Source organism: Barbus barbus (assembly GCF_936440315.1).
Source record: "Barbus barbus genome assembly, chromosome: 2".
NCBI classification, from domain to species: domain Eukaryota; kingdom Metazoa; phylum Chordata; class Actinopteri; order Cypriniformes; family Cyprinidae; genus Barbus; species Barbus barbus.
The window spans coordinates 29,419,161-29,541,056 of record NC_136730.1 but is presented as its reverse complement, the minus strand read 5'-3'; the positions used below and the strand labels follow the sequence as shown (position 1 = coordinate 29,541,056).

General features: G+C 37.9%; 4 protein-coding genes and 1 pseudogene across 6 annotated transcripts; 2 read left to right on the top strand and 3 right to left on the bottom strand.

Annotated features, from left to right (window-relative positions):
* The first annotated feature begins 2,503 nt into the window (after positions 1-2,503).
* LOC306884375 (TNF receptor-associated factor 6) lies at positions 2,504-12,893 on the top strand. The gene is made up of 7 exons (XM_079440174.1): positions 2,504-2,616; positions 3,199-3,497; positions 7,214-7,364; positions 9,693-9,851; positions 10,148-10,219; positions 10,348-10,425; positions 10,906-12,893. Exons 2-7 carry the CDS (start codon positions 3,199-3,201, stop codon positions 11,773-11,775), a joined length of 1,629 nt encoding a protein of 542 aa, XP_079296300.1. The 5' UTR covers positions 2,504-2,616; the 3' UTR covers positions 11,776-12,893.
* A 47-nt stretch (positions 12,894-12,940) lies between these two features.
* On the bottom strand, positions 12,941-15,431 carry LOC306881446 (proline-rich protein 5-like; annotated as a pseudogene). The gene is made up of 7 exons: positions 15,349-15,431; positions 15,217-15,265; positions 15,060-15,117; positions 14,894-14,981; positions 13,677-13,817; positions 13,500-13,599; positions 12,941-13,186 (listed from the first exon to the last, which is right to left on the bottom strand). The product of its transcript is annotated as a proline-rich protein 5-like (transcript).
* A 903-nt stretch (positions 15,432-16,334) lies between these two features.
* Positions 16,335-30,606, bottom strand: LOC306843522 (transient receptor potential cation channel subfamily M member 5-like; the record flags this gene model as incomplete). The annotated part of the gene is made up of 26 exons (XM_079375044.1): positions 16,335-17,954; positions 18,116-18,206; positions 18,291-18,363; positions 18,491-18,623; positions 18,871-19,049; positions 19,535-19,703; positions 20,819-20,993; positions 21,095-21,227; positions 21,308-21,426; positions 22,939-23,200; positions 23,293-23,391; positions 23,485-23,597; positions 23,676-23,821; positions 24,802-24,925; positions 25,973-26,116; positions 26,193-26,522; positions 26,619-26,737; positions 26,920-27,016; positions 27,130-27,315; positions 27,407-27,471; positions 27,571-27,748; positions 28,129-28,295; positions 28,378-28,558; positions 28,665-28,815; positions 28,897-28,964; positions 30,580-30,606. The coding sequence occupies 26 exons, from the start codon at positions 30,604-30,606 to the stop codon at positions 17,845-17,847; spliced, it is 3,639 nt and encodes a 1,212-aa protein (XP_079231170.1). The 3' UTR covers positions 16,335-17,844.
* Positions 30,607-33,003: 2,397 nt separating this feature from the next.
* LOC306882797 (cyclin-dependent kinase inhibitor 1B-like) lies at positions 33,004-34,478 on the top strand. The gene is made up of 3 exons (XM_079437691.1): positions 33,004-33,603; positions 33,713-33,806; positions 34,005-34,478. The coding sequence occupies exons 1-2, from the start codon at positions 33,069-33,071 to the stop codon at positions 33,802-33,804; spliced, it is 627 nt and encodes a 208-aa protein (XP_079293817.1). The 5' UTR covers positions 33,004-33,068; the 3' UTR covers positions 33,805-33,806; positions 34,005-34,478.
* A 3,453-nt stretch (positions 34,479-37,931) lies between these two features.
* LOC306843585 (potassium voltage-gated channel subfamily KQT member 1-like) lies at positions 37,932-81,702 on the bottom strand. Of its 2 annotated transcripts, XR_013781850.1 has the most exons (18): positions 81,148-81,702; positions 76,946-77,036; positions 60,326-60,452; positions 60,154-60,232; positions 59,939-60,035; positions 58,698-58,838; positions 58,465-58,575; positions 58,283-58,378; positions 58,074-58,175; positions 56,954-57,092; positions 56,552-56,605; positions 56,335-56,461; positions 44,351-44,426; positions 42,730-42,824; positions 42,432-42,478; positions 42,180-42,241; positions 38,280-39,240; positions 37,934-38,120 (listed from the first exon to the last, which is right to left on the bottom strand). XR_013781850.1 is itself a non-coding variant. In XM_079375121.1 (17 exons), the coding sequence occupies exons 1-17, from the start codon at positions 81,441-81,443 to the stop codon at positions 39,025-39,027; spliced, it is 1,956 nt and encodes a 651-aa protein (XP_079231247.1). In that variant the 5' UTR covers positions 81,444-81,702; the 3' UTR covers positions 37,932-39,024. The 2 variants fall into 2 exon arrangements, 1 of the variants encoding a protein (XP_079231247.1); XM_079375121.1 differs by having other exon boundaries at positions 37,932-39,240.
* Between the last annotated feature and the right edge of the window lie 40,194 nt (positions 81,703-121,896).

Here is a 121,896-nt window from a genome sequence, read left to right as displayed (position 1 = left end):
GTATCAGATCTGAATTTACTGAATGGCTGCTTGTTGGTTAAAAGCTTGATGTGTGGTGATTAGGTGTATGTAAAAATATGTGGTGTACCTAAATCAGAATTGTAACAACAACAAAAAATATGTATCTGTAAATGCATGCCATTATCCACTGATAAATTGATAAATAAATATATAAAAATAAATCCTTTAATAAATATTTAAATGTAAACTATGAAATGCTGAGTGGCAAAAGAATAAGAAGCATGAAGAAGGCAGAGTTGTAGGTGCATTAATGGTAACATTCTTATATGCTTATATTCTTGTTTTCTATTTAGACATCGTGGCGTATCTGTGATCAAAATCATGTTGCGGTTTTCCCAAATTGCACTTACCCACTCAAAACAAAACTGGAAGTCTGTTAAAAGAAAAGGTCTGTGTAAACATTTGCACAGATTTCTATTTGAGCAAGGTGTGCTCTGCACCCTGAGCCTGCTCAATAAGGAGCCTTGTTATATGCACGTTGTTGACCTTGCTGTTTATAAAATGTGCTTTTCATAAGTGACATAGAAGCTCACTGTGACCCCCACCTAGCCAAACTTTGACATACTATGTGGGCTGTGATCAGGCTACAAACAGACTGGCAAAAATGTACTTACAAGCCGATGCTCAGTCCTCAGAGGAGCCTCTGAGAAAAAAAAAAAAAGATAGTGCTGACATCAGCTGTAAGATCTTTGCTCAGGAATGGCATCCGTGTATCACAGTGTACCTGAACCTACCTATGTATGTGTGCATCGTCTCAGAATCAGGAAGACAGAGTGTTTAAATGAATGTGTCTCTGAAACAACCATAAACGTGACAATGGTAAATTGCGTAAAGCTTTCCAGTAAAATCTAAAAAATTCCTGGCATTTCAGTGGTTTTATATGGCCACTAACATTTCACTGCAATCCTATTAATAATTTAAAATGAACAAATTATACATAACTAGAAAGCCAGAACAGACACGTTGACATAGTGAATCACCGAATTCTCAGGTTCACCTTTTCTGAACTGTGCGTCACAGGAACTGCACGTCTCTGACTTGAGTCCTACCTCACTGACAGGAGTGACTATATTTCAGGCCTAGGTGTTTCTTCAGCTATGGGCACTTTTGACCCTGTGTACTTTAATCAAATAAAGACACTTAAAACACACTTTTCACAGTCTCACAAACAATGTCCCACATAGTGGACATACATGCATCACAGGAGAATTCTGTCATTTCCTTTTTTTTCAGAAAGTAATGAACATTTCTACCACAGTGTCATTTCCAGCACATATGTATTGCATTTAAAAGCATTCTGTTTTAGTAATCATCTGTTATAGTCTAACACAAATGTTTTGTGCACTCTATGTTTCAGTTTCCTTGAAACTGCCTTAATGTCCCTTATATTGCACATTATGCAGTGTACATTTTTTAAGTGAGTGGGTCTTGAGTTCAAAATAATGAATAAAAAACGTTAGTCCACATTATCTATATTAATTTATGAATATTTCAATTTTTTTGATATTTTAAGAGTTTAAATGGCATTTTCTTTAAATTAAGAATATAGGTCAGTGGTTCCCAAACCTGTCCTGGAGGACGCCCTACCCTGCACATTTTGTATGTCTCCCTAATCAGACACACCCAATTTAGTTCTTGCATTCTCTATTAACGAGCTGATGAGTGGAATCAGGTGTGTTAGATAAGGGAGACATACAAAAGGTGCAGGGCAGGGGTTCCTCCGGACAGGTTTGGGAATCACTGATATAGGCTATTCATGCCCAAAAAAGTTCTGCCACATATGTTACTAACCAAAACACCCCCTTGGTTTATTATAACACTTATGACCAGCATCATGATGTTATGTGTTATATGTCATGGTTATTTATTTATTTCAAAGAGTAGACTGATTGACTTTGAACTATGTTTGGTAAGTTGTTATGGTTTGCAATATGTTTTATGATGATAATTCAAGCATATTCAAATTTGAGGTTACTTTATCAAGAAGACACTAACATGTGGTTGGCCAGACAATGCTTGCCATTACATTAAATGCCACTTCAGATGCAGATTGCAGAAATGTTTTCTTATGTTGGAATGAAAGAAAGTACCGGATGAAGTGCTTCTTATTCTTACCCAAAGATACAAAATGGAAGAAAAAGTTAAAACTGAACACAGTCTTGCTACTCAAGCTGTGTATGAACATTTATACATTTTGCATTTGCTTGTACTTTTACTTTCAATACTTACGTACGTTTAATATGTTAAAAAAATACTTTTCATACTTATCCTTCTAAACGGTGACTTCAACTTTACCAAAGTAATTTTCTGGTAAGATATCTGTACTTTTGGTCATTACTTTGTAACAGTGTAACTAATTTCCTAGTTTTCTATCACGTGACATCGCTTTGCTTGCTCCCTTAAAATCAGAGGCAACTGCGTCATCTTGTGGATCATAATATTCAGTTCAGTACAATCTGATCGAGCCAGAATCATCGAGATCACGGAGAATCTCGCGAGGCTTGGGCTGTGAGAGCTGGTCTGGACATAGAGCTAATGCGCTGATGTTTGGATACAGGAAGCTAGAAGTAGACCGCGAGGCCGGACCGAGGCAAGGTATCCAAATTAAACCTATTACAAATAATGTTCATCTGTAATCGAGTCATATGTTATGTTTGCCGTCTTAGAAGAATAATGTCAGATTTAAAAGTGCGTTTCCATAGGCGACGTCGGTTGTGACTGTTTGGCTGATTTCGCTTTTAACTCACTTTAACCTTGAGTTTAGTTCAATATTTACATTTGAGATAAGTCTAACCTTTTGAAATGTATATATTTTCGTTTACGCTGTGTAATGTGGGTATTTTGGGCTACAAAAAGTAACTTTCCAGTAGTTAAGCGAGAGAGGTTTCAGCCACGCCCAGCAGTTTATAAATGAACCCATCATCAGGCCTGTAGTTTCTCATCCTATGCCTTTGTACTTTGAATTAGTATGGAGGAAACCACCCTAACATATAATAATCTCTTACCACATCCACTGTGCATTTAAGGCTTTTAAATGATACTTGGATATCAGTAAAACCCAGAGGTCAGTTTCGGAGGGGGGTTTGATTTGTTTGTTGCTGTTATATTTGATGTAACGTTATGGGTGTTTGTTATTTTAACTCGTCAACATAATACTCTCTCTTGATGTGATTACAGATGGCTTGCAGTGACATGGAGAAGCTAAGCCTTGATGATGTCTACTGTGAAAGCGACCTCTCGGGTTGTGCAGCGGCCATGGAGAAAGAAAGGGAGTCCTATCTGAGCCCGACAGAGAATCCCTCCACCATCAGTGTCTCTGCTAGTATCCCTCCAGACCAGCAAGGCTATGACGTGGAGTTTGACCCTCCGCTAGAGAGCAAGTATGAGTGCCCTATCTGTCTGATGGGTCTTCGCTCGGCAGTACAAACACCATGTGGACATCGATTCTGCAACTCATGCATCAGGAAGTCCATCAGGTAACTTTAAGTGTCACTTTTAAAATTCACCCTGTGCTTAACCCTTCTGTGCCAAATTCGAAACATACACTAAGGCCATTGCACACTGAGTCTGAATTTTTTGTCCGAAATTTTCGCACGTTGAAAAATAAATAGGACCTCACGTTTTGTCAATCACGTTTGCACACTGCCTCCGAAATTTTCGTCCATCAAAAAAAAAATTCGGATCGGGTTCGATTTTTTTTGCGTTTTTGGCATCCGTATAAAGCATTTTGAGATGCTTTGAGAAGGTGTTTCGACAATTCAGAGCCACCGTACAAGCGAAAGCCAAAATCCAAAATGGTGTCAGACAAATTAATACACTTCGTCTTGCAGCACAGAGCACTTTGACAAACAAATTGCGGAATACAAAGATACAGAATATAAAGAAATGCTGTAGCCTATTTTTTTATGCCTGGTGCGCACCTTTCCGATGCCGCAGTTCGGTGTGTGTCTGTGGGTGTATCCATACCTCAGACAGTCTCTGTTCAGGATAAATTGGTTCACGGAAATTGGTGGTCTTTTTAATATGTGGATTCAGTATCGCTAGCAAAGTATCAAACTGAGGCACTGACATCCTGAAATAAACTTTGAATCTCTTGGGATAATCCCGCAGCTCTTTGATAAGGAGGTGGAACTCTCCTTCCTCTCTGCGCAATCTAAGGATTGGATGGACCCAATATTCCCTTTTTCTTTTTCTAAAAAAAGAGTGGACAACAAAATCATCCCCACTGCTTGAAGACATTTTGTATAGTTTTGTGAATTTTTTCGCAACGGATTAATTAAAACGCATCGGACTCGGTGTGCAAGGTCTCTGTGCGTGACGAATTTTTAAGAATGCGAAAAAACGCATGCGAAAATTTGGGACTCAGTGTGCAGAGACCTTAAGGCTAAATTGTCAACGTAATCGAAACTTGTCTGTATACAGTCTTAAATTCCTTCTGTCATTTTATTTATAGTTTACACGTCAGTAAAAGGCCTTTTAGTATAAATGTCTTCAGGTTGTGGTACACGTGTCTTTTGGTTTGAAACCTTTACTAATATACAAAATAAAGTAAGAATAACTTGTTATTAGTAATATTTCAAAATGAACACTTCGTGGACTGAAGAAACTTAAGTTTACTTGATTATCCTTCCATCATTTTTTAGAAAAATCATGTTCAAATAAAAATCAGGCTTTTTATTCATTTATTTATACAATTTATTTAGTGCTGGACAATTAAGTGCATCCAAAATAAAAGTTTTTGTTTATATAATATATATGTGTGTACTTTTATTATGCATATATAAATACTCACACATGCATGTATATATTTGAGAAAAATTTTATGTTTATATAATAAATATACTTAGTATTTACATATAAATTATATGAATATAAACATGTAAATACATGCAAATATTTTCAAAATATATACTGTATGTGTCTTTTTATATATATATATATATATATATATGTATGTATATGTATGTATATGTGTGTGTGTAATATATACAGTACACGCATATGTAAACAAAAACGTTTATTTTGGATACGATTAATCATGAATAATCGTTGCCCAGCACAACATTTATTTCTACGTTTATTTGTATTTACATTTTTATTTGTTTTTACATTTGAAAAAAAAAATTACAAAGATTTGATCATAAAACTAAGCATTTAAATATGATCTATATTTGATATTTGGCCATTTACATACCAAACTGCACCAAATTAAGGTAAAATTGCTTAAACTGTTATTTTTTTCCTCAGATATGAGCTCCATATTGACCTATATAATACTATAAGAGCTACAAAAGCCCGATTTATCAAATATGATACTCAACAAAAACACATGCAAGTTTTATATATATTTTTTTTGTATATTTTGTCTAAAGGTTCAATAAATTGCTCCTTTTGTTTAACCCTTGTGCAGCCTTATAGACATTTTTGTCCATTTTAGTTGAGTTTTTTTTTTTTTTTTATAATTTTGCCTGTTAATGCTAACTGCATAAATTTTGGCTCAGGTGTGTATTTTTATTGGAATTTTAATATTCAACCTTCATTTCCTTTAATAAATCTATTTTACACTAGGTACACACAATTGTTACACTCAGGACCTTTTGGACAAATGTCCCCATTGAAACCCATTAAAACTGCTATTTTTAATCGCAGTGCCGTTTAACTGTAAAATGATGCAATTTTTGTTAATAGGCTTTCATTCTGTTGGCAACGCTTCAAACTTATTTTTTTTTTTACCACATGGTGCCATTTTTTTCAGGTCTGGTCTATAAAGGGTCTATAAAGCAAATACTTGCTTTATTCCTGTTTTCTGCTTCTGCGTATTATAGAGCCAATTGGATAAATAATGCAGCTATAATTGTGTGGGTGTGTTGGTATAGATGTCAGATACCCCTTTTTCCACCAAAGCAGTTCCAGGTGCTAGTTCAGAGCCAGTGCTATAGCCGGTTCTTAGTTGGTTGACTGGCGAACCCTTTAAGAACCGGTTGCTTTTCCACAAGCTAGAGAGCCAATACAGAGCGAGGTCTTACGTCACTGAATACGTTTCATGTTTCGGATCACTAGCGCGGCACAACAGGCATCTGTACAAAGCATCAGCGCCACGCAGATCGATCGATTGGCACACAACACACTAAAGCGAGGGCGATCCAAAAGCCGTCTGCTTTCCAGTCGCTCCCGCAGCACCCCGATATGCCTGCACCGAACGGTCCGCACAGCGCCGATCTATCCCAAACAAGCCTAAACAAACTATCAGCAATGGGGGATGTTGCATTGCTATTGATGTTTATGGCTTTGCGAACCTACATCGGAATCCAAACACGGCGAATCAAACGTGTTAGCGTTTAGCTGCTATTTCAAATATGGCTGTCCAAGTTTCTGTTCGTCTTGTTGGTCACGGTAACCCCGCTCCCAACTCCTGACGCAAGCAGTTCTTTCTTCTAGCCCAGCAATGTCGTGGTGCTACTTACGAACCGCTTTTTCTGGTTCGGAGCTGGTGCTTTGGATGTCAAAAAACAAAGAACCGGGTTGAAACTAGGCTCTGGCTCCGAACCAGCACTGGAACTGCCTTGGTGGAAAAGGGGTAAGAGTATGGTTTGTATGTGTGTCATAAAAAATTGTGTATGTGTGTTCTTGTAAAAATTGAGAGGGAGAAACTCTACTGCAAATCACAAATCCAAGCACTGTGTGCACCAGCAGAGTTTTGCTGGCATCTAATGGGGAAAAGTTGGTAATGTGCGCAAACAAAATTTTACTGAAAGCTCATTTTTTGAGCTATCAACCTCAAATTTGGAACACCGCTTGTTTAGATTTATGGCTTTGATTTTCTAGCAGGTTTAGAGTTCAACATGTTTCATATATATAAAATATTCATAAAACAAAATATTGTTCATAAATCATTTTCATAAACTTAAACCTGTATAACTTTTTTTACTTCAACAATAATCTGTCATGGGTCTTCTTTAAAATGAGACCAAACTTAAGCCTGTGCTCCCAAGCTTCCAATTTTTGACACTTTTTTTTTTTTTTTTGACATTGACATTTTTGTCCACTATGGACCTAAGTGTAACTTTTTTTTTATTGATGCACAAGGGTTAAAAAAAAGAATCAAGCTGTTATTTCTTGACTTTTGACTATTACTGTATGTCAGGCTTTACGGGGTTAAAAATGTCAAATATAACTTCCTATTTCCTGGCAGGGACACAGGGCAGAAATGTCCAGTTGACAATGAGGTGCTGCTTGAGGAACAGCTCTTCCCTGATAACTTTGCCAAACGAGAGATCCTCTCACTTACTGTCCGATGTCCTAATGTAGGATGCAGTTATAAAATGGAATTGCGCCAACTGGAGGTAAATTTGAAGGTTTGGTACGGTAAAAGTATTTAATATTTTACTTGCAAAAAAAAAAAAAAACATCGATCAGGATAAGCATGCATGCTTCTTATTATGGTGGCAGCACAAAAAATGCCTTTTTTTATTTTATTGATCATCAAATCTTCAATAAGAACTGTCATACAATCTAATAATGCCTTTTTTAAACCAATTATCTTAACTTATTTTTTTAAAGGGGTCATGAACTGAGAAACCAAAATTCCCTTGATCTTTTGACGTATAAGAGGTCACTGTACTCTAAAAACATCCTGTAAGTTTCATATCTCAAAACTTTGTCGTTAGTCTAAAACCAGCTTATATTGAAGTCAGTCTGCCAAAATGACAGTTTTTGGAATGTTCTCTATGATATAATAGTGTGGATAAGCACCACCTCTTCAGCTTTAGATCAACGCCTGCCTGATTAGCCCTGCCCACCAATTCGCTCATATAGTGTTTACTAGAGAGGCGAACGCACAGGTCTATGCAAAAACCAAACAATAAATGTGCTCTGAAAATAAAAAGACACTGTGCAGTGCTAAGTTGTGGAAAAAGTGTTTGTGTTCCCTTCCTTCTCATCCCAACATTATTTTTAATCCAGACCGTGTCAGTAATGGCACTTTTCCACTGCATAGTACAGCACAGCACGGTTCAGTACGGCTCACTTTTGGCGGGTTTTCCACTGGGAACAGTACCTGGTACTTTTTTTAGTACCACCTCGGCCGAGGTTCCAATCGAGCCTTACCGTTACCAAAACATGACGTGTAAACTGTGCTGGTCACTGATTGGCCGGAGAAAATCGTCTCTACCTGCGTCATTGAACTTGCGTCACGACGAGACACAACAGACCCGCTAGATTCAAATCAGCACAGCCAGCGAGGGATCGAACGCAACTGTTTTGAATGGGCCCACCTTTTTTAAACAACCAAAAAATGGCTGTTTCGTTGTCTGTTGAGGAAGTACAGATGTTGATAGCCGAGGAGTGGATCCAGCGAGAGCGTAATGGAGCGACGCAGAATAAAAAGTTGTTCAGGAGTCACGGCAGTAGAGGCGGCGCAACTATAATGACACGTGAATAATCCCACCCACTCTAAAGCGATACTAAACTGCAGTGGAAACACAAACGAGCCAAACTGAGCCGTGTCGTGCCGTTCTGAACAGTGTCAAGCCGAGTCGTACCACGCAGTGGAAAAGCGCCATAAGAACTCTGTCCTTTGTTCACTTCATTTTACTACGGATTTGTTTACAAACAAGGCGACCTGTTTAGGGACCAACATAAGAAAGCCGTTCTAAAGGCAACAAATACCACAGTGGTCAGGGCACAGAGTTAACTTTTTATTGTATGAGTAAAATAACCAAAAAAAAAGAGAAAACAAGAAATGTATTTAAACAAACAAATCATAAATAAGGACTGGTGAGTTAACTAATTTACACCGCAACTTAAGAGTAAAGAAAACTTCCTATCTCCCGAAGAAGAAATCAAAACGCAGGAAAAGTCTTCCGGGTCAGCTCACCTATGCTTTCTATGTACTCTATGGTAACTAAACAAGCAATCACTCACCATCCTAAACAAAAGAGAATAAGGAAAAACAAGACCAAAAGCAAACACAAAAACAGAGTTCCCAGGACAAGCCGCCATTGAAGTGCCACCAGCAGCTCTTAAATAGGCAGAGGCCTCAGGTGTTTTTAATAGTCTCCGCCCCCATCCAATTAGCAGCTGCACTCAGGAAAGAAAACAAAAAGGAGAAAGAGCAGAGACTCGTCACTATTGCTTTGCCTGTTCTTACAGATTGTTTGAGATTTATGCTTTTTTTTTTTTTTCTCCACAGCAGTGTCCGTCCATCTGTGAAGAATGTACGCTGTCAAACATACACAACTGTTAGCCTATCGTAGCAGTGGCCGTTTACTTCTGAGTCACGCCTATTCAAACAGAGCTTTCTGATGAGAAGGGTTAAAACAGGACAGAAAATATCTTATTGCTTCTAAATAGGTTTTTGATGTAAAAATCTGGTTAACATTAAAAGACCTCAGAGAACAGTACAAAATAAAATAAAAAACAGAGGCAGGGGCAGTTCATGACCCCTTTAAGAATATTTTTTAAAACGCGGCCCCAGGTTCTTAAATATGGTTTAAAAAAAAATTTACTTATAGGACCCAAGATATATTTCAACTTAAAATCTTGTTACGTCAGCTCCTCAGAGAGCAAGACCTTTCATAAATGCCATTTCTGTGGAGTCGTGAACAGGCTTGCTAAATCACAGTTTTCATGGTGGCAACTTGTTTAATTGTGTTCCATTCTCTCTTCCTCAGAAACACTTGTCTCAGTGTAAGTTTGCCACAGTGCAGTGCTCTCAGTGTATGGAATCTGTTCGTAAGAGCCATCTGGATGAACACAAGAGCGAGCAGTGTTTACAGCGGCTTATGACCTGCCCTGCCTGTGCAGGGGGCTTTGTGTATGCTAACAAACAGGTGAAAAACATTGTTTCCTCTTCACATACAGCATATTTAGATTTGGTTAATGTGGTTTTGAAATTCTTTTGTAGCATTTAATAATATTTAATTTATTCTTATATTTTCAGTTCATTTTTCTTTTTTTTTTCATTTGCATTTTGCTTTTTTTATTTCTGTATTAGCTTTATTATAGTGATTTTTTTTATTTTATTTTTTCAACCTTATTTTAATCAACAAAGAACATTTTAATCGTTTTAGCTACCAGTAACGCTGTCTAACATTAGTGTCTGAAACATTTGTTTTCTTTTGTGTAGATTCATGAACAGATTTGTCCTTTCGCCAATACGGTGTGTGAATATTGCGAAATGGAGCTTATTCGGGATCAGGTGTGTCAGATGATTTGTCACTAATATGCACATTACCTGAGGCATAACAGTAATTTATTCTGTTTGTTACTTCAAACTATTCATTGTGAAACTATGAAGCTGAATGAATCTGTTCTTATTGATTTCAGTTGGCATTGCACTGTGACACAGACTGTCTGAAAGCTCCTGTAGCCTGTACTTTCAGCACTTTTGGTTGTCATGTAAAGGTGGGCCATGAGATTCATGTTATATAACGCTCCAAAGACATATGCTTTCCATTTTATCATTCTGAATAAAGTGAATTCTGGGGATAGTAAGACTTATTTTGTAAGGAATGAATACTTCAGCAAGGATGCATTAAATTGATCAAAAGTGACAGTAAAAGCAAATTTTAAAAATGTCAAATAAATGCTGTTCTTTTGAGCTTTGTATTCATCAAAGAATCCTGAAAAAAAAAAAAAAATTATCAGCTCCCACAAAATATTAAAGCAGTGCAGTTGTTTTCAACACTGATAAAGTACACAAGTTATTTTAAATTGTAATAGTATTTATTTATTTTTTTTTACTGTATTTTCGATCACATGAAAGCAGCCTTTTAGAATATAAGATACTTGTTTAAAAAATATTTTATAACCTCTTACTGAATCTCTGAATGGCTGTATTTAACACAAATGTCTAACTTTTTTATTTCTTTGGAAATATTACAGATGTTCAGAAATGAACTGGCCCAGCACATGCAGGAATTTACACAGATGCACATGCGTTGCATGGCTGAGTTTCTGCGTAGCCAGACTCTCAATAGCTGCCCAGTGTCTTTAGTTGCCTCCCACTCTCCGTCAGATGAACGTGGGGCCTCTGCCCGAGCCCCAGATTCTTGCCATTGTAGACAGGAGCTGTTGAACCTGCGTGAGACGGTCTTGGAGCTGGAGGGCCGGCTGGTTCGTCAAGATCAACAGATCCGCGAGCTGTGCATCCACAATGAGACACAGAAAAACCAGGTCACAGAGCTACGCCGAAAGCTGACCTCACTGGAGGAGGCCACCCGAGAGCTGGAAGCCCAGCAGTATCAAGGCGTCTACGTATGGCGCTTGGAGAACTTCTCACTTCACCTGCGCAACCAAGAAGCCGGTCAACCCATAGTCCTCCATAGCCCGCCTTTCTACACTGGCCGGCCGGGGTACAAACTCTGCCTACGACTGCATCTGCAAACTCCCAGCACCCCTCGCTGTTCCAACTACATCTCACTTTTCGTGCACACTATGCAGGGTGAGTTTGACAGCCAGCTCTCCTGGCCCTTGCAGGGCACAATCAGGCTGGCAGTGTTGGACCAGGTCGAGGGGCAGCATCACGTGGAAGTGATGGAGACCAAGCCAGACCTGCAGGCCTTCCAGAGGCCCACTGTTCTGCGCAACCCCAAGGGTTTCGGCTATGTCACCTTCCTTCACCTACAGGCTTTGCGGCAGCGTGGGTTTGTGAAAGACGACGTGCTGTTGGTGCGCTGCGAGGTCATACCACGATTCGACGCTAGCCTCAGGAGGGAAGGGGTCCAACCTCGGGGGTCAGAACCCTCACTTTGAGTTCCTACATCGCTCCTGCATTCTTAAGTTCTCATAGACACTTTGCTGAAACGAAAATGTGGCAAAACCTGGACTTTCTTACTCTTCAAGGTACACCAGGCTTAGTAATGATGGTTTTACAAAGCTGCATAAGTCGTATGTCTGTTGTGAAGTGTTTTATACTCAAATGTTGTTTCTCAAAAACCTTTTAATCCGTGCAATCAATAGACAAACCTACATGTGATTAGCATCAGAAATTCATTGAAAGTCCTGTCAACCAAGCTAAGGAGTGTAAAACTATCATTTTAATGGTGCTGCTTGTGCGGTGTTAGATTTCACAAATTCTTTTCACGTTACTACATTCAACTGCTAATTTTTGCTGCCTTTTCTGTCTACTCAACACAACAGTATGGAAAAATCATTTTTGCTTTTTTTTTTTTTTCATAAATATGTACTTAATTTTCATTTATTTGACAAGATCTGACAATTTAAAGCATTAGTATAGAGCAGCACTGTTTACTGTGATTTATACTATATGTTGTGCATTGTTTACTTAACAACTTAAAAATCTTAAGGTGCGGTTACATTAGTGAAGTTTCGATGAAGTGTAGCTCACAAAGAATTTCCTTTAAAACCAGGCAACTCTCTTTTGGTTGATGTAATGAATCTGCCTGGGGAAATCTTTCGCCCTCTTACGAAACTCCCAGTCACTTGGATGACAGTCACTCCCAGTTACTGGATTTTACACAAGAAAATTGGCCAAACAACAGTAAATGTGATCACACCTTAATGCAGATGTTGGTCTTGACTGAAAGTTGTCAGCTGCTCTAAATTTCTGAAAGGTGCAGTACATAACAAGCTTAGTCTATAAACAAGACTATACATTCTTTTTTCACCCGAGTCGCCTTACTTGTGCTCAATATTGCTAATATGTGTGAATGTTCAGCTTGCTTCAATGAAAAACTTTGACAACATAAGTATGAATACCTTTTCAATCAGATGGACTAATATATGCAAGTTAATCTGATAATTGTATTGACACTGGAAATCTGACAATCTTTTTCATATAATGTTCTTTTTTTACATCACAATATACAGTACTCAGATGTGTTATTTGTCTTTATAAATTATTGAATGTCACATGGTTTCTGTCTTTCTTTCACACTCTACGTTCTCACAGATGCTTTCATAACAGATCCATAGTTTTGCAGCTGTCGTCCATCCCAGTATATGACCTACTAGTAACAGTGAGCAGCTGAATGACATAATGAGCATTTGTCCCGCTGTAACGTCATAGATTTCCCACTCGCTCGAGGTAGATCTCCCCTTCCTGTTCTACTTCAGCGGACAGCAGAGCCTTCAGAGATGTGATGAGTAATCCTGATCTCAGGATGACTCACTTGTGCTCTTGTGGCGCTTTGTTCAGTAGAGCCTATACGGGAGTGTGAGAAAGTCACAGATTTGTAGCCAAACTTAAAGGGGCTGCGACCTTTATGACGTTCCAAACCTGTAGAACTGTATTGTATGGAACCAAAAGATCATGGGACACTTTTTCCCATGTATTGAAAGTAAATGAGGACTGGCATTTTTAACCTCAAAGTCTTCCAAGTCATCGTGAATTTAGACCAACATGGGGGTGATTGTGTTTTTGTTGTTGGGGAAATGACAGAACTGAAATCAGAGATGGCAACAAAGTAAATTTGGGGTTGGATTAAACTATAATGAATCAATGTTAGTTTTCCTACTTGTGTGTCTGCAGTTCCCTAAGTAGGGTTTGACCACTAGCGTCACCAGATTCTCAAGTTGTCAATATTCCTTTGAGGGGCCTCTGGATTCCTGAACTCCCTACACATACACAAGAATGGCCATGAACGATAGAGATGCTTAAGCAGATTAATCATGGGTTCGTGGTTAACATTCACCTGTAGCACAAGTACCATTTGTGTGATGGATGCTGGGATGAGAGACAGATTCTTTTCCAGAAGGTCACCTAGAGAGAGCTGCATCAGGACCAGATCCCTGAAGCCGAGAAGCACCATCTGTCTCACTGTCAACTCCTGCCCCTGCATATAGAAAGAGAGAGAAACCGAATACAGTTCATGCAGAATCGCAATACACCCGAATAAAATTAACAACGGCTTTCTAAGGGAGTTCAACCGTAATTTTATGAAGCTACGAAAATACTTTTTGAGTGCAATGAAAACAAGATTGATGACTTTATTCAACATGTTCTCTTCAGTGTCAGTCTTCGACACGCGTTCATGAATACCTTGACACAGTTTTAGAATAATATTCTCGTATAGCTTCATAAAATTACAGTTTAACCACTGATGTCTCATGGACTATTTTAACAATATCCTTACTACCTTTCTGGGGTGAAAGGGTGACAGCGCACTGCGTTAAAATAAATGATCATTCATATTTTCATAACCGCTGGCCAAATTCAAAAACGAAACTAAAATGAAATGGTGTTTGAGAGCAAGGAGGCTCACTGGTGTTTCGGGGGCCCTACGCAGCTTGCGTATTCTGCGTATAGGGAGGACCGGCTCTGTATCTATGGAGGGTCAGAATGCTCTCTGATTCATAAAATACAAAAAATATCATAATTTGTGTTTAGAAGATAAATGAAGGACTTAGGGGTTAAACGACATGAGGGTAAACAATGACAAAGTTTTCATTTTTGGGTGAACTATCCCTTTAATTTTATCTATATTGTCAGCAAAGACTTTTACATTGTTACAGAAATTCCATTGTAAAGCCCTGTGAGTGTACATTAGTGTCTAAAAGCTCTGTATATATGCTTCATTTATTCAAACTATTATATTTGTACTAATATTTAACAATCTTGTTGTTTGTATTGTATTGTTGATCAAATAAATGCAGCCTTAGTGAGCATAAGATACTTCAAAAACTAAAATGATCTTAGCTGCAAACTTTGAAACAGTAGTGATTAGAGTGTATCATATCCTTGCTGCTTCTGATGTAGTAAGATTAGAGTAGAGAAGGTGAAACTCATTCCAGGTCAGCCTGCCGCCTCTAGCCTTGTGTCTCTAGTAAGTGCAGACCCCACCTAAATGTTTGAACCTGTTATACTAGGCAAGAATTAGATAAGGAATGTCAAGTTCACAAGCAGATTTACCTGTAGAGGATATAAAATAGCCTGCAAAGTGGGCAGAATCTCAGTGAAAACCTATCCCACACCTTGGCCAAAACAAACAGTCTCTCTCCTGAGGGAAAAAGGCCTGTTTTAATGATGGACTCTCACTCATGCACAAACAGCAGATCCACCACATCTTGTGTCTCACCTTCATGCTTCTGAATCTCATCCAAAATGATTGATAGACCTTTGGTCAAAATCTGATTCTGCAAACAATCACGTGAAGCAATATTAGCATGTTTTTCTTCTACCAATACTTTATTTTACCAGAAGAAGAACGCCAGGGCTCTGACACTCTAAAGCACCTGGAAACACTGTTTGATAAAGAAGCCCATATCTGTCCTCAGAAGCCACCTGCATGGATGATAGCAAATAGCTGCTTAATATAGTTACTGCACATTTAAAATGTGACTTTACAGTTAGTTTAGTTTATATACCTGGTATTTTCATTCAAGCAGTACAGTTCATTCGGCTGTAGTTCCTCTCCATTGAACACCTTAATAACAGCAGTGTAGATACAAAAATGAAGGCATTAATGTTTTTGAATATAAAAGTCATACTTCAAGGCAACCGAAAAACAAACTTTTACTGGAGGGGAAAAAGAAAGTGGACATTTAAAAAATATCTGTACTTGTGCTGGGACCCTGCAGGATGGTGTCAGTTGTGGATGAAATTGAATAAAAAAGTAAAGTAAAGTCGTGACGTATTGTCAAGTATGGTGACCCATACTCAAAATTGGTGCTCTGCGTTTAACCCATCCAACCCCGTATGGAGGTCTGTAAGAACATAAGGGTTCAATAAATAAGCCTGTCAAATTTAAATGAAGAAATAGAGCTTTCTTTTCAATAGCTTTTTTAATGTAACAGCCAACTGCTATGTCAGTTCACAGCAACCAGGCCATTTCCAGGTTTTTAGAGCTGTGTGAAAGTAGACAGGTGGATCTGACACATTATCTACTTCCTGTGGTAAACCAGCTTCCTGTTACTAACTGTCCTGTTCTGTTTACATATGTTCACTCATTAACCTCAAATCAACTCAACACTTTGTATCTTGTTCATTTGAGGATCCAGCACACCGACAACGTGTCTGAGTGATACAGCAAAATCCTTTCAGAAAACTATGGTACAATACAAAGTCAGAGGTGTGGCCAAAGGATGTAAGGTTCACTGGTGCCTCAGTGTGAGGCCAATCTGGGTCATGTCCTGATCATATACTCCTCCCACAACTATATATACAGGATAGATAGATAGATAGATAGATAGATAGATAGATAGATAGATAGATAGATAGATAGATAGATAGATAGATAGATAGATAGATAGATAGATAGATAGATAGATAGATAGATAGATAGATAGATGCTATTACAACCAAACACACACACATACAGATTTACACAGTCTCATGAAACACTTGGAAGAGTTTTCTACTGAATTTTTATTCTTTATTCTCATTCATTGTAGCAACAAACAATATAAATATTACAAAAATGAGTAAGAAATCATGTATGGTATTATTGATTTTGCAGCACACACAAATATATTCATCTCAAACATCTGAAACAGAAAGAAAAAAAAAAAAACTTTGTTCCAAGAGCACAAAATCATAGTAAAGGAACACAGGAAATGTAATACATACCAAGCCTCTCCATCACAGTGCAGAAATAACTATGATAGTAGCAGAGTCCTTTTCAGCTTCCTTACATAATCTAGATCAGGTCTAAAAAAAAAAACACGGTGGGTTCGTACAGAGTGAATGTGTCCTCTTTTAGTTCTGGTAATCTTACTGAAAACAGACTTTGCAAAATCCTTGTTTTCCCTCAAGGCTAATTTTGACGTCCCTTGTGCACACTGGGTAAATTTGCCAAGTCAACTGGTTACTGATTCATTACCTATGGGAACGCTATTGGTCATTCTCGATAATGAATAATCAGTGTTTTTCTGTGTGAAACTGAAGAGTGCACTGTGAAAGATGATAAGAATATTTATACATTACTGTTCAGGTGTTTGGGGCAGCATATATAAATTAATATTTTTACTCAGCAAGGATGCATTGATCAAAATACTTTTACATTGTTACAAAAATCCTGAAAAAAGTCTATCATGGTTTCCACAAAAAACAGCACAACCATTTTTAATTGTGATGATAATGTTTCTGAAGGATTATGTAACTGATGACTGGAGTAATGGCTGCTGAAAATTCAGCATTTGCCATAAATTACATTTAAAACACACTGGTCAACATTTGAAGTGGATCAAAACCTTTCAACAAAGCTGTCCTTAAACCTAAAACCAAAATGTGTTCTTGTCTTAGGACAACTTTGATCTACTTTTTTGATCCACTTCAAATGTTGACTACTGTATATTAAAATATTACTGTTTTTACTGTATTTTTTCATCAAATAAATGCAGCCTTGGTGAGCACAAGAGACTTTCAAAAACAATCTTACCGATCACAATCTTTTGAATGGTAGTGTACATATATTTATTAATTTTAAAAGCCTATTGAAACGAGGAAGTAAAGGACTTTGTAGCATTCATTCAATGGTAATTCAATTGACAAAGTTCATTTTACTGATCCAGTCTGGCCAGGATGTGATAGAAGGGCAAAAAGAACATTTATGTTCTTCCAACTACAAAATAATAATAATAACGCAATTTCAATTAACTGAAGTGCATTAACAAATTATAAAATGAAAAAAAAAAGATATTTTTATTGTATAGTGTATAGACAATTTCTATAAAGATAATTATAATTCAGTGCTATTAAGCTGCAAGAATTTAATGCACAAAGTCAAAGAAATAACTCAAAATCAGAATATCTGCATAGTGTGTATCTCATTTTGTAGCCTGGAGTTTCAATTACAATAACCTATACTAAACTATTATTCTATTTCCAGTTAAATAAAACAAATGCATAATAACGTAGCCAGATCACTGATCAATGTAAGGCAGTTTCTTGTCGGCACCATATCCTGAATGTCCTGATGGCTGCTGTCGCTTGGCTTCCTGTGGATGTGGATTTCTGGAGCTGGCAATGGACCCTGAAAAACACAGATAGCGTAGTGTTACCTTAGGAGGACAAAACCTCTGAGACAATGGAAAGAAGACACTGAGTAAGAGAGAGAACAAATGAGACACAGAGATAAGGAAGACAGAAGAAGAGACAATAGGGAGAGCAACATAATAATAAAGAAAGCCTCACGTGGGGCTTTAGGTGCATCTCTGCCACACTTCAGAGTACTTTTGTGGAAACACTCCGCAATCCAAGACAACACCTCTCCACAATACCTCACCTAGAGATGAAGTTTCACTTTCAGTAAAGTCATGAACTTAAATGATCTCAACACATTCAGTCAGCAGCTACTCCTTCACCTCACCTCAGTCTCCACTGTTGCCATGCGCTTTTCTTGCTCCTTTAAACCCCCAACCATCCTCAGCAAACTCTGCACCCTATGAAGTTACATGTAAAATGATTATGCATACACTCATTCAGCATAGATTTGCTGTAACACACTCACCTGTAGCCTAAATCTCAATATAAGTAAATGGGTTAATAACACAAGAGAGTGTAACTCACTTCGAGGAAGTGTATCTGAGTCTCTCTGCACTGCTCTCCTTGTGTTCATGCTCCAGTTTAGCCAGGTAGTTCTCCTTCTGCACCGTCTCCCATGTCATCAGCTTCTGGTCCAGTCCCGCCGATAGTTCCCTCTCTAACCATAACAAGAAAAGAGGAACAAACATTTAACCACAGTTTCTTTAAATCATTTCTTTGCTTTTTATTTGTGACGTGTTCCATTATGCCATGCGTACTTTTCTTTGTCATTTTCGATATTTCTTGAAACTTGCCTCAAAAAGAAAGTTACAAAATGGGTGTTCATTATGAATTATCAAAATAATCTGTACAGGAAGCACACACACACACACACACACACACACACAGTGTGAAGATTTACTTACCCAGCAGATCCTGCTTGGTTTCTGTAGTTTTGACGAGGCTGAGGAGAGCTTGATAGATGTGATTGATGATGATGAAGGGTGGAGCTAATGCCGGGCGGCTGTGGTATTCAACAATCAGGTTATAACGCTGAAACAACCAGAAGATGTCTGCATTCTCCTGCACCACCTGGAAGGTGTAGCTGTGAAAAGAGTTTCATAGCATTTAAAGTAAAAAAATTAAAAATAAATATATATATATATATATATACATATATATACATACATACAGTGATGGCCAAAAGTATTAGAACACTCAACAGATCTGAAAATATTGACCTTTTTTGCCTCCAAAACATGATTTCATTTCATAATGTTCATGAAACATACAGATGGTTGCTCTGAGCACGTTATCCCATCCCATGCCACTAATGTTTTATGGGTATTGTAATGGCCAATTCAACAAGAACAACAACTGAAATCTCTTAAATACTGTATGCCATGTGTTCTAATAATTTTGCCCACCACTGTATACTAAACACACACACACACACACACACACACACACACACAAACCAAACATGACTCTTTACTGGAAAAGTGCAAATACATTTGATACTGTACTTTAATACTCTGCAATGAAGAGTTTCCATAACATAGATTCTCAAAATATTAGCCAGACTCTGACCTGAACATGGCAATAAGAAGGTTAAGCAGCAGCACATTTGTGACCAGCAAATAGATGACAAGCAGCAGAATGACCAGCCAGTTTGCATAGACGTTTGGGCAGGGTGGCAGAGTGCCTAAGATGATCTCCTGCACCTCAGTAGTGCAGTTATCACCTGGAAATTTTGCCGCTGTGAAGATACATGTACAAATACAGTCAAGAATAAACTGCAATAGCTCCACCTAGTGTTCAAGTCTAATAACTAAACACAAACAGATACTGACAGAAATGATCTGACTAGACCCAATGAGCAAAAATAATAATACAAAAAAAATAAAAAAAAATCTAAAACACCTGAATCTAGGTCAAATAACTCTCTCTCTCTCTGGGTGTGTGTGCGTGTGTGTATGTGTGTGCATGTTTATGTGGTTTATGAGGACACAAATTTGTATAATGACATGGGTATGACAGAGGTATTACAATATGAAGGTGGTTTATGAGGACACTGCCTATGTCCCCGTAATTCAAAGTCTTAAAAAACATACTAAATGGTGTTTTTTTGAAAATCTAAAAATGCACAAAGTCTCCTGTGAGGGCTAAGTTTAGGTGTAGGGTTGGTGTAGGGCAATAGCACACACAGTTTGTTCAGTATAAAAACCATTACGCCTATGGAGAGTCCCCATAAACCACAAAAACCAACATGTGTGTGTGTGTGTGTGTGTGTGTGTGTGTGTGTGTGTGTGTGTGTGTGTGTGTGCCTGGCAAGAAATATTGCCTTGGCAACTAAGTGAAATAAGTTTAAGCTAAAATTACTAAATAAGTTTAAACAGCTAAATAAAAAAGCAACTTAAACAAAAATTTAATTTAAATAAGTTTAAATAATGTTACTAAAATATAAAATAATAATAACAAGTAAAAGTAACTCAATTTAAAACATAAAATATAAACTAATACTGAAAATATAAAACTAAAAGCTCATTCAAAATATTAATAATTAGTGTAATATTATATATAAATTATTTATACAGTCAAACCAAAAATTATTGAAACAACAGATATAATTTTTTATATTTTTTTTACAAGTGGGTGCAGGACACCATAGTTCATTTATGCAAGTGAGGATAGCAAAATAAAGTAAACTGTGACATATTATTCCCAAAAATTCTTCATACAGTGGACTACCTAACTGTGTACTTAAATTTAACTGCTGACAACTATTTTTATTATTATTATTATTATTTATTAACTTTTTTTTTGCAAACCGTGAGCTACAATGTGATCCAAGGAAGAATATTGACAGTGTACCATCTATTTCCTCCAGAGGAATCTGTCCAAATATATGGAGGTATGGGCGGTACAGTGCCCTGCGGAAGACCCAGTCGATGCGCGGGTCATTGGGGTGCAGAAGGGCTTGTGTCGTCACTCCATACGCTATCAGCCACACGCTCAGGAAGAACAAGAAGAAGAACACGTCTTTGATCTGTGAAACAATTTAAAAACATGATGAATGTTTTGGAGGTTAAATGGATGTTTCTTCTGACTATGATATTTATTTTTAAGTGAGGTGATGTCAAGTTTCACCATTCTCTCCACAATGATGATTTTAGGCCCGAGTTGCTTATGGATGGCAAAAATGTGAATGAGTCTTAAGGTGAAAACCATGAAGTCCAGAGCAAGAACAGTGCGGCCAGCCTCATACGTGCTTGTGGCCATCCTTGAGAAAACAAAGGATTCATATTGAGCGCATTGTTACTTTCATGCGACTCATACAACAGCACTATGTGATCATAATACCTGCATGACAATCCCACCACAAAGAGAGAGATGGCCACCATGTCACATTTGTTCCAGTTATCCTCCATATATAGCTTCATCTTCTTGAAAATACTCATGTCTTCATCCGTGAAGAAACTCTGTGGATCAGAGTGTGTTTAAAATGATCGCATACACTGAAAACCACTATAACTGCACTGTGGACTTCAGGAGGATAACCAACTAATTTTCCCCCAATAACATCGAGAAAGTCTCAAAAAAGAATTTGCTGATTGAAATGCTCAATGGTATTCCTCCACAAGCCTTGATCAATCTGTTCTGTACCTCTGCTCTGTCACTGAATCTGTCCTCATCTCATCCATAACTGTCTGGTAGCGCATATTTATTTTCATCACACATGAAGCCACACCTTTGCACATTATAGGCACCCAGCAGAAATAATCACTGGCTACCATCTACTCAAGCCATCTAATGAGTCGGAGTCCAGGAAATGGGCAGGTGAGATCATAAATGAGTATATAAAGCCTGGTCAGCACATATTTGAATCTCTGCCCTCAAAGAACCATTTCAGACCCATCAAGACAAGAATTAAAACAGTATGTGATGCCACTCTCATAAACAACTTCTCTGAACTGGATTTGTTTCTTAACCCTTCTCCCATTTTTGCTGGCACTGTTTGTTCAGCTGCTTAGGCACACTGGCCACTTCACTGCTAAACTGCATTTGTACCTGTTATTTCGAATGAACCCTACACTCCACCCTGCATGTGTGTTAATGACTTGTATTGTATTGTGTATTGAATACTGTTTGTATTTTCCTGCACTGTATTGCACTATATTATATATGGCATGTTGCATTTTACTGTATTGTAGATGAATAGTTTGTATTATGTTGCATTGCATTTTTTACTATATTTTTGTGATGTACTTTTCTGTTGTGTTTAAAGTATTAGACTTCTGAAAGGCAATTTCTATATATATTTTTAAAAACAATTCTGTATGAGGATTTAAAGTACAGATGACTAATCAGAGTACATGTTGATGGTTAACTCATACTAGAAAAGGAAATTAATTTATATTCAAATTAATTATGTGACCTTCAATACAAATCAATACAACTACTTCAATACAAATCAAATTAGAATTCAAAAGGAATTTTGTGCAGCCCTGTGTGTGACCCAGTGTGTGTGAAAACCGTCCACATTACATCAGTGTTATTTTAGTATTATTTATGTTATGTATGTATGTCATTTTTATTATATTTCTATGTAGCTTAACTTTTTCTGATTTAGTTTTAGTAATTTTAGTACTAAAACTTATTTTGAAATTAAATTAGTTTTTTTTTATTTCAGTTAGTTGCCATGGAAACACTTCTAATTTGAATTGACATTTTCTGTTTTATTTCGTTTTCATTTTATGTTAACAATAATAACACTACTCTACATATTCTAAAGAATCCTAAAATTAGAAATCAGCATTTAAAGTTTACTTTTAACTTTGTTTCTCATAATTTTGGATAAATATAATGACATATCTATCATATCTCTGCTCAAAGTCATTTAAGCAGAGAACCATAAGAGACTTTCAACATATAAACAATTTAAAAACATTCACACAGATTTTAAACAATAGATCATTGGCGTTCAGTCTTACCTGACGGATTTCCTCCAATACCAGGGTAAAGACCCAGAAGTAGAGGATAATTTCAGCTGCAGACGGGCCATGTGGTGGTGGGGGCCTGAAGTCCAAAAGGAGCACGTAACTGAACAGAAGGAGGAAGGCAAAGTACATGATGACATTCCCCAAGAACACAGTGACTGGAGCGGACCAGAAACGATTCCACTTCTGCAGCATCGCATAAATTAAAGTTCCTCTGCAACTCTGCACTGCAGAATCACCGCCACCTTCAGCAGTACTAAGAAATGAAAAAAGAAAACAGAGGTCTTCAAAAAGATCTTTCAACTTCACTGTAGTTTTTATTTATTACAGTATGAAACAGTGGCTTACACTGGGTCCTCGTCTGTGAGTAACAAGGCCTGCTCTGTTTCCAAACTGTCCAGCTCGTCAAACGGCTCCCCTGCACCTTTTCTCACTTTTTCCTCTGCACTGTGACATATACACACACACATATTGATGCACAATGAATCAAAAATCAGTTTAAATGTCACACATGGAATTAATCACGACAAATATCCCCACTTGAACTTGATGAGGTTGGTCCAAATGAGGGGAGGCATGAAGAAGGTGAGCATGAGTCTAGAGATGGAATTGTCGGTCCTCATGGCTCCCCACCAGACTTTGGTCAGCAGGGCCTGTGCAAGAGCACCCAGGTTGATCATGGGGATATGGTTGGTTGGTGGCATGATAATGTAAGAATCATAAGCTGTTACCTGGACACCATCATGAGCAAAAAAGCACTTGGCATCTGCTAAAGTGGCAAGATTCAGGACCGTTGCTTTGCTCCAGCAGCATGTTTTCCTCACCAGGAGCGAATAGGCTCTGTCTTCACTGTTAGAATAACACTCACTGAACAGATCTGTCAGAACAGTGCAGGCAGGTATCAGGACTGACAGTTCTGGTAGTTGCACTTAATATAGGCTTAATGAAACATTTCATCCAGAAATGAATATTTTGTGTCATTTACTCAACCTAACGCTGTTCTTAATTTTTAATTAAAGGGATAGTTCACCCAAAACTGAAAATTCGGTTATCATTTACTCACCTTCATGTCATTTCAAACCTGTACGATTTTCTTCCTTATGTGAAACATAAAAGAAGATATTTTGAAAAATGTCTCTGGCTTTTTTTCCCATACAGTGGAAGTCAATGGTCACCATCATTCTTCAAAATCTTCTTTTACGTTCTGGAGCCGTAAAGAAGTCATACAGGTATGGAACAACATAAGGGTGAGTAAATGATAACAGGATTTTTATTTTGGGAGAGCTAGTCCTGATTCTGTTCCTCAGACAAAACTGTTGTATGACTTCCGAAGGCTTGGAATACTGCTTTTTGTATGAAGCACTTTTACAATTTTTGGTGCATTATGAAATGCTTTACAAAATATTGTTGTATTGAAATGGGACAATGTTTTTTAAACCATAACAACATTTTTTACTATTTGTTTTACTTTTTTTTTAAACAACAGATTAAGGCCAGATTTGGGCATTTTTAGAGGAAGTTAGCATCATATTTGATCCTGGTATAAACTACAGTGACAAAGGTTTACAATAAAAAATAACTGTGAATGTGGCAGGATTATTATGACACGTAATTAAAAATGACCCTGATTTCACTGTTTTAAGTGCGTTAAACCACCTATGTTAGTATATCACTGTCAGAATATCAAAGTCTTTTATTCAGTATTTCACTAAAACTTTTATTGTAATTTAAAAAAAAGCTTCCTTGTACCTTAATATTGGATTAGTTAGTTCCCTATCAAGTAGTTTGACAAAAAATCAACAAAGATTAAATGTTTGAATGACTGTGTTCTCTGCTTGGTAGTGGTGTGATTTTCACCCATAGCAAACTGCTCATATTTGGCATTCTTCATACTGCGAGCAGTCTCTGCTTCAGTAGCCAGATGGGCCATCTCCTTCATTATCTTACAGCCCACCAGAGCAGCTGCCACGGCCTCCGGGCCCTAAAAAACACAAACAGCTATTAAAGATGAATGTTGAATAATGCATTGAACAAGTTAGGGTGACCATACGTCCTTCCTTTCCATGTCCTGGCTGGGATTTCTAAACTTCCTAAAATGTCTGGGTTTTGTTGCTTTGTTTCCTACTGACATGCTCTCTACAGTCCTCATACTTTATATTTAGACATATTTGCATTAGTTTGACCATTCTCTGTAGAACGGTCAACCTTCTAACAATCCACGATTGGTCAATTATAAGACCTTATAAGACGTAAGACCTTTGTTCATCTTCAGAACACAAATTAAGATGTTTTTGAACCCAGGTCAGAGCTTTCTGACCTCGCATAGACAGCAACCTCGCAGCTACCTCGTTCAAGGTCCAGAAAGGTAGTAAGGACATCATTAAAATAGTCCATGTGGCATCAGGGTTCCACCTTAATTTTATGAAGCTACAAGAATAGCGCGCGCAAAGAAAACAAAATTATGAATTTATTCAACAATTCCCTTCTGTCATTTTTGGGTGAGGTATGCCTTTAATTTAAGATTTTCCTATGGGTTTTTAATTATTATTATTTTTTATTATTGAGCAAAATAAGATCTATGGTAAACATAACTTGAAGATACCTGGACGTTTTGCAGCAGCACTCTATTGGAAAGCAAAGCCAAAACCAGGACATTTTAAGCAATTTAGAAATCCTGGCCAAAACATGCTCTGGAAAGAAGAGAACATATGATCACCCTAAATACTTTGCATACAAATAAGCAAAAATTGTGAACCACAAAAATGGAAAAACTAAAACAGTAAATTCATTCAGTATTTATTCTTAGCTTGTGAGTACTTTTGTTCATGCAAATTGCTCTTTGTTCACCCACACTTATAAAGTTTAATCTGTGAACTTTACTAAGGTCATCTGTGATCCTCAACAGCAAATGACTGGTAATCAATGGGACTTAGGTACTAACTTCTGTTAAGGTCTAAAGAACGAATTGTGAACATGTAAATGGACTTATGAAAATGAGTTCATCGCTCATATCGGTTTATTGACTCACCATTGCCCAGAAGTAGTTTGCCATTTCCTGCCTATTTTGCAGGATAGCCCAGAGAAAGAGGTCTCTCCAAGGGTGATCACAACGGCGGTCCATGTCTGGGAGGTTTTTCTGGCTGTGGAAAAGCCGGCCTTTCCCCATCCTCTCCTGCAGCAGATAGCATTTTATAGCAGGACTGTAGCATGGTGGGTTTTGTCTAAGTGCGTGTTAAAGGCCCACTCACCGCTGGAAGTTTTTGGTAAAAACCCCTACAGGTGTCATCAAGAAAGTCTTTGAGGACTTTGGAGACCTCATGGAAAGTGAAACGAGGCCTGTGGTCACCGGGTTCCATGTGAGGGTGTCCTGACATCCTTTTGCTAGCCAAATGAACCTGATGCTTTTTCAGGAGCAGGGTGTGAAGGAGGTTTTTTTCAGAAACAGAGCAGTAGAGTTCCTGAAGACGGCCATAAGTTAGGAATTCATTGATGTTCACGCCGTTATCCACAAACAAACGCACAAAGTCAGGCTTGTCATTTATCAATGCCTCCATCATCACCTCCTCCAGGTCCTGAGCCTAAAAGAGCATAAGGATATAGTGCGTATGAGAATCAAAACAAGTACTGATAATTACAACTAAAACAAAATTTGGTTTTAAAAGTTTCATTCTCACACTCCATGCCACATCTCCACTGAAGATCTCACTTTTAGCAATGTCCACCCTATTCCAGGCCACAGCCAGTTTCAGCTCATCCAGGAAGTCCTGTGCTTCCTGACTTTGACTCTTACAAGCTGAGCCCAGACAAGAACATTTATGAACTCACTGACATCATTATACAGAAATATATAATCCCTACAAACATTCTAATAGAGAAACATACGGTTCCCCCATATGTTTGCAGGAGTTAGTATAAAATCACAGTTATACACCCCCATATGTTTGCAGGAGTTAGTATAAAATCACAGTTATACACCTTTAACCAGTGCTTTGAGAATTACTGTGTCCAGTTCTGAGTCCTGTTCTGGGTCATGAACTGTCAGCAGGTGACCATGGTCCAATATTCTCTGGACCTAAGGTACAAAATCTGAGTCTTTACACAAATTACTTGTGCCTAAAACAGCATGATCCATGCTTGCATAAAAGCACAATGTCTAACTATCTTAAAACAAAGATTGTCCTTTACCAGTTTTACCCAGGAAGGGATTTCAGTGCTGTGTAGACCATTGGTAAAGGTGTTTATCAACAGCTCTTGGACCATGTCAGCTTCCGAGCATCCTCTGTCCATCAGGGTCACTAAAATATCAGCGACTCCTCCTGAGCCAGCTAAAATCAGCCAGGGTATTGAATTCTGAATATTCTTGTACATTTTCTGTAAGAAGGGATTGAAATTGGATATTACCATCATGCTATAACAAAACACTTCATTAGATATATTTAAAAAATAAAATGTTAAGAGTGACCTGTAATATCCTTGGCTCTCCATGAACCAGAAGACATAAGACAGGGATTTCTATACTGCCTGTGCCTGTTAGAACAATAAACTCCTTTGGAAATATATGCACAAGAAGGTAAAACTTTGCTAAATCTACAGAGATATTTGGGTAAAAAATGCATCTCAACTCACCCCCATATCCTGTGCGCTGCTGAGAGATGTGTTTGAGCATCTTGACTCTCATCTCACCAGTGGCTCCAGGTCTCTGTGGGTCCTCGTCCACCAGAATGAAATGAGAATGATTGCAGTCCAAAGAGTACACTGCACCGTGGGGAAGATCCTCAAATGGATATGTTGCTGGATGATCAGGCTAAACAAAAATACCAAATTATAAAAAATAAACACTGTTCAACAGCTTATAAAAACAATCTTAATTTGATAAAAAAAAAAAAAAAAAAAATATATATATATATATATATATATAAATAAATAAATAAATAAATAAACAAATATATATATATATATATATAACAAACAAACAAACAAACAACAACATGAAAACTAAGTGCAAAGATTCTAACTTTCTGGGTCTTAGGACTAATTTCTGCAGCACTCTCTTGTGTAACGAAAAGTCCACATGCTTTTTCCATTCAACTAAATCATATAATTGCAACATAAATCACATAGTTATGACATCAAAATGTATCATTTGAGAAGACCTTTCTATTCATGTCAGCAGGTAGTTCTCACCCTTGCAGCCAGTAGAATATCCCTGTTCTGAATCATGTTCCAGGGAGCAATTCCAATGGCCACCACTCGCACCTTAGGGGAAGTGCTCGCTAGCGAATGGTCCCTTACAGCCTGACCCAAGTTCTTGGTGATGCCAAAACGCAAACCACTGGTGAGGATCCATGCCCCTGTGGAGATCAAGGGTCATAGGTCTGTAACAGTCAAAAAGAGATTGCGATTTTTGTTTTTAATGAACAATAAATTACCCACCTGTGCTCTGTGCTGCCTTCACAAGGCCTTTCCTAAGTGTGTCCCTCAGCCACGGCTTCATCTGAGCCACTTCATCCCCTCCCATTAGTGCCACCACCAGATGAGGAGGGGCCAGACCCCACTGCTTAGTCAACATCTGGTAGATTTCAGCTGGATCTGTGGAGCTGGTTACCCTGACAAACTGGACTGACAAATAAAGTCTGTGAATAATGTGCACAAGCTTGGACTCATCAGTGGTGAATTTGAGTTACAATGAAAAAATTCTGTAAATATCTGTCCTTATATACCTTGCCCCTGGTCCGACTGACTCCAACAAAATCAATATCGCCCAAACGTCCGGCCGTCCATTGGGGTTTATCAAATCTCTCATTTCCCTTCTCGCCCATTTGAATAACAGACTCTGTAAGTGGGGTGTAACACGGACATCCCGGTAGAAATCTGCAAATAGTGTCGCAAAAGCTCAAGAATTCTGAACGGTGTGAAGTATTTAGTGGTAATAAGTGGTGCAACTAGTCTCACCCATGTTCTTGGGACTCAATCAACAGTTCCCCACATCGCAGACACCTCCTGCCCTGCCGTAACACCCCCTACAGACAGAATTAAACTGCATTTGCATCACAGTCGAGTCAGGTGCAGCCACATGAGCTGCTGATTTGTTCAGCGAGGCACTTCAGGTAGTTGGAAATGTTTATGTAAAGCAGAAGCAATTTTCATTTTCATTCTTTACACCCATGCAAAAATGCCCTCCCTTCTGGTAAAGGCAGAGCCACACATGAACTGAGAAACTGATGTTCTTTTTACCAACCAGAGGTAAAGTTAGAGAAAGAAAGAAAGAAAGAAAGAAAGAAAGAAAGAAAGAAAGAAAGAAAGAAAGAAAGAAAGAAAGAAAGAAAGAAAGAAAGAAAGAAAGAAAGAAAGAAACAAACAAAGAACAAGTTAAAGACAAAAAAGGAAAGACACTAGATTGCAGCTGCATGGCATATGAATATGGAAATATGCATTGCCATAATAAATCACCCATGTAAACTTACATATGTCATTATAAACACTAATAGCAGCCATAATTGATCACCCACAGAAGTTGTCTATATGCAATTGACAACTAAAGCTTATTTGCATCCTGGTCAACAAGTGATTATGAAGTCACTTCACTTCATGTGGTTGAAGAGGCACGGACAGAAACAGCCATAGTAAACAGGGAACAGAAGCATAATGCTATAAACACATTTCAGGCAGTTCACAGCATGTGATTGATGTAATCAGACTTGAATGAGCTTGATTAATCCCTTTTCAATCAATTTCATTCAAATGCTATCAGGTTCAGGTATAGCTTTCTCCATGCCTGCTTCATGCCAGCCATTTTAAACCCTTTGAAACTTCCAGTTTCCTAATGGTTGCCGTTAATTTCATTGTTTTAAGCAGGAGACACAATATGGTTTGATCAGTTAATATGCAGTTGCTCCCAATCTGCAGTCATTGTGAGATGCTCATTGAATGTTTATGTAAAACGTGAATAAATAATAATGGATTCCTGAAGGGAGGATCTGATTATTGAAAAGTACCAATGACATCTATGCAAACATGACTGATGTGTGTGTGTGGGTGTGTGTGGAGATGTACAGGAGTTGCCTATGATTTGACTAGGGGATGAGATGGGGTGTATGAGAGAGGAAAATGCCATAGACACTGCAGCACACAAACACAATCATTTGCATTAAAGGTCACACACAGACATTTGATCGTGAGGAAACAGATCTTTAGCAATGACACTTTATCAATTAATTGTTTTTACTATTACAAAGTCATTTTATCTCTTCACAGATTTTTTTTTTAAGAAAATATATTTTCTTCAGTGTCAACTGTGAACTTGAAAAGTCAAGACCCAATAAAAACCCAATAAAATGAAAAAAATAAATAAAATAAAACTAGAGGGTTTGTCCTGAAACCAGTACCTTAAAATTTCAGAAACATCTAAGGCTGTAGAGGTATGTGAACAATAATTTGAAATGCTAAGTTTCATATATATATCATAGTAGGCTATTATTCACAAAACGCTAAATGAAAATATTTTCTACATTAATGTGGCTGCATCTTTACATATTTTGCTGTGAATGCTGTGAAACTTTTCAGCAATTTATAAACAACTCCACAGAAATGATCTGGACTCTCATGCCATGTTTTTTGCTAAAAGAGCTGACTTACCAGAGGAGTATCCTGATGCCGCAGCATATCTGGATATTGGCTTTGCTCTTGGATCCTCTAGGCCACTACAAGCTTGGGCAGCTCTGAGTGTCACCAGGAAGTGAATCGGAGGGTTTATGATGACAAAACCACTCCCTAACCAACTGCTGCTACCTACGTTCAACCATACCTGCCTGCCGCCACCATAAGCATTCCTTACAGTAATACAGCAACAGGAGAATAGCTTCAAAATAGGTGATTAATTTACTTTACATGCTTTCTATTAGATTCTCCCTCATTAGCTTTAGACATTTGAAATATTTGAAATGTTGAAGATTTTAAGACTGCTTAAAATACGTGGAGGTCTTTTTTTTATATAAATGTTGCTAATTTGTTAAAAATAACTTTTTTAACACAGGAAAGCTTCTTAAACTTTTCAGAATTCTTAGATTTGGAAAAACTAGCATTCAAAAGACTGTTGTAACTAGAATTAAAGAAAGACACCACAGGAGAATATAGATTGATTTATAAATCAATAAATAGCTACATAATAATAACTAATATACATCAAACCTCCACAGCCGATTAATCACAGTAAAGACAGTTGATTTGTATTACAAGTTTTCTTAAATGTTATGTTTAAATATGCAAATGAAGCATTATGTATAAACGTCCAGAACAGATATCTGAGCACTGGATAAAATCAGGTTTCTTTTTGTTGATATATAATTCCATTTAAAAATGTAATTGAAATCTACAGCTGCAAATAGATCAAATGTCATTAAATAAACGCTTAAATGTCTATTAATCTAACTTTTTTCTCCTAGTATGAAAGTTATACCCCGGTATAGAAGGGGACGTTCTCGCGACCTTGCGCAACGTTCCGTTAAAGTCCTGTAAAGGTGACGAAAGTCCCAAACCTTTACAGAACATTAGGGACGTTCCTAAAACGTCCTCGTTTGGTTTTGAAAGTGCTGCTGTTCAACGTTCCCAATATGACTTAAGGGGAACCCGTAATGGTTATTCTATAGTCATCAACTGAGGTTTTCCGTCGCGCGAGTTAGCCACTAGGCGTCAGCAACTCCTAAATTACAGCACGAAGGCGAAGAGGATGTCGAAGTCGTCCTCAAAATGTGTGTAAATCCACCACAGGCTCTGTACAGTAGCAGGAAGGCATCATCGAGATGCCTTGTTTGAGTAAAATCAGGTTACTTCAGAGATGTGCTATCACCACTATGCAGACTAACTACTAGGCCATACCAAGTAGGCCTATGCAAAAACTCAATTTCATATATTCAGGATGAGCTGGCCTAATTATTTAAGAAACAAATGTTATCTGTTTTGTAGCTAATAAGTTAAAATATTAAATGTGAAATATATAAGTGAATGTGCGTCGCTCACCCAGAGCGAAGTGGCTGGTGCGCAGCGATACGCTATGTTAACCGTATCCTGGGAAACTTAACACATATTGTGGAATATATATATAAATTTGATGTAACAATATTAGCATGTTTTATTTGGGTGGGTAGCTGTAGCTGGTGCTACTTTCGAGTTAGGCCTTTACGCAGAGTAATTTGTTCCTTATCGTAAAGCAAATCTCCTCCGCTCAAGATCGAGATGATTTTGAGGCCCCCGTTGGTTGGCAGCGCTGACTGGATCTGGATTCAACGTTTAGATTCGTATGCCATTTCGATTTCGATGTTATATTTATGTTTTATACTTGCATTCAGCGCTTATTTCATAATTTATACTAGAGGCGTAAATGTAAATCTGAGGTGTGGCATTTGAAAACACACAGTTTTAAATTTTTGTTCGAAATAAATGTAGCATTTACCAAACCCGTTGCCTTAAAATTAAGTAAATAATAATTTACAAAAATAAGTGAATTGTCAAGTTCACTTAACTTTTTTTATTATTATTATTATTATTTAAGGCAACAAGTTTCCTCAATTGTTTAAAGTTAAGTCAACTCATCACTTTTTACAGTGTATGCAGTTGGTGCTCATTTACTAAAACTAATTTGCACTGAATCAAACACTGCTTAAACTGAGCCAGCACAAGTGGGGCTACACACTAGAACAGGAAGACCAACATTGTTGTTAATGAAGATAAATACCGCAGACTAAACCTAACCCGAATATTGTAAATATTGTAAATATTTTAAAATAACGCTAGTAACAGTAATGTTTACCTTTATTAATGAAATGATTTTATACAAATAACACTTTGGTAGGAATAAATCTGTTTAAAATATTAGGCCTATAACATTTCTTCTTTTTTTTCTTTCAAAACAATCACTTATTTCAAGGTATTCATGCATGGCCCGAGGGGGAAGGTGCCTTTGCTGGTGCTGGTGGGGGGTTTATTGCACAGGGCGTGGTGTTCGTCTAGCCAATCGGAGGCCTTTTCTCGTACAAACACTGGCCTTTAACCACCGGCACAGATATAAACAGACTAGAGACAACAAGAACCAAACAAACGTCGGCGTAAGGCATTGACTTTTAGGCATCATGGCAAACGTGGACATATCAAGCAATCTGGAGCGTCATATTGCACGGAGGACCTTTCCTCTTCTCGCGCGCACAAAGGTTTGCCGTAACCTTTTCGGACCCGTGGATCACGAGGAGCTGAACGGCGAAATGAAACGCAAACTCCAGGAGATCTCCGAGCGAGACCAGAGCCGGTGGAATTTTAACTTTGAGACCAACTCGCCTTTGCCCGGAGATTACGAGTGGGAGGCGATTTCAGAGGACGCTGTGCCGTTTTTCTACAAGGATAAAGTGCAAAGCCCGAGAGCTCGCGCCGCGGCGTCTGTTAATGCAACAGGAGACGCGTCCAGCGATGTTGACTGCGGGTTACATGGGGGTTCCAGGGGTCCGCTAGTTCAAGAATCCGCGGACGTCCCGAGTCGAGCCAACGAAATTAACCAGGAGAACCTCTCTGGTGCACTCAACTCAAGACCAGCTCGTTCTTCAGTCCTCAGAAACAGGCGGAAGAGGTCACTCATCCCAGAGACCCCCAGAAACAGCACGCCACAAATTACAGGTAAATGCCTTCAAACTATAAATGAACAACGGGAACTATTAATCTCTCGACATTTAATGTGAAATGCGAGCAAACATGTCTAACAGTTTATAATATTGATTTCCACCAGACTTCTTCCCGAAAAGAAAAAGGACCCTGCTAGAGCTTCAAGCCGGCTCATCCACCAGCACTGAAGTAACGCCACGCAAAACAATAAGATGATGGTACGTGTCTACATCAAGGCAATATTATTATGATTTTAATCATTACATTATTATTTGTATTAGTCTAATACTAATTGTAGTAAGCTTCTAAGTGATTGAAGACAACGAATTCCGTTTAATTCACCTTTATTTAAATGCACGTGCTCTATGTTTAGCTGCTGAACAAACGCTAATTCTGCCGTTTTCTTTGCTTTTCAGATGTTTGCACTCCATGCAGCAGTCCACCTGTGTTTATCTGCAGAGCGGATGAAAGAAAACAAGGGGACGAGACTTTTACTCTCTCTCTCAACTCATGTAGCAATAATGGCTCCGCCAACAGAGACTTTGTTGCAGTGTTACAAATGTCTAAACGGTGCAATTTTATATTTGGCTTTTGTTTGAACTGTGTAGAGGGCTAGGCCACGCTGCTCTAAATAGACTGGAGCGATACCTGTTTGTTTTATTTTTTTAAATATACTAACTTATTTTATTTATGCTCATAATAGTTGATTCCTCTTTATTATTTACAGCTTATTGATTTTTATTATTTCGGCCATATTTTATGTTGTATTTTATTTAAGTTTTTGTTTGCAACAACATGCAAGAATGTTTCTGAGCCATGTTTGTTAAAATATATTCTGTAGCTCACGCTGTACCTTTGAATCAAAGTGTAAATTAAATTATATTTTTGATAACCTGGTCGTATTCACGTGTGTTCCTGTGAAAGTCATGCATGCTGTTCAAATACATAATTGTGCATCATGGGATGTGGGTAAACGGCAGAAAAAAAATTGGCCCTTCACTTTTGAGCGTCAACATTTTGCCCGTGACAAAAAAAACCTCTAAACAGGAGGGACTCAGCTGTTCCGCCCTCAGTGTTTGTGGGGAGGGATATGCGGGCAGCTGCGTGCTATAGGGAGGATTTAAATGCCATTTTCTTTCCATAATGAAGGAGGCAGGTGCCCTTGGAACCCCGCTTTGTCCACATAAGACCTTCATTTTCAGCACCCTCTCAGCTATCCCGCTAATGAAACACTTACCAAGACTTGAACAAAATGGGCTCCTTCTATTTACACGCCAACCACCTGCCTCCCCTCCCCCTTACCTACACAGTATCTGTGAATAACATTTACTATAGATACCACCACTCGCCAGATCTTTATAATGTCATTGAGACAGGAGAAAAGCTAAAGGCAAAAGAAAGAGAACAAAAAACGATAGACAAAATAGTGACCAAAACGAAAATAATGCTGAGCAAAAAAGGTAAACCGTAACCAAAATATTAAATCTAGAATATTTAGTTAGTCTGTCCAACTAGATTATTATTATTATTATTTTTTGACTGATTCGTTTAATTTGACCATAGACTATTAAGAGTAGGCTATCACGCTTCTACTTAAATGCATATTTATCATTGATTAGGCTATGCCAAAGTCTTGTATCTCAAATGACGAAAAAAAAGCAACATCAATCCACGTAAAAATAAAAATAATATAAATGTTATGAACAGCTACGTTTGTAAGAGTAGGCCTAATATACTTTACAACTTTGATAATAAACTTGGAAAGAAACGATAAAACAGGCAGCATTCACAATAGGAAAATGGTTTAGCTTATTCTTTGGATTTTACACGAAATCAAGAAGCTTTGGGATTTTGAGAAATCAAATTTTATCAGAAAAAAAATCAAATAAATCTTCTGGAATATGCTCATCAACGAATTGTACATAGCTATTACCCCGATTTATTTATTTATTTCCTTTAATTCGCGTCGTTCACGTTTGGTATAGGTGAAGAGTGCCAGTGTTTCGCCAGATATAGCCTTTCTCTAAAGAAGTTTCCCATTTCCATGACCATCTGGCACCAAAAAAGGCCAAATTGAACAAAGGCCGCTAAAGGCGTAAGGCGAAGCGAGTGCCATCGCATTCACCTGCAAATGAGGCTTTGTGCTCTCATAGAAGCACTCGGTGCTCACAAATCCTGTTTGCTTTTGTTTCTAGTCCGTATCTAGTCGTGTGCGAGAAAACAGAGATGCTCCAGTCCGTCGTGCCAGCGACTGGCCCTCATTCAAGTGAAGAAACCAATAACGCAGAGACGTGAAACTCAATTGCAGAAAGATAACAGTTTAAATAAACATGCACTTTGAATGTAAACATAATTAATTATAATAGTAATACAATAAATCTTAATAATTTTATTATTACGTATTTTGTTACACTCTGACCAAAATAGGCCTTGAATTACTATTGATGTAAGAACAGGTGTAATGTGAGTAAAGGTTTATGCAATAGTAAGCATTATGGTCAAGAAGTAAAATAATTCTGTTTAGCTGAACGAATTTTTATCTTACGCAAGCCTACAGACTATACAGACTAGCAGACACGAAAATATTATTACACCACCGTGCATCATAATTGTTAATGAAAAACGAGGATTTTAATAAACGTAAATGTTATTTGTAATGTGAGGAACCCCAGGGTTTATCCGGACCTCATTATTTGAGCTTTTACACTAAAATCATTATGTCCAGATTGACAGGGTTTCCAATATGTTCCGTTATAGCTCAGCTGGGTTTCCTGACCAGATGGATTACCTCCTCGGGCTCATGGGACCTCGACTTTTATCAGCAAGTCCCACAGAGACACATTCATTCAGCCCGTGCAGTCTGTACATCATTAAATGAAGTTAAGAGTTCAATTCGATTCGGACAAAAACATTATTTAAATCGCGCTCGTTTATTTGACTAAAAACCAACAATGGTGTAAAGGAAAAGTTCTGCATTAATACTGCAAAATACTGCATCAGTAAACACTGAACTAAAATTTGATCAAGTAATTGGAATAAGTTAATAGCTATAGCCTATAAAGACAGGTGTTTTATCAGTCTTTTTTCTTACCATTTTTATCTACTTTTTTTCTATTCTAGTTCATTTAAAGAAAACAAATAATATAATTTAAAAAAAAATAAGTCGTTTTTAACAATTCATGTTTCCCCTCAGTTGCTATCCATTTATTTTTCTTTCTGTAGGGACCTCACTTTCCCAACATTGCTACCCTTTTTTGACACAAACATCTGCAATTTGCAGCAAAACCATCAAACCATTCATCTCTGTGTTGTAGCCCTCTCTATTTCAGAGCTGTTTCTCTTTCACTAATAAAACCCATAAAACTAGCGGAGGCACTGGCAAGCTGTGTCTTCAAGGCTGGATACACCTCTATGGGTTCACTAGCTTGAATTAATGGCATTTGGTCCCAAAGTTTGCTCAGCGGTCCCAGAGACAGTGACAGCAGCACGTCCTTTTAAACGAATAACAAAGGCTTATCATTTATCTGGCGGCATATGGGCCAGACCCCCTCTGTAGCAGGCCTGCTCTCTGTGGTGTCTGCCAATACTGTTGTCCTGTTGATTCCATTGTGGACATAGTTGTCCTGCCATGAGGAGGTATAGACTAAAGCGTAGCAGGCACTTGTTTTATTCCTCGTCCCGTTTGGGACCTTTATTTTCCATTTATAAGACAGATATGGTATATCTGGTTTGGTTTTATTGACTTGAGATTAAGTCGGCACAAATGGCTTATGATGAAGCTGACATCCTGGTTTGCTAGCTTTCCTGAAATTTAATCCTAAACCCTCAAGAACGGTACCGAGATAATAAAGACAATTGTCATGCTTTTCAGGAATGCGTATGTGACGGAATGTCTGATTTGTTGCACATATTACAGTTGACAATGGTCCATACGAGAAGCTGTGTGCGAACAAAGGCAGAGTGGACAGCCGTGTTCCTGCCCAGGATAAGGTCAGAGGGTGCACATGTAGTCATCCCCATAGCAACAAAGCCCCTCACCCCTGAGAGCAAATGTATTGTCATAAGATCAGAGGTCACGGTGCTCCCCATATGGTCGTGTGCTGCATAAGTCATTGATCTGTCGGGATGCTCTAAAGGAATTCTGAAATTGTCACTGAAAGACTTTTAGAAAAAAGACAACTGCTCTTGAATGCCATAAATACCTCCACACTAGCATAAATAGCACCATTCTGGCCTGATGGCGAAGGAAAAGAGCGGGAGGCCGGACTGCCCACACACTTGTGTTTGAATAGCCAAGACGTTTGACCTAATGGAAACATTTCAAATGAAAACACTGCAAACATGAGAAAGAAAAAATAAGATGTTTATTCAGGATATAACTTTTGTCAATGTTGCGTTTTTGACACAGCACTTCATAAAAATCACAGTTTGGATTTTATTGGAGAATTGAATCAGTAGTGTTTGTAGGATACAGTAGTTATTTTTTACAATAACTACACTCTAAAAAATGCTGGGTTAAATACAACCCAGTGCTGGGTAAAATATGGACGAACCCAGTGATTGGGTTGTTTTCACCCAGCGGTTGGGTTACTCCCAGAAGGTTGAATAAAGGCATTTAACCCAACTGTTGGTTGAAAACAACCCAGCATGTGTTCTGTCCAATATTTACCCAGCACTGGGTTGTATTCAACCAAGCATTTGTTAGAGTCTAGTACATTCATGAACATACATACAAACATGATTCAGAGGACCGAGCTAATTTTTATGCTGCTAAAAGCTTATTAGTGATTCATAAACAAGAGCAAAGAGCACACATTTTGTTCCTGACAACAGAAATCATTTAAAAACATTCAGCAATTCATAACCCTCCGAATAAGGTTACAATGTTCACATTTGTATTCCTAAAAATAAAGGTTCTTTATCTATAGTTCCATGTAAAATCTTTAGCATCCATGGAAATTTACACGACACAAACTTCTATATAGTTAAAAAAAAGTTGAAATATTCTTCACACTAAGAAAAGGGTCCTTTTAAGAACTGTTGACTGAAAGGTTCTTTTGGGAACCCACTGTTTCTTCTATGGCATCACATCAAAAACCCTTTTAGGACCTTTATTTTTAAGAGTGTGGAGCAGAAGTAGTCAAACCACTCACAAAAAGTATGGAAAAAAACTTTTTTTTATATACGAAAATAACTGAATAAACAGTATCAAAAACCCAAAATCATACTTAAACAATGGTATTCTAAAAATATGTATACAAGTCTTGTTGCTTCAAAAGAAATTCAATTGTCTGAAAAAATATAAAGATGAACAGGATTAGTCAGACAAGAAGATATCTTAAACTGAACCTGAGCCAAACCTGATCTCTTATAATAATTCTGGCTGAAACTGACCCAGTATCAGGCACTCTTGTGGTTTTGTGCTGCTTTAGCGACTCAGCTGTCCTCATGAATTACAGTTGGTGTGGACAGTTGCTCAGAGCTAGTCAGGCTGTCCTGTCTGCTCGGCACTGACAGGCTGAAGGTGGCTGATTGGCGGTGGAAGCTGCTACGCAGTTCCTTCCCTCTGGCCAGATCTCCTCGTCTCTCCCTCGCCAACATGAGGTTGAGAGATTCTGCGATGCTGTTGAGTGTCCTGTCCATGTGTGTGATCTGTGGGGAAGCAAGTGTGTGGCCTCAGCACATCTTTCAAAACAGTGTCTAAAATAACGTCGTCACAGCGTTTGTGTAAATAAGAGTCAAACTGCCAATACTAGCTGTAAAACACTAGCGACTGATAAAAGATCCCATCTGTATAAACAGACTAAAAAAGGCAATAATTCCATTCTTTTGTATGTTGTAAATGGGATTAAAGTTGGATCAATAGGCGATGATGAATAGTCGAAACATGAGTAGATTAGGCCACACTAATTTGTTAAAAGTGAATTGAGTGGAAACTATTATCTAGTCTGTACTAAAGTTATTTAAAATTGAAATACAGGGCCATTTTGGTGATACCATCTGATATAAACTATTTTGAAACATGCACTGAAAAAAAATTAATAAAAAAGAACCACCAAAACTGATTTAAATGTGATATTTTTAAGTAAAAAGACTGAAAATAGTATTTTGTACTGTGGGAATCTTTGTTTTATTTATAATTTCAAAAAAAATTTTTTAGAGCGGTTTATGTTACTGTCTATGTGCATGAAAAACAACATACATCGATACCAGTGGGGATTCTTGTTAAATATTTAAAGGGATTTATGTCTGAGAGGAAGAAACTGTCAGAGAAATACTTGTTATTCTTCATTTTACAATTGGGGAGCCAAATGTCTTGAGGTTCTTTCCCTTGGGTTGAGGCTAAGTGACGTGTGGAGCCAGTGCTGTCTACACCCCATTAGAAATAACCAGACGAGTGTCTCCGTGCTGAACCACAGTTTACACAATGATAGTGGCACCACAGTCACATACAAACACATGCACACATGCACAAACACACCCCGCCATACAGAGTGCGGCAGGAGATTCCAGCATGTAAACATATACAGCCGTTCCCCATATAGACATGAATGCAAACATGCACACTGCTAACCACAGAGGAAAAACAAGATCTTGAGTCGAAGCTTAAAAGGACAAGTCATCAAAAAATACAAATTCTGTCATTTATTCACACTCGCATACCAGGTAGTCATAATAATATAAAAGATCACATTTACTATTTTGCCTGTATAAACCTTAGAATATTCTCTATTAAATAGTATAAACTTGAAATTTGACGGGGGGAAAACACTATAAAGTCTTTTAGTAGTCTGAATAAACAGATTAAATAATAATCCATAAAAACATATAAACTCAAAGTTTGGGTTCAGTAAGATTTTTTGTTTTAATTTTAAATTTAAGTTTTATTCAGTGACAATAAAGATATGTGTAATGTAACAAAATATTTATAATTCAAATAATGCAGTTTTTTTTTTTTACACTTCTAATCGCCTAACATTAGAAATGTAAACAAACCGTGTTGTGGTTTCCATAATAATATTAAGCGGTACTGGTTTCAATATTGATATTTTTAAGAAATGTCCCTTGAGTTCCTTGAAGGCTGCTGAAAATTCTGCTTTGTCATCATAAGAATAAATTACATTATGAAATATATTAAAATAGAAAATTATTTTATTTATTTATTGTAATATATCACATTATTCTATATTTGCTGTATTTTTAAATGTTTTAATAATATAAAAAAAAAATTATATTTAAAAAAGGATTATTTCCCAACATAAAAATGCCCTAAATGTGAAGAGAGTTCAGTGTAAGAAGAAGACTGTGTCAGCGATGCAGTAATGAGTTACTTCAGATGGGCGTTTGCATAAATGTTAAGGCTATTTGTTCCTGTTTATGCCAGACACTGCCTGCTTCCTGTTTACCTCAGAATTATGGGAAGAAGAATGACACTGTAAGGGGCAAGGTATCCTGTTCGCAGACTCTACAACTAATGACACGTTTTCAAACTGTTTTTTACAAAAAAAAAAAAAAAAAAGTTAAAGACGGCGTGTCCTGCTGGGAAATACTTAATTTGGCTATACTCAATGCATCAGTCACTATATTGCCACAGAAGTGTGTCTAACATTACAAAAGCGAGCCAATGAGATAAAATCCTAAAATAATCTACTTTTTTTTTTTTTTTTTAAACAAATAAAAGGCAGCAAAACTGAAAAAAGATGCAATCTCTCCCTAAAGATATGTAAGCTATGAAACCCGTAAAAAATATCTAATTCCTGCTTTTCTAAACATTCTCAGTAAAGAATTTAAAACATGTCGAACAGGCTTTTTTCAGGCATTTCATAAAATGTGTCAATTTGCTTCTTACTCAAACATCTACGAGAGACAAAAGGGGAGAAAGAGAGTGAGCGAGTATGTGAGAGAGAGATCATGTGAACAAGTGTGTACGCTGTTTCGAGTTCATGTCTGGGATGAGAGCTGTTTGTAAAAGGATTTATGGCCGGAGTGGCAAATGAACAGGAGTAGGTTGAGTGTTTGTAGAGCTCCTGAATCCCCGTCATTCTGAGGGGCCAGCAGCCCTCTCATTTTTACACACACACACACACACACACACACACACACACACACACACACACACACACACACACACACACACACACACACACACACACACACACGTAACCCAGAAAGCTGTTCTTTTTAGAGTCTTAACACCCTTATCAGCACACATCGCTCACAGAGAATGTTTGAGAAGTCTTCAAAAAGTGATGTTTGATTGAAGGCAGAGAAAGAGAGAGGTTCCTTCTGTCTCCAGGTTAAGGCTTGATGAATGAAGCTTACAGATCCTTATCAGTAGAGTTCTTGCTGAACCAATTGTGCTGTGTGCATTTGCTAATAAACTAAAGAACTGGAACTTGTTATTGATATACTAATGAGTAACCTCTTGGAAATACTTGCTTTCTGAGTTTATTGCGAAGTAAAATTCAAAAGCTTGTGGTATTAACTGAAAAGATATTTCAGAAACTTGAACCCTCAATAGTTATAAAGATTTCCCTGTGTTTTTACAACTCAAAAATGCTATAAATGTCCAGTAATATTCAAGCCCTTACCTTCTCTTCCATCCTGTTGAGTCTGGAGCCAATAGTGTTTATGCCTTTGTCTTTCATGCGCTCTAAAGGAGACAAAAATGGTGCCAAGAAAAACATCATAAAAACGCTCCATAAACACGAATGTGCACTAAGAGTACAAGACAACAATAAACAGCAACATTAAGACCAACGAAGGGGTCAAACTGTAGCAAAACATTGTGTGGGGTTGAGGAATGAGAGAGGAGAGAGGTGTAATGAATGACCTAGCTTTACCTGAACTTGTCTGGAAGAGGGACAGCTTCCCTAAGGACTGATCCAGTCTGTCAGGGCCAAGTGTTTAGTATGGGAAATGATGCACAGAAATGGGAGATGAAACAGTGAACAGGAACAGCGACAGGGATGGATGTACTCTTAACTTCTCAGCTTTATTTACCCAAAGGTCATGAAACAGTCATTAATTTTGCTATTAAACCTATAAAATGCCATCCATTTATAGCAATGTTAAAATAAACACTTTTCTCAACACACGCTTCACTGCTGCTAAGTGATATAAAGTGAGTCCTCATCCCACCTTCTCTGTAGCTCCTTGATGCGCACCATGAGGTTGAGATGACCCTGTGAATACTGCTCAATGACATCCCTCACATCATACGGCTTACGTGCTTGCTGCAAAAACACACATCCATGCAAAAACAGCCAAAATGATATAATATTTTAATTGGGTCACACTTTATCTTAAGTGGCCTTAACTACTATGTACGTACATCAAAATATTGTATTGCAAAACACTTTTGCTGCTATTGAGGTGGGATACAGGTAAGGTTAGGGACAGGTTTGGTGGTATGGGTAGGTTTAAGGGTGGGTTAAGGTGTTAGGGATGGGTCAACAGTGTAATCATAAATGTAATTACAGAAATTAATTACAGATGTAATTACATAAAGGTATTTTTAAAAATATAAGTACAATGTAAAAAGATGTATGTACACAATAAGTGCATCATTGAGACAATGCATTTGTATTTTTCATAATTAAACTGTCACAATGTAGGACTATTCAAGTGAAAAAAAAGAAGTACATTTCTTACACACTTCTACATTTTAAAGATAAAATCTTGATATGATCTTGCCTAGGGCCCTACTGGTTGGCCCTGTATATGGGTGAAACTTTAGATGAAAAGTCTGAAGAATCAAATAATCATAAGGGTGAACTCTTTTCACTTAATACAACCAGACAAAAAAATAAATAAAATCAAACCAGCCCAAAGGGGAAATATTTCCTTTTGATTGTCAACTTTGAGGAAACTGATTCTCATCTGCTGACACCAAACGTACATCCTGATCAAACGCTTGATCACTGCTCTCAGGGCATATCGAGCACAGGTGATGATGCTTATAGCTATTTAAATTTATTTGAGCTTCCTGACTAACACAGGGAAAATGTGTGAAGCTCCACGTTTGCTACAGAACTTAAGCTCAGTTTGATTAACATCAGTGAAATAACCAAACATTCACACATCTCCGGCACAAATTACACAATTCAGGAGAAGCTAGAGCCATTCAAAGGAGGGTAAACACTGTCACGACATCAGACACAGCAAATCTAGCCAGCAGCATCTGACAAACACTCCAAAGTGTGTGTTCTGTGTCACAAGAGAGTGTGAGAGGAGGGGAGAAGGACTTGGAGAAAATAAGGGGATTGAGAGATGACTGAGGCTATAGCGGGTCAAATGAAAGGCTGGCGAGAGGATGGGAGGGCAAAGAGAAAGGACAAACAAAGTGCAGTAACGAGTATCAAGTGTTGCACAATCGCACAAAAGAGGAGAAAGTGTGTAGGACAGCTAATAAGGTAATCCTCTGACATTAGCATGTATTTTTGAGGACTCAGGCAGAGCATCTGCTGTAACTGAATGAGTCCCAATTCAAGATCTTCCCTTCTATACGTTTCAAAAGACACCTTATTCGCTGCTTACTGAAATTCATTAAGGAATGTTAATTACTGGAAACATGTGAATTTAAAAGCCACTGATGTTTCTTTATCCGTAAAATCACATAATAGCTTACACTACAATCAAGAGTAACAAATCTGCATTTCTGCTCATATTATTACGAATAATAACTCTGCTAACTCTATAACATCATGCTAATTTGATTAGCCTTTAGCTGCATTTGCAAACAGAAAAAAGAAAATCTTACCTGGAACTTCTTTTTGGCCACAAAGTAGAACATTCTCTGGATCACACGAATGGCAGCTCGATGGGAATCCCGCAACCTGTGTGTTTATGTGTCATGATTAGTATGGAGAAAGATACTTGAAGTCCATTTTAAAGGGACAGTTCACCCAAAATGAAAACTGTGTCATTGTTTACTCACTCTCATGTCATTTTAAACATGTATTACTTTCTTTTTCAGCTGTGCAACACAAAGCTCATTTGAAAAATGGCTGCTTTTTCCCTCACAATGAAAGCCAATGATTTCCACCCCACTGACTTTAATTGTATGGACAAAAACTTTCTTCATGATATTGTCTTTTGTGCTCCACAGAAGAAATAAAGTCACGCAGGTTTAGAACGTCATGAAGATGAGTCAGTAGGATACATTTTTGAAGAACTAGCCATTTAAAGTGATAGTTCACTCAAAAATGAAAATTCTGTCATTACATTTACATTTATTCATTTAGCTGACGCTTTTATCCAAAGCGACTTACAATTGATATATATGTCAGAGGTCGCAAGCCTCTGGAGCAACTAGGAGTTAAGTGTCTTGCTCAGGGACACATTGGTGTCTCACAGTGGATTCGAACCCGGGTCTCTCACACCAAAGGCATGTGTCTTATCCACTGCGCCATCACCACCCCATCATTAATTACTCATGTCGTTCCAAACAAGTAAAACCTTTGTGCATCTATTCCCCTGAACACACGTCGAAGACTTACACCAAAGAGAAGAAATTGTTGAATAAAGTCATTATTTTGTTTTCTTTGTGCACAAAATTTATTCTTGTAGCTTAATAAAATTAAGGTTGAAGCACTGATGTCACATTGACTAATGTCCTTATACTACCTTTCTGGACCTTGAACCTGGTACTGCCGTTACTGTCTATGGGGGGTCAGAAAGCTCTCGGATTTCATCAAAATTTAATTTAATTTGCGTTTTGAAGAGGAACGACTTCTTGAGGGTGAGTAATTAATGACAGAATTTAAATTTTTGGGTGAACTATCCATTTAAGTCTTAAGATTACTGAAGAGTTTTACAGATTTCGGAAATGAGAACTACATTTCTGATGTAGATGTTTTATCTATGGTCATAAATCTGGCATCTGACATTATGGTTGTATATGTCACCCCTAACTAACTAAGCACAATCAATGACCTTTCACATTTTCAATATCATTTGCAAAACAATCCTATCAGCCTCCAGCAGGACCTTCAGGTGCAGCCCAGAGCCACTCCAGATGCTGTTAATGTGGTCAGGACTTTTGCAAGTTTCCATTGAGCACAAGGGTCACGCCAGGACACAGTGTCTAAGAGAAAATACAAGGTTCTCTCTGCTTTTCAAAGGTTTCAAAAAACCACAGCACTGAGATTTGGTGGGGGGAAGGGCGCTGACTCCCAGGAGACCCAAGGTTATCTAGGGGAACGGGACATTGTCTCAAAGAACGCCAAAGTATGAGAGGTACACTTTCTCTTGCACGACAGCTATATGCGATACGTGCCTGTATCATGTTAGCATGCTAAGGCTCGTGTCTGTTGCATGTCACTCTGAAAAAAGATGGAGCGCACTCACACAAGTTTCTTTAAAATGCATTAGCAGTAGACTGGCTGCAGGCTATCAAGCCTCATTGACTTAATGGACATTGCTGGCTGACAGTTTCTGGTTTCTCCTTGGCCGCGGGCTACAGGGAAATGAGGGATAAGGCATATGCCGTGCTCCAGGCAACTGCCAATTTACTGCTCTTTGGTGCTATACTCTAGACTTCAAGCAGCATCCCTCCGGGTTATATTGCCAGTGGTTAAATAGCAAGCCTTCATATAGCTTTGAGCATTATCATACCCATTGCAATGCAATGCCTGTTAAGTTAGCATTAAAAGGGGAGGAATGGAGGTAATGGAAAACTTCAGATAACAAAAACTGATACTATTTTGCATACTTAGTATAACTTAGTTTATGATCTATTTCCATGCATATATATGCTTGGAAACAGCTACACATTATAATTATGATAAAATAATCAAAACTTGTATAACAAAAATAGAAGCTAGGAATTATGCTGTAAACAACAGTTTTGATTTAACAAATGTATATTATTGACTCTTCACTTGTTTACTGCTTTTTCTTCACTCTCCAGTCCAACTTAAAAATGCATAAATATAATTAAAACATTAATTTTGTAGAGAAATTAGTATTGGCACAACATATATTTGTCGAATTTGAAAGGTCTTTATACCATGAGAAACATTGAGTCATGTGGAAACTATTATAAATACACTACTGCTCTTAATGGTTGGTTAAATCATTTTTTTTTTTTTTTTTTTTTTATCATACAAAATGAAGAAGTCTCTGCTGCAAAATTCAGTAACATTGTCAAATATTAGTACAATTTATAACTCCTTTCTAATATAATATAATAATCTAATAATTTTGAAATTCATTTCTGCGAAAAGCAAAAGCTTTGGTGTCACCTTCAGGAATCATTCTAATTTGATGATTTGCAGCTCAAGAAACATGAATGAATAGAAAGCTCAAAAGAACAGTATTTACTTAAAATAGAAATAGTTTTTTAAAGTACACAAACAGTAACAGTAGTGTATAAAGTCATATTTATACATATATAAGGAAATTAATTCCATTCAGGTTTACCTCATGTCCAGTGCTGCATTACTCCTGAGCAATACGTGTTTATGGTATAATGATCAGTGTGACATGCATTTCAGAGATCAGTATGGTAGGAAGATCACGTTTTGGTGGAACGTTATTTGAAACTACAGAATCCAAATTGATAAGTTATATAATCTGCCAGAGATCTGCACAGAGTTCAGGAATCATAACTCCATGGGTGTTTGTCATTCCAATGGAGCATGCAAAGATGACAGAGAGAGAGAGAGAGAGAGAGAGAGAGAGAGGTGGGAGACACAAGAGATAGAACATGGGAACCACCCCATCTGTCCCTGAGGCAGTGCCACTTCCTCTCTCCAGTCATGGTTACCAGCATAGCAACGCTGGTCTCATGACCTCAGCAGGGTCACCATCTGCCTCTAGTGCTGGCACAAAGCCTGGCTAATGGTGAACACTGGTGGAGACGTACGCAAAGGGAGAGAGACTCCCACTGGGACAGAGAGAGAAAGAAAGAAAGAAAGAAAAAGATGGAGAGAGACAGAGAGACAGGCAAACAGACAGATAGGGAGAGAAAAGGAGGCAATCATATAAGGTCTTCTTTCTGCTAAAGGCAGACTGCCTTCTCTCTTCCATTCCCAATTTTTTATTTTTTTTTGAGCCTGCTAAACAATAGCAGCCAGATGTGAAAGAAACTGCATATCCACATGGAGGGCCACAGATTACTGGAACACGCAAAGAAGTATGTCTAGACGGCACTCACGCTGCATTGTGTACCTTAATGTACTAACATTGTAACAATAATCCCACATCGAGCAAGACATAATCAACGTTTGCTATGAGAAAAATATCAAAGGGGTAGTTCACTAAAAAAATGAAAATTCTGTCATCAGTTGCTCACGTCGCTCCAAACCTGTATGCATTATTTGAAGCCTTTATGTATAATGCATTTTAAAGGTAGTCATATTATGATTATGTTTGTATGTATGTATGTATCTATGTAAGTATGTATGACCCCATTGATTTTAAATGCAAAAAAAAAAAGTTTTTAAGTCACTAGTGCTAGCTTTTGTCACAATTCTAAAAAGAAAAGTCATAGATGTGAGAGATAACGCCATATATGTGTGTGTATTTATATTATTCCATGGCAGAAACAAAACCAAAACATAAATAAATAAATTGCAAGATGTAAACATAGGATTCAAAGATAAACACATGAATTGTGACATTCAGCACATTAGAGAAAAGTCACAATTTAACTTTTTTTTTTTTTTTTACGTGGCAGAAACAGGCTTCCATGATATGAGGTTGAGATTGACAGAAGTTCCATTTTTGGATGAACTTCAAAGCATTGGTTTACATGTTAATGTACAGATCACAAATTAAATCCATTATGAAATAAAAACCAACCCATTTTGTGCGGTTTTAATTGTTAAAATACAAGCCAATCAAAAGCTGCATTATATTTTATAGGCAAGCTGAAGATCTGAGTTTGCGTGCTTGTACATGTAAATAGCAAGTGATGCCGTACTTGTGACAAAGGCTGTCATAATTGCACCAAATAAAGATCAAAGAAGTGCGTCATGGGACAGGAAATAAACACACCATTAGTACAATCAACACTTCAGGCCAAAGTCTCAAACTCCCGACCTCCAATTAACTCTAACAGGGCGTGTTCAACATTTGGTCTGAGGAGGTGATCTCAGCTTGGCTCTACATGCAGTGTTAGATAATGACATCCACCCTTCTGTGCATCTACTAACCCTCATTAGTGGAGGGTAGATGAGAGAACACCTGATCCAAGGTCAGCGACCGCTCCTTAGGGCAACATGTGCAGCATCTTTTCTATTGATTACTAGTGCTAAACTGATTTGACTTTGGGGACGGAGAGCAAGAATTCAGAGGGGAAGGAGAAGCTTAAGAGAGATGTGAACATATTACGGACCAAAATAGTTCTTATATTAACTGCATAAAAATAACTGAATCTGCAAAGGTGATAGAGATTCAGTGGCATTTCATTTTGATTGTTTTTATGTTTAAGGTAGGAAAATGAGCCTGTTATTTGACCTCCCTCTGTTAATCTGAGTGTAATCGAATGTAGATAAACAGGAAACATAACAATCACCGGGCTTCTCTCTAATCTTGGAAAGCATCCATGTACACACACACACACTCACAAACACTCTCTTTCACACCAACATGGCCTCAGTGGTACTGCAATAGACAAACTCAATCAGACAGATGTGCGACTAAATGAGAACATGCAAAATTGCAGAAGAATAATGATAAATATATGTCAAACACATAAATAGTTCATTTACATTGAAATAAATTTATGAAGATAAGTAGTCACAAACTATCTATTTTCCTAATTCATTGTATTATGTTTTCATAATTATTTAGAGTTTTCAGAGCTGTACATTTTACTTAATTTACATTTGTGCCAGAAGCTTTTCTCCAGATTTGACCTTTTTACAAAAACTTTCTATTTCAGATAAATGCTGTTCTTTTTAACTTTCGGTAACACTGTAGTTTAGGGACCAATTCTCATTGTTAACTAGTTGCTTATTAGCATGCCTATTAGGAACATATTGGCTGTTAATTAGTACTTAAAAAGCACATATTCTGCATGACAATATTCTACATCCCTAATCCTACACAATAACTAAACTTAACAACTACCTTACTAACTATTAAGAAGCAGCAAATTAATAGTTTATTAAGGAAAAAGTCATAAATTTAATGGTTTGTTAATAGCGAGAATTGAACCTTAAAACCATGTGTGACCCAACTTTCTATTCATTAACGAATCTTGAAATAAATGTATGATTATTTACTATATATATATATATATATATATAATGAACATTAATGGAGCAACAGATTTTGTGTGAAAAAAAAAAAATACACATACCTTTGATATTATTTTCATCTAAACCACTAGATGGCACAAAAACTTGGCGTAGCACTTACATCCGCTTTTGTCCGATCTTTAACGCGATCTGCATTATATTTTTGCAAAGTTGATTCTGTGCTTACTTGATTTAATATTTTATGTTTTTTTTAAATGTTGTAGATTTTTTTATATTAGCATATTTTAATGACAGTATATTTACTGAACAAAAATTAATTATTTTATTTTTCAAAATAAGCAGAAAATAGTACAAACTTAGCTAAATGTATTGTTTTGAACAAGCATTAACTTAGACATTATTAAAAAAACAACATTATTTTAGCTGAACTATTTGTATCAATAACGTGTGCCTTTTACCCCATGCTAGTGAGCCTTTTACCCCGTGTGTGGGGTAAAAGGACCCTCTTGCCACCTCATACATTTATAAGATTTTTAAATAAAATAAACAACTTGAATGATTTATTTTCACACAAAATCTGTTGCTCCATTAATGTTCACTACAACGTATATATTTTTTCTGCAATTATACATTTTAGGCGCAGTGAATAGCACATTTTTTTTTCTAATGTGGGCCTTTAGCCCCGTTGTACCCTATATATATATATATATATATATATATATACATATATATTACACAGAACAACCACTTTTAACATTGATAATAATAAGAGATGCATCTTGAGAAGCAAATTAGCATATTAGAAGGACTGGAGTAATGATTGCTGAAAACTCAGCTTTGCCATCACAGAAATAAATTACATTTTAAAATATATTAAAACAGAACAAAGTTATTTTAAATATTAATAATAGTTCATAATATTACTGTTTCATAAGAGACTTCTTTTAAAAACATTTAAACATGTTTTCAAACTTAAACTTTTGTTTAGAAACTTCAACAGCATGATATAATTTACAACTCAATCATCCCAAAGGAACGACCCGCATACTCAAACCCTCCCTAATGTTTTGTTACGTCATATGATGAATCACAAACACATGTCAATTACCACAATGTCCCCCACAGAGGCCATGTGCACTCTTGTGACTTGTCTCAGCGAGTCAAAGGATGAAGACCTTTGTGTGGCGGTGTTGCGCCACAGGCTGCAGGATCGTGGCACTATGGCACTAAAAGGCTCATGGGGCCCCTGTGTGTCTAAGAATAGCTCTGTGGAAGAGGAGGGGAAGATTGCTCTGATTAGCCGCGGTCTGAGAATCACAAGGTTTAGAGGGCTCTGCTGCACGGTACAGGACATTATCCCAAATATCAGCTCCGTCTTCCCCTTCAAGCTCAAATACCTCAATGACATTTTAATAAGTGGTCATCTAAGATAAGGGCCACTGAGGCAGTAATGACTGATAATAGCTGACCAGAGGCTGGACGTTGTACGGCCCGGGGCGGAGTCTGAGCCGCTGGCCAGAAGCCATCACACACACACACACACACACATATGTGCGCACAAAGACGTGCGGGCGCAAGATGCTCGCACACACGCGCAGCAGGGGTCCCTCTGGTTTCAGCCAAGCAAAGATCTCTTTCATCCTGAGCATCAAAGCGCCAGGCGAATACGGAGAGTATTAAATGTCCTTATGAGGAGTGACACACAGCGATGCAGCATTCACTTTGACATTGAGTCCTCCGCTGCTATACACCATGACTAAATGGCTTATGTCCCAAACTTGTGGCCTTTTATGATCCTAAACATTACAGCAGCAAAGAAACTGACAGCGTTCATTTCAACGCAAGTTCTTATACATCACCAGGGGCCTCCAAGCCTTTTGTCATATCGTGTTGCCAGCTAACAAAGTCACTAACTTTGCTGGGCCGCCTGAAAGAAACCCGATATGGCACATTGATATTATTTTCACAAAGTGAAACAAAAATATTGGTGTTGAGAGACAACAAATGTATTGTTAAGGAGGCATATGTATTGTGTGATTATTTTTTTAGAATTTGAAAAAGCTGATAAAAGTCGACGCAAAATCAGAAATTCTGTCATCATTTACTGTCATTCGCATCATTCCAAACCTGTATGACTTTTATTCTTCTGCAGGACATAAAAGATCATTTAAATAATATTTAAACAGTTTTTTTCCTCATACAATACAAGTCAGTGTGGTCAAACAACACTGTACCACACTGACCTTCATTATATATATATATATATATATATATGATCCTGGAGCACAAAACCAGTCTTAAGTCGCTGGGGTATATTTGTAGCAATAGCCAAAAATACATTGCATGGATCAAAATTATCGCTTTTTCTTTTATGCCAAAAATCATTAGGATATTAAGTAAATATCATGTTCCATGAAGATATTTTGTAAATTTCTTACCGTAAATATGTCAAAACTTTATTTTTTATTAGAAATATGCATTGCTAAGAACTTCATTTTGGACAACTTTAAAGGCGATTTTGTCAATATTTCGATTTTTTGCACCCTCAGATTACAGATTTTCAAATAGTTGTGTCTCGGTCAAATATTGTCCTATCCTAACAAACCATACATCATTGGAAAGCTTTTTTTTTTAGCTTTCAGATGATGTATAAATCTCAATTTCGAAAAATTGACAGTTAAGATTGGTTTTGTGGTCCAGGGTCACATATATATATATATAAAACACAGAGAAGTTTTTTTCCAAAATATATTTTTACATTATACATTTATTCATTTGGAAGACACTTTTATCCAAAGCAGCCTACAAATGATTCATCAGGTAATAACTGATGCTAGCAATACAAGTTTCAAACACTGTCCTGAACAGTATAAGCTTAAGAAATAAGAAATAGTGAATGGAAAGCACTGAATAATAATAATATATTTTTTTTAGTGCTGTCAAACGATTAATCGCATCCAAATGAAAAGTAGTTTTTCACATAGTATATGCATGTGTACTGTGCATATTTATAATGTATATATTAATACACAACCGTGCATGTATATATTTAAGAGAATTATGCTACGTTTATGGGTAGTTGACAAATAAAAATTGGACTGTGTCCTATGGTGTGACATAGCAAAAATGTAGAAAAAAACTTAACACAAATAACATGAGAAAAATGTATCTACATTCTTATAGTTACAAATAACATGAGAGAGGTTTATCTTAGAGGTTTTTTTTTTTTTTTACATTTTTCCGTCACACCATAGGACACATTGATACGTCAACTACCCTTATATATTAAATATATTCATATATAATATAACTTAAATAAATATAAAAATGTACATGTAAATACATGTAAATATTTTCAAAATATATACTGCATGTGTGTGTATTTATGTATACATAATAAATATAAACAGTACACACAGATATATTATGTAAATAAAAACTTTTATTTTGGATGTGATTAATCGGAATTAACCATTTGACAGCACTCTTTTTTTTTTTAAAGTCTTTTTAAGTTTTCAGCCATTTCTTTAATATTGTCATGGATTCATCTGTCTGGAGACAGGTCAGGTTTAGAACAATAAGAGAGTGAGTAAATGATGACAGAATTTTTGCATCATTTTGCTATTCATCATGTCCAATTTTTGTAAAAAAACCCCAAAACAAACAAAAACCACTGCTGCTGGCAACCGCTGCTCGCAGGAATTTGTCCGATTAGTTGTCAAGTTCACCATGTGCAGTGTTCTGTTACAAACTTCTACAGAATCTCTTGCTGGGCTTTTGGTTTGACAGCAAATGAGAGAATCATCTGGGATGTGTTCTTTCTTGCTGAGCAACTCTCCTTCTCGCTCTGTCTGTCTTTCACTGCTTGGCTGACTCTCGCTCCATGTCCCTCGTTAGCTCTAACACACTGTAACGAAACACAATTACTGTTAAGGGGGGAAGAAAGGGGGCCGTGACGGGCAAGATAAAGAAACTTGTGCTGGCAAGCCGCGCTGAAGAGGCATTAGTGAGCCAATGTTTCTGTCCCATTCAGCACGCCTCACACTCCAAATCACACAGGCATACTCTCATCACACACACTATACTCAGTTCTAACAGGCAAACCTGATTCTGTGTGTGGGAAATATTTCATATATTTAACTGTTGAATCAAAAATACTTTCATGAACTTGGTGATACTAAAATATGTATATAATGTTCTCGTACATAGAATTTCTGTGAAATTACCAGCATGAAGATTATTGCTCTGGAAGACAAGAGTATTTCTAACAAAAGTCACTGTTGCGCTCTTTAGCCCAGAAGCCCATTACGACTAGGGCCGCTTGTCAATCAGGCTATTGTTGGCGTGTGTAGAGTCGCAGACAATGGCTCTTTGTCTCTGCAGCAGTGTAGACGGCCTGGCTTGGCCTCCGCCACTAGAAGTCCTTCTCTGTTTACTGAGAATAAATCAATCTTTTCAGCTCGGGTCTCCTTTGGTAAACCTCACACCACAGCCCTACAAGACTGCAACAGCAGATACGTGCTAGTACAAATGGGCACTTTCAGACGCACCTGCATTTGCTTTGATTTCATCTTTATACCTGTGTCGCTCTGGACAGGAGTTTATTTTCTTTGATCCAGGCAGCTGCGAAAAACACCTTTGTATTTGATATGAAATAACGACTATGATTACTTTCTTAAGAATTGCTTTATTCAAAACACTTTAAGAGCCTTCAAATGACAATAAATTAATTATTTACCACACCTCATTGCACCACAACCAATCCTAAAGTTTTATATTTAGCAGTAAGAGTGTGTAGGTAATGCTAATATCCTCAATTGTGTTTTAGGAGCGCAGCGGTCAGAGAGATGTTTCTGTGGCATTGTTCTTCCCCACCCCCAATGCAGCCGAACTGTTTCAGCTGCAGGCAGGAGGAGGCTTTTGTGCCTCTCCCACCTCTTGAGTTAACAGCCTGGGTCAAAGGTCAGAGCAGGACAAATGTCCTAAGGGAGAGGAGAGGAGCAGGCAGGAGCGAAGAGGAGAAGAGATTGGGTAAGATGAGAAAAGATGAGCAGAGAGGAGAAGAAACATTATGGTTCAGGTCTTTTTGAGTCCCCACCCTGCTCTGCTGGACATAAACAAATAAACATGTACTCACACCCACACTGAGCAGGAGGAGAAAGAGAGAGAGAGAGAAAAGAGAGGGAGAGAACAGCCAGCTGTTGCCATTGCATCTCAGTGTGAGGCGAATGAAAGCTCATTAAACTTCAAAGATCAAATGAAAGCTTGTAGTGACAAGGCTCCTTTGTAGAGGAGATGCAATATGTCTCCTAAGAATGAGGATTTAGAAAGGAATCATACTTGAGACTCTAAAAAAATGATAATTTTACCTAATTAAAATTCAAATCTCTTTTAAGTTGCTTTGGTGGAATCCACCTACATTATTCCAGATGATTACATTAATCTCAGCGTATAAGCAACATGTAATTGTATCAATTCTGACTCTGAGATTAATACTTCAGCTACAGCTTCAGCTCCATCAAGGTCAATGTAAATACGCAAGAACTGTGCAAAGAGAAGAAAAACAGTCTCAGACTGTTAAATAGCTCCCAGATTGTGTTTCAAATGATGCTTTTTCTCAGTTTGACTTCCCACGTCACCCTATATAAATATAATACACATTTAAAGCAGCAATAGTACGATTTGGCCATGAGTGTGTACACTCAAAGAAACTCATGCTTTGAAGTGCCAGGAGAAGGGTTTGGTCCACAAAAACACCTCCACTGCCCTCTTGTGGTTTCTCAAAATAAATAAAAGTTCAAGCTGGAAAAACCCTGAACATCTTTGTATTTTCAGATAATCAGGTAATAGAAGGTTAGACACTCTAGAGTGGAGGATCCCATCGCAAATGGAAAGGGGCTTTCTGGATAATCAAATGGGCTGTATACCCCCAACAGAGACATGGTTCATTAGATTATTCAGGGACAGGATCGTTCAATGGCCTGTGTAAGTAAATGGTTTGCAGTATACACAGGCCCTGCGCTGTTCCACATGCTGAACAGCTAATGGGCCAAAGAGATTCTGATAATGACCTCCTCTCAGGCAAAACACAGCCTGCAACATAACCGCTCTTCATGGGAATGCTTTAGGGCCCATACACCGCGCACTTCCAGCCACGTTTTCACTCGAGGTGGGTGGGCTCGGAAAGCTGAGATGTGTTCCAGCAGAGATGGCGCAGATGTGTTAAAAGTGTTTTAAAGATTTGAACTGAGAATCCAGTGACTGCAGAGATTTGCAGGATGATTAGACCCCATTTGAATTTACAGAGGCAATATTGTGAGTGTGAACTGCAGGAGTGTGCTAACTCTGACACCATCAAGCTAACACTTTTTTAATTGCCCATCCGCATATCGCATGACGTGCCATCCGTGAGAGTTCTGAAAGATTATAAGTAGCTGAAACTTTCCGAAACTTGAATAACTGACTGTCTGCTGTCTACGACTGGCATATATATACTCGGTTTAAATTATGCTAAAAATGGTATGTTCTTACTCACTGAGACACATGAGTGACTGGAACAAGTGAAATCTCCCGCTCCGGCTCTGTTTCCATATCATCTGCAATGCTGCTGCTCCTCTGGAGCGTGGGCCGAGGCTGCATTTCCAAAATCCCAGGCTTTCTCCCTAAAGTCACACAAAACACACACATCATTTCAGACTGAGACGTCTTTGCATTTTCCAATTTCAACAAGCCAACAAAGTTTTGTTACCTACCTGGTGGTGTAGAGAACTGGAAAGAGGATAGAGAGTTCCAGGATGGCACCCGCTCTGTGAGGAGAGCGAGATCAAGCTCAATGCTTTCAAAATGGCACATTTCAAATCAAATGTGTATTTATTTTATACTGTGATCAATATGAAGGTTTACAAACACAAAATGGTATGTGGTTCAATTAAAGAGTAAGTATTATAAATTTATCTGTGAAAAAAAAAAAAAAACAACAGGCATAGGGAATGGTAGTTAGCAAGTGAGTACAGACAAATAGACACTGACTGGAGCTCACCACATCTTCTGTGTGCGATTGCCCCTTCTGTGAGAATGGAGATTCTCACAGAAGGGGCAAGAGTGTGAAAGAGCGAGAGAAAAGATCATCAGTATCGTATTATTACTGGTAATACCTGACTGTTGAATACTGCACACTGTGTCTGGTCCACCATCCTTCCCATCATCTAAGGAGTCATAGGTTATGGAAGGTACGGGGGGAGAACTCAGTCCATCATCCCTGTCATTACTCTTCATTTTCTTCCTCATCTTCACCTACCCAAAGAAAAAATCAACAATTTCAAAAATAAAAAATCTAAGCACTTGAGAAACTTTAATGGTACTACTTATTCTTTGCTGGTACTCAAGTTTAAAACAAGACATAGACTATTATATAATTATTTCTTTGTATAAATGAAGATATCTGGCCCTCACAAGTATAGTTAAACAAGTACACACACACACACACACACAAACACAATGAAACACTAAAACCATTTAAAATTGTTTTTTGTCAACTGAAATAAAGCTGAAGTAAAATAAAATGATCAACATAAACAAAAGCATAAAACTAAAAATGTTGCTTTGGCAACTAATTGAAATAAAATAGAGTTGAAGTACTAAAATGGTTAAAACTGAAACTGAAATAAAAAACTATAAATTAGAGCTGAAATAGAAATATTTTTTGTTAAAAAGAACATATTACAAAATTACAAAAACAAACTAAAATGAAAACTAAACTAAAAATGAAAAATAAAGCTAATTCAAAAGATTAATAAATGTGACCCTGGACCAGAAAACCAGTCATAAGGATCAATTTGTTTCATTTATACATAATCTGAAAGCTGAATAAATAATCTTTCCATCGATGTATGGTTTGTTAGGACAATATTTGGCTGAAAAACAACTATTTGAAAATATTGAATCTGAGGGTCCAAAAAAATCTAAATATAGAGAAAATCACCTTTAATATCCTAATGATTTTTGGCATAAAAGAAAAATCAATAATTTTGAGCCACTCAATATAGTGTTGGCTATTGCTACAAATATACCCATGCTACTTCTGACTGGTTTGGTGGTCCAGGGTCACAAATACTGTAATTTTATATAAATTGTACTATAATACTTAGAAAAACAAGCATGAAAAAATTCTAACTACTACTCTTTTCACATAAGAGACAAAGTTTTGTGTTTGTAAATTGCTGTAGTGAGTCTGTTCGATCTGTGCATGCATGTTAAAGTAGGTAGGTAGCCTACCTTTAATTTAGGGCTGAACACTGAGCTGCTCATGTTCCTTTTCACAAATAAATTATAGGTGGCAGAATCACGGTTCTCTAAGGCAAAACACCTCCAGGATGCCTTTAGCATGAGAATAGAAGAAACAGATCAACTCTGGAAAGTCTGACCATCCTCTTGACTGACAAATAATAAGCAATATTATATCTATAGGCAACAGTAAGGCACACCTGTATCAGACCTGCAGCTGCTGGAATTTGCCTGTTGAAATGTTTTTGTCTCTGTTTCTGCTGCACCTTCAGAGCAAAACCAGAGCCTAGGATTCCCTGTGGGGAAATACTATCATTCTTCTCATACACTGGCCTGCTGTGTGAGGAACAATTGTTCTGGCTATTAATTCTCTGTAACTTACAGCAGGGAGGGCAAAAAAGGAGATGGCAAAGACAGAGAAACATGATGCAATGGTCTTCCCTATCCAAGTCTGAGGGACCTTGTCTCCATAGCCAATAGTGGTTACTGTCACCTGAGCATATGTACAGAAAGGACATTGACATGCAACACCCATTACCCAACATGATCCAGTTCATTGATGTATGCCTTCAATTATCCATGTAATAACCATTGTGTCAGTGAAAGTCTACCTACCACACCCCACCACAGAGCATCAGCATAGCTGCTAAACTCTGTAAAACCTCTATCATCCACTGCATCCTTCTCTGCCAGGTACACAAAGTAAGAAGAGAAGATGAGCCCAAGAAATCCGATATAAAGAGTTGTGATCAGTTCCTAGAAAGAGGAAATGCTGTTATACTCTATAATGTTAAAAATAACAATTCTTCAATTAAATTTTGCAGCTTTAGTGCTGCATAGAGATTCAGTTTGTATATTTGGGTGTGTTTCAGTTATAGTGTTTATTTTGATATCACTTTCCTATTTCATTATAAAACGCTAATAATGTAAATTACAGTATATGGGGAAATGTTTCATGTAAATTAATTCTGAATTATTTATTAAAAGTATCAGCTCATTCTGGCTTCACTTTTATGTTTTTATTCACTAAAAATCTACACTAAACTAATTCACTAAAATGGCTCACTTGTCCACGATTTAGAATACACTCATTGTGTAGTAGCCTGTGTTCGTTTTTAGGCAGATCCTGCAAGGACAACTCAATAGAAAGATGTTCATTGCCATTAATTAGTGGTACACTGTCTTTAATGTATCACATTCATATCATTCAGACTGCAAACTTACATTGACAGTAAAATATGATTCCTTTAGGTTTATCGCTAAAGAGTCCCGCTGCTGTTGAGAAGTAGTGCAGGAAACACTGATACTGAATTTAGTACTTCAAATATTAATTGAAAGCATTAATAACAAGGCACAGTCACCTTCAACAGAACACCGTTACATCTGCAGGAGACAAACTCTTTACAAATATATTTCAAGCAGCCACTGATATAGAGCAAACAGGATTTTATGAATCAGTATTAAGACCGTTCACATGAAGATCATTAAAATTAATATTTAACCCAGACTTAAATGGCAATAATCTCCTGTTGGTTCTAATAAGAACTTTTCATTTTAAGAGCGTGAAACCTAACTGATTCCTAAAACACTGGCATATTAATGGACTACTGATCAGGGAAATGGATCCTTTTCACAGACTAGGAATGCACATTTCAATGAGAATTAACTGTGAATTGAATATCGTTTTTTATACTATTGACAAACCATTGACAAATGGATTTTTTTCTACAACAATTCATCACATAAAACATTTTTAAAATGATAGGCTCTTTACTGACATCCATGGTTCCATGAAGAACCTTTTACATAATTCCAAACCCAGGAATGAGAAAAACAAAACAAAACATATGCTTCACCTGCCGATGAACGAAGACTACCGATCCAAGCAGCCGCCAGGTTCCTCCCTGTCGATCCACATGCAGCATTCGCAGGATTTGAAGGAAACGGACTCCTCTGTAAACAACATCATGTCATGACTTTAAAACAATGCAAAAGAGTTACATCTAAGTCTCATTAATCCTGTGTCATAAGGGACAAGACCCTGGACTTGTTATTATAACATTAACCTTACCTGACAGTAGAGGTGGCAAATACCTGACCTTTAGAGCCAATTGCCAATACAACAATGGAGGCCACCACTACAATCAGGTCTAGAAACATGGACAAGAAAAATATGTGGACAGGTCGATAACAGAAACCAGAAAACTCAACAGGCCATTTTGATAATGAATTTACACACTCACCAATAACAGAAATGGGCTTTCGGGCAAAGCGAAACCTGCCCTGAATTCCCACATATTTACTCCGGCATCCAGCTGACCACAGACGTACCACATACTCCACACCAAAGAACACTACCAGCACTAATTCCTGCAGAATGAAAGAGACAGACACACTACGCTTACACAAAAGAGCACTAAATGCATATATTAGTGATATTATGCGCTCATGACGAAGAGATATGATTGTAACTGAGACTTAATGTGAAATTTACTAGAACATAACAGTGTAAGTATAAAGAGTTAATTGATTCGACAGACATAATGCAAAATTCTGTGCTACAATATAACTCTGTAAGTACAGGGAGGTAATTTATTTGAGCAATGAGACGTCTGCTTTGAGAATGGGTTTAACAATACAGCTTTATTATGTGGAAAATGTGAATGGCTGTCACTGTAGTGCTCTTTGGCGATCTAGATATTCCTCATGAGGAATAGTATTGCCTTTTAAAAATATTTATGAGGTATGTCCAGGACAAAATCGTCCACTGTGTGCTGTGCACCTATTGCAACTCAATGCTGCAATCCCATGACCGTGATATATAACGACAGCTCAATAGACAAAGAACCCATTGAATTAATTGTATTTGTTGTTTGTATGGGATAAAAGATCATAGCTGAATAAATAATTTGGTCATGCATCATTTGGAACATAGTTTGCAATTCATAAAGCATATAATACTAATATACATGGGATGCGTGTAACAGATGCGTATTAACACTGACACGGGGCTGTGTGAAAACACAGGACGGCTGGTTCATGGTCATGGCCAACAACAGCAGTTGCCCTCGTCTCCTTCTTAAAGAAGAGAAAACAAAAGACGGCTGAGAGTCTGCTGAGCGCAGGCCCTTTGAGAGCTGCGAGGAACCAGACATGTATGAGTTATGAGGCTGGCCGTGAAACCCTCTGTCACATAAGCAGTCTGGAGAGCTGGATCCGGGTCTGAGAAGAGGCTAAGAAGGAGCTTGGTCAGCTGCCTAGGGACGGCTGCTGGCACAAAGCCGGAGAGTTCGCTTGCCTAGCCTGTCTAAAGCTCCTCCAAAAATGAAAAGAAATTGCAGGCACAGCCCTAGCCTGTGGGAACAGACAGAACATGAGGTGTGAAACAACACATAGAAGCAGAAAAGTGAGTTGAACCAGCTGAGGTCACAGCAGAGGAGAGAGACCGCAAGCAACTCGACTGAAAATAGGGCAACTCACTGTTTGTCAAGTCAAATGTAAGTTATATTGTTAGGAATATTTCAGAAAATTACAATAATCATTTCCCACTCCTCATTATTCATTTATGTTATCGAATAATATAAGAAATTTGAAACTGCCAATAGTTATATTATTCAATTATAAGTCAACTTTTACTCATGTTTTAAAGTTCTACTTTTTGTTTTAAAATAACATGAAATATTCCAAATATTTCAGAATAGTCTTTTCTAACTCTCTAATTAGATGTCCGATTAGCAGTTCCCCCTCCATGCTGCCGGTACTTGCTATCTAATTAAATCTAGTCTTGTGATCACACTGACCAGCTGGCATTCGAAAGGTCTGGGTGGATGGCCAGTGGGTGACAGAGGCCATGGGATCAGTTCTGGGGGAAGGGGTTGGTATAGGGTGAGAGGAAACAGGACCCCAGATGCAAGGGCCTCTCTCAGTTACCATGGCAATGAGATATCCCATCCAAAATGCAGCTGGAATGCGGTCACCAGGGTGAGCAGAGGAAGGGTTCACTGTAATAACAGCAAGGGCCAGCTGACCCTTGTCCTCAATCTTATAAGATTACATTAAATATTAAAAATGGATTTACTATGAACTTGTGACTTGGCATAGAGTGACTTCTACTGCTCTAGTCTTTCATGCTCTAGCCAAAGCAAACACTTGAAGTCTGATCATAAATAATACCCGGTGACATTAATTAAGCCTTCACACTCTTGAAAAGAAAGACAAAGTAAATAAACTACTGGTATGGCATTATGTAGTCTTTTAAGGACTTATTTGGAATCAGTGAGCTTTTATAGGGATAGTTCAACAAAAAATGAAAATTCTGTCATCATTTACTTACCCTAATGCCATTTCAGGTCTGTTCGACTATTCTGAAGAATATTGACAAAATAACTTTTATGTTCCTCAAAAGAACTCAAAGTCACAGGTTTGGAATGACATGAGCGCGAGTAAATGATAAATTAAAAATATTTCACTTTAACTCCTCTGACTGAAAAGTCACACATTAAAACAGTAAGAAGATACACAGATTTATCTGTATTCTCTATAGTCCTTTACATCCTGTCACACACAACAGAAAGGCATTAGCTACTGTGTTGGGGGAGGGTAACTGCCTGGATGCAGCATCTTATCAGTGCAAATGAGATAAAGGTGATTTGTTCTAACACCTCAAACAACACCAGCATTTGAAATGAATATTTAAAAACTCCAGGGGTTAGGACGTCCTTTCACTTCATAACAGTGAATATCACTTCAGGCAAATAATCACAACTCATGCCTATTCTCTGCGGAACATCTTTTGGAAAGCTGAAATGCACTGGATAATGTTTAGATTCTATTAGCTGCATGAATCACAAAAAGCCTAAAAGCTCCTCTGACCCAGGGTTGAAACATTACCGCAAATTGCTCGAATATAGCAATAAATGCTCATTGCACATTCATGGTGGTTTCAAATAGGAAACATTTCATCATTATATAGGCTTTTGTTCATTTACAGTTTTATTAGCCATTCATGGGGGGTCTCAGTTAACACAAGGCCCTCACTGACAAAGAGAGAGACATCTGTGTTCTGTCCAATTAAGGGAGGATTCTAACTGTAGCTGATAATTGCCTGGAAAAGGGGTTAGCACCTCGTGGCAGGACTACTGTCTTCACAACACCTCGAGACAGAGCTTGATGATGTGTTATCACACTTAGCATATGGAGGAAGTTTGATGACAGCTATGACGCTTCATATGGGAAGCATGTGAGAAGTGAGATCACAACCCTTGGGTGTGGGATTCTGCAAGGCGTGTGGTGCCGAGACAGTATAGTGTCCTGCGTGACTTCCACAACCCGTGTGTGGCGTAACGTCCTGTGTGACTTCTACCGCCTACCACTGTTACGCAGGTAATGATCAACTTTGGAGGCTTCACTCCAGAAGTGTGACACACACAATAGTCTTTATTGCTCACAGAATAGGCTCACTTAATAAGTGTCAGTGGCATGTTTGTGGCTGTAAGTATAGTGCTAATGTACAGTAGCTGTCCCTGCTCACCGTGAAACAATGTCAGGCTAATATAGAATTACAGGGCCTATCAAGACTATTAGTGGCTGACACTGGAAAAAGAGTTTAACAATTGATCTAAGATAATGATTAATCTGCATTTAGTAAGATTTGCCTGATAAGCTTTAGCTTCATTTACATAAGCACTTACTCAATGTAAAAAAAAAAAAAAGAGAATCTGGGGATCTAAAACATAATATTTACTAAACCAGTAGGTTAAATGATGTGTTCTATCTAGATTTGTTAAAAAATATATTAAAAATGAAATACAGTGACTTCATTGGAGGTGTTTTTTTTTATTTATTTCTGAATTAAGAGTTTCATTGTGGGACACTGTCCTGATATAATGAAGAAGAAAAAGAGCCTAATTACAAGAACGCAATTTCTTGTAAATTCTTTTTTGAATATATGTATTTTTGAGAATACCAAATATACACACACAAATACGAATAATATTTATTAACACACACAATACATATGAATATTTATTCATAAGGTAAAAAAGTCAGTAATATTTATTCATAAAGTCAGTGTACATACGAATTTCATTTTTTTATGTATCTCTTTTTTTCCCCCAACAAATCAACATGTACACTCACATGTGTTTCACAATATAAATACAAAGACTACATTTCAAAGAACTTATATATATATATATATATATATATATATATATATATATATATATATATAATATATGTTTATTTTTTACTTTCTTAATCATGGATACTCTTATATGTCTGTGACCCATAAACATTTAAGCGTTGTAAAGAACTTTTGATCGTGGCTTAGTGAGCAGTTTGAATGTCATGAAAAGATGTAAAAAGGGGCAAGTCTGCTTTTGTTTGGCTCAACAGCTGTGAGACGCAATGTAGAGGGCCGTGCCTCATTAAAATAGGGTGTGAACTTGGTGGGGGGTAGGGATGACACGGTGTTTGGGTCTAAACGAAGGTTTCAGCCCTTAAAACAAGGGTTCTATTTCCTGTGAGAACACTAGGGGTGTGCTCAAAATATCGATTCTTAGATACATACCGATATAATAAAAAAAGATACAGTATCGATATTCTAGCCCTTAGTATCGATACTCCGCCCAGCCATTAGGGGGCGCTGCGGCGCCCGCGAGTTTCAAAAAAACTCATGGAAAATGTTAAAGCAAGATGTAGCATTTAAGCGATTTATTAGTGAAATATGTAATGGCAGTACATGGTGTCACAAAAAAGAATTCTAAGAAGATTTAATAAGAAGTTAAGAATAATAAGAAGAAGATTTTGTGCTTGTGTGAGCTCAGACTGTACCCTTGGAAAGTTAAATGTTGACTTGTGGTAATTTCCAGATTAATAAAATTTGTGTACAATTAATCAGAGCACTTAAAGTTGCAAATATTTAAGCAAAATGCACTTTGTTATAATGCACTTTTGTCTTCAATAAATTGAAGAAAAATGCAGAGTTCTGTTTGTTGAGTAAATGTGTTCAGCATTAACTAATTGGCTCTGGCCCATGTATTTTTATTGAATCGTATCGAATCGTGTCACATTGTATCAAATCGTTTCGAGACAGCTCTGTATCGAGGTATGTATCGAATCGTGACCTGTGTATCGAGGTATGTATCGTATCGCCAGGTTCTCCAAGGTATACAGCCCTAGAGAACACCCTTCTCCCTCAAGTTAGTATCCTGTCGTGCTAAAAGTATGCTATTTGATTTTTGATAGTTACCCTTAAGACACAATAGACAACACCTGTTGCAAGCTTGGTTAAGCTTAGAGCTTCTGTAGCCAGATAGCTAATCTAAAAGGGCCTTTTCTGCATCAAGCCCTAGATTGTGGATTTAACTTGTGATGCGAGGCATCAGCTAATGAACACAGTGCATATATTTAATCCCATTAGCCGGTGGTCGGATTGACCTCTGACATGCAGTCCTCTGACATGCAGTCACTAGTTATAATCTCTATCCCTCCCTTTCTCCTTTTTCTGCTGGCCTTAGACAATTAATTCTCTTTTGTCTCTGTTCTTCGACCTGTAAACAGGCAGCGTAAGCTTGCAAACAGGCATATTACATGCTGGGGAATATTGACTAATCTAGACATATGGCATTGAGGCTCTGGACCTTTGACACAAAAGCTAGCTATTGTTTTTGAATCTGGTATTGATTATGTTCATATTTAACATTGCCTCTGTCAGGAGGAAATGCTTCGATGAGCACATTAATTACTTGACAGACTGTGATCTGAATATTGATCAAAACAAAGCCTCAGATGCGCTAACAAGGCCTGAAGCAATTAATGCTTTAGCAGAAACACTGTCATGGATTACTGAACAAAGTAAACAGAATGATTTAAGAGTGCCAGCTCAAGCTGCCATTCTAGGCGACAGAACACCTTCATCTTCTGTGAACTGAGCTCCTTCTCTGAAATAGACTTTGTGGTGTCAGTTACAATGTTGAGAGTATTAGCAGGCCTTAAATTCATCAAGGCAGTGGTTCTCAAAATGAAAAGTGTAAAGATGAATGCCCACGTTCTCAAATCGTATTCACGTTTGCACATTTAAATTATGCCATGTGCCCAATTTCATATTCCCTTTCTCCTTCTAATTGTGTTGACAGGCCACATGGCCAGTGGTCAGTTTAAAGGCAGAGGAAAGAATTTTCAGTAAATAACAACTTTTCCTCACAACATATGACTTCAGAATACCTGGAATATAGGGCACAGATAGTTTATTATATTTTTAGACTTTTGAAACTTGACAATTAAAATAATCCCATCTATCGTTCTTGTGTTCCACAGATTACAAAAAAAAAAATCTAAAATAAGTAAAAGATGACAGTTTACATTTTTTGGGACAATTTCCCTGCTAGAAAAACCAGCATAGACCAGCATAATTCCCATGCTGGTTAATGCTGGTTTATGCTGGACTATGCTGGTAAATGCTGGTTTGGTGCTGGTTTAGCTGGTGGACCAGCAAGACAATGCTGGTCTACCAGCATGGTCTTGCTGGTGATGCTGGTCTACCAGCCTGGTCTTGCTGGTGATGCTGGTCTACCAGCATGGTCTTGCTGGTGATGCTGGTCTACCAGCCTGGTCTTGCTGGTGATGCTGGTCTACCAGCCTGGTCTTGCTGGTGATGCTGGTCTACCAGCTTGGTCTTGCTGGTGATGCTGGTCTACCAGCTTGGTCTTGCTGGTGATGCTGGTCTACCAGCATGGTTTTGCTAGTGAGTCTCATTAACCCTTTAAACATCTCCTGCACAAAATTTGTGTAGCGCCCCCTGCCCTCTCGAGAGTTACAGCTCTCAAGCTTCTCAAGTCTGTTAGGGTGGAGCACCAAGTTATGGTGATATGTCTCTCGGCAAGCAAAATGTAAAACCTAGAATGTTTCTGTCTATTTTATCTTATTTATTTTTTATTTATAATAATTAGGTATAATTTTAAAGCTTAGAAATTCAGCTTTCGAATGCATCCAACCATTTTGATAAACTCCTAACCAGTGATGCCTAGTCAGTCTAAACCGAAGTGTACCGCCGATGGGCGCCCCTAGCGAAGAAAAAAATTATAATCATAATTTTTAAAAGCAATGCCTTGATCAACACAAAATAGGAGTCATTGGAAAGCTTGGGGTCTGACCTTTACAATGCATTTGGCCACTTTGATTCATTCCTAAGTAGTGCTGAGTTATTTGCGGATAAATAGAAAAAATGTTTTCATAATTGATGAAAAATGTTTTTTGTGCCATGTACTCTAATATATCAGAAACATACAACTCAGATAGTCATGTGTCATTTGAAAGGTCTCATTGAGTCGAATAAAACAAGTATAATTGTTTGGGGTTTTGACTAAATTTGAGTGAGACATTACTTCTATTTCAAAACTGTAAAGGGCTAAGAGAAAGGCTACCTTGTTTCCAAATGCTGTAACTTTTGTTTACTTCATGATACTTCACAGTTTAATTCACATACAGCACACATGTTGGGAAACATCACCAAAAAAAAAAAAAAATTCTTTCATGAGATATTGAACATCAAATAAGAATAATATGAAAAATGTTCCTTGACCCCACTATTTATTTTTTACATTTTATCACCTATTTCTCAAAATGAGAATATTCAAATGCAAAGTTTTTTTCCCCCTAAAAATATAGAAAGATTTCTATCAAACGATACCTACTTTTTAACTCTCCTTGCTACGGCCTTGAAGTTATGAGTCATTATTTTTGTATATGGCACTCAGAAAACAGTTTTTAAAATTCCTTCAGGGAGTCAAGAGCTAAACAAAAAGGCATATTTTGTTATAAAATACTGTAACTTTTGGATACTTTATGCAATCACCAAAAATTTGAAACAGATACAGCTAACATGCTGGGGAGCATCATCAAAAAATAATTTTCCTCCTACCTTATTTATATCCTGAGATACTGAATGTCAAATAAGGCAGATATGAAAAATTTCTCCAGCACTCAAATTTTTCTTACATTTTCATCAGCTATTTCTCAGGAGGAGAATGTCCTAATGAAATAATTGTTTAAAGTTTTCTATAAAACGATACCAACCTCTTTACTCTCCTTGCTACAGTCTTCGAGTTACGAGTCATTATGTTTGTGTATGTCACTCAGAAAAAACAAATGCCCTCAGGACTTAAAGGGTTAATGCACATTTATGCAGCCAGCACTTGGTCCATTTAATAAGTTGCTTGTTTATTGCTAAGTTTAAAGTACTGAAATAGAAGACAATGAAATAGAAATTAGGCTAGCAATGTCAAGGAGTTCTTTAAGGGAAGTACATTAATATATTGTAAATACTTGGCCTGCAATACAACACATACCATTATCTCAATTTTCATATAAATTAATTACAATAAATATAAAAATAAACTGAAGATTATAGAACATTAACGTCTGTTTGAAATAAGTTTTATTATCGCAACAAAAACATTTGCACGTTACATTCACATTTATAGGAATTGCTTGATAGCATTGCTATCATGACAATATATACACAGTACATTCAATATTCATAAAATAAATTATCATGCTTCCCTTGATACTTTGTGTGCAAGATGAATACATGCCTCTTCAACCATCTATATTTTCTAGCCTTTGTGGCAATATGGCCTGCAACAGTCAGTTAACAAACACTGTACACCAATATAACAGATTACATTAACAGTGTTCCTACAAGCATCCTCTGACAATGTATTGTGGAGGATGTTTAATCAAAAAGTACATTGCAGTAACTTTGGAAAGCAGTTTGTTTATCATTTTCAGTTTCAATGTCAGTTGCAACCCGTAAGGCCCCATTACACTGAGCATGTTTAAGGCATAGCACTGAATTGTGGGAGGAGTGCAAAGGCATTGTTAGGTGACTGACAGTTGGAGCATGAAATTCTTGCTTGAATCATCGGTACAAAGAATGAATTTAATAATTCAAATATACAACTATGTGGACATAAAATCATCAGAATACTACAAAAATAAAATATATAAATAAAAAAATACTTACAGAACCAGTGGCCCTTTCCATTTTATAATTCTATAATTCCATTCTATAATTCCAGACACATCAGCATCTCATAACATCAGTCATCATCAAACTGGAGAAATAATGACCCTTGAAAGACCACCTCATCTGTCAAACATGGTGATTATAGTTTCACTTGTGATTTCACTTGACTGAATAAACTTAATCTTAGGACTTCTGTGTGTTGATATGTGCAGGCTGTTTAACATGTCCCTGACTCTGACACCTAACAACCAAAAGAGCCATAGAGCCAATATACTGTATATAAGAGTGGAACAAATGTCAACTTTATCATTCTTTGTGAAGTGGTGACTTCATATACAGTACATCCCAGCACAGCTCTGCCTAGCTTCAATCTGAAGCCAAAATAACTGCAAGTACCTGTGAGAGGTGTGCAGGGTCTTTCCATGAATGGAACTGGTTCAGGTGTCATTAGATGACCTAAATGTGAACTTGGGTCATGTGAAAACTTGAAGTGGTGTCACAAGTGTTTGATAGTGATGATAAGCCCTGTCTGTTTTTTTTCCTTTTCTGTTTTTCTCTGGCCTTGGGTGCGAATGTCTTCCTAGATATTTCTTCTTTGTTTCCAGATATTCGTTGAGCCTTTTCTTCAGGGTCCTTGTTCTGTCAGCGAAGTAGCGTTTCCCAATGGCGTCACATGCGATGTCACACTCCAGTCTTCCTCTCAAAGGGGGTCTTGTCTTGAGGGTATCCCCAGCTGAGATCTTAAGATGTTCAGTGTGTTGTGGCTGTAATAACCTGGCTAGTTGTTTTGACAGTCAACCTTGTGGGATACTTCTGGTGGTGCCTGTTGAGTTAGCAGTGTTCATCCTTACCTTAAATAAAGTCAGGATTCTCATTATCCACTTGTTGTATCTGTTGGTCACTGAGACCTGCTGAAAACTAGAGGAAGGTGCAGCAGGTCTCAGTGACCAACAGATACAACAAGTGGATAATGAGAATCCTGACTTGATTCAAAGGGGTAGTTCACTCAAAAATGAAAATTCTGTCATTAATTACTCCACCCTCATGTCATTCCAAACCCGTAAGACCTTATTTCATCTTCGGAACACAGTTTAAGATATTTTTGATGAAATCCGAGAACACTCCCATAGATAGCAAGGTTCCTTACACAATCAAGGCACAGAAAAGTACCAAGATGATCGACAAAGTAATCCATGTGACATCAGTGGTTCAACTGTAATGTTACGCAGCTACGAGAATATTTTTTGCGCAAAGAAAACAAAAATAACGACTTTGTTCACGACAGTACCATGACGCAAGCGTGTGGCGGCACTGACCCAGATCTGGAGTGATGACAGTGAACACAAGGCAGAGGGCACGCGCATGTGTTCAACTTCATCACGCCAGATCTGGGTCAGCGCCAGCGCCGCTACACGCTTGCGTCATGGTACTGTCATGAACGCACGTCCACAATTGACGCAGTAGAGACGAAAATTTGGAATAAACTCATTATTTTTGTTTTCTTTGCGCAAAAAATATTCTCGTAGCTTCGTAATGTTACAGTTGAACCACTGATGTCACATGGATTACTTTGTCGATGATCTTGGTAATTTTCTGTGCCTCGATCGTGGTAGTACCCTTGCTCTCTATGGGAGGGTCAAAGTGCTCATGGATTTCATAAAAAAAATATCATAATTTGTGTTCCGAAGATGATCGAAGGTCTTACGGGTTTGGAACGACATGAGGGTGAGTAATTAATGACAGAATTTTCATTTTTGGGTGAACTATCCCTTTAAGGTAAGGATAAACACTGCTAACTCAACAGGCACCACCAGAAACATCCCACTGAGGTTCCCACAAGGTTGACTGTCAAAACATCTAGCCAGGGTCTTACAGCTACAACATACTGAACAGTCGTGGCCTAATGGTTAGAGAGTCGGACTCGTAATCGAAAGGTTGCGGGTTCGAGTCCCCGGCCGGCAGGAATTGTAGGTGGGGGGAGTGAATGTCCAGCGCTCTCTCCACCCTCAATACCACGACTGAGGTGCCCTTGAGCAAGGCACCGAACCCCCAACTGCTCCCCGGGCGCTGCAGCATGGCTGCCCACTGCTCTGGGTGTGTGTTCACGGTGTGTGTGTGTGTGCATTTGTTCACTACTCACTGCTGTGTGTGTGCACTTGGATGGGTTAAACGCAGAGCACCAATTTCGAGTATGGGTCACCATACTTGACAATACGTCACAACTTTTTTTTTTTTTTTAAACAACACTTGTGTGTGATTGGTAGAAGAGCTCACCATGTTGGCCGTGTCATCTGGATCCAGTTGTAGATCAAGATCGCCAGATGAAGACATGGTCTGCACAGGATCAAGAAGAACAGTACTAAATGTAGTAAAGCCCTAATTATGTCATTCCTTAATTTAAAAAGTAGATAAATCCTTCACCTCATCATCTGCAGTGCTCAGGTGTGGACTGATTCTGTCCCCTTGACTTATGTGGTCACCAGTGAAAGCCAAAGCCTGAACAACCAGGAGTAACTTTTAGACAACAATTTCTACAACAACATGCCACAAGCCTGCAGGGGCCCATTTCAGAAAGGAGGTTAAGTAAAAACTCTGAGCATGTTAACCCTGAAATGAGGGAAACTCTGGGTTTTCCATTTTTGGCTGTCCCAGACGAAAGATTGGCATTGTGAAACAATCATGGCGAATCAGAAAATGCCACAAAAAAAAAATCACGATGCCAGTCTTTTGTCTGGGACAGCCGAAAATCGTGCAGTGTGTCTCGGGCTTAAGTCAACTCAGAGTTCAAGTTTTAACTCAGAGTTGGTTGAACCTCCTTATTGAAATGGGCCCCAGATGTGGTTGTAGAAGAGCTCACCATGTTGGCTGTGTCATCTGGATCCAATTGTAGATCAAGATCGCCAGATGAAGACATGGTCTGCACAGGATCAAGACGAGATGGCACAAGCACAGGGAAAAAAAACTGTACTTAATGTAGTAAAGGCCAATCATAATTGTCTTTTAAATTAAAAATTACTCTCTCACCTCAACATCTGCAGTGTGTGATCCTGAACCATCTGCCACCTTTAAAGAACATCTTCAGGTAAGACTGAATCATACTGAATCATTCTCTGAATACAATATAATTATATAATATAATTGATACACTCTAAGGATTAAAACATATTTCTCATGAACTGACTTACATCCAAATATCCTCTTTTCAGTCTTGCACGGGGAAATGTAACTGTGCTCTTAGGCTCTAAGTACAATTTGTACTTGCGTTTTGACATTCTAAAATTAAAAAGGACATAGAAATAATTATTAACAGACATATTCTTGAATAATACGATGTTGAATTTACACAGTAATTATGTTTCTAAACGCTATGCCTCATACAACCAAAATAAACTATTGGTTAACATTGTTGGAAATGTCTTCTAATCCTTCTGCCTGTATAAATTGAACTATTAGATTTATCAGTTATTTGCCAATTGGATGACTTGGATTATTGCACCAATAAGAAGTGTGATATACACTTGGTTGCCAGATTATTGTGCGCAGCCTCAATTCAACAGTTCTGTATCCTCCTCCATAAGGTTATGAGACTCTATAACATATACTGCTATTGTTGAAACTGCTTTAGAGAGTTGTTTATTCAACTTTATAATCATTGTGGAACTGTTGTGTTATACATATGTGCTTCTGTTATGTTAAAGTCAAGTAAACCCTTTAACTTTATCATTTTATAGTGGGATCTAAGACACACTATACAGTATATGACTGTTGTCTGTAACCAAGGCAACAGTGCATCTCGCGCTTCCCGCCGTTAAAGCTAAATTCGCTCGTGAGGTAACGTTAAAATTACTCGACATTTAACAGGATTGGACAACTTTACCCAACAAATCTGCTTTATACTATAATTCAACTATAAAATAGAATTGAAAATATGTTCGCCTATGTGAAATATATAGAGGACGGGTGTAAAGAAATCGTCCCCATATCCTACATTAAGGATTTTGACCATAATGCTAGTGACCTCACTCAGACTTACTGGGTGCGCTGGCAGGATAAATTTTTCAAGGGACAAATTTTGCTGCTAAAGGGTGAGTCATGATAACGTTAGCTCCAATAGTTCGTTAATAACATAATGTAAAAAAAAAAAGAAAAAAAAAAGTCCAACTTAGAAATATTATAACGTTAATGAAGTGTATTAAATGGGATGCGAGTTTTGGCTAACGCGCTAGCCGTTAGCTAGTTCAATTAATTGTGGAAAGCTAGTAAGTTAACGTTAAACATTATTTTCTTAGGACAGATGACAGTGTATAATGTTATAGCAGGTGCTTTGAAGTACTTACATTCAGTGTTATTAATATTCCAGAGTCCAGAGAGGAGATCGAGGAGGAACTGACTAAGGGGAAGCGGGTCCGTGTGAGACTCCTGAAGGAGTCCACGCCTCCACGGTCGCGCTCCGAGAAGGAGGAAGCCAAAACAATAAATGTAACGTTGATATTGATGTTATATTTCCAATGTTAGCTAACTTAATAGTAGTGTAAAATTGGTAAATTAATGTTATTGGCTGCTGCCTTCTGATCTGTTCCCGTTTTCCTGTTAAAATGTTGTATAGATATCCGTTTCAAATTAAGCCCTCTATGTAATAGCTGTAATTACAGCTATTGCCATCTTGTGGCACTTGCATGTAACTACAGAATAAAACGTATAGTGAAAATACTACAATACATTGAAGGCTCAAATATGGAAAAGAAAAAAGAAAAACATGTGCTCTATGAACCATGTGTGTACTGCAATGTATTTAGTGTTTCTGCCCACATACAGGTTATCAAATTATCACCATTATCAGGTGATAATATCAGGCTCCTCCAATCATGGTATTAATCTATCCAATAACATATATTTATTTTACATTGTGTTGTTTGTTTTGTTAGGTTGTATGGGAGTCTTGCATTACACTGTGATGCCTTTTCTTAATTATGCATTTATCCATGTTTTCAGACAAATCAGAAAAAAGCTGCAGAAGAGGCCAAACGAAATAACCTCTTGGCCTTGCTAAAAGAGAGAAAAATTAGAAGAAAACAGTCTCCACTCTGCCCAACTCCAAGCAAGAGAATGAGAGCTCATACCCTGTCTGATTCATTGTCAGAAGAGGATGATGATGATGGTGGGGTTGTACCAGAAAAACAACTTGAGGAGGCAAGACAGAAGCAACTGCTCCACCTAAAAAAAATAAACAATATGTCCCTGCAACTGCAGGAAACTAAAAACAAGTAAGGGATTTTTGAATAGCCTTTAGACATATTTATGCTTTTCTGTCAATGTGTTCTGAGAATTGATCTTTAGCCCAATGTTTGATTTAACCTGCTTGTCATAGCACCATAGCAGAACTTGATGCATATACTGTACATGTGTGTAGGTGTACTACTATAAGTAGCTACACTGCAAAAAAGAGAAAAAGTCAAAAAGATTATTTTGCTTACCCCATTGGCAGATTATTTGCTTGTTTTAAGGAAAAACTCACTTAATTTTGAGAATTTAGATATTTAAGAATTTTTAGATATTTGGACTAGAAACAAGACAAAAACTCTAATATATATCATAAAATATTTTTATTTGTTTCTTATAATGTCAGCTAGTCATGGCAGACAGTATGTCCTTCTGTTATAGGTTAGAGGAGCAGGAGAAGATCAGAGCAGAAGTTGAGGCGGAGAATAAAGAACTACGTTCTCTAAACATGCAATTGCAGCAACAACTGCTGAAGACACTGAACTCCTCATCAGCAGCAAAGTGCAGTGGTGTGGACGTGATATAAAATCTCTTTGATCATAAAGCCTAATGTTACAGCTAATAACTTTTAGATACAAGTTATTATATATATACATGTTATAAATTTTTTTGAACCTCTAATTCTAGCACTCTCTATTCTAATTCTATTTTTGTCAAAGATCCTGGACCACCAAGCCCTAAGGAGACCTTACAAAGTAAGAGTAACAAATAAATTACTTACAGATATCTGAAACCTATATGTATATTGAGTATATTTACAATGTTTTGTATATAGTTGCAGAGTCTAGCTGTTTCAATAAGGTGGAACCATCTGTATCTCCAAAAGGAGATGAGGTACAGCATTTCCCTCATCATCTGTGTGCATGGATTAATATAAGAACCCCAACTACACTTAAAGTTTTTATGAATATTGTATGCATATGTACATTCTAGTATCTTGATTATTTTTGTTTTTAATTCTGTCAGATTCACTTGGGGGGAGACGTTCGAGTGCGCAGAGAGGCCTGGTCAAGGATACAAAACAACACGCGGGATTCCTTATTTGTGAAGGAGTTGGCGGTGGCAATCTGGGGCACTAAGACTCTGGGGGAAAGAAGTCTCACAGGGAAGGAATGCTCCACCACCAAAACCACCAAGCAGCGTTTAACCCCCCAGAAACTTCAGACATTAAAAGGTAGCAGTAGCCAGGGTTATGGAGTAATACATTTTTCTTTGTTCTGGTGCGACAGAAGAATCACTGTTTATCTGTACATTTCTTTTTAGTCTGCTTCAAGGAGTGGCTTGTCAGAAAGAATGTGGATGAGACAGAGTTGCAGGCCAGATGGGGAAAGGCTGGACGGTTCATCACGGAAAAAATAATGGACATTAACAAACAAAAAAATAAATAAAATTGAAGCACTTAAGATAAATTGTTGTTGATGTGTTTTATTGTAATTTGCTTGTTGAGCCAGATGAGTGTTGTTTTTTGTTAAATATGTGTTATTATTGTGTTTATGTTTACTTGTCATTATTAAATGAACTTGTTACGTATATTAATGAAAGCTTGTATTTTCATGATTTTCATCATACCAAAATTCAATGTTGCTGTCCAGCATTCCACCCTGGTGAACAGGCTACCGTCCTCAACATCTATATTGACCAGCACAGTTTCCAGCATCCCATGCTGGTCACCAGCATCCCACCAGCATTCCATGCTGGTCACCAGCATACCACCAGCATCCCATGCTGGTCACCAGCATACCACCAGCATCCCATGCTGGTCACCAGCATACCACCAGCATTCCATGCTGGTCACCAGCATCCCACCAGCATCCCATGCTGGTGACCAGCATACCACCAGCATCCCATGCTGGTCACCAGCATCCCACCAGCATCCCATGCTGGTGACCAGCATACCACCAGCATCCCATGCTGGTCACCAGCATACCACCAGCATCCCATGCTGGTCACCAGCATCCCACCAGCATCCCATGCTGGTCACCAGCATACCACCAGCATCCCATGCTGGTCACCAGCATACCAGCACCAAAACACAACATATGCTGGTCTTGCTGGTATGACCAGCTATGCTGGTCTATGCTGGTTTTTCCAGCAGGGTTGCCCTTTAATGTTGCTCGTATGATAAATTGCATAAATTGTTTCTTTTTCCTACATTAGATGGGGCAAAGTCGTTCTAGTTTCAAGACGGGAGTAACCAAAAATGTAAAGCGACCACATCAAATAGAACATAACAATTGATGAACTTCTGCCCTCTGCTGGACAAGGCCGATGGCAACAGACACAAGATAAACCATAAGCTGTATGCAAATGTGAACATTATCAATACCAACTTCAAAAACAATAGCTGCTTTTGTCCAGAGCCCAATGCCATATGTCCAGATTGGTCAATGATCCCTATGCATTATGCCTGTTTGCTAATTATGCTGCCTGTTTACAGTTCAAGAAACAAGGGCATCAATCAGGTCACCAAGGACACTTATAGATTTCATCAGGCAGCAAAATATTCAATTTAACAATATTTAACACACTGTAAGTCTAAAGCTTCGAGACTCACCACCCAGAATAGTGTTTTATTAGCCAGAGTTTGATACTCATCAATGGTGGACAGCACACTGAGTATCAGGCAAGAAAGCACAATGAGGAATCTGCAGAGAGAAAGGAAGATATGTCATTTTAACATTTATAATAATAATAAAACCTTTCAGATTGTTCAGAGGACATTCAAAAGTAAACATTACATATAATGTTTGCAAAATGATGTTCCCATAACCAGGAAAAAACATTTTTAGAATATTTGAAAAATAACTGGATATTTTGAATGTTCTGAGAAATTATCAAAACATTCTTAGAACATATTTGTTGTTAGCTGGAATCAGCCTGAACATATCGGTTTAGGAAATGTATCTTTTCTCATATCCACTGACTAAATTACTCTATTCTAAGAAAACAGATTTTTTTTTGAGAGAGAGAGAAACAAAACAATATTGCACGTGTTGTAAAGGGTGCAGAAGCCCCTGTAACAGTACTGTAGGTTTAACACATCATGGCAAGGTCATTGTGTGCTCTCAGCCTAAAGCAAACAAAGGCTTTGTTGTAACTCCTGAGACAAAAGAAAAAGTTCTTCTTTTGGTGAGAAAAGAGAGTTTGCTCACAGACAGCTATGTAATTAATCTAACAAATCCTACAAACAACATGATTTCTCATGTGCTTTAAACTTATTTGTTTATTTGTTTTACCAAATTAATCAGTCTAACAGCATATTAAGGAGAGCACAAAACATCTATTTGGTGTATAAATCTTGTAATTAAAAATGTATGTTAATTTAATCTGAACTGCACATCGCTAATACGCAGCAACAGCACAATATCCAGTACATGCTTTGTTCATTTGTAAATGCTATTTCTCAGTGTTTGTTTTTTGGAGTGATGCTTAACCCATTACAACAGCTCTATCAGCTCAATAATTCATCAGTCTGACTGCATTAACAATAAAAATGAAACACCAAGAGGTATGAAACCCAGCTGCCACAGACAAACAGTGCCCAGCTGTTGCCTGTCATCACAAATTCAAAGGGAGGGGCTTGAAATGTAAGTAAACATACAAACATAACCTTGGGGTAGGATGGCTGCCTGACAAATATCTATCTTATTATGTAATCATTATTGCTGAATGACCTTGAACCTGCCACAAGCAGTCTGTGAGAGAAGTTACATGTCAATAAACATGCCGCAGGCTACTGTGCAATGCAACGAATAATTGATCTACCAATCCACGGCGGTTAGTCAGGGATGATAAACACGGCAAACGATTGTGTTGCTTACAGCAATTAGAGGTAAAATCAACAGAAAATAATCAGAGCAATGAGAAATAGTATTTTGATGAGTGGAGCTAAACAGAATCAAATATGCAGCAGGCTATTTTAACTATTCATACCTGCAGAAACCACTGACATTTGTAGTATTTAACCAAGTGAAAAGGAAAGTCTGGGGAAACAATGCAACAGACAGAATCAATTGATGTGTGTGCAAACTGCACTAAAGACTGCCACCCTCAAATCAGGCTGTTCAATCATTTGCTGAATCAAGTGAACCAAAACTTGGGTACATCCTTTGTTATTAATGACAATGGATGTACCCAGTTTTGGTTCAAAGTTTCTACGTTTTAAGTAAATTCTAAGTTTGAATTGGCAAATTTGGCTTTTCTGGTTAAAAATTATTATATTAATTTCTTCACTGAAGAGTCAAATATCTGCCTCAATTCAAATTTAGTTGTAACTGAATTCAGAATGCCTTTTAAATTCCAATTAAATTCCAATTGAATTTGAATTGAGGCAGACATTTGATTCTTCAATGAAGAAATGCATATAAACATTTTTAAATGGGAAAGTCAAATTTGCCAATACAAACTTAGAATTTTGGCTTAATAAAGCCTTGTTTGAAAGTTTTGAAATAGTTTTAAAAACCTTGAAGTTCGACAGTTTGAAATATCTAGATTCACAGACAAATAGACAGCCAGATAGATAGATAGACAGACAAACAGAAATAGTTCTGCATACAGGCGGAGAGATAGATACAGAAATAGTTACACAGACGGACGGACGGACGGACGGACGGACGGACGGACGGACAGATAGATAGATAGATAGATAGATAGATAGATAGATAGATAGATAGATAGATAGATAGATAGATAGATAGATAGATAGATAGATAGATAGATAGATAGATAGATAGATAGATAGATAGATAGATAGATAGATAGATAGAAAGAAAATGACATTCTTGAAATATCACTCATGTGAACCTGACATGGTCTTGGACTGTTTTGTAACTGAACTCTATATAGTGTGATTAAATCATTTGTTTCTACCTTTCTTCAACATTTCTCTGTTGTGCTTAGTAAAGGCTGCATGACATCGAGGAACATTTACATGTTGCACATGTACACAAACAAGGGTCACGGTTTGATAAGTGCCTTCCTTTCCCCCATGGCTTTGCAGGCTTTGAAGCAGTGATAAGCTTGTGCACATTCTTGGCTAACATAGCCTGCCTCCTACACTCACACAACAGAAGAACGCTTCCGTATTCAGGCGAGACTCTTCAATTTCCTGCTGCAGCTAACAGTGTGGTCAAGTGGTCGACTACTGCTCAAGGCCCTGGGCTAGTAATGCAACAGGTGGGGATGAATTATGCACTGAGGAGCCCAGAGATCCCAGTTGTGCCCTTAAGCGATGCAATTAACCTCAATTTGCTCTATAGGGACCATCACAATATTAGTACACCATAAATCACGTTGAATAAAATGCATGTGCTACATGACAAGCCACCAGTTAATTACAGACTAACCTCCAACCCTCGGCCACATGCTCACCATTCTTACAAACGCATTAAACCAAGTATCAGTCAAACGATCCATGATTAGTGAAGCCTTTAACACAGTTTCTACAGGACGATGCTGCATCTGACACCCTCACAGTCAGATTCCCATGTTCTCCTGGCATCTCTGCCCAACACCACTGAGTCACAGGGTTACCAAACCCACAGGGCCCCTGCTGAACAGAGTCACCTCTGCAGCCAAGTTTAGCCGCCTGCTATCACCTCCTCTCCTGCTAGAGATAGCATGAAAGGTCCAACGAGTCCAGTCATTTTGAGAAATACAAAACAACTACATTCTGTTGTAAAGCATCCTTTCAGGTTATTCGTTACACTGTAAAGATGATCTTAGATTAAAAAATGGTGTACGGTGACCCATACTCTGCATCTGTGCTCTGCATTTAACCCATCCAAGTGTACACACAGTAGTGAACATACACCTGGAGCAGTGGGCAGCCAATGCTGTGGTGCCCAGGGAGCAGTTGGGGGTTCGATGCCTTGCTCAAGCGTCTCACCTCAGTCGTTGGTTATTCATCCTCCCACACCTACAATCCCTGCCGGACCTGAGACTCAAACCCACAACCTTCGGGTTACAAGTCCAACTCTCTATCCATTAGGCCACGACTGCCCTAATCAAGTACTAGATACTGTCAGCGACTGCAATCATTTTTATTTACTTGCTATTCCAAAATTCTTGCAATTTACAGAATATCAAAGCTGCTTCTATATTACAACATAACCTGATATATATATTTTTTTACTTTATGCGTTTACTTTTTTAGTAAGTGTAGTGAAGACAGAAACGCAAGGCTTCGCAAGAGGATTGGGATAAGGACATACCAGCTTTTTTATGCTTTTTCTGTGCACAGGCCACTGCACCACAATTCTTACTGCATTTTCTGACTTTTTAAAATCAAACCAACAAGCATTGTAGTTTAGTTGGATTGCTGCATGTTTTGAGTTTAAATAAAATGGTTTATTTCCATTTTTCCAGCGTATCACTTAATACAACAGTTGTTTAATATTTAAAACCTTCACAGGAAAAAACAAAACAAAACAAAAAAACATCAGCGAGTTCTATATAGAACTCAATAATAAATGACATTAATTGCAATAAATTAATTATTCATTGTTTTGGAAGATAACTTAATTTCTGTATGCTGAAAGGCTGCACTAAAGGGAAAATTATTTTATGCAGAATGAAAAGTGACCTTGAACAATCATCTTGCATAACACTGTACTCTTATCGCACATTAATAAAAGCAGTGCCTCTTGCAACAATAAACCATTTTTTAAAATATATATATATATTTCTGAATAGAAAAACATGTTGATGTTGAAGACTATTTCTCATTCTCTAAAGCAATCAGAGTTAAATACTCACACTGTAAAATGATACACAAAGCATTTCCAACCCGATGGTCTCTCCAAAAAATTATATACACGTCCTTGAAAGTAGGATCTAGAAGGAGTGGGACGGGTGGCGCTGTACACGGACATGCGGGGATGGAGGTGAGATGCCTGGCGTTGAGTGATCACTACCGGCTCCGCGGACGCCGAGGGACTCCTGCCGAACCACGAGCTGTCATTTCGCATATGCAGAGCTTCGCTCATCTCCAGTTCTGTTGGTCCAATAGTCCACGAAGGCTCTGTCGCTGTACTGTGAGGTGGAGAGGTCATGCTGCTACCGAGAAGACACTTTCACGGATGATCCCTCACAAAGTTCAAAAGTACACCAACTTTTGGTGTGATGGCAACTTGACTTATGTTGGGTTTATCCTTTGCTTCGCCTGCGCTCAAAAAAGTAAAAAGCACTTTTTGCATTGCTTCATTGGTGTTTCAGGATGAACAGCAGCATCTGAGAGTGAAGTGCAGCTGGCAAGACAGGAGGCAGCATAACGGCATCAGCAGCGGCACTTGACTGTGTCTGCATGAAACTACAAGCATAAATACTCATAACTCAACAGTGAGTGACGTCCCAGGAAGCACATAGCCACGTGCCATCTCCAGCAAAGGTAAATAATTTTTGTTTAAAAAAAGATCAATATAAATACATATTACATTTATATAAATTGAATTCTATGAAATAAATGTTTAATATTAATAAATAAATAATAAATCATATTTTTTAGCATTAATTAGTAACATTTTCAAACATAATATTTCAAAGTATATATTTTATATTTATTTATTAAAAAAATAAATTAATAGCTTTTGAGAAATGGAATTAAAACGATTAAGTCATAGCAAATTTCATAGCAATATATCAACTTATATTGTAGGCTATTATTATATGAATTAATGTTATTATATCAGTATTCAAAAATAATATACATGGTCGCCCCCCATGTCCGGTGCCATATTGATGTCACATGACCAGCTGTGTAGTACATTCAACTTTAGTTAGTTACGACTGCTACTAAAACACCTTTTTTTGCAACTACCATGCTACAGATTGACAGATTGAAGAAAAGAAAAAAAAAAGAAAAGGGTAAATGGATTTATGTATGTTATGTATGTGATGGACTGCATTCATGCATCAATATAGTTGTCAGTATAAAGTCAAAATTTCTCGTATTATTGGAATAAATGAGAGCCAGCTGAACATAAACCAAAAATAAACCTTAAAGCCTAAGTGTAAGATCATTTGTCTAATAAATGAAACTGTTAGGGAGTATTTGTGTTTGCAAAAAGGTGAAGGTGCTGTTTCATTCAGCATGACCTTGAATCTGTGCCTCACCTTGAGAACTCAGGAAGGTATTGATTCACTCAGACGCAGGTTTCAAATACTGTCATGTGGCAGTGAAGTGATGACAGATACTGTTGTCAAGTAGATATTAAGATTGAGATGTGAGAGTGGAGATCATCTTAACATAGTGTGGCTTATCCTCAAATATGTTCAGCACAGTAGACAATGACCAGACTTGCTATAAGGTCAGATAAATTTATGGTTTAGTTTCAGTTGATGCTAGAGGAATCTCTGTGGTTCTTTTTCAGAGTTACCAAAGAATGACTGTGGGGAATCATCTGTATAGGTGTTTCTTGTTGTGCAATGAAAAAAAGAGAGAAAACTTGTCTGAGAAACATACCTTTTGTGAGTCCAGTTTAGACCCACTTTTTTGTAGTCACCAAAGCTTGAGTTTTGCACCATACAGATTCTGATCTCTGAAAACCCCTGTTTTGTAGGATTATATTTAGATGTATTGTATTTATGATTTGCCTGGATGCATTAAAAGTGATGCAAGGATTGACTTTTGGTTTATTTAAGCACATCCACATTTGCAGTCCCCCTAGAGTTAATAAATAAAGATCATTCTGAATGTGGCATGAACTTGTTTATAAAAAAAATCAGCTGCAGTGTCTTACAATATACAGCAGAGAGCAGCATTTTCCCTGACCTCTCCTCCATCCCTTTTCAAAACAATAAAACATTATCAGATCTTACAATTCATCTGATCTCCTACTGGCTTGATAAGCTCTGTTTGAGTTGACACCTAGCTGCTTAAAGTGAATAAATTATTAGTGTGGAATCACTGAAAACAGCATATGCCTTCATAGGCCTAAAAATCTAGCAAAAAACAAAGTAGATCCTAAATGCTATATTCTTATGTAAAAATAAAGCCGTCATGAACATTTTTGCCATATGGGACAGGAAGAAATGAACATTAATAAATGGGTTACTCACATACTGTGTGCTCTTTATACCTACAGGCTCCAGATGGTTTTATTTCTGTAAGGAAAAAATAAATTCACCTTGTGATTTATTCCCAAAATGCTGCAAGAGTAACCTGTAACTGTTCATTTTTAGAAGTGCTTATATGACATGCACTGTGAAAAATCAAGCCAGATATAATGTTATTTGTCAAACGTGGTATGCTCCTTACTGTGAAGAAATCGCTTCACGAGCCTTGCCAGCACAACCTTCTTCTTAGAAGTTCTTAGCACAAATGGTCTCAATGTCTCTCAGCGGCAGGAGCTTTTTTCCTAGTTTGTTACATTCTGAACTTTTTGTAGGTACTTTTCCTGACCTACTTTTTGACCCCAAGGATAGAACATCAGTGATCATAGCTAGAATGGCGATGCAAGTCCCTTTGACTTCAACGCAGGCTGGAAGCTTTAATTAGATCCATCTGCTACTTGGATCCTCCACAGAGCCCTCTAATGGAGGTAAATGGAGATATTGGATCTAAATGGCAGAATATGGATCTGTAATGATCCATTTTGCTTGAGAGACAGGGAAGAATGACTATTTTTGTTTTTTATGTGGTTTGTTTTGATGTTTGGAGCAGATGCTAGTGCTACCTATGACTCCCTGCTAAAGAAAAGAGCTGGCTGGTGAAATGTCATGAACGCTTTCTTTATATGGTGGATTTTAATGCAATGCTTTTGAGCACCAACCATACAATGAACTGTATCATAAAGCACCTATTGGGGTGCCTATTGATTGAGCCCTCCAGAGCTCAAATTCATTATAGCTGGAGTGGCTTTTGATAACATTTTTTATGTATTGCCTAGAAAAGTGCTTCTCTCAAACTGAGTAGACTCAGAAAACTCTCATTCTCAGAAACACGAAACATTAACCATTGCCAACCCTCAAGCGCAGTTACCTAGCTTCACTCCATCACACCCTGAGGGATTAAACCCCTCGCTTTGCACGACTTTGTAAGTGTGGGTGTGTGTGGATGTTTTGTGGGAGTCTAAGGTAAAGCGGGGCAGCGTTGAGCTCCTGCTCAGTGAAGTGAGAAGAAGAAAAAAAAAAAAAAATCACTGGATATTTTTATCCACAGTGCTGGATTTAAACAACTGGAATGGGCTGGAAGTGAATGTTGAGTGTCTTCATGAGATAAAGAGGTTTTGTTATACCTGATGAATGCCCAAGAGTATCTTTGATCGAGCTGGTGGGTTACTAACAGATCTCCTGTCATGGGAAGAACAAGTACATTTGCTTGGGAATTCAATGGTGCCTGTCTTTTATGCCTAAAATCATTGATCTTCTAAGCATTTCATGTCAAGCATGTCAGCGATTGGCTGGGATGAAGTCCCTGGGGCAGTCCGTAAAGCTGTACAAAACCTTGAACAGGTACTGATTGAAAAGGGAGGATTCACTGCTAACATCAGGAATACTAATGCGGTTCAAGATTTTTTACACCTGAGATGAATTGGAACAGAATAGCTCTTCAGCGCGCCCTTGCTTGTCTATCTCCTCGTGGAGTGTAAGTGCTTTCACCTCTCCTCACCTCTCAAATGTTGTAGAGGCAATATACATTCAGACTAATGGCTTATAAACGCTCTTTTATCGGCAAGTCACCGTGTTCGAAGAAAGTGTACGTCAGGGGAAAAAGCACAAAAGATAGTGACAAGTGAGTGTCTGGAAAGAAGTTGCATGGTGTCTCATACCACTGCAAAAGATTTTATTAAATAAAATGTAATGCAAATGAGTACTTTTTCTGTGAATCCATTACAGACCGTGTTTAATACCTCTAGCAGTAAAATGTTTTTTTTTTTTTTTAAATGTTATAACATTTACCAAAAAAAGAGTAACACATTAGAAGAAGTTTTACTGACAGTAGTTAATGTAATAGTTAATAGAAATGATGAACAGTAGTTAAAATCTTTGCACACTGAGTCTGAAATTCTCTTCTGAAATTTTCGCACGTTAAAAAATAAATACGACCTCATATGTCATGTTAACACACAGCCTCCGAAATTTCGTCTGTCATAAAAAAAAGTCGGATCAGGTTCGATTTTCTGTGTTTTCGCATCTATAGAACGCATTTTCATAGGAAAGGATGATGAAAAAATTTGGACTTATTGTACAAGGGCCATAAATCTTAACAGTTGTACTAATCTTGATTAATGTAACGTTTAATATTAATATGTATATTAATTTGTCTCTCTATATATAATCTGGATTAATATGAATTAATATTAACAAATTAATTATAATAATGCATATTTAATATTCTAAATGGTAAAAATTTAATTAATGTATTATAAATAAATATTAATATAAATAAATAAATATAAATAAATATAAAAATTAACAGTATTATTATTAACAAATATGTGACCCTGGACCACAAAACCAGTCTTAAGTCGCTGGAGTATATTTGTAGCCATAGCCAAAAATACATTGTATGGGTCAAAATTATAGATTTTTCTTTTAAGCCAAAAATCATTAGGATATTAAGTAAAGATCATGTTCCATGAAGATATTTAGTAAATTTACTATACGTATATTAAAATGTCATTTTTGATTAGTAATATGCATTGCTAAGAACTTAATTTGGACAATTTTAAAGGCAATTGTCTCTGTATTTAGATTTTTTTCAAATAGTTATATCTCGGCCAAATATTGTCCTATCCTAACAAACCATACATCAATGGAAAGCTTAGTTTTTCCAGGGTCCAGGGTCACATATGAATAATTAATATGAACAATGAACAATAGTGCATTTATAATTTATCATTAATGTAGATTAATAAATTCAATGAAAATAAATTCATTCTACCCATTAACTAAGCCCAACAAATTCAACCTTTTTCTAACTTAATAGTTTGCTCATTGTAGCCAAGGCATTAACTAATCCCAAAAAATGTAACCTTATTGTAAAGTGGTATCTTTAACTGTTCATAGGAATATATTAACATCTAATGGGATACATATTATTCTAAACCTGCTGCACATTTGGTGTGAGATATCACAGCATGCGTATTATTTGTGTTGGTATGCTTTGGTCCATTTTTAGGCTTGGTCTAAATGGTTTCCAGTATTTGGTTCCATTGATTTTTCTATCTCAAAGATACTATATTTAGACTCACTGTAAAAGTATCTCCGGTTACTTTATGAGTAAGTGCTCCTTTGGTGGTGTTTCACACACACATACATACCGGAACACATTTATGTTGACAGGACGACGGGGGCTCTTCACCTCCCAAGAGCTAAGAAATGGAAGAGTTCACCATTTTGTGACATCACGCAGTAATGGTTGAAGAGATGAAAGGATAGGTTGGTGAGTCACTCTTTCCCTCCAAGACACTTTTTATTCCATGCTGTTAAACTAATGGGATCAGCACAGAACTACAGCGACTCTGCTGAATATGCCAGTCTCAGACAGATCAGGGGTACGGCTCTCAGCTCACGCTACTGTCACAGGCGCCGTCGTGCAATGGCACAAAGTGACTTATGGGTCGACGAATGAAACATCACGTGTTATGTGGCTGGGGACGGAATTCTTGCAGAGAGGTGATCAATCATCAGATCCATGCAAATGTAGCCTTTGTTTTGTTTATGCCTCAGGAAATTCAAAATAACCAACATGTGATGCATAACAATTAAGAGCTACTTCGGATTCTGTCTGTTATGACAACATGTAAACTAATCTGCAAAGGAAGAAACATGGATTTGCACTTCGTTTCCTTCGGAACAAACTGTGAGGAAGGTTAGCTACTTTGCCCCAGACTCATGTGAGGAAGTGGTGGAGAAGAGGATGATGACAAAATTGGAGTTCATAATGAAGAATTCCACATACCCCCTCCACAGTCTGCTATCTTGAAGCACCTTTAGCCGGCGGCTTGTTCCAGCACTCTGCTCTAAGAAGCACTACTGGGAATCCTTCCTGCCTTCTACCATTAAGCTGTACAACGCTGTTTCCTCTTCACATGCTTCGCCACACATTACTCCTAGTAAGGCGTAATGACATTGAACAAGGTCACTCTTTCACATGCAAGGACCCATTTCCATTAACAGATACACATTCATATCTCTATTTGTATGTAATGGTATCTCGCTACATGTTCTTTCTTGTTTAATTGCCATAGGAGGATATATATCATGTGCGCTTTACCCTGCTCCTAAATTTTCCCGCAGGGATCAATAAAGTACATCTATCCATATGCCATTGAAGTAAACCTTATACTTGACAAATGCGTTTGAACTCAACAATGACATCAAACGGAGTTGTCCAGTGTCTTCATTTTGGAGAATTTGTATGAGGAAGACAAATAACAATATATTTAAACAATACCACAAGAATGTGGTGAAGAAGTGATGTTCCTTCTATACAATAGTTCGAAAAACAAGACATTGATATTGAGAAACTTTTATTATAGACACAAAATTTCCATTTGCTTTGTCTATTTTTGCTTTACCTATGAAAATAATTCAAAATAAAGCAATGGCAGCTGAATGAGTCAGTGTTGGGAACAAATTAGTAGAGTGGATGATGCAATGACTTAAAGGAAAATAATGTTTTTTTTTGTTAGTTTCTTTTGTTTGTTCCTGAATGAATCAGTATTTGGAATGGGTTAATTGAATAAATTGTAAAAAAAAAAAATCACTTGTCGCCACCTACTGGTGTAATGGTGTAACCTGCAGGAAGACTCACTGAAATTTGCGCTGAAGATAATCAGAAAACAAATCACATGTAAACAGATCAAATATTTTTCACTTCAGTAAGACATGATAAATCATTTGCAGTCATTCCTGTATTTTGTAATGATTAGCATGAAAGCTGCAGCAAATTAAAAAGGATTATTTTTTTGCCACTTCTAAGAGGGGCAAAAAGACGTGATCCTATTTGAAGTGTGAGAGCTAAGCCATGAATTTGATGTCTAGATAAGTTGCCATCAAGGTGATCTTGTGATAAGGGCAAGAAGTAACATTTAGCACATGACAGGGTTTGTCATGCTCATCGACCTTCTGGAGACCTCATTTGAACGTGCCTCTGAAAGTAACTAGACACATTTAGATTGAAAACAAGCCTTTGTTCTTCCCCAGCCTAAGCCATGTATATATTTTTTAAAGCTGCATTGTTTATAAAAGAGAATATGCATGAGACATTTACAAAACATGTTTCTGCATTATCCTGCTGTAGTATTTATGACTGCCTTCAGTTTTCGATTATAAAAAACCCAGAGTGGCACACTAATGATAATGAGTGAATAGACAGAGTGTGCTCTGTGATGCCCTTTTGCATTCTAAACCAGGAAGCCAAAGTAAGCCTGTTCTGATGAATACCAGATGAGCTTTGGCATCTTTCAGCATGCGTGCCGCTTTAATTAATGCATAAAATGCTCTCTAGTGGTAAATGCAAATTATTTTTGGCAAACCAGTTGCATCACAAACTCTGTGTTTTCCTATTGTTCTGTTTATTAGGGAGCATCAATTATGTTGCTAAAGCCCTAAATGGAGGAAACGACAGATCAACGGGGAAAGGAAACCCCAGAGTAAACACAACAAGTGCGGCACTGTTTGTTGAAACCACGATATGTGGCAGTGAACGGTTTCTAGTGAGTTTCATTCTGAAAGATTCATTGTGAGTTATGCCAAAGTGGAGCAGATGAACCTGTCAAAAACCCGAAGCAGAATGGTGCAAATTTCGGTGGACAGACCCTGAGTTGTGTCAGCCTGTATAGCAACTTCCCACTGACAAAGCTATGTCATGTCACAGATAATGAGAAGAAGATATTCATGGCACTCTGCCTGGGATCACAATCATTGCTTAGAAGGCTTAACTATTGAGAGGCATGAAATGATATAGGGTTCGGGTCTTCAAGGATTGACATGGACTGAAATAATATGGTTAGAGAGTCTGAGGGAGACAACGACTAACAAAAGACAAGTCTCTTTGCTTAGAGGCACAAGAGACGATTAATGTGGCTTGAAATTTAAAGTCTACTTTTAGAAGGACACACAAAACCTTCACCTGAGTGCCTGGGAAAGTAGACCAAAAGATTGTGCCACACTGGAAAACAAAGTAATAAGAACTGACAAGAATGAAAATGTGCCTGTTTCATGTACGCCACTATTTAAAGGGGCATTTGAAGCTGAAGCATGTCATTTTTTTTTTTCAATGTTAAAATAAATGTTCCTTTCCTAGCTTAAAACGCAGAGACAGCTAGGCTATAAGTAAGTCATGTAGGTTGAGATCCCCTGAAAATAAAGCATAGCTCTGTTTATGTACTATGTACCAGCTTGAGGAACATTGCTTCAGCCAGTGCTTTGAGTTTGACTCAGGGCTCTCTGTTTGGATGAACAATGGCAGACAGAGGGAGTGTTTTAGGAAGCCTGTTTGAAAATGTTAGTTGTGTATAGGTGTTCAATGTTAGTTGTGTATAGGTTTATAGTGTTTTTTTTTGTTTTTTTTACTTCATTGTTGTATGTCTGTATTTATGTAGCACCGTGGTCCTGCGAAGCACGACATTTCGTTCCACTGTACGTCCCCACATGTAGCGGAATGACAATGACTTCTATTGAGTTTAAAGTTGCCTATTCTCTATTCAAATGTCGGACAGAAAGTCATTCATTTCCAATGGAGAGTTGGTAGGAGCTGCATGGAGTTCTGTATATACTGTACACTAATGCCAAATTTTCACATTTGGTTTTAGCTTTGGTTGTGGTGAAATATTTTAAATGAACTTTTGTGTTTAGATCATATGCAACAAATGTACATATTCTAATCAAAACTACGAGCGTGATTTGAGAATTACCAACATTTATCCACTAAAACGCTATTCTTTAAACACAATTTCTGTAAAATGTGCAGTACAATTACATATGTGGATGTGTATTTATACATTCATTATTAATTTATTTTACCATAACAGCTTTGAAAGTTCCCTGACTGCCACTAGGGTGCAAACTGCGAATGTCTTAGCTAGATGGTTTTATCATATTCATTTTTGTAAAATATTTTCTCTATAGCTCAAAAAATCAATTGAATTTACTTAAAATATTATGTCAAAGAGTGTGTCAAGCAACTTCGGCCATATTGTATTTGTTTAAATGTACTCAATAAATCCAAGTTGAACTATCTTATTAAGGATTTTGCTTTTCATGCATGGCATGGATGACACCAGCAACCTTCCAATTACAAACCTTGAGCTTTTACAGCACATAGCTCTTTATTGGGCGAAAGACAGGTTATGATGTGTACAGTGCATGAATATAATTATATAATATGACGACTATAATTCATATTTAATATTTGCATTTGACTCATATGGAGTTAAAAAGTGCAACTCAAATGAAATGAAAAACAAATAACTGTTTCATCATGAACAATGTATTTGTTGAGTAATTACAGCGAAAGGGGATTTAATAAAAACCAACAACACTTTTTTCTACTCTTGTGACTTTATGTCTGGACTGTGATCCATTTCTCATCGCCATCTGCACAGCAGTGTGAGTGATGAATATGTCTCTCTCAGACTCTCCAGCACCACGGGGTAGAATCACGGTCCTCCTTTTCTGCCTGTTACTTTTCACAAGTCTGCTAACAACACTCACGCAATCGCACCGTAATTAAGCACAGCTCCGAGGCCAGCTCTTCTTTCAGCATCTGTATCATAGCACAGGAGAAGAAGGTTGGCCCGTGCCTCTTTTCTGTTCAGCTGTCCCTGCGGTGACATCTGCTGCAGAGGAAAAGGCAGAGTGTCTGGTCCCCGCTCTGCTGGAGGACTCTCATTACTGACACCATACTGCCGCTATGCCTGGAGGCTGCGTGAGCTATGGAGGCCCCTGCGCTCTCTTTTCCCCCCTGTTCTTCGCTCCCCTTGCTCCCTCTCACCATCCACACAGAGGGGGTTGTGTCATCCGTGATGCACCGCTCAGCTCCGTTGCTTCAGGGCAGAGCCGGAAAACAATGGTGAAGCCTGACAATCAAGTCAAAGACCCCACAATTGTGGTTGGTTTGCGAGCGTAAACAAGGGACCCTCAAAACTTAGCAGTGGTAATTACGTCTGTCATCTTCCTGTGCACTGTTTAAAACCTCAACCAGGGTGAGCTGCTCCCCCAGGCTGAACTCTGACAAACATAGTTTGGCACCAGTAGAGAGTAATGCTCCCAGACAGCTATTTCCTCCTTTTCAGGGTTTATGCTTTTCCTGCAGAGTGATGCTCAACGACAGGGTACACGCATTACATGGGAAGAATTAGCTAAAAGTTGAATTTGAACTCTATCAGACTGCCTATTTAATATGAGTGCAGATGCAGAACCCAGATAAACAAACGTTTATATCAGATAGATGGGTGAATAATAGATAAGCCATTTAATATTAAATGACTTAAACTGGGCTAGAAATTATTTCGCCACGGTATAGCTTTGGCAGGGCCTCTGGAGTGATGCCATGATTATCTCACTATTAACTCAGTCATAATTGTCTGTAAAAATAAGATGTTTAGTTTTTCAGCTATTTAAAGCCACAATAAACATCTCACCAAAGCTGCATTTATTTGAAGAAAAATACAGTAAATATTTTAAAATGTAATTTTAATTTATTAATTTGTCATTTATTCCCGTGATGGCAAAGCGAAATTTTTAGCAGCCATTACTCCAGCCTTCAGTGTCACATGATCCTTCAGAAATCATTCTAATATGTCTTATTATTATCAATGTTGAAAACCGTGATACATTTATAGGATTATTAATTTAAAGAACAGCATTTAATTGAAACAGAAATGTATATTAATGAATAAAAGTATTAATTTCCTTATATATATATATATATATATATATATATATATATACACACACAGTCATGGCCAAAAATATCAGCACCCTTGATAAATATGATCAAAGAAGGCTTTGAAAATTAATCTGCATTGTTAATTCTTTTGAACTTTTATTTAAAAAAAATTCACAAAAATCGAACCTTTCGTTGGATAATAAGAATGGGGGGGGGGGGGGATATCATTATGAAATAAATGTTTTTATCTAATACACATTGGCCACAATTAACAGCACCCTTTTATTAGATACTTTTTGAAACCTCCATTTGCCAGTTTAACAGCTCTAAACTTTCTCCTATAATGCCTGATGAGGTTAGAGAACACCTGACAAGAGATCAGAGATCATTCCTTCATCCAGAATCTCTCCAGACCCTTCAGATTCCCAGCTCCATGTTGGTGCTTCTTCTCTTTAGTTCACCTCACTCATTTTCTACAGGGTTCAGGTCAGAGGACTGGCTATAGCAGAAGCTTGGTTTTGTGCTTAGTGACCCATTTTTGTGTTGTTTTTGAGGTTTGTGTTTGGATTATTGTACTGTTGGAAGATCCAAACATGGCCAATTATAAGATTTCTAACAGAGTCAGTCACTTATTGAGTTTTTATCTGTTGGTCTTTTATAGAATCCATGATGCCATGTGTCTAAACAAGATGTCCAGGACCTCCAGCAGAAATATTGGCCCGCAACATCAAAAATACAGCAGTATATTTCATTGTACACATGGGGTACTTTTTATCCCTGTGTTCACAGAACCCATCTTGAGTGTTTGCTGCTAAAAAGCTCATTTTTTTAGTTTCATCTGACCATAGAAGCCAGTGCCATTTGAAGTTCCAGTCGTGTCTGATAACTGAATATGCTGGAGTTTATTTTTGGATGAGCTAGGATAATTTTTCTTGAAACTCTCCCAAACAACATGTGGTGATGTAGGTGTTGTTTGACAATTTTTTTTTAAATGTTTTCTGACCCCAAGACTCAACTATTTTCTGCAATTCTCCAGCTGTGATCCTTGAAGAGTCTTTAGCCACTCAAACTCTCCTTCTCATCATGCATTAGGACGATATAGACACACGTCCTCTTCCAGGCTGTTTCGTAACATTTTCTGTTGATTGGAAATTCTTAATTATTGCCCTGATGGTAGAAATGGGAATTTTCACTGCTCTAGCTCTTTTCTTAAAGCCACTTCACTAATTTGTGAAGCTCAATTATCTTTTGCTGCACATCAGAAATATATTCTTTGGTTTTTCTCATTGTGATAGATGATTAAGGGAATTTGGGCTTTGTTTTGTCCTCCTATTTATATTTCTGTGAAACAGGAAGCCATGGCTGGAAAATTTTATCATAATCACCCTGGAGTGCTATAAATTGTGAATATGAATGGGAATATACTTCAGAGGTATTTTACTCATAAGAATTTCTGTATTGTGTATTTGAGAAAAAACATTTATTTCATAATGAGATTTCCCCCCATTTTAAATTCTTATTATCCAATGAAAGGTTAGATTTTTGTGAATTTCTTAAATAAAAGATCAAAAGATTAACAATGCAGATTCATTTTCACAGCCTTCATTGATCATTTTTACCAAGCGTGCTGATATGTTTGGCCATGACTGTATATACAGTGCCCACTGTATATAACAGTAAAGACAATATTGCTCTGTTGGCTGTGGAGTCAAGACATTTGCAAATATGATTAAAAGATGAATATGAGACAAAACTACAGAAAGTCACATTTTATTATTAGCCGTTTCAACACATACATGTTTTACCAAATAAAAAGAACAGCACTTTTATCGAGTTCATCCCACTCATTGATGTGAGCATAAGTATCGGGACAGTTGAACATAAGGCAGATATAAAAGATTAAAAGCTATTATTTAGTTGCAGATCCCTTGCGCACAATCACAGCAGTGAGTCTGTGACCCGCAGACATCACCAAACTCTTGGTCTCATCCTTTGAAATACTTTTCCCAGCCTTTAATGCAGCCAATCCCAATTGTTGCTTGTTTTGGGGAGTTTCTGCCTTTGCTCTCCTCTTCAGCTGGTGAAATTCATGTTCAATCAGCTTTAAATCTGGAGATTGACTTGGGCAATCTAAGACTTTCCATTTCTTTGCCCTTATAAATTCCTTGACTGAACTGGCAGGGTGTTTTGGGTCATTGTCCTGATGCAATATGAAGCACTTCCAATGAATCTGGTGGCATTTTCTTGAATATTGGTAGGCAAGATGGTTTTGTACCCTTCCAAATTCATTCATTCCAGACGGCCTTTTAACGTTCTGTAAGTAATATCCCCTCCCCCACCCAAAAGTATTTGGCGCCATCCCTCCCTGACGCGAATTAGTTGTCATACACAGAATATGATATGCCTTAAGGACTGTACAGAATTTGAGTACATGTCATGATATATTAAACAGGGGTTACTGTTACCGTTAACCACCGTTAAACATTCGCACTAACTTTTGCCTTTCCATAAAATCAGTAAGGTAACTTACATAAAAACGTTACCTCGGTGAAAATACGTTCAAACGGACTACTAACTGTTTCTCAATGGCATTTCAGTTCAAAATGTTAATTACCTTCAGGCTTTAACGTTCCACCACGATAACTTGCAGCTTCCACCTTCCAAAGCGAGAGAGAAAATGGCGGACTGGCCAGCAGGCAGCAGCAGAGCAGTTAACAGTTTTTCCTTTGAGTGTTCGCAGGGGGCGGAGTTTCCAGAGAAAACATAACTAATTTATTTAATTTAAATATGATTATTTCTAAAAGGTTGACCATCCTTCAGCATTAAATGAATGGCACAAGACTAAAACATGTTTAGATGAGAAACATAAAATAATCATGTAGGAAATACAAAATGCATTTGTGCAAATTCAACAATCTGCCCATTGCCATTTTTTCAGTGTACTGTCATAATACATTAAGTCATCATTAAAGTTGAGAGGGCCTGTTCCAGAGACAGCCATGCATGCCCATGCCATGACACCACCTCCACCATGCTTTACAGATGAGGCTGTATGCTTGGGATCATTGCAGTTCCCTTTTTTCTCCACATTTTTGCTTTCCCATCACTTAGATAAAGGTTCATCTTTGTCTCATCGGTCCATAAACACAGTTCTTAAAACTCTTCTGGCTCACCTTTGTGCTTTTTTGCAAACTCTATTCTTGCCTTTCTATTTTTGGTGCTGGTCAGAGGTTTGCATCTTGCTGTGTAGCATCTGTAATTCTGTGTCAAAGTCTCCTGAGGACAGTAGATTGTCAGAGCATCACAGTTGTTGCTGATTTTACAGAAACATCTTTTATGGTTCATTTTCACAGCTTTTATGATTTGTCTGTCATCAACTACTGTTGGTTTCTCAGCCGATCAGGTCGTTGTTGGTTGCTGGTGTCACTGGTGGTTTCCAAACTCTTGTTTTCTCCATGCCCTTTGTTTTTGCTATAGCTCTAATTGACTTCCTCTTTTCTTTTAGCATCCAAATTGCTTGCTTTTCTCTCAGAGTCAGCTCCCTCATCTTCATCCTGTTTTGTGTGTGTCTTCATCGAATGCAAGATTCAGAAAGCAGAAGTAATGGATATAACTGATATGACACATTCCCTGCATTTAATATCTGAAGAATTAATGCAACAGGACACAGCTGATCGCTTAGAAAGACCTGTGAGGCAACTGTTCCAATACTTATGCTCACATCAGATAGGGGGATGAATATGGAAGCAGAATAATGACAATAGTTTTTGAAACATAAAGCATGCTGAATTCCACAAATCGAAAAAAAAGATGCATTGCAATTAACAGTGCTTGCATTTTAATGCCTTGTATTTCCAGGACTTGCATTTTTAGGTCCTGAAATTTAACATAGTTGTTTATTTAAGTTGTGCATATCTCAATTCAAAATATTTCACACACATTTTCATAATAAAAAAAATCAATAATTCATATTTACCTTCCAGAATTCACTTCCAAAATATTCAGTCTGTTTAAAAATACGATGCATGATATTCGACAGGCAAATTTCGGTCATTTTATTTAAATTTCCAAATTCGCTGTCACAAATTCAGTGGTTAAAATTCGGCAGAAAATTCAGCGTTGCACATCCCTGCAGGAATAGCAGTAGAGCACCGATGCATCTCCAGCTGATGTCAGCCGCTCACCAGCAGGTGGCGCAAGCGGCTGTTGATGAAGGTCATATGTGGATCAAGTCATTCATTTACAAAAACTGATTTGCAGAAATGGAGCAAGCGCTAAGTAGAAGTTTTGATTATCGGGGCCAGTATAAACATGTGGAAAAGCTGATTGTGTGTATGTTTAATTCAACATCTTTGCTGTTTCCCGTAGCCTAAATGTAAGCAGCTTTCTCTACCACAAAGGAGATTATAATGCTATTTTACCCAGCGCTGAAGTACAGAACTAACATTACATCTGAGGAAGACATATATTGCTTTCGGTTGCTTAGTTTCTGTAACTTTGTATCATGGCTTGTATCATGGCTTAAAATGTGACATTCTGTAGTTTTGTCTCATATTCATCTTTTAATCATATTTGTAAATGTCTTGACTCCACAGCCAACAGAGCAATTTTGTCTTTACTGTTCAAATACTTTTGGAGGGCACTGTATATATATATATACACTCACCTAAAGGAAAGTGTTTGACCCCCTTTCGCCTTCAGAACTGCCTTAATTCTACGTGGCATTGATTCAACAAGGTGCTGAAAGCATTCTTTAGAAATGTTGGCCCATATTGATAGGATAGCATCTTGCAGTTGATGGAGATTTGTGGGATGCACATCCAGGGCACGAAGCTCCCGTTCCACCACATCCCAAAGATGCTCTATTGGGTTGAGATCTGGTGACTGTGGGGGCCATTTTAATACAGTGAACTCATTGTCATGTTCAAGAAACCAATTTGAAATGATTCGAGCTTTGTGACATGGTGCATTATCCTGCTGGAAGTAGCCATCAGAGGATGGGTACATGGTGGTCATAAAGGGATGGACATGGTCAGAAACAATGCTCAGGTAGGCCGTGGCATTTAAATGATGCCCAATTGGCACTAAGGGGCCTAAAGTGTGCCAAGAAAACATCCCCCACACCATTACACCACCACCACCAGCCTGCACAGTGGTAACAAGGCATGATGGATCCATGTTCTCATTCTGTTTACGCCAAATTCTGACTCTACCATCTGAATGTCTCAACAGAAATCGAGACTCATCAGACCAGGCAACATTTTTCCAGTCTTCAACCGTCCAATTTTGGTGAGCTATATATATATATATACACTGCCCTCCAGAAGTTTGGAAACGCCCTAGAAAAGTTGGGTTTTGGACAATATTGTCATAAATCCTTTTTAATTTGTGATAATTTTGCACTGATAAGGGACAACACAAACTACGAAAACATATTTTATCAAATAAACAGTTTATACATAGAAAAAACTTAAATTTTTGATTAATCAAAATATCCACCATTAGCAGCTATTAAAGCTCTGCATAATCTGGGCATGCGAGCTGTCAGTTTATTCAAACATTGACTTTGAATTGCCAATCACTTGTTGAAGCTACAGTATTAAGGTGTGCTGACCCAAAAATATTTTAAAATCTTTTAAAAACCTGGGCCAAGTTTAAACCAGTAAAGGCATCACAGCTGGCAAATATCTGACTTTGACATGTATATATTGATATATTGCCATTATTATGTTTTATTGCTGGTCTTCAATGATAATTTCAAGTTACTTGAAATTGGTGTATTTGGTGTATTTGCACCAAAGAATTATAAGGATTTATGCTGATATCGTCCAAAACCACACTTTTCCAGGGGTGTTTCCAAACTTTTGGAGGGCAGTGTATATATATATGTATATATATATATATATATATATATAAAACAGCACTTGATTCATTATTATGCTTAGATATAGTTCCCCCACGGTTATTTAAACAATTGGTCAGTGTTATGGGTCCGACACTTTTAAACCTGATCAATAAATGCCTCGAGTTAGGAGTTGTTCCGGACTATTTAAAACATGCCTTGATACAACCCAGACTTAAGAGACCTAATTTAGATACCTCTGACGCATCTAATTTTAGACCCATTTCTAACCTTCGATTTTTAGCAAAAATTATAGAAAAAGTGGTTTTTCATCAACTACAAAGTTTATTGATAGATTACAAAATTTTTTATGCATTCCAATCAGGTTTTGCGTAATTTAATTCCACTGAGACGGCTCTTTTAAAAGTGTTCAATTACATTCTTTTAGCTACTGACTCTGGAGATTCCGTAGCCCTGGTACTTTTAGACTTGAGCGCTGCTTTTGACACTGTAGACCACAATGATCTCCTGTCCCGCTTAGAACAGGTAGTGGGCATTAGAGGCTCAGCCTTAAATTGGTTTCAGTCGTATCTTACGAACAGAAGTTTCTCAGTAAACATTGGCAAATTTCACTCGTCCTTTGTACCTCTGACCTGTGGGGTCCTTCAAGGCTCTACTCTAGCTCCCATGTTATTTTCCTTGTATATGCTTCCTTTCGGATCTATCTTTGAGAAGTATGGTATAAGCTATCAGTGTTACGCAGATGACACTCAAATTTATATCCCTTTGAAACAAAAGAATGGATTAGACCTGGTGACTGCCTGCCTCATGGATGTTAAAGCACGGATGTCTCTAAATTTTTTAAGTCTTAATGAGAGCAAAACAGAGATGGTGGTATTTACCCCTTCAGATACACACGGTATACCAAACCTAAATCTTGGTGTTCTGGCACGTTATGTAAAGCCATATGTGTAAAACTTGGGTGTGGTGTGGTGATGGACAGTGCTCTTAAGCTTGATAGACAAGTCAATCAAATTGTGATCAAGTTTTTATCAGTTGCGAACCCTGGTTAAAATGAAGTCCTTTCTTTCTTTTAATAATTTTGAAAGAGTAATTCATGCCTTTATCACCACGAGGCTTAATTATTGTAGCTCTCTTTATCTGGGGATAACTCAGTCCTCTTTAAACCACCTTCAGATGGTTCAGAATGCGGCTGCTAGAGTCCTGACAGGAGCTCGTAAGCGTGAGGATATTACACCAATCCTTCAGTCGTTACATTGGTTACCTGTGCATTACAGGATTAATTTTAAAGTGCTCTTACTGGTTTTTAAGTCATTAAATGGTTTAGAACCCTATTACCTCTCAGATCTTTTGATAGACCATCAACCTGCAAGAGCTCTTAGGTCTGCCAACTTAAGGCTCTTAGTGGTTCCTAGAACCAGACTCAAGTCTAGGGGTGATCGAGCATTCGCAGTAGCTACTCTGAGACTTTGGAATAGTCTTCCTACAGAAATCAGAACCGCCCCTACACTATCAATTTTTAAATCCAGGTTAAAAACTTTTTTATTTGAGCTGGCTTATTATTCGTGATTTGCTTCTGCTCTGCCCTGTCTTGCAATTTTATGTGTGAACTGTCTTTGTTTTTAATTCTGTTTGTGGTTACTTTCTTAGTACAGCACACTGGTCAACAACAGTTGTGTTTAGTGGTGCTCTATAAATAAATTTAAATTGAAAAATTGAAATTATGCTAGCCACACATTGTATTATTTGGCACTGTATAACTTTTGACTCTTTCACTCTTTGATTTGAGTGATGTTTCTTTTCTCCTTTTCCCCTGTTTCTGAAAGTACAGATACATTTGCCGGCCTGCGAGTGGTTGCTTTGTATTCTTACCACCCACCAAGAACCAGATGTTTCACCTTGTCAGATCTGTGCTTTCCCTAATGCCAAGCCATCTCAAAAGCAGGATGTCACCTTTGAAATTGAACATTTTGACTTAGCGGCCACGTTTTCAATTGAACTTACACTAGATTAATTGCATGGATGGTCCCCATGGAGCAACTTAGCTATAAGTGCTTTTCTCAAGGACATATTGATGGCAGAGATGGATTGTGATGTCAGTAACCCCTCCAGTTGCTGGCTCCCTCCCATTACCCAGCAGGGGAGATCAGTTTACAACAGCCAGTCCAGATCTGTAATTTCTGGGCTATGACCATCTCTATCACTCCCTTTATTAATGATACCTGAAAGTAGAGTTCTTTATATCCATATACCTGAGAATGTGCACATGTGAGTGATGAGACTCATGCAAATCAGCCGCTCCTACCAAACCCCTTGTGAAAACATCGGAAAACTGATCTACCATGACAAACAACTCTAGTCAGTTCTTGGCTGTTTCCTTGAACTGTTGGAACTCCCACACTGCAGGCCAATCATTATCTATTACTGTCACGTATCCTGTGGGTGTGCCCTGGTTGGCCACCAGATGTCACTGTCTTGTCTGAGCACATGGGTTTGTGTTGTGATTGTTCCATGTGTTCCCCCGGCTGATTGTTTGACCCCGCCCTCCTTGTTATTCCCTAATTGTCTCAGCATGTACACCTGGTGCCTCCTCGTTTGTCCCCTTTAAATGATCCTGGTGTTTGCAGTCCTGTTCGGCCACGTTGTCATATGTTCTTGGTGCAGTAAGTCATGTCTGTTTTCTAGTCCTCGTTTTTGCATTGCTCTGTCAGTCTGTTTTTCCCCTCGGGGTAATTTATGTTTCTGTTTTGTTTGTTTTTATAATTAAAACCACCATTTTCCCTGCACTTGAGTTCTCGTTTCATTTTAACTGCACGTATCATGACAGAACGTGGCCGACATCAGAGAACTCAGCGGGGAATGGATTCTTCCCATCCTCCAGCCCCTAACGTGAGGAACCCCACTTTTTTACGGATCCTCCAGGTCAGGACGCTGCACTCTCTCCGTCAGAGGGGCACTAACGTCAGGATGTTTGCCTGGACGTTTTGTGAGGCAGCAGAGGGTTTGGGATACAACGAGGTGGCTCTCAAGGACTTCTTTAACCTTGCCCTTGATGAGCCCCTCGATGAGGAGTGGATGAGGGAGTTAGACCACTTGACTTTTGGGGAATTGGTGGAGTTTTTGACGCTTCTCCAAGCGGCGGTGCCCGCTCACAGCGCTCCCGAGGCGGCGGTGCCCGCTCACAGCGCTCCCGAGGCGGCGGTGCCCGCTCACAGCGCTCCCGAGGCGGCGGTGCCCGCTCACAGCGCTCCCGAGGCGGCCGTGCCCGCTCACAGCGCTCCCGAGGCGGCCGTGCCCGCTCACAGCGCTCCCGAGGCGGCGGTGCCCGCTCACAGCGCTCCCGAGGCGGCGGTGCCCGCTCTCAATCCCCTAGAGGTGGCCGAGGATGCTGCAGCGGCGCCCCGCTCCCGGAGACGGAGGAAGAGGCGGAGGAAGGCCTCCTCCGTCCCACAAGGCCAGGAGGCTATCCAGGAGCTCACTGCTGGCCAGGAGGTCGTGCCAGAGCCACCCGTGCTCCTCGCCCTGCCGGCGCCACCCGTGCTCCTCGCCCTGCCGGCGCCACCCGTGCTCCTCGCCCTGCCGGCGCCACCCGTGCTCCTCGCCCTGCCGGCGCCACCCGTGCTCCTCGCCCTGCCGGCTCCACCCGTGCTCCTCGCCCTGCCGGCGCCACCCGTGCTCCTCGCCCTGCCGGCGCCACCCGTGCTCCTCGCCCTGCCGGCGCCACCCGTGCTCCTCGCCCTGCCGGCGCCACCCGTGCGCCTCGCCCTGCCGGCGCCACCCAAGCGCCTCGCCCTGCCGGCGCCACCTGGATTCCTTGCCCTGCCGGCGCCATCCAAGCGCCTTGCCCTGCCGGCGCCACCCAGACTCCTTGCCCTGCCGGCGCCACCCAAGCGCCTTGCCCTGCCGGCGCCACCCAGACTCCTTGCCCTGCCGGCACCACCCGAGCTCCTCGCCTTGCCGGCTCTACCCGAACTTCTCACCCTGCCGGCTCCACTCGAGCTCCTTACCCTGCCAGAGGCCGTTCCTGATCTGACTGTCTGCCCTGTCACGGCCACAGAGGCCGTTCGTAAACTCACTGCCTGGCTTGTCCCTCCGGCCCCACCCTGGCAGTGCGCTGGGGTTCCTGTTGGGCCGGAAACCTCCGGATCCGTCCTGGTCTCCTGCTCGGCCTTGGTCTGCGGGCCCCCTGCCTCTGCACGGGCCTGGCCCACCATCCCTCCCCCTGATCTGTCTCTTGCCCACCTCCCTTCTTGACATTTTGTATTTTCATTTTTCATGTTTTTGTGTGTTCTTAGTGTTGCAGGTGGAGCATCTGGGAGCTGCTCCTTTGTTGGGGGGTAGTGTCACGTATCCTGTGGGTGTGCCCTGGTTGGCCACCAGATGTCACTGTCTTGTCTGAGCACATGGGTTTGTGTTGTGATTGTTCCATGTGTTCCCCCGGCTGATTGTTTGACCCCGCCCTCCTTGTTATTCCCTAATTGTCTCAGCATGTACACCTGGTGCCTCCTCGTTTGTCCCCTTTAAATGATCCTGGTGTTTGCAGTCCTGTTCGGCCACGTTGTCATATGTTCTTGGTGCAGTAAGTCATGTCTGTTTTCTAGTCCTCGTTTTTGCATTGCTCTGTCAGTCTGTTTTTCCCCTCGGGGTAATTTATGTTTCTGTTTTGTTTGTTTTTATAATTAAAACCACCATTTTCCCTGCACTTGAGTTCTCGTTTCATTTTAACTGCACGTATCATGACAATTACATGACTTATGAAACACATCTAGGACGCTGCTACATATTTGGACTTCAGCCCTTCAACCCAAATAAAATACACTCTCCTAAGTATCACTTAAAACATCCATTAACAGAAATTGTACAAATTTTTTATGTAACTTTTTCCAAGAGTATTATCATAAGAGCCGAACAAACTCCTCTAGACAGTTCCAGACTGTAATGCGTTACTTGAAGCTTTTATATATAATGCATAATAAAAGTAGTTTAAATGTATTAATTATGCCTTGTAATGCACCTTATAATGCATCTTAAGATTGTGATCAAAGTTAAAATTCATTATAATATTTGAAGATTTAGTTTTTATGTGTTTTAATGCAATATAATTTCTAAAGTTGTAACAACGAATACAAAAGTATTATGTGTATACATATATATATGTATATATATATATATATATATATATATATATATATATATATATACACACACAGTACACACACAGTACACACACACACACACACACACATATATATATATATATATATATATGCGTGTGTGTGTGTGTGTGTGTGTGTGTACTGTGTATATATATATATACACACACACACACACACACTCACACACACACACATACATACATACATTTTATATATATACAGTGGTGTGAAAAAAGTGTTGGCCCCCTTCCTGATTTTTTATTTTTTTGCATGTTTGTCACACCTTAATGTTTCAGATCATCAGACTAATTTAAATATAAATCAAAGATAACACAAGTAAACACAACATGCAGTTTTTGAATTAGGTTTTTTATTATGAAGGGAAAACAAAATCCAAAGCAACATGGCCCTGTGTGAAAAAGTGCTTGCCCCCTAAACCTAATAACTGGTTGGGCCACCCTTAGCAGCATCAACTGTAACCAAGCGTTTGCGATAACTTGCAATGAGTCTGTTATTTTGGCCCACTCATCTTGGCAGAATTGTTGTAATTTAGCCACATTGGAGGGTTTTCGAGCATGAACCGCCTTTTTAAGGTTATGCCACAGCATCTCAATAGGATTCAGGTCAGGACTTTGACTAGGCCACTCCAAAGTCTTAATTTTCAGCCATTTTCATTTTCACTTTTTCTTCAGCCATTCAGAGGTGGATTTGCTGGTGTGTTTTGGATCATTGCCCTGCTGCAGAACCCAAGTTCGCTTCAGCTTGAGGTCACGAACAGATGGCCGGACATTGTCCTTCAGGATTTTTTGGTAGACAGCTGAATTCATGGTTCCATTAATCACAGCAAGTCTTCCAGGTCCTGAAGCAGCAAAACAGCCCCAGACCATCACACTACCACCACCATATTTTACTGTTGGTATGATGTTCTTTTTCTGAAATGCTGTGGTACTTTTACGCCAGATGTAATGGGGGACACACCTTCCAAAAAGTTCAACTTTTGTCTCTTCAGTCCACAGAGTATTTTCCCAAAAGTCTTGGGGATCATCAAGATGTTTTCTGGCAAAACTGAGACGGGCCTTTATGTTCTTTTTGCTCAGCTCAGCAGAGTCTTGGAACTCTGCCATGCAGGCCATTTATGCCCAGTCTCTTTCTTATGGTGGAGTCATGAACACTGATCTTAACAAATGAGTCGTTGCTGCTCTCTTGGGGTAAGTTTGGTTGGCCGGCCACTCCTGGGAAGGTTCACCACTGTTCCATGTTTTCGCCATTTGTGGATAATGGCTCTCACTGTGGTTCGCTGGAGTCCCAAAGCTTTAGAAATGGCTTAGAGAAACTGAACTGAAGTGTGATAAACCACAGTTATGTTTTAACGGGGGGGGGGGGGGGTCTTTTGGTTGGGCAAACACTTTTTCACACAGGGCCATGTGGGTTTGGATTTTTTATCCCTTCATAAAATAACCCTTCATTTAAAAACTGAATGTTGTGTTTACTTGTGTTATCTTTGATTAATATTTAAATTTGTTTGATGATCTGAAACATTAAAGTGTGACAAACATGCAATAAAATAAAAAATCAGGGAGGGGGGCAACACTTTTTCACTCCACTGTATACACTGCCCTCCAAAAGTTTGAAAAACACCCCTGGCAAAGTGTGGTTTTGGACGATATCAGCATAAATCCTTATAATTTTTTGGTGCAAATACATTAAAGTAACTTGACATTATCATTGAAGACCAGCAATAAAACATAATAATGGTACATTGATACAACATATCAATATATACATCTCAAAGTCAGACATTTGCCAGCTGTGATGCCTGGTTACTGGTTTAAACTGTTACTGGTTTAAACTTGGCCCAAGTTTTTAAAATATTTTTGGGTAAGCACACCTTAATACTGTAGCTTCAACAATTGATTGGCAATTCAAAGTCAATGTTTGAATAAACTGACAGCTCGCAGATTATGCAGAGCTTTAATAGCTGCTAATGGTGGATATTTTGATGAATCAAAAATTTACGTTTTTTCTATGTATAAACTGTTTATTTGATAAAATATGTTTTTGTAGTTTGTGTTGTCCCTTATCAGTGCAAAATTAGGGTTAGAAATTAAAAAGGATTTATGCCAATATTGTCCAAAAACCCACTTTTCTAGGGCGTTTCCAAACTTTTGGAGGGCAGTATATATATATATATATATATATATATATATATATATATATATATATATATATATATATATTATGTGTGTGTGTGTGTATATATATAGCCTAACATAAAGTATTGAACATAAAAACATCGAGTCGATTCGTTCAAAGGGCTGGATCAGATGTGCTAAAACATTAGCCACATTTAAATCAAGACTCAAAACTCATCTGTTTAACTGTGCATTTGTTGAATGAGCACTGTGCTATATATCCGAACTGACTGCAATACATTTTATGTATAATCATTTTCTTTAAATTTATTTTAAATCATTTTCTATATCATTTTAAAATTCTTTGTTTTTATTATTTTTATTTCCATGTTTTTATTGATTTTAATGTCTGCTTCACTTTCTTTTATGTAAAGCACTTTGAATTACCACTGTGTATGAAATGTGCTATATAAATAAACTTGCCTTGCCTTGCCTTGCCTTGCCTTGCCTTGCCTTGCCTTGCCTTGCCTTGCCTTGCCTTGATTCACTCAGGAATGAAGTACACGGCTCTCTTTATAAATTAATCTTTGAATCATTGGTTCACACGATTCGTTCAAAACGCGGATTCATTCAGAAACTCCGCTGTTGCTCATAGACGCACAACAGTTCTGCTGTGGCTTTAGGTAATATTTTAATTGGCAAAATTGAACAAAAACACACAATATTGTGTTTAAAATATAACACAATATTAACTTCTTACTTACTGAATTGTTGTATTAAATCACATTTGCACTTGTTCTTCATAACAAAAACATACAAAAACGATGTGTGATGATATTGCTCTCGCTGCTGGTGTGATATTGCACATTATTAATATAAATATGAGACAAAAACTCATACAGGGGTATTTTTTTTTTGTCCCAATATCTTGAATGTTTTGGCCATAACTGCGTTTATGGAGTTGTATCTCTGCATCATATTTGATATTTTGTCAACAGTCAACTGAAATGTAAGATGACGTACAGGTTTGGGGGCGGGGCCAGTGCGTTAACTGCGTTAAAATATTTTAATCGCATTATTTTTATAACTAATTAATTAAGTTAACACGTTAAACTGACAGCCCCACACACACACACACACACATACATGTATACACATATATATGCATGCATGTATACACATAATACTTTTCTATTCATTGTAGTATAATGCATTAAAACACATTAAACAAAACCTTCAAATATTATAATGCATTTTAACTTTGATTACAATTATTTATGAAAAGATACAATGCATTACAAAATACATGTTGAATACCTTTGCAATGCCTTATGCATATAGGCTTTACCCTGTCAGTCTGTGGTGACTCTTTCTGCAGGTTATATTGTTATATTGTTTTGAACTATTAATTTATTTAAACACTAATGCTTTCAGGAACAACAAATGTGTTGGAAGTCACTGAATCATTCACTCAAATGATTTGTGGTTCAAAACTCCACTGCTGTTTGTTGCTCAGAAATGTTTATTCTGCTGTGCCTTCGTTTGAAACTAATTTAGTTTGCTGAGCTAAAATAGACAAAGTAATTGGCAATATTGTGTCTAAAATGTGAGTTACTCACTCTTACTTTTTATTTATGGACTGTTATCAACTGTTGTGTAAAAGCAATATTACATTGTTGATATGAATATGAGCTGTAATTACTTGCAGCCTCGTTCTATCACAGCTGATATTCAGAACAACAGCAGCGGTGCTCAAGTGATATTGCAGAAATATTTTATCCCTTTGTTTCAATTTAAATGTCTGTGTGTGTGTGTGTGTGTGTGTGTGTGTGTGTGTGTTTGTGTGTGTTCATTGCCACATCTTTTAAATACATCAGTATTAAAACACCAAATACGTATTAATGGACAATTTTGCTCTGAATATGTAGGGGGAAAAAGTCTTCAGGGGTGGCAGGCATCCCAAAAGTGTCAGACACAAATTCTAAAATTGTAAAGCACATGTGGTTTGGCACAAAGTTATATTCTTTACCAACATCTTTTATTCTTTGGCATTTCAGTAAAAAAACTGAGTAGGCAATTTGATTAATGCCTATACAGAAGTCTCTAATGAAACCTATTAGATATTGAAAAAAAAAAAACATTTCATCCCTCAAGGGCGAGAAAAAAATCTAGAATGAAGGAACTAGAAAACTTACTAACAAGACCAGAACTTAAAATCAATGGCCTAATTATAGGGAACCCAGTGCATAAGTTAAAAATTGATTCCATGTACTATACAGTGGTGAATAAATCAATCTGAAAACATGTAAGTAAACAGTCTTTCCAAGAAACTTACTGTATGTGTTAGGGGTTTCTCAAGAAGTTACTCAAAACTGAATGAAATTAAATTAAATGAAATTATTAGTATTTCTTGGCAACTTGTTACAAGAAGCTGCAGCACATGCATACTCAAAGCAAATAAAAGTGCCTTTTTAAGTCAAGACTGATTTACTTATACATTGCTGTATATAAAACAGATTGTTTCAAACCAGCTTTACAGTTTTAAACAGGAAAACAATCAAATCAATCATGCAAACTTCTTCAAATCTGAGACAAATTCTGCAGTACAGCAGCACTAAAAAGACAATGGTGTTATTATTCAGCTCCACTCAAAACACTATAAAATAGTAATATAGTGAAATATTACTGCAACTAAACAAAATAACCCATGTATAATGTTGCAAAATATTTCTATTTCAAATAAATTGATAATAATTTACTATTTCAAATACAACCCGAATTCTGGAAATGTTGGGACGTTTTTAACATTTGAATACAATTAAAACTAAAAGACTTTCAAATCACATGAGCCAATATTTTATTCACAATAGAACATAGAGAACATAACAAATGTTTAAACAGAGAAATTTTACACTTTTATCCACTAAATGAGCTCATTTCAAATTTGATACCTGCTACAGGTCTCAAAAAAGTTGGCACGGGGACAACAAAGGGCTGAAAAAGCAAGAAAATTTTAAAAGATTCAGCTGGGAGAACATCTAGCAACTAATTAAGTTAATTGACATCAGGTCTGTAACATGATTAGCTATAAAAGGGATGTCTTAGAGAGGAAGAGTCTCTCGAATCTGTGAAAGAGTGCATAAAAAGATTGTGGAATACTATAAAAACAACGTTCCTCAACGTCAAATTGCAAAGGCTTTGCAAATCTCATCATCTACGGTGCATAACATCATCAAAAGATTCAGAGAAACCGGAGAAATCTCTGTGTGTAAGGCACAAGGCTGAAGATCTTTGCCCTCAGACAACACTGCATCACTCATCGGCATGATTCAGTTCAGTTGATTCAGTTCAGTCCAATAGCAGGGTTGATGTTGCAAAATTCATCAATTATAAAACAAATTTGATTCAGCTATGAAAAAGGGAACCCAAACTCTATGATGTAACAGAAATACAGGGGAAAAAATGAATGAACACAGTGAACAAAAATGAACAAACATAGTGTGATTTATGATTCCAGGCTGCATCACAAGTCAGATTTATGGACTGATCTTATTCAAAATGTTTGCATCCAGGACCTTCTACTTCATGATACATCATGCTGGCATTATGTGAGAAAATGGAAGCAAGTATCCATTCATCTATTCAGCATAAAATGTAAACCACAGAAGAATCTTCACTTAAATATGACATTCCACAGACTCTTTTCATATGAAACAACTTAAGCTCATTTCAATTTGTTTTAAACTGCCTCGTTGAAAGGTACAATAAGATACTTAGTGCAGCTTGCCAGCTCACAGGTTACTCCTACATACCCTCACGATACTGCGTTGTAGCACCAGCGAGTTCAGTTTTTGCCCCATGGTTCTTTTTAATTGGATATTTTATCCGACATGCACAGATGAGCTACTTCATTTATCCACTGACACACACAGATGTAATGGCATAATCCCTGGAAGACACCACTTACCAAGCCATACACCCCACTCTGAAGCATGTAATCTCTCTCTCGAGGAGAGGGTTTCTTCTTGCCAACATATTATTAGCAGGAGAAAGCTTCAGTTGAGGCAGAAGGGAGCTAAGCATTAGGAGAAGCATGCTGATGTGGTTGTCATTGCTTGGTGGTGCTTGCGATGTCTGCATCTGGGAGCTTTCACGAAAATGTGCCCATGTAACTGGCAATGGGAGTGACAGGTCTAATGAAAATAGGACAACATACATGGAAACAACTCAGTGCTCACAGCGTATGCGGATTGGAAGGGGGGCGAGGGAGGCTGAATTGAAATCTAAATTAGGGGAGACGGACATCCCTGAAGGATACATTGATAGAGTTGCTTATAAGTGTGTGAAAAAGAAAGCCTGGGAGGACATTTTTTGAAGGGGACATATGGCTGATCCACTTAAATCCCATACACTGATTTTTACACAGCGTGGGTGAGGCCTGAACCTGTCACTGCAGGAGCAACCCACAGTGGGAAGAGAGGAAAATCAATATTTGCTCTCGGCAACCATGTCTCCGGCCCGACTCTTAGCATGTTCTGAAAGGACCTTTAGAGTCCTCCACTATCCTTGAGATCTTTCCAATACAGTGGCTGAAGGACTGCAACTTTTACCATCGTAGTCTTGAGATATATTCAGTTTTAGCATTTCAACTAATATTAATGCAAAGGTATTGCTGTATATCTCTATATCATTTTATGTTAGGAATGTAACCCAAATCTTATATCATATAGCTTATCTATATAATCTTTGAATTGGACACGTTGTTGATGGAAAGTCTCTTATGCTTGCCAAGGCTGCAAAACACTATAAAAATAGTAATATAGTGAAATATTACTGCAACTAAACAAAATAACCCATGTATAATGTTACAAAATATTTCTATTTCAAATAAATTGATAATAATTTACTATTTCAAATACAACCCGAATTCTGGAAATGTTGGGACGTTTTTAACATTTGAATAAAATTAAAACTAAAAGACTTTCAAATCACATGAGCCAATATTTTATTCACAATAGAACATAGAGAACATAACAAATGTTTAAACAGAGAAATTTTACACTTTTATCCACTAAATGAGCTCATTTCAAATTTGATGCCTGCTACAGGTCTCAAAAAAGTTGGCACGTGGACAACAAAGGGCTGAAAAGCAAGGAATTTTGAAAAGATTGAGCTGGGAGAAAATCTAGCAACTAATTAAGTTAATTGACACCAGGTCTGTAACATGATTAGCTATAAAAGGGATGTCTTAGAGAGGCAGAGTCTCTCAGAAGTAAAGATGGGCAGAGGCTCTCGAATCTGTGAAAGAGTGCATAAAAATATTGTGGAATACTATAAAAACAACGTTCCTCAACGTCAAATTGCAAAGGCTTTGCAAATCTCATCATCTACGGTGCATAACATCATCAAAAGATTCAGAGAAACTGGAGAAATCTCTGTGTGTAAGGCACAAGGCTGAAGATCTTTGCCCTCAGACAACACTGCATCACTCATCGGCATGATTCTGTCATTGACATTACTAAATAGGCTCAGGAATACTTCCAGAAACCACTGTCGGTAAACACAATCTGCTGTGCCATCTGCAGATGCCAACTAAAGCCCTATCATGCAAAAAGGAAGCCATATGTGAACATGGTCCAGAAGCGCCATCGTGTCCTCTAGGCCAAGGCTCATTTAAAATGGACTAACGGACAAATGGACAAATGGTTTCTGAGTGGAAAGTGTTCTATGGTCAGACGAGTCCAAATTTGACATTCTTGTTGAAAATCGTGGACGCCGTGTCCTCCGGGCTAAAGTGGAGGGAGACCGTCCAGCATGTTATCAGCGTTCAGTTCAAAAGCCAGCATCTCTGATGGTATGAGGGTGCATAAATGCATACGGTATGGGCAGCTTGCATGTTTTGGAAGGCAGTATGAATGCTGAAAGGTATATAAAGGCCTTAGAGCAACATATGCTCCCCTCCAGTCGATGTCTATTTCAGGGAAAGCCTTGTGTATTTCAGCAGGACAATGCAAAACCACATACTGCAGCTATTACAACAACGTGGCTTCGTAGTAGAGGAGTCCGGGTGCTGAATTGGCCTGCCTGCAGTCCAGATCTTTCACCTATAGAGAACATTTGGCACATCATTAAATGAAAAATACGCCAAAGACGACCAAATTCCAACAGCAAAACGCCAGAAACTCATAACCTCGATGCCCAGACATCTTCAAACTGTTTTGAAAAGAAGAGGAGATGCTACACCATGGTAAACATGCCCCCGTCCCAACTATTTTGAGACCTATAGCAGGCATCAAATTTGAAATGAGCTCATTTTGTGCATAAAATTGTAAAATTTCTGTTTAAACATTTGTTATGTTATCTATGTTCTATTGTGAATAAAATATTGTCTCGTGTGATTTGAAACAATTCAGGTTGTAAATTCATAGTAATTGAGCGCCAAATCAACATATTAGAATCATGTGACACTGAAGACTGGAGTAATGATGCTAATATTTCAGCTTTGCCATCACAAGAATAAATTGTATTTTTAAGATATATTAAATTAGAAAAACATTATTTTAAATGACAACATTTCACATTATTACTGTTTTTTAATAATGCAGTCTTAGTGAGCATAAGAGACTTATTTAAAACCTTTGCACGATACACACTAGTGTATATTACTTGTGGTGTAAATGTATTTAATTCAGTCATTTCTGATGCTCTTTTTTAATCGGAGAATGTGGTTGTTTTACACTGCTTCATTCAGAATACATTGGTGTTTGATTTGTTGTATGCTATGTAGCTTTTCCAGGAGCTTATCATGTGACAGACGGGATGCTTTTGATGCAAGATGCTTCATAATGAGGGATGCAGTCAAAAGACAGGAGCTGTCACAAGCGTAGCTGCTAGAAAAAGGCAAAGGAAAAAAACAACAACAAAAAAACCCTTTCCCTCCAGAGAAGTCGCTTCTAACACTGCTTTGTGTGATTTTGTGAGGCTATCTAAAATGGTTGATGGAACTTTGTGTTGTCTCTCACTGCTTGAAAAGCACTGGTGACCTTTCGTTCATACAGCATGATGACTACTGAAGCCCCTTTTTTATAAGCGGGGGTGTACCTTTGCTGACAAAGCTCCCATTTTCCCAGTGCATTCCCTTTGTACCAGTATATTTTCTTGCTCACAGGCTGATTTGGTGGCAGGTAATCAGACAGTTTGCATTGGTCCCAGAGCTGCTAATGTTGCTGACCACTAATGCTTTATTTTAAAGTTTCAAGCAGCTGAATAAAAACAAAGGCAGGAAAGGTTAATGTATTCAGTTTTCTTACATTGTCCGTTTTAAGGGGAGTGTGTGTGTGCAGGGGTTTACTCATCTCACACTCACCTCTACGGTCCATTTGCATTAAAATACAGTGGACTGTTAAACAGTTTCATTATTATACAAATGAAATCTAGTCCACAACAAATGATCAGAATCCGGATAGTACTGGATATACAATGCAGTCCTGTTGGACAATCTCAGAGGACTGTCTGTTTCATTCAGCTTTCAGTACCAGATTGTCAATGCATTTATGCTGTCCATATTTATTTTATAGAAAAATGTAAAATCTATCCATAAACAGATGCTTTAATGATGCCATATAGTCTTCAGGATTTAGATATTCAAATAAGTAAAGACAAAAAAGCGTATTCCTTGTTTTTTGTCAGCAGAAATCTTAATGCTTCAGCAGTAAATCTTCAGAGCAACTGCAACATTCTCATTATATAAAAAATATTAAATATAACTATTCCATAAACAGTTGCTTTAAAGATGTAACATTGTGTCAGGATATGCATATCCAAATTAAAAATAAGAGAATGTACCCACTTCAGCAATTCAAAGCAATAACGTCTGTTAAATTGATCATATTTGTGGTTTAAATCCTTCAACCAGTCATTCCATGGCAGCTCCACAAACATTTTGAGGGATGCTCCCTATTTTTGTCAGCATAAATCTTAACGATTCAGCAGTAAATCTTCAGAGCAACTGCAACAATTCCGGCTGACTCAATAGACCAATTTAGCATCTACAACAACACAATCAACTGCAACAGCAACAACAACATATCATACTGAATTTGTGATAATAGTGTAAATAGTTTTATGTGTGTGAAATCACAGGTTCTTTGGCTCTGACTCTTTTCTTTTTAATCTATTTTCTCTCAGCTGGTGTAATAATGTTACAATAGACCATAATTGGTTGCACTGGGTGCTTGGAGCAAATCAGCTAAACTTTTTTATCAGACAGCCAATCATAACTTGAGGATTTCACAATATCATTTGTTCAGGAGTAATACAATTAAAGCACTATTGCGATGTACTCAGCAGTCATTGCTGGTGAACTATTAATATGTGTTGAAAATTAACCATGCATGCATGGACTCAGGGTTGCCGTAACGGGGGTGGAGGTAAGGACGATTCCAAGGGCCCGCGAGGGAGAGGGCATTTTCTACGTGATCGCGGGGGGCCCGATTCAATGATGCTCAGGGGGCCGGGAAACCATAGCGGAGCCCATGCATGGACTCGGCATACAAAACGCATCAGTTGAGGCAGTTATCAAGCACAATTTTATAAAACAAATAATTAAAAGTGATACTGAAAATTAACCAGCAAATAGTATAAAAATAGAACCATGTAATTAATTTGTGCCAGTTGCTTCTAGAAGCCTAAATTTGCACTTAGGCTTCTAGAAGCAACTGGCACAAATTAATTACATGGTTCTATTATTGTAGACATAGTAAAATTACAGTTAATCTGTAAATATATAAAATAAACTGGGACATTTTGATGTTTTTCTCTGTGCTTGTTTGTGTTCACAGTAAAGCAGACTATAGTAGGTGAGAACAGTGAGAAATATAACACTTTTTGTTAATTTATTTATAATCTGTTTAGCCTCAGACATCTTGACATTAAAAGTCATTACCTTTTAAATGTAAAGAGTGTTAAATTAAATATAGATTAATTATAACCTAATAATATAATGCTAACCACTATAATTGTATTGATAGTATGTGATAAATGTAACAGTGAATGAAAAAGGTCTGTAATGTGATTAGCTATATTTCATGTGTTCGTACTCATGTTAGTCAATACAAAACACATGCTCAAACACAAAGCATATTTTAATAATAACAAGGACACCTGCTGTGTTTACTACAGTATATGTAAACACACAGCAAGACAAACAAGCCAATATGGAAATACATGTTTTAATCAAATTCAGCCCTCAAAGAGACACTTTATGTAAATGGAAAGTAACAGAATTAGTTACCCCTCATCCACAGTGTAATGTGAACAGTTATGCCAAATCTATGTTTAGTGCATACTTCATGTGCCTTGTTTCCATTGAATTGTACATGCTCGACTGCCCTGCCTTTAACTAAACATATAATTTTTCATGATCCTTTGCCACTGTCAACAGGAATGGAAGGAAAACCAAAAGGAAAAGGGAGAAAAACCCAAAATTAATGTTATTTATTTATTTATTTTTTTATTTTTCCAGCTGAAGCTATAGCAGCAACATTGGAAATGCCAATGTCCACTGGCTTGCCATGCAATATAGTCTTGCCATGTACCAGTTACTTTGACATGATTGTCTTGTAATGTGTGCAAGGGTTCACAACCTCCTGAGTGTCCAAACTTCCACAGTCTATGCCCAGCGTTACTTCCGTGCTGCAAAATAAAGTGGATACCCAGCTCAAACTCATGTGTCCCTGCCCTTTTTCAGTTATCATGAATAATATTGTGGCCAATAAAACAAAATAATTACATACAAATGTGTACAAAATAGTAACAAATCTCTCAAATGTTTGAAAATTCCTCTTTATTTGAATGTATCTGTCAGTCTGAGACGTTGTTGCCATAACATATTGCTATAGGTTGCATGTGTCTTATTTCGAACTTGACTGAGACAGGCATCTGACACCACAAACTTGCTTTCTAACATTACACTGCCCTCCAAAAGTTTGGAAACGCCATAGAAAAGTGGGATTTTTTACAATACTGGCATGAAGCCTTTTTAATTTGTGATAAATTTTTGCACTGATAAGGGACAACACAAACTACAAAAACATATTTTATTACATAAACAGTTTATACTTAGAAAAACTAAAATTTTCGATTCATCAAAATATCCACCATTAGCAGCTATTACAGCTCTGCATAATCTGGGCATCCGAGCTGTCAGTTTATTCAAACATTGACTTGATACTGTATATTACTCCAAGTCTCCTGAAGGATTGCCCAAAGATGATTCACACTGGTTGGACACTTCTTACGGACATCACGGTCCAGTCCCTCCCATAGTAGCTCAATTGGGTTGAGGTCGGGTGATCGGGGAGGCTATTCCATGACAGACATGATGCCAACTGACTGTTTCCTCTCCAAATAGGATTTGCACAGCTTGGAAGTGTGCTTGGGGTCATTGTCTTGTTGGAAGGTTTAGGAAGGTTGGGGTGTTTCCAAATTTTGGAGGGCAGTGTATGTCCAATATTTTTTATCTTCTGCTATAAAAACAAAATACAATACATTTATATGGTTCCATATTTATAATTATTACCACACTGTCTATTTACAACAGCCGACGGGTACCTAGTCTCACAAGCCATACGGCTCTTTCAGTGGTTGCCTATGGCTCGACAGCAAAAAAATAAAGCAAACAATCACAATTTTTCATCAGTACCTTCAATTTCTCATCACATCTTTTTTCGTTAATAATCAAAGCTAGTATTTCAATTGACCCTTTGCCAGGTCAGACTGACAGGTGATCTGACCAATCATAACCGCCATTTTGTCTGACAAACAAACCAGACAGGAGAGTAGATTAAAGTCGGTGGACTTGAACTTGAAAAATGGTGTGTATTGACATCTTTCCGTGGTTGAAACAAGACACCTTTTGATGTTCATTCATGTTTATTTAATGCTATAACTAGTAAAGAGGAAGAGATGATCAGTTCACGTGCCACTTAAACTGAGGTGCTACAGTGATCTGTCACGACACATTAAAGAGCCATAAAATGGTATTTGTTGTTTGAAATTACAAAATTTGACTTTGTTTCATATCAAAAGTAACCTGCTCCATCTTGTCTTTCGGCGTGTCAGTTTCCTCTTTGCTCCGCAATGTATTTTTCACTGCGTGAGAACATGATGTGTGGCGTGAGATGATTGTCATGGCTTGTCAGATGCAGAAACAGAAAGGAGGGTGGGTCTTTGTGAAGGGTCAATTCAATTAAAAGTCCACAAATTAGATATTTTGAATTGTTACATAATTCATCAATGCCTGTTTGTCATGTATACACCAACCAAACAAGCTCAAATGGCATAAGACAATGTGAAGTGAAATGGTAAATTCCCTGTCTTACTCATAAATCAGTTAAAAACCATACAGTTGTAATGTAATAAAAATGTAATATTAATATGTCATTTAAAGCAAATAGTTTAATTTAGCTCAAAGGGAATCATTTATGATTTTATAGGGAATTTGAACAGAATCACTGTTTTACAGCTGATCACTGAACGAGCCGTATAACAAACTCTGCACTGGATATTAAAATCCAAAATATAGTGAAAACACTATTAAATAGCACAGTAACAAGATCGGCAGATTAAGACATTAACTTGTGAGCACAAAACACAAGATACTTCTCTTTTCAATATAAATCAGATTTTATTTATATAAACCTAAGACATAAACTAATCTAACACATGAACACAAGCATTCACACGTTGCAGAAAGAGAGAAAGTAAGGAAAGGATGAGTTTAAGATAATGAAAATGTGAAATCCCAAGTTTACAGCAATATGTTCAACTGCATAGACCTGAACAACCATCAATCACTTATTTAACCCTTGCTTTGAGTTTCTCAATGAGGCCAAGATTTATATTAAAGACACCAATTCAGTTAGAACCTTGAGTTGTGACTTGCTTGCACTGCCTGTGTTAAGGGGTTTCCTTTGTGTTGTCATTGTTGCAGACAGGGGGTTCCCCGAAGTTTCCGATTGGCTGGAAGTTCAATAGTCTTTGAAGTGAGGTCTTGGGCGTTGGCTGAAAATGCGGAGTTGGTCTGGTCGAAGTTTGAAGCGAGTTCATTCGGAGCTGAACTTTGCAGCAAACTTACATTAGAACACGAAACTCCACGGAAAGAAAAGAAACTAAAGTAAAAGAATAAAAATAAAAGGAGATAATGAGACTAGGTGGTTTTCTTCTCATTGTGGTAGCAGCTGGCACGTGGGCCAGAGCACGCTCAAAGAGCAGCGTCAAAATGCGGTGGCAAAAGAGAGCAGAAGAGGAGAAGGGTGACTAAGAGGTTGTAAGAGAGCATTTTTAAGAAGAAGAGAGAGTTTGATGGTGTCCTGAGTTTTTAAACTTGGCTTCTGGACACATCCCCTCTGGTGTCTTGATCAATTAGATAGGCTATTATCTTAGCTAGGGGTGTTCCTTCCATCATAAATCAGCATGTTATCAGTCACAAGGTCCAAATTTGACAGACTCTTGCAAAGTATACTTTTGGACATGATTTCTATAACAAGACTATGATGCATTTGACAAATAATTGATTGGAAGAAACATTTAAAGCATGATTTTTCCCACTCATACATACCAAACACACATCTGAATCCTTCAGCTATTCAATAGTGATTAGAAAAACCATACATAATATTTCATTAAAACATGATAATCGAATGTGTTGGTTACAAACATAATATAGGTTATTTCTATGCAGAGGAATAACTCATAGGTCCTTTTAAGATGATTTTTAGTACAAATGAACAGATTGTCTCTAGTGTGTAGTTCTATGGATAATAAGAGGCATGTTCTGTGACGACCAGAGAGAGGTTAAAAGGTCGCCTAAGGAATTCAAGTCTTTGTCTTGTATGGGGGAAGACCTGCCCAAGAGAGTCTGTAGCTCGTGATTTTCTATCACAGGTTTACATGTGACCATCAGTCTTGATTACTTGCAACAAATTTGACAGTCTCCTTCCTGAATTGGAATTATCAATAAGTGTTCTTTTGTCTCAAGGTTGTAAGCTGTTCTGTGAAAGAGGCTTGCTGGTTAGTTTGCTTGCTTCAGACTAGTTGGAGCTAGGAATCTGATTTACGACGTTGTCCTGATTTCTTGGGGCCTCTCTGTGGAATCTCAGCTTCTCATGTTTCGATGTTCTGCTCAAATCTTAACTTTGTCTGATTCGGTCTGTGATATCCTACACAGTTCCCACTGTCTGTTTTATTTTTTTTTACAAACATAAAATGGCTAAAAGAAAAAGATGACGAGCATCCCTCTTTATAGTCAGACTGGACAGCCAAATTTGCATTTGTGGAACGATCTGGATCTGCGGTTTGTCTTTTTTACATTTGAGCCCCTGCCCCTGAAGAACTCTCTGTGCATCACTTCTCAAACTATACAATCCCAACAATAGTGTTGGTGATTGCTCTTGTAGAAAGTCACAGCAGCTGGCATTTTGGTATGGAAGTCCTCCTAATCATACCCAAGCTGGCATCAGAGGCCTGTCATCCCCGTATGCAGCACAGACACAGCTGGCAGCACCTATCAGAGAGGAAAAGCATATGAATTACTTGATTACTTACTGCTGTTAGCCACATGGGAGCGGCTCCATTAATTCATATTTCACCTCCTCACTTAGTACTCTGCGATGGTTAAATGCCACTTCAGCATGTTGATGGTTGGCAGTATCTCACCCTGCAATCTAATATTAGTGCCAATGTGCCACCTGTCTCCACTGGTCAGTCGGGATGAAAACTGCACTGCACTCAAGAATATAAGCGCACTGAAAGTGCATTTGATGGAAATTATGGCCAGTGCATTACTGTGGAATGAGCTGTGTGATGCAAAAAGTCTGTTCCAGTGAGGTGACATTAGGGCTTCACACTGCGACAATAGGCTAATCTAAAAAACTAAAGTTTGTGTGCCTCCATATCCATATGCGGATGAACAGATATCATCTCACGAGGTGTTGTTAATTAATTACATTTGTAGAGTGCACTTTTTGTACACATCTGTGAACGTAGTGCAAACTGTGATGGTCAATTCACAAACAAGCGACTCTTATGAACCTATTTTGTTTAATGAGTTAGTCAAAAAGATTTACAAAACTCATCTGTCAGTGTTCAATTCCAATGGGAAGTAAGAATCCTTATGCCATCTTTGGTCTCAACTTTATAAAATTGGCATGTCCACTATTAAATATTTCCTACTTATATGAAACTTATTTAAACTACATATTAAATGAATGGCAAAAATGTGTGTAATATCACAGCAAAACCAAACTACTTGAATTATTCATAAACTGTTAGGTAACACTTTGCAATAAGGTCCAATTCGTTAAAGCTGCAGTCCGTTAGTTTTGCCTCTTTGTCGCCATATCTGTTTGAAAACTTGGAATTGCAGCTCTGTGCGGAATTATCTTCTGTGCGTGTGGTTGTGCTCCGGCACAGCTCCAGCACGGATGAAACTAATTTTTTGAAGAGTATATGTGTCAGTCTGTCAGTCACCGCACCGGTCTGGAAACTGTACCTAGAAATCACAGATTCTAGCCTATGTCTTGGAATATATGACCCAAATAAGAATTTTCATCGTATATTGCCATCTGGACAAGTAAGAAACAAGTCTGCCACATTTGTTCTGACCAACTGAGGAAAAAAGCATTACAAAAAAAAAAAAATCGCACTACCAATGGTGATTAAATCTAACGATCGGTTAGCTCATATCACATCTAACCGTGCAAATTATTATTATTATTATATTCTCAAATTATTAATGTTAACAACATTAGCATTGCTTGACAATGAGCATAGTGTGTATTAGCGTGTAGATTTCAATTTCTGTATAGTCTAATCTCTAATTGTCATATCATTCGAATTTCATATTTTAACTCAAAAAGCAAACTATGCTCCCTTCGAACTGGTTGTCTTTAAAATACAAATCTTGTGTAATCTCAAACTATCTGTAATCAGAAGCACATTTAAAACTGGAATATAATGTAATTTCATTCACATGTGTTTCATAAACACATAATCCTTTCTGGATTACAATCCGCCATCAAAATAATACATTTAATTATTCTAGCTGCTGTGAGAAAAGGCTATAAATGATCCGGCACCTGTAGGATCTCACATGCTATAGCCTAGTAGACGGGACAACTTCTTTATGTTTACAGACGTGACATAATGAAAACCTAACCGTACCACTCAAATTAGAAAACATTATTATAAGCTAACCGTTGTGAATCGGGCTAAAGTAAGGCGATAGTTTTGAACACTGGCTGGTTATGTACTTGCTCAAATATTGATTTTGGATCATTTTTAACTCAATAGAGTTACGGACTGCAGCTTTAACATTGCATTAGTTAACATGAACGGTTTGAATCAGACTCACTGACTCTCCTAATCATTCAGAGGTGTTACTGAATCGTAAGATGACTCATTACTCACTGCAAGCATTTTCGTTATATGTCCAATTTAAAATAACCTGCGTGTCTTAGTATTAAGGTTCAATTGTAACATAATAAATATGGGAAACTTTGTAAGAGAGTAAAACTGAGATTTATGTATTTATTTAGAAAAACGCAAAAATCTTCTTGGTTGAACTTCATTTTAATAGTCTACTTTAGACATTTTACTAATACGTAACTACATGCTAACTAATTTATTGAAGTATTAGTAGACTAATAGGTTAGGAATAGTGGAATAAGTTGATGTACTTGTAAAGTTACTTGCAGTCCCTAGAATATATTTTGGGGGACCATCGAATAAAGTGTTAACAATATTACACAGACAATAACTACTCTGATGACTGGTAGTTGACATGTAGTTGCAGAGTTATTAATTAGTAATTGGACTATCAAAATAAAGTGTTACCATATTCTTAAAAAAAAAAAAAAAAAATCTGAGTGACATTTATATGTGTTTAATACAATGAGGATCACTACAATGACAGCTTTTGTCTCTTAAGGTGTTTCTGACTGTAAAGTATTATGTAAAGAGAATGTACGGGGAATAGTGAGCCCATGTGGTGAGCCTGTGAGACCCTGATGAGTGCCATCCTCCTCCATCACACAGACGCTTGTCATTGGCTCTCAGCAGTGGCCAGTCTGCCTGTAATTACTCTCCTCTGCTGCAGGGCTCTGTTCCTGCTTCACCATGGCTAAACTGATTAGTAATCTAAGAGCTAAGTTTGATCGGTGGAGCTAATTGAAAAGAAATGATCATGCGTCAGTATTGAACACAACAGCTGTATAGAGAGTTTACACTGGGGGCTTAGCTCTAAAAGACACCAAACAGTGCAACGTCTATTATGTGACTCGTAGGTAATACCTCAAGAAAAGTAACACCATTGTGCCCTTATGTTATTTAAGAGATGGCGGCTTCTGGCTGTTTGTGAACATTACAGAATTGCTCCACTTGATCCCAGCAGAGCAGCTACATTACAAATAAAACTATTCTGTGAGTGAGCCATTATCCTGGCTGCTTTATGCATGA

Excerpts from the sequence above, each read along its gene's own strand:
- LOC306884375 (XM_079440174.1), top strand. The coding sequence starts at position 3,199 with ATGGCTTGCAGTGACATGGAGAAGCTAAGCCTTGATGATGTCTACTGT. Across the intron at positions 3,498-7,213 it reads TGCATCAGGAAGTCCATCAG|GGACACAGGGCAGAAATGTC; the intron begins GTAACTTTAAGT and ends ATTTCCTGGCAG. Across the intron at positions 9,852-10,147 it reads TTGTGTATGCTAACAAACAG|ATTCATGAACAGATTTGTCC; the intron begins GTGAAAAACATT and ends TCTTTTGTGTAG.
- LOC306882797 (XM_079437691.1), top strand. The coding sequence starts at position 33,069 with ATGGCAAACGTGGACATATCAAGCAATCTGGAGCGTCATATTGCACGG. Across the intron at positions 33,604-33,712 it reads CAGCACGCCACAAATTACAG|ACTTCTTCCCGAAAAGAAAA; the intron begins GTAAATGCCTTC and ends GATTTCCACCAG.
- LOC306843585 (XM_079375121.1), bottom strand. The coding sequence starts at position 81,443 with ATGACCTCTCCACCTCACAGTACAGCGACAGAGCCTTCGTGGACTATT. Across the intron at positions 60,233-60,325 it reads AAAGCCCATTTCTGTTATTG|ACCTGATTGTAGTGGTGGCC; the intron begins GTGAGTGTGTAA and ends CCATGTTTCTAG. Across the intron at positions 42,479-42,729 it reads ATCAAGGAGCTACAGAGAAG|ACTGGATCAGTCCTTAGGGA; the intron begins GTGGGATGAGGA and ends TGGCCCTGACAG.